Source organism: Cyanistes caeruleus, chromosome 1 (genome assembly GCF_971803275.1).
Source record: "Cyanistes caeruleus chromosome 1, bCyaCae1.hap1.1, whole genome shotgun sequence".
Classification (NCBI taxonomy): Eukaryota; Metazoa; Chordata; class Aves; order Passeriformes; family Paridae; genus Cyanistes; species Cyanistes caeruleus.
The window spans coordinates 79,445,790-79,589,968 of record NC_141701.1 but is presented as its reverse complement, the minus strand read 5'-3'; the positions used below and the strand labels follow the sequence as shown (position 1 = coordinate 79,589,968).

The 144,179-nt window shown below is 34.8% G+C and overlaps 1 protein-coding gene across 6 annotated transcripts; it reads left to right on the top strand.

The window, feature by feature from the left end:
- The first annotated feature begins 43,819 nt into the window (after positions 1-43,819).
- Positions 43,820-137,452, top strand: CDH10 (cadherin 10). Of its 6 annotated transcripts, XM_086898802.1 has the most exons (15): positions 59,421-59,769; positions 61,498-61,564; positions 63,869-64,032; positions 65,044-65,084; positions 82,004-82,381; positions 104,924-105,218; positions 113,554-113,673; positions 114,295-114,462; positions 119,493-119,680; positions 122,578-122,831; positions 124,403-124,539; positions 126,794-126,915; positions 133,236-133,344; positions 135,251-135,502; positions 136,376-137,452. In XM_086898802.1, exons 5-15 carry the CDS (start codon positions 82,151-82,153, stop codon positions 136,867-136,869), a joined length of 2,370 nt encoding a protein of 789 aa, XP_086754928.1. In that variant the 5' UTR covers positions 59,421-59,769; positions 61,498-61,564; positions 63,869-64,032; positions 65,044-65,084; positions 82,004-82,150; the 3' UTR covers positions 136,870-137,452. The 6 variants fall into 6 exon arrangements, with proteins under 6 accessions (XP_023777915.1, XP_086754939.1, XP_023777918.1 ...); XM_086898820.1 differs by lacking the exon at positions 65,044-65,084; XM_086898810.1 differs by lacking the exons at positions 61,498-61,564; positions 65,044-65,084 and having other exon boundaries at positions 59,644-59,769.
- Positions 137,453-144,179: the final 6,727 nt, after the last annotated feature.

Here is a 144,179-nt window from a genome sequence, read left to right as displayed (position 1 = left end):
TTTTGTCCTCACACATCAGTCTTTGATGTGTCGAGTGACTAAATTAAAATACCATCGGAGATTAGTATTTTACTCATATTCAAATTAAAATTAACAGAACAGTTTCTTGTGGGAGTTCAACAAAAAGAATTAAGTTATCTTAAGAAAGAAAAATAGGACCATTGTGTCTATTTCCATCATTTTTGTAATCTAAAAGCTTACTTAAAATTGTTAAGAGTGAGTATTAATAAATCCTAGACTATATTGTCCCCTTAGGGCCATACTCAAGAATTAGATAATAAACAAAAGGGAAGTAGGTAGGTAAGCTCCTCTGTCACAATCCACAAAAGATTGATTCCTACATACTTGCCTGGGTTTTTTTCTAATTTTTCTGAGAACCTTATTTTACTGAAATAGTCCATTGAAACTTTTTAACCATGAAAAGATATGTCTAACAGGTGAAAAATGGAGGGCAGTTAAGATGTAATTTCCTTTTTCCTCCTCTCCTCCTTATTCAATTACTTCTCATTTCTGGTGATTCATGTATCTGGGTTGTCCTCACTAAATATGTTATATTGAACTACTTTCTGTAAGCTCTATATATTTATGTGTGTGTGTGTGTGTGTGTGTCTAGCATTTAATAAGGCTTTCACAGAGTGAGTGAGCTTGCTGTAATAATTTTTGGGGAGACTGCTATGAGATATAAGGCAACTAACACCTAATCTCTCACGGCAGGTTAGGTATTATTTGGTCATTCTTTTTGGGCATAATGTCACAACCATTTGTTTCAATTGCAGTGTCTGCTTGCACGCCACAGCCGCACACTCCCGTCACCACATTGGCCATGTCACTTCAAGTCCTCATGTTGGAGTAGATTAATGATCCCACTACACAGCTGTGACTGAGCAGAAACTGGGATGGGTGCAAGAACAAAACCATCAGGTATGTAAGGTAGCAGTGTTACTGGGGAGGGGGTAAAGGGAAATCTTGCGAATATTAAGCTGTATTCTCGGCTAGTTCTGTAAATTGTGCTTTTCCTTAGTTAGTCTGCAGTTCCTTTGGGATGATATCTTTGCTATTTTTGGCTATATGGGGACTACTAATTGTAACTGCCTGCAAAGATTCGCAATGGTTTCATTCCTTTTAAAGTAAATCACTTGGGGGAATACTTTCAGGAATTTGGAGCTGTGTTTATCTACCTTCTTCAAACAGACAATTCAGGAAAAACATGATGAAGCAGAGTTAGTATCAGATTTTAAAGGGGACTGAGGAAAAATGTGGACATGGTGTCAATGAAAGTTAGAAATTAGTGTGTGATTTCTTCTTAGATAATTTTTAGGGCATATTTTTGGGTTATGAATTCTGTTAACTCTGTATGGAACAAAAGAAATAACTGAGTGCAGAGAAATGTGAGGGGGTTTGGGTACAATCCAGGAATGTAAAACTTCCATTTGAGTCAAGTCATAGAGAAAGTCTCGTACTATCAAATTACTAATCCTCCTTTCATCTAGTCATTGTTTTCTACTTATAAAGAAGTATTAATCCAAGTGAAGAGATCCCATTTACTTGGGAAGTAAATTGAGAACTAAGGTGGACCAGGTAGACTCACAGGTGTAAAATAGTTCTCTCCCTACAATAAAGAGTGGTTATAATTTATTTTTTTCAAAACTGCTGAAGAATTATTTTAAAAATTCCATCTCCTAATGTGGATGGGCAGTATCCATATGATTTAGAGCTTTTTCTTTTTATTATTTAATAAAAGAAAAATGTTCCATAATCTAAATTTTAGAAATTACAACTCCAGGAAGAAAAGAATAAAATTACTTCTTTCTTTGTTTGTTTTGTGCTGTTTATTGAGCTGAAGGGCTGTGTTTCATCTTCTAAATCATCTGCCATTTGCCACTGTCAGAGGATGAGGCTTATTATCAATAACATGCAGCTAAGTCAGTATTCAGTTCAAAAGTAGAGGGAAAAAACAAATCTGTTTATATTTGTCTTTAAAGTTTTAAGCTCAAGTTCTAAACAGATTTTATTTTTCACATTTTTCATTTGTGCAACCAATGGATTTAATGGCATAAAAGCCCTCAGACTGGAGTTTGGCTAGGGTACTGAAACAAGCATTTTATAACTTCTCATAATTAGCATTTCCACTACAATCTCTTTATATATTTGGGTGTTCAGTGTTATTTCCTGGCACATTTCATATCTTTAATATGTTTCTCCAGGGTTTTCATCAAAGAAAATGTTTTGATTATTTTTTTCTAGATGAATATGCTGTGTCTTTAGTGGATGCTTGCATGAGAGCTTGTGATACTTCACCCTCATAATTGATCTGGTGTTTGCAAACCATAGAAAGTGCCTCAAAGGAAAATATTATAGAGAAACAGTCTTGAACACTGTCTTAATTTGTCTGTTTATGATGAGGTTTTGAACATCTGTTTTCCTTTCAGCTGGTCTTTACAAATATTTTGAAGTTTCTCAACAGCCCTGTTGATCACAGTATGCTGGAGCCAACAAATGGGAAATGAGCACAAAGCAGGAGAGAGAGAGAATATAAATGGGAAACACGGTGACATGAAAGGTGATTGTAGAAGAAAAATGAGAGGAAAATAAGAGAGTGTAGAGATCCATTTTTCCAATACCTCTGTTTTAATGATCCTCAATAAACTTTTTACATAATAAGAATGTAAAATGATGGGAAAAATACCAAGAGTTTATTATATGTCTGGTACAATTTGATCTGCCTCACAGACAGACCATCCAGATGTCATGAAAAATAAAAGAAGTCTTGCAGAAATGGATTAAGTTATATTACTTTGCTTTGTAATGTCTTGAAGTTTTCTGATACGTCTCTTCTTCCAATGATTTTTCATTCTAAGTATCTGTGTATGTTCAAGTCCAGAAGTTCCTGTGTGTATTGCAACAGTTACTCCCACAAAATAATTTTGTCTTTTTATTGATTATAAGTAGAAAAAAAAGATATTAGTAATGAAAGGTTCATAATGGCCTTCCAATATAAAAGAACATTTAATATGTATTTTTCAGGCAGAGTGATAATTGGAAGTACACACTTCATGCAAGCAGATCAGTGATATTTAAGTGAAATTGTAAACCAAAGGGAAATATGTTTGCATACACAACTAAATGTAAAAGTTAAGTCTGCACATTTAGATTTTGCTTTTGTTATATGCTGGTTTTCAGGCAGAATTTTCATTTTTCAACTTTGTAGCTAAACAAGGCATAGGTGCATCTGCTAAGCGATGCTAGAGGGGATCAGTAACTAGGAAACAGGTATATGTGCAGATTTGTATAATAGTTTCCATGGAAAGGTATATATGGTTCATCTGTGGTTCAACTTAGAAGACCAAGCAGGAGATAATGGAAGTGAGTTATTGATAAATCTGAGCAATTGGTGGATAAAATGGTATGGAAAATACGGGAAAGACATCAATATCTGTTTTCTCCCAGATCACAGACTATCTTATGATGCTGCTTTTCAAAGCTATAAATTTTAGAGATGTCTTTGTAAGTAGGAAATATAATTTCTTCCTGATTCAGGGAAAAGAAAAATCAGGCAGTCTTAGCAGGTGAAACATGATCTGAAATTCTTAGTAAAAAACCTGACATTTATATGAGATGAATGTGTTTCCTAAAATACAAAGTAACCATTTCTTCCCTTTAACTAAGATTGTATATTTAAATATTACCTGTACTGTGATATTCTTTTTCCTCTGTTTTGTCATTGTTCATGTGCTAAATATGCTAATAGACTTCTGTAACAAAAGCTCCATCAATGCAATAATTCCTGAACTGGAAAAAAGTGAAATTAATTTTTTCCCTTTCAAATTTGCTAATGAAAAATGCTCATAATGGTAAAGTGAGATCTATACAATTCTCTAACGGAAATAGCAAACTGTATTAAACCAATTTCATTTTCATTGCCACACACTACTGCTGCCTTTCCAGAATGTTTATTACTAATATTTTTTTTCATATAATCCGAGTTTGAGAGAAAAAACAGGGATTTTTTCTGTAAACTTGTGATGAAAATATTTACTTAAGGGATAGAATTGGTGTTCCTTTGGACAGATACTCTACTGTTTTAAACTACAACTGTGAATAAGCATTTGATAAGTAATGCAAAATGGTACCATGTCTACAATTTGCTTTGCAGTCTTAAAAGTGCAGTGCCATCTCCTAACATATAAAAAGATTAAATAGGAAGAGAAAAATCAGCTATACAATAAAGATTTGTAAATTATCAGGCAAAAAGAAAATTTTGTATTTTAATAGGCAGTAGAATGGATTTTATACTAGTACAACTTAGATAGTTCACTGGGAGCATATATTAGTCACATACATAATGTTCTAGAACAGTGATAATATTTTCTCTCTGCCTCATAAACGATACTTCTTCACAAAAGCAAAACCTGAATTCTTCCTTGAAAAGAACTTTTGAGACAAGTCACAATCCTAATGAATGTTTAAAGCACAAAACACTGTACTGTATTACCATGTTTGATGATATTTTATCACATTTTATTAGGTAGTTTTACCCCCAAGGATAAAGGGAAGGCGCTCTGGTAGCAAATAATATAGCATATTGATGCTCTCTTGGAAGAAAATTTTGAAATGTGGACTTAGAGGTAATGGGGAAAGGAAAGCTAAGCATTTTTTATAATACAAATTATATATTAAAAGTTATCTATTTCTGAAGAAAACAGATTCCCTCAGAAAGACTGTAGTTTTGGTAAAAAGCAGATAATGTAGGTTGGCTACCCTCAGTCTGTACTCATGACCTGGTACAATGGTAACTACACTGTGAAAATGTCTTCAAGACGACCAGGCTTCTTGTGGAAGAGTCTGGCTGACCCTGCAAGGATTAGCAGAAGCAAGGCATCTGTCTCTCACCCTCTGCTATCCAAATCCTTTTCACAAGACATATAAAACTATGAGGAAAGAAAACACATATTCTCCATCAAAAATAGAAATCATAAATAGCAATCATGGACTCTTTCAATTAATAGTCCATTTGGACAATTCGGTGATAATATATTTAGAAAGACAAATGAAACTCCAACAGCTTCCATGTATAATGTCAACTGACACTATATGCAATCTCCTTAGGAAAAAAAAACAAACTAAATTTCTCTGATACTTCCAGCAGCATCAAGTAGGCGTGTGAAAACACATTTTCCAGATGCAGAGTTCCTGTGAGTGTTTCATCATTAATTCCAGGCAAAATTAATCAGATCAGTTTGAATAGTTTGCACCAATATTTTGAGCACTTGGATGAACTGCCCTGTCATCAGGATAGCAGGGATGCTAGCTTCCTTGTCATGCTGCTCATGTGCAATGAAGAAAGACAACAAAAAGAAAACCAAGATGATATATTTAGATATCACTAAACTGAAGGCCTAACATATGCCAAATCTAGAAGTATATGAAAAAAAGTCTCTGCAGAACTCTGGCCCACAGCTAAACCTTGTCATTTGTCTGGTTCTATGAAAAACCTCTTTGTTTACAGTAAGAAATGAGTTGTTGACAATAACATATACATCAGTCACAAAAATAAAACAGAAAAATTGAGTTATATTGGTTAGGACGTTCTACTTTATTACTCTTTTAACAGCAGTTCATTTAACGTCTCTGTCTCCATTTCCCACCTGGAAATTAAAGATTGCATCAATATTCTCTGAACTTCTGAAATGTCTGTGTAAAAAAGGCCCTTAAATCATAGGATCAGAGATTAATTTAGTTTGGAAAATACCTTTAAGATCTTCAAGTCAAACTGTTACCCCACCTCTGCCATGTCCCTAAGTGTCATGTCTACATATCTATTAAATACCTCCAGGAATGGTAACTGCTCCATTTCTCCTAATAGCCAGTTCCAATGCCTGGCGACCCTTCCAATGAAGACATTTTTCCCAATATCTGACCTAAACCTCCTCTAGTGCAAAGTGAGGTCATTTCCTCTTGTCCTATTGCTTGTTACTTGGGAGAAAAGATCAATTCCCACATTGTTACCACCTCTTTTCAGGTAGTTGTAGAGAGTGATAAGGTCTCACCTGACACTCCTTTTCTCCAGGCTAAACAACCCAAAGTCCCTCAGCTTCTCCTCATGAGATTTGTGCTCCAGACCCTTCATGAGCTCTGTGTCCCTTCTCTGGACAGGCTCCAGCACCTCAATGTCCTTCTTGCTGCAAGGGACCCAGAGCTGGACACAGGACATGAGGTGCAGCCTCACCAGTACAGAGTACAAGGGGACAATCACTGCCCTGGTACTGCTGACACAGGCCAGGATTTCATTGGCCTTGTTGGCTACCTGGGTACACACTGACTCATGTTCAGCTGGCTGTTAACAAGCACCTTTAGGTCCCTTTCTACTGGACAGCTTTCCAGCTACTCTTTCTCAAGCTTTTAGCATTGCATGGTGACGTTGTTACACAAGTGAGAATTACTGTGCCTAGGCAAAGCAAGGCATGTTTTTCTCTTAGGACCAAAGGCAGAGTAGAACTCTGAAGCTAATTTTTTTCATCTTTGTTTTGTTTTCACAGTGTGTTATTGAACTTCTCTCACCACCATGTACATGCACCCCAGGGGACATGTAAGGAAATATGAAATGTTTGATAATGATCTGTATATCTTTGGAAAGACTGTGAGCCCATTACAATTCTGATGACTCCCTTGAAAACGTTATCTACATTGTTTCTCTTTGGAGGAGCACATAAGCAACTGCCTATATTATCTGTCTGTGAGAAACCATATCTCTCTCCTCTGCCTTATCCAGGCTGACATTCTTATCCTTCACAACGTAAAGGGTACAATGTGATAACAGGATGCGAGGTGATGAAATGTACTCTGCTTCTGGGAAGGGCTTTCTGCCAGCATGGCTAAGGCATGATGTGATTCATCAAGCAATAATTTGAGTGTGGATTGTATTAGGAATGATTTCTTAAGTGATAAATTGGGCTGAATAAATGGCTGTCTCCTATGAAATCCCTTCCCATCGTTCTGAATAGAGTAGAACATTCTGAAATGCTTTGATTTAATCAAAAATTTATTTTCTTAGGTAGCAGCCACTAAGAATGCACATTTTCATGGAAAGATCATTGTTTGTTTTCTCTACTGTTCTGTACTTAAAATTTATTATTTAGATCATATTTATACTGATATGTTATCAATTTTTTTGATGATGAAATATAATGGGTTGAGGCATTTGGACAAACTACCGAGATACCAAAAGAGAGAATTTAAAAACATGCCAATTTTTTCTTTTTCTTTTTTTTTTTAAGAAACAAAATCCAGCTCTCTTTTATAGCTTGTTAAATTCCCAGGAGCCTGGCAGGTTTCACGAAGAAACCTGAAGTTGTTGTAGAGGTCACTAGTGAAGTTTAAAGTTTAAATTTTACTTGGCTAGTCGTGCTCAGTACAAAAGAAACCTGGAATGTTGAAATATTATTAAAATGCATTCATTTCTATATGTGAGCATCTAATAATGGAAAGGATTGTCAATTTTGTTTCTTTATTTTTTGTTGATTTAAATCCTTATTCAATTTTTCATTCTATTATTTTCCTTCATAACAAAACTGACTTACATATCATTATGTACATCAACAGTTCTGATTAATTAGTCTGTACAAGTACCTACTTTCCAACAGGTACCTACTTTTCAACAAAGGAAAGATAAAAGGCCATAGAAACAACAAGCAAAACCACAAAACAGCCTCTAGATTTATCAACATACTGATACTTTCACTGACGTGCCTTCAACCCTTTAAGTAGGAATGGGCTTGGGAGACATAAATATTTTATTTGTCACATTTTGCATTACATGCTTTCATAAAGTACTGAAGTGAAGAGTAGAGTCTTCTACTCTGACACGGATGGTAGTGACATTCTTTTCTGCACTTTGGAACTACAGTATGGTACCCCTCTGTCCTGGGGTGACCGTATGGCCCTGTATCCCCAATGGTCTGTTCTGCCTTACTGCCTGACACCGAGTTCTGTGCCTTTACGATTGGGCCCGAGAGCGAAGCCGGGGAGATGTGGTGTGCTGTTTGCCTGCAGAAGCTGCACTGCAGCCGGGACACCAGGCTCTAGCCCCAGAGAGACTGAGAGAGCTGAGCCAAGACACAGACAAGCAAAAGACTCTCTCTACTACAGAAGGACTTTCTGAATTTACCACCTCTTCTGAACAATAAGAGATTTCATTGTTTAATATTCTTTTTTTCATGTTTGTGAGCACTTTGCTTGTTAAAGAAACAATTTTTTTCCACTTTTCTCCACAGAAATTTTCTCCCAAAGCAGTTGGATGAGGGGCTGCTGAATTCTGCCCTTTAGGAAAACATCTGTTTGGGATGTTCCCTTCCAAATTTGTCCAGACCAGGACAAATAATTTTGGCACCCCACGTGGGGCACTTGAAAGTGGAAAAAGCCTGTACAGATTGCATTTTGGTTTCACTTACTTGTGAAACCTGTAAGTTTCCCCACACAATCCCCACTTGTGTGGGGATTAAGCACTCAGTGTCCACCACGTTGCTTGAGTTTACAATGTCTCTCTGGTCCTTAGGCCTGTTTGGGGTGTTAATGCTTTTCTGGTCCTAGCCTTATTTTCCTATCCACAGATAGCTCTAGTATTGTTCCTATCATGTAGCTTTTACCGTAGAGGGCAAGGATTCAAGTTGCTATTGTGCTGAGCTCAGTGATATTGGTTTCTGGGGAGTTTACAAAGGTAGTGGGGAAAGGATGGAGATTATCAGCTGGGGATGGGGTTCGTTCCAAACGTGTATGGTGTGTTGTTTCTCCATCCTAATCTCCCCAACTGGCTGGGGGAGGGGCTGCTGAATTGTGACCATTTGGGAAACGTCCCTTTGGGAAGTTCCCTTCCAAATTTATCCCAAACCAGGACAACCTCAAGGCACATTTAGCCAAATTTAGAAATGTGTTGTATTACTTACAATGAAGAGGACATTATTGCAAAAAATATTTTAGATTTATATTTAGCATTATTTCCCTCATTCTCATTTTGTATTACAGTGCATATATTTAATATACAATATATATATTACATACTTAATTGGAGAAGAGGAAAGCAAATGATATTATATAACCTAAAAACCAATGGACAGGGATAATAATAGCAATTGTCCCTCCCCTGAAAAACTAATATATACCGAGTATCTTAGATTTCTTTGCAGAATTATTTTCAGTCTGCTACAGATTAACTTGATAACCCCTGGTTCTTTACACCAGTTACCTTTATACCAGAAGAATTGCTTCCACAGGCCTAGTTTATTCCACCTCTACATTTTTGCTTAAAGTATCTTCCTTGGTAAATTAACATAACAGAAATCTTCACATGACATTAAAGAAGTTTGGAAAGTACTTTTCTATTGTCAGCTTCAGAAATAAAAGGTAAGCATAGAAGAATGAATCTCATTTTATTTACTAAGGCCATTTACGATTGACTATAAGTTATTTGTGTGAATCCATAGTAACATCTGTGCACTCTCATTCAGAGTGGCCTTTATTTTCTTTATAAAGCACACTGATCTAGTTATACAGCTCACATATGGTAAGTAGGTAGGTAAGAAAATACATGACACTCAACAATAGCATGGAAAAATAGCTACAACAGAATGAATTTCTATGTAATTTAGCAAGGAAAAGGATTTTAGCTTAACATTAAGAAGCTTTAAAAGCAGGAATGTTTTCATTGGAAAAATATTTTGAATACTTTTTACTGAAATTGTCTCCAACTTTTGCAAAAATATAAACTACCAATTTTCCGAATACCAATATTTTATGTCAACCAAGCTGATGTGTCAGAAATATTGTTTTAATAGTCTGATTATGCATTTTGATTATGACATTCTCAAAATTATTTTTTTTCCTACAATCGTCTAAAAAGTGAGTAATTTCAATTGACACATATTCTTTTTAGGACCATCAAGGTCTGCCTTATTCCTACAGTACACAGTATACTTTTGTTGTGTGGCACTTAAGTGTTGCATAGATAGCACCCAATTTAGTGTTACTACTAGCACCATGGTGTGGCAAGAAGACATTTTTTACCTGAGTGTTGTCTAACTAGCATCTATTATGTGAAACGACTTTGGTATGTCCTGAAAAATGGCAATTAACAGCTAAATCTTTGAATCTCTTAAGATGTCATTTATTGGTCAGAGCTATGAGACTACAGCATCTGGTTTTTTTTCTATTTTAAGCACTGATACCCCAGAAAATACAGCAGTATCTTGTATTTTCTCTGCAAACCCTAAGTATTCTTCCAGGGCACACTAATCAATGGATCTGTGGTAGTTGTTTGGTGTTTGAGTCATTGTACCTGGGTAATGTGCCTGATTTTTCTATGAATTTCCTTGGACTGATGAAGATCACTGTGTCTAAAACTGGAAAGGTCTCCAGTGGCATCACTCTACTCTGAGGCAGTGGTCGGTGTCAGAACCAAGGGGATGGCCTGAAGTTGTGTCAGGGGAGGTTTAGGTTGGATATCATAGGAAGGTTTTTCATCTGGAGGGTGTTTGGGCACTGGAACAGCTCCCCAGGGAAAGGGTCAGAGCACCAGCCTGAGCGAGCTCAAGAAGCTTTAGGACAATGTTCCCAGGAAGATGGTGTGATTCTTGGAGTATCCAGTGCAGGGCCAGGAGCTGGACTTCAATAATCCTTGTTGGGGCTTTCCAATTGAGCACATTCTATGATCCTAGGAGGTTTTTTTGCATTTATTATCAATATCTTAAAAATTTATTTTCACTAAAATATAATCAAGATCCAAGTTAATTCTCTTTCTTTCTTTCTTTCTTTCTGGACTGATTGGGTCATTTACATGAGAGAAATGTAGGTTTTAAAACTAAAAGTGAACTATTTGTATATTTGTGATATTACATTCTAATTTGAATTTCTTAAAGCCTAAAACACCACTTTGCATTCAATAGCATGCAGCACTTCTGCAGACTCAGTTACAAAAAATAACTGCAGTGTGAATTGGTAATGGGACATTCAATCAGCCTAAACCAAATTCTTGCTACACAGAATATATTATAAGGTAGAAAAGAATTCCAAAGTCTAATTTCAGCTATAGCTTTTTTTCTTCAAACATGTTTTAAACTATTCTTATTGCAACAGTTTATGTACTGGGTTGTGTAGTTGATAAAGATAACTGGAACTGCCTAACACTTTTACAGAATTTATTAATTCAGAGGGGAAAAACAAACTAAATTTGGCTTCTTGATTTAAGAGGTCACTTGAAGCTAATCATATCAATGTTTGAGGTCTATTTATTTAGTACTAATGATACTCTGTAGATTAGCAATTATTGGAAGACATATTTTGCAGGTTACTGAGCAAGACTGTTTTTTATATGAAAATAACAACATGTAGATTCATTATTCGCTAGAAATTGTTCTATAAAATTCTGCAATATAGCAGTACTTTAACTGAGGCAAGATACTATTTAATTACTCAGATGTCTCTTAAACATGCAGGAAAACTTTGCCTATTCCTATTTACTTCGTATAACATTTATGCATTGATATTTCAGCTGAAAAATCAGGCACACCATTCTCAGTTAAATTTTTTAATCTAAAATGGCTACGAGTATTCAGCTTTGAGACCTCATAGAGAAAAGCATTCATCTATTGCACTGTGAAGTTATTTTCACAGTAAGCAACCAAGTAATGATGGTATGTGAGTAACCTAATATACATAGCAATTTCAATTTAAAATTTGGGTTGTTGTTTTTTTTTTTATTCACTGTATGTTGCAGTTTCCTTTATTTTCTCTTATCTCTATAAATTTAGAACATGCTAGTAGCATCTTTCAAGATAAAAAGATGTGGTTGAACAGTTTGGTGTTTGCATTAATAACAGCTAGCTAAGTGGTTATTCTCTTTCTCTGAGTATGAAAGGTCTGTTCCATTTTCTGACTGGGGAGATGTGACCCTGTGACTATGTCTAAACAGAACAGACTTTAATACAGCAAATTATCACCATTCTACCGCATTTGACTTTCCTTTTATTGCAAATATATGAATCTCTCACCTGCCTCTGTAGAGGACTGTATAGAATATATGTTGTATGTCAGAGCACATGACTTGCTTACCCCAACAAATATTTTTCATACCATTATTTTTAAAATAAAAATAGATCAATATAATCATTCTTGATATTTAAATGTATTTTTTGAGAGAAAAGTGCTCTTCTGTGAGTTCTGAAAGCATAAATAAGATAAAATACTGAAAATATAAATGTGTGCTAAGGGATTAATTTTTTTTTTTTAATTATATACAGTCGGAGATATGATGCAAAATAAAGGAAACAGGAGGTTTTCCAGCATTATATTAATGAAAAGTTACACTGTTTACACTGGAAAATGAGCTAGAAATAAAGGAATTACACATGGGAAAAAAAAAATAACAACAAAACTATCAAGGTTTGATCTGTGTGAATGACATGGTTCTTTATAGTTTTCTTCGAATTTGCAGAGTTTTGCAAATCTAAAAATCCACCAGTGCTGAGTGGAAATTCTTAAGTCTCCAAACTAATATGTTTATTCAGTAATAAATTGTACTCTAAGTTGAAAAGCAAACATTAGACACCTTTAAGGAAGTTTTTGTACTGTTCTAATTTTTCTGTTTGCTTGTGTCAGCTTGCATTCCATTGCTTTAAACATGAGGGTGACCTCTCTTCCTTCAGAAAATGATTCTTATTTGTGTGTTTCTGTTATTGTGTGCTAATCTCCCTCAGTTTTATAAGACCTACACAGTCACACATTGGCACAGTACAAAGCTGGCAGTTTCAGGGGCTGATTTGTGCTCCTATTGCTCTTCCTTTCATTTTTCATCTACCCATCTGGCGGGAGCACTTAACATCTTCCCTCTCTTGGCATTAGGAGCAACCTACATGCCTCTCCTCTGTGCAGTGGGGAAAGAGGTGCAAGGGAGGAACTGTCAGGACACTGCAGAAATTCAGATGTACAGCCAGTCTCTAGGAGGACAATACCAGCCACTGATCTGTCCTCTCATCAGTAACAACATGTTGTCTTTTCCAAGCTATGAGCAGCTAGTAAGTAAACAGGTATTCCTCTTTTAGGGAAAAGGCAGCAGGCCAGATGGTAATGGATCTCCAGGGTGTCATTTGAGCAGTGTAAAGACTAATCTGGGCCCTGTTAATCAGTTTGATTCTTCCTTGTTATCTGAATGCATTCATCTACTGCAGAACAGTTTAACACCTAGATAGCCTGATTTGTGTGTTCTGTGGAATGTTAATACAAGGGACTGTTTAGGCTGCACAGTTAGGAACTCAGGATTCAAAGCAACTCAAATCGAACCCTTAATTCAGTTTAGCACAAGTACCTTCATTTATTGAAGAAGCTGTAGGATGCAGGGGGACTAGGACAAGAAGATGACACATGAATGGTGTCTTTAAGAAATGACTCATGTTTGTTTCTGCTACAGAGGAAGTAGTGCAGACACTCAGTTAAAAAAATACAATTACTGTTTATGAATGGACTGAATGACTGGTGTTGAGAAATGGCATCATTCAAACTTAATTTCTTGTTTCTGTTCAGTATATTAGCTATCCACTGAAAGTGATTTTATGTAGAAAATTTGATTGTGTCACTTAAAAACTGTCCCACAGTTTATCAGTTTCTAAGATATTTAACTGAATGTAGATAATGTTAACACAGACATTGCTAGCTTTGAAAGCTTTGTTTTGCAGGCTGTAATAGTCTCTTGGTATGGAAACCAAATTAAATATTTCTCTATTACTATTAACTGATCTTTGCACTTTGAATTTTTTGAGTGATTGCCTTCCAACACAAAAAGGTTTTATGAGGGTAAGGACCATTTTCTTGTAAAGAGCTTAAATCCAGAATATGGAGGAGAGAAAGTTGGAGCAAATTTTGTATTCATATTTCAAACTATGACTCTAAGTTTCTTCACATCCATGTATAAGACTGTATCAAAATCGATTCTGTCATATGAAATGAAGAAAAGTGTTAATGTGAGTATTAGATAAAGATCTCAGTATATGTATAGGTCGTGTGTAATGGAAATGAAAATCAATAATCTTGTAAGTCACTTTTCAAAGTTTTTCTTGTGTATGTAATCAAAAACAGGTATTATCTCCTACTCAAGATTTAATAATTTTGTAAGGCTTGATATAGAAGACCTACTTGTTTTGTATTTTTTCGTATTTTTCTTTTAGCAAGATCATTAATTGTTAATTTCTATTCAGGAATAAATCTTTCTTATTTTATTACAATACTTATAATAAAAAAATTGATATTATTGGCAGGTATGGAATAGTCACATAATTTACTCAGATTTATGTTGAGATCCAAGTTAGATGAAGAAAATATTTAATAGGATCTTTCTCATGCTTCTCTAATTATGCCCAAGTTATCAAGAACTTTTATGTTCGACGGCCAACAGAAAACTGACTCTTCAATAACTTTCTCTCAGGGCACAGTTGGAAATGTTTCATGCTCACAAGTTTACAATGAAATTCTGGCTATTGTGGATGATTTAGAAGTACCCTGACAAGTCCAAAGATAAAAATACGATGAAACAGCAGCATGAAATATAAACTAGACCAAGCCTCAAATATTACTTCCATTATTTCTTGAGCCAGAATTCGAGCCTTTATGAAGTTAATGTGTATCTTGAGTGGATAAGTACTCTCACAAAAAATGTTACATTATAATACATATCCTGTGCTATGTTTCAGTAAGATGAGTTCTCACTAAACTGCTTTTCTCACAGCCTGGAAAGGTAAAGATGAAATCACTTCATATTACTGATTTGAAAACTAGGACATCTGCATCTTGCTGCTAGACATTAAAAACAAAGTAGCTATTCGCTCAAGTTCCTACTAGTGTTAGTTTTATCTGGGTTAAATATCTTCACTAAGACCTAACCAGCAAGCTTACATTAAAAATTTTCATTGTCTACCAAATATTCAAATGCTCAGTTATTTCAGGAAGATCTCTCCAGTCAAAAAAAAACCCCAAAAACAAACAGAAAAACAAAAACCACCAAAAACAAATACCAACCACTTCCCCCCTCCAAAAATTTTACCTCCAGAAAAAGATATTTTTGCCAATGTGTATCAGAGATAGTAGTCAGCAGTCCAGCTGAAGAAACAAATTAATGACTTTCTCTCCTTTTCCATCCTGTTCAATATATAATAGAAGAGTAGAGGAGAGTATATTAATGATGTTTCTAAATCATTTCACTAGCCTGACATTATTTTAGGCTTTTTGTGAACATGGCAAGATATCACTGCATTGACTTACAACTGTGCACAAAAAATTACTCAGATATAGGGGTCAAAATTACTGGTGTGGTAAAAGTCTCAAGTGAAAACTTAAATTCTTATACATGAGAAGTGATATACCTCCAGAGGAAAAAAATCTCAAAATGCATGGAAAATGGAACAGAACAACTGGGGTTTTTTTATCTATGAAAAAAGTAACACGCAGATTTCTCCCAAGTCTTTTGTCTCAGATCACTTCTATTATATACCCAGGGTCATTTATCATGGTAGTCAAGGACTCTGAAAACATATAATGTAATTTTAGACAAAATTACCATTGCAGTCAGATGTTTTTGATTGGGCTTTTCTAATTGTAAAATGACTTATAAAACAATGGAGAAGGAAATGTAAGAAAAAGAAACAAACAAAAAACTTTTTTTTGAAAGCCAAAAATGGCAGGTCTTCCAAAGTGTAGAGTATTTCACTGAATAAAAAATCTCACAGCAGCAAGAGTGTTTTCTGTAAGACAACATTAAATGGAGACTTTTTACAAGTCTCCAAGTTTTTACAAGCTTCTGTTCATAAAGTGTATGATTGTGAAACATTTTTAATCACTCCACTTATTTTACTTTTTACTTACAAATAATTACATGAACAGTGATTAAATCCTTCTAGAACTTTTTGCTTGGCATCATCTTTTTATAAAAACTATCAGCATAAGAAAGTCATGATAGGCTGAAATTCATTGAAGTTAACTTAAAATCAAACAATATACCTTGAAAATGTCAAGGAGAGATCTGTGGGGTTTTCTTTAATCTGCAAGAGCCAGAAATGGTATAACACTTTTCAGAACACTTTTGATTTCTTGGCAGAAGACATTAGACATTTACTCATGGGTTTACTGACCTCTTGATCTTGAGCAGAAATTCTTGACTAGTTATTTGCAATCTTCAAAGATTGTGTTTCGGTGCTCTAATTCCCTTTGGAAACAGTGTCAGGTAACTACTGTACTTGAGCATGTTTCATCCCCATCTGGTTATACACAGCTATTTTGAGATGAACTTTCTACAGTATGCATTACACAGAATAAATGTGTCCTCTATGTGCCAAGTATTTACCAATGATTTAGAGAAAATACCGAGGTTTTTATCCACTGCAATACTTAAGGGTTCCCTATCTAAACATGAGTAAGAGCTGGATACTCATTTACATCTGAGTACAGCTAGAAAGGAAATTTAAGAGGTATCTTTGTGGCATGCTTCCAACACAGACTCTGCACATTCATGTAAAGATGCTTTACCCAAAAAATTCACAGCTGAGGACTAGCTACACATGAAATACAGGGAGGATAGAACTGCAAATGAGTTCAGTGGCTACTTGGAGAGGTCACAAATAGATTAAAATATTTCCAAACTTGCAGAAAAATGGGCAAGCAAAAGGTAAAGTTGGTGATGTTAGAAGAGCATATGGTGCGGATCAATGTGATGGAGCAACAACCAGGAAAAAAAAAGTGATTTTAAAAAGCTTTTGCAATTAGATGGAAAAATGGATAATAGTCTCTTACTCACAAGTTAAAGATTTAAATTGGAAAAAAAATCAAAAAACCTACAGCAACATCACAAATAAACTAGAAAATGCTGTGTTTCCTAAAAAATGTTTTCTGAATTGCTTCCTGTTACAATCCATTGCAGAACATATTTTTTTATATATTCTTTGTGGTTAATTTAAAAGAATTGTTATCTTTCTTATAAATGCATATGTGTGCATTTTATTTGAAAAACTCCTTTAATAATTTAGCTTTGCTTATGCTGCCTTTTATTTTTTTCAAGGTCTTCTCCTTTACAAATACTCTTATCTAATCCAAAGGGAAGTTTTTCTTGCTCACAGGATTTCACTCCCCACCTGAAAACTACAAAAATAATTCAGTGAAAATATTTTATTATTATTTACCCACCCCCCACCCCTGCCCCCCCAGATATAAGGAACAGAGAAATGCAGATAGTAAAAAAAAAAAACTCAGTTTAGCGATCTGGCTAAATTATGATTCGTTAGACTTGAATTCTCTTAGTCACATTCAGAACAGAATATTTATTGCACTGTCACAATGCTATTAGTAAACTCCTTTTCAGTGATAAACAGTAAATATTTCTATTGAAGGCAGTTCCACAAACTTCTTTATAATCAGAACATAAGCTTGCCTTGGAAAGGATTGCCTCCATGATGTGAAACTGGTATAATTTGGTTGAAATTGAGAAACCTTATTTAGAAGGAATTTTCCTCTTGCTTTTCTTTTCTCTGTTACTCTTGCAAGAGATAGTAGCTGTTATGCTAGTGATTATGACAGGCAATTATAAAAATGAAAGCAGAATTAAGAGGCAAAGGCTTTAATGTTCTGTTTGAGCTAGTCTTTGTAGAAAATGAGAGATGAGTGCTGCAGAGATGGGGTAAATGAAGACTGCTTGACAGTGTGACCAAAATTTGAACATCATTGCTCAAGGGTGTTATGCCAGAGCCTTATTATTTTATTCACAAGAAATCATGGAGAAGAATGGAGAGGGATAGCAATCCCTGTTTCTGTTATTGCTGGTAGAATGGACATACAAAGTACTAATGTTAGAAAGAATCACCTCTGCTCATGACTGACCATGAGTAGAGAGGCTTATCCTTAGGGAAAACAAGATTAGAAGCCTTGTGGGTTTCCGGGGATACAATCTGGGCAAAGTATGCATCTGTAAATAATCATGGGTAAGGTTATTTTGTTCCCCCAAGTGACTGGCTACATTGCTTATGTTAAGGTGTATCTCAGGTCTCAACCATTCTTCAAAAACACCCACATTAACTCATTAACTGAGTCTGTGGATAATGAGTCTTAATGAATCTGTGGATATGTCTTCATGGGTCACAAGCAAATATTTTAGCAGATAACTTCTGGCTTTTCAGCTAGTAAACTTAAAAAATGTGCTTTATGATGCTGTAGCAATTTCTCACAATTCAGAAATAACCCACTTTGACCATCACAGCAAGGCACCATAGCTGTAACATGCTTTCCAAGTGCCATGCACCAGTTCTACGTATTCCATTTGTGCTCAGATGTCATATACCTAGGATACATTTTGAAAAACATCCAGAAGTGTATATAATAAAACAGATAATGGAAATATTTTTTTTTTTAATTTATAGCATCTGACAAAATAGTTATTGCTTGGGTTTTTTTAAACAAAATTGCTTTTTAAAAAGTTTAATTTATGAGGGAAAGGGAAAGAATTAGACCTCATATCTGATTGAGGCAAAAACAAATAGTCTTTGTTTGCTTGCATGAAATAATTTGTCTTTCCTTAAAACTGTAACTTCTACTTTTTTCCAACTTTCTGATCTATTCATTAGGTCTATTAGAAAAAAAACAAAAGTAGTTTTATTTGTTCAAAGATGTGAAAAATTTCTTTCTTTTAATTTCTTCCAAAATTACCTAAGCATCATTGGAACTTTTTCATAATAGTAGGCAAACACGCCTAATTCATTAAGATTCATTAAGAGCTCTAAAACAGCTTTTCAGTAGAAGTTGCTAAAGTAGAATTTTTGTAAACCACTGCTAACTCAGTGGGTTACTGCCATATTATGTTTTGTTAAAATATTTCATATTAACTTAATTACAAAGTGCTTGATTATTTAATGCAATCGTGACCCACCTTCTCCAGAAGAGTTTACAGAGATTCACTCAGTAGTGGTCTCCTGCACTGAGCCATTAGTAAAAGAACCCGCTGTTTTAAATTTCCTGCTGCCTAACATTTTTTTTCTTTGTCACTTTAAATTAATTCCAAAATTCAACTGAAAAGTATTTTGTTCTTAACCAGGACCTCTGAACACAAGGGGACTAAAATGTAAATGTTTTTTTTAGTTAAACAATGTGGATGCATCTCATCTGTCTCAAAGAGGAGAAACATTAATGAATATTTCAGCCAAGGTAGTGTCTAAGTGGAAATGGGCCCATAGATAATTTTGGAGAAAAATATTTCAGGTAGGTGCATTGTATGTTGGCATTCAACACTGGATAAATATGAAAAATTTTGAGCAAAATAGTGTGGGAATTGTCTGAACATATATTGCCTGTTACATAGAAAATACCTAACAATTTCTGAGATTTCATCATAAAAATGCAATTAATTTAATTAAAGGACCTTGAGGAAAAATATCTGTATGTTACCTGGAAAATCATTACCATAAAAGTAAAACAAAAAACAACAGTTTGTAAATGTTTTTAACTTCAGGTGTGGGGAAAGGAGTCAGACTACTGAGAATAGAACTTCCAGGGCTTTTAAAGGGGAAACATGGCCTGAAACCAAGAGCAGCCTAATCACATGGAACAGAAATGGAACAAGAGAGTTGAAAGTATGTATGTGATGAGCCAAGAGGAAGTGTGGAGTTATTTTTCCAGAACTGTGGAAACTTAGATGTAAGGTAAAAAGAAATACAAAATGAGTGAGAAGACTTTGCTCTTTTCACCGGTTGAGATGGGGAAGGGCTGTGATTTAAAAAAATGTAGAGGAAAAAGCCAGAATAGGAAGGAAATCATGAGGCAAACATTGAGATTGATACAATGGAAGGTACTATCTTTATGCTGACATCAGAAAAACTAACTTGCCAACAAAGACATTTAATACCTTTTGGAGAGCACAAGGATTTATAACACTTAGGAAGATAGAAATCAGACTTTGCAATTCTCTAAATGTAAAATGTCACTAGAATATTTAATTATTAGAACCTGACATGCATAAGTTCCCTCAATGTTCAGGTAATTTCCTCTCTTAACTGCTTTGATCCTTTACCTTTTCTCCTTTACAACTAACGTTCCATAAGACAGTTGGGCAATGAGATCAATATTACCAATGTCACTGTGACACTTGATTAAGTAAAGCCTTTCCTAGCTTTTCATGACAAAATTTGGGATCCTTATTGCCAGAACTTAATTAACTCCCATTTTTCTAATTTGATTACCTTTGCAACTTCAACTTGCATCTTAATTGTAAGCAGTGGTCAGAAGCTAAATACAGCCTACATTGTCAGAACCACTGAGATTTGTGTAGTTTAGTCTTCTTATTTCCACAAGGATTATGGGCTACGCATTTTTTTATTTTTCCTTTTCCTTTTACATGTGGAACACATTGTGTGATGCAAAATCCGATTTCTATTAAGGCTTGAAGGCTAAACAGGTTAGATTGTGACACTGAAATTCTAGCCTGTTATTTTTCTGCTATAATTTTGAGAAACGTGGCTTTATTTTAAGGTTTGCTTTCTGTGGCATAATCACAGTTGCCATGTTATCTTGCCTAGCTACCAGTTACTTTATCTAATCATCATCTGATTTTTGGATTTTCAATTTAATTTTTCTTGTGAAGTGCTTGTAAGATGTGGGTTGGTTGTATTTTTTACTTATTTGTTTGTTTGTTTGTTTGGGTTTTTAAAATTATTTTTCTTTTGAAAGTTATAAATAAAATATAAAATACAAGACTTCATTACAAAGGGTTTTCTTTTTCTCATGAAGAGAGAAAGATCCTGTATTTGGTCTCCGCACAGTTTTTCTGGAAATCAACACAGTAGCTCTTAGCTTAGAAAGAAATGCCCAAGTGAAACATTCGTATGGAAAGATGTGCGTCAGCAGGGAGGCTATGTTTAAGGCCATAGGAAAAATTAATGGGCATTAACCTCAAGCTGCCGGGAAAATGCAAAGTTGTGCTGGAGTTGCATCAAAAGCTCATAAGGAATCTCAAATATATCTGGACTAGGAAGAAGATAAAGCTCTCTCCTATAGGGCTGGTAAGCTTTTGAGTATCTTGAAATGACACTTATCTTGAAACCAGTAATGCATTTAGTATTATTTTATTATATTCCATTTTACACTAAAATAAACTAATTAATGTAGAATCCATCACATATCTTTCCTACTGATACTTCAGCAGGAGATTTCCATCTACAAACAAGAATTTTGGGCTCTTTAGAAACCTCAGTGGTACTTGACAACATTACCAAACTTGGAGTTTACCAGAGCTCAGAAGTGTGCTGACCATCCAGTGATTAATTTCATATAATAATTTCTAGCCTTATTAACTGCTCCAAGCAAGTATTTCAAATTGGTCTATATAAATGCAAATAAATACATTGACCAGAAACTTGTTTGTTTGCAAGACATTCAAGGGTCTATCAATCCAATTTGTGTTCTAAGTACCTCATGTTGTGCAGCACCTCAGGGACAGGGCTTTAAGGGATGAAGAATTCAGAGGTGGGTTCCCTCACAAGGCATTGTCAGCAGCCCCAGGGCTGGGCCCGGCTGAGCCCCTCAGCCACGGGCGGGTGGGCGAGAGCCCCGGGGAAAGTCTGGCCAAGGGAGGGCAAAACGCTGCTCAGCAGCCAGGGCTGAGCCAGGAGAAAGAGGATGAAGTCAGGAGGGTCTCCAGACTCCCCAGCAATGATACCTCTTTGGCTCCAGGAGAGACCCTGGTGGGGCAGGTGGACATGCCTGAGAGAATCTGCAGCCCTTGGAGAGCCCATGATGTAGTAAGCTTGCCTTGAAGTACTGCAGCTCATGGAAATGGCCCAAGCTGGAGCCAGGGTAGAGCTCCAAAGAGCTGTGTTGCCCTGAAAACTCAGCTTCTGAGCTTTTTTCTAAGGACTTTCCCAGGACAGTAACTGTAAACATAGATATGTATACATTCTTTCTGTTACACGTCTTGTGATGGCCATCTCTCACTGCCAGAGAGGTTGGGAAGGTGTTATCCTGACCATCCAATCCCTGGCTGTGGTCAGAAACCTATAAATTCTGAGAGAAGAAATAAAGTTCTCTCTTCCTTTCACCACATCTCAAGCTGGGTTCTTGTGACCTATTTTGTGTCCAGCAGCAACAGAGCTGTTGAGGACTGACCACAGCTCTCCATTCCCCATCCCCCTGCTCTGCTTGGAGGGTGTACTGGTGCATTTGTGGTTTTGATAACACCTTTGAGGATGGTGCCTAAAGTTATCTAAGCCACTCACTCACAACAAAGGGGAAGAGGTAGAGCAGTGACATATGAAACAGTGAAAATACACCTGGGGAAAAAGAGAGGGATAGGAGTGGGCAAAGGTGATGTGTGGACTTTCGCTTTTGATTCACACTCCTCAAATCTTTTTCTATTTGACAATTATTTATTTTGCTTTTCCCTTTTTGATGGTAATGATGGTAAGAGATTTCCCTGTCTTTATCTCAATCTAAGAGCCTTTTCATTCTTTTTTCTCCTGATCCATTGTAAGAGGGGGTTAAGAGTGTGGATGGGTGGGCATCTGGCCATTAATTAAGGTAAACTCACCATGTCATCCTTCAAGGTAGATGGAGATAACAATTAATCCACCCTTACATTTCCTCTTCTTAAAGCCAAACTGTTCCTCACCCCTGTGGCCCTCTGCTGGAGTCACTCCAGTGTATTATCTGCCTTGTACAGGGCAGTCCAAAACTGGATAGTTTCCAGATGCGGTCTTGTAAGTGCCTGTTACTGAACTGGGATATCCATTTCCAGTTAATGCTATATCCCTAAGTTTAAAAGTTAACATCAACATTTATTTGAAAGACCTTTGCATCTGAAAGTCCTCTGTCACAGAAAACAAAGGAAAACAATACAAAGACATGGAATAAGAAGTTAATTATGAAGGTCACAAGTGACCACTTTAATCAACTAATATAAAAGCATAGGGGAAATTCACTTCTGTCTTTAAGCTCTAATAAAAACTCTTAAAATGCCTTTATAAAAGGGCCCAAAATAAATATGAAAATTAAGCTGCTGTAAGGATCTTACAAATGTCTTCTGCAGATTTTACATTGCCAAATTGAATTGGTCAACAAAAAACCCTCAAACAAAAAAATTAAACGGATAAACAAAAGAACCCCAGCCATTGGACCTTGCCATGCACTTATTCAGCTAAGCAAGATAGACCTCAGGAACTGCTTTTACCTGTTGAGTTTTCGTTTTCTTTTTGTAGACAAATTAATCTTAGACTATACATGAAAAGGCCCTAGAAGCAAGTTTGCAGTGAATTCTTAAAGTGGTGTCAGCATAGCATTTCAGGGTTTTACAGTCTTTAACTTATGGATGCTGGTTAGCTGACACAATAGTATTTTACTTTGTTTCAAGAAAATATCTAAATGGTGACAAGAGAGATAACAACATTGGTATGCTTTTCCATTGGTAAGCATTTCCATTTCTCAGCATATTACATCTGCTGGGAAAATAACATCAAAGTGCAAATGCAGATCTCTTAGTGGCAAAAAAACCAAACTGAATGGCTCTCCAAAGGTTTTTAGAGAAAAGAGATTTTATTGCTTGTAGTACTTTCCATATTCACATTGGACTAGTTTCTCCTTCAACCCTTTTCTTACATACTTATATATATGTATGTAAAATATAGATGTATTCTTATTATAGATCTTTATACATAGTACAAGTCAGATAAGTAAGAACAGAAAAGAGAGATTTCCCTCTTGGACTGTGAATTATTAGTAGCATGTTTGAGTAGTATTATAATTTACTCTGTATAGGAGAAGGAAAGCTCTTTCTTAAAGAGAGAAGTTGCCTGATTTTATAAGGAAATTAAATATACCTGTAGGTATTTTTTCTATTTTCCAAAACAAAAATGGTTTCTGAAAAATGTATTGTCAATAACTGAAAATTATTTATAAAGATACTAAAAATTATTGCTGTTGATGAAAACTTAGAAACATTTGAACTTTTTATTTTCTTCTCTGTCAGCTCCTCCCTGGTTATTTGCAATATATTTCTGATTTTCAACTTATTGCATCATAATAGTGAACAAATGTCACATTAATTTTGTTGCTTAAATATCTTTAATCCAATCCCTTGCCTCAGACATTTAGAAGTATCTGAAATGCTTGCATTTTTTACATACTTTATTTTAGATTTATTTGAAGCTAGATATACTGAACACTGTAATGCATTTGATTAGCTAATAAAATTCACAGTTTGAATTAGAAACCATATCTTAAAATTATCTTTATTTAACAGTTTGAGATAACTACATTAGGTATTTAATTATGGAGCTCCGATATTGAAAAAAAATTACAGTATTTCTCCTACTTATTAATGTTCCTTCTTCTGCTTTCTAGTAATTACTTTTCAGTTGCAGCTGTTTATAGCTCTCCAGGGTGTGGGAGGCTGAAATGTTAATGGTTGTTGATTCAAACTATCGGCCATTTGCAAAAGCCATGGGTGTTTTGCTGAGGCCAGGTTTGCAGCCCCCAAGGAAAGGTGAGGAGGAGAGTTTTGGATCTGTGGTGGCAAAACCTCTGCTCCATGTAGACAGAGGTTGTGAGCACCCATTGCTGGAGGATGACCACAGCAAGCTGACCTATGTTTAGTCAAACCAGTTGAGCGCCTTGACTTATTGTGTCCCTGAAAACCTCTGAATGATAATGATAATGATAACCAAGCTGTTTGCTGGCCAGATGAGGGAAAAGGACAGTAAGAATCAGATCCTGCAGAGATGTGATGGCTTCTATTACACCAATTCCCTCTGATAAGGCACAATATGAGAAGCAGGGCAAAATGGTGGTCATGTCATTAGAAGGGGCAATAAAACATAAAATGCCCAAAGTACCCTCAGACTCATTTCTGGAGTCTTCCACCAAGGAATAAGCATGATCCACAGTGTTACATCAGACAGTGTAAAACTCCCATCCAGGGGAGGTACCTGGGCATCTCCACCCAAACCTGAACATTTATTAGCCCATTGAACTTTGTGGGCTTCCCCCACACCAGACAGATCATGACTATGATCATTACTTCAACCAATGGACATCAAATTTGTAACAAGCAGGTGTCATTTTTGGATCCACAGGTGGTGATTTCATTCCTCTCCACTATCTACTCTTATCCTTTATTTCTTTTTCTTACATATTTTCTTTATACTTTTATATTATTCTATTTCTATTGATAATAATAATAAAAAAACTAGATACATACCTCTTTTCCATTGGAACAAAATTGTTCTAAAATAAACCCACCATAAATACATATAGTATCATTTCACTCTAATCCACCCCAAGGGATCTATTACAAGAGTTTTAATTGCCCCATCTTCGGGCTGTGTCATAACACAAAACTCTGTATTTTTCCTCCTCTCTAGTGGTATTCAACTTGTATATTCCTATAAAGGAGGGCATTTATTTGTTCCTAAGTTGCTGTGGACATGCAGCTACATGGCATCAAGCTGAAATGAGAGAGTCTCAAGGTCTGTTTCCTGAAAGTTTTGTTTGCCTCAACAAAGTAAAATCTTCACTTAAGCTCCATTATTCCAGCTTATATTTCAATCAAATAGTGCAAAGGATGAAAGGTTCTTGTATATCTCTGAGTGTTTTCATTTAGCAGAGAGATACAGGGAGGTCTGCCTCAGATCCATGCATAACATGGGATGCCAATGAGGGTCCCTTAATCTGGGCCTATGCATCACCAATATTTTTGTGTTGTATCTCTGTAACACTTGGGACTGTGAATTCCAAAAGAAATTGTAGTTTTCTGTTTGAATTTACAATAAACTATATTCCTCATTAGAAAAAGGAATGCCTGATTGAATGGACTTGAATACTTGCTCAATGCAGTACAAGTGGTTAGATGATTTTCTTCCTGTGTTCATAGGATATATCTTCCAAGTATGTATCTTGCAAGTTTCATCCAAGGCAGGTTTATTTTCCTTTCCTATCACAAGAAAATTAACTTATTTATTTAATTTTTTTTATGTGCTGTAACCATTTTGGTAACTTTTCTGATTTTTATTTTTAATATCTGATTAGATATTTTTTAAGTTTACCTTTTATATGAATTAAAAAACCTTGTCTATGGGACAATTTGCATTTGTACTTGTTGCTTTGGATTTTTTTTTTTTCTGAGATTAGAATGAATCTCAGAATGAATGAGATACAGTGACAAAGATTTTGAAAACAAACTCTACCAAAAAGTCCAAAAACTAAAAATTGGAGCTTTATTTTCATAAATTCAAGAAAATATAATCAAACAACTTGGAAAAATGGAAAAGTTATTGGCATGGCATTTTCTCTTCCTAGGCCTTCGGAGATGACTCAGTACTTTTGCAATAATTTTACAATCACTGTGAACTTGCATTTTCCTTATTAGCTGACTGTGTAAAGTTTATGCAACTACTTGATAAATTTATGTGTAAGAGGAAAATCTTAAATTTCTAAAAAATGTGAATATGTGATAGGTGATTATATTGTTTGGCATACTGAATAGGCATTTCAGCTGAGCTGTGTAAATCATTGCAGACATAGAATGCGAGGTATCATTCTTGTAAATAGTTGCTTTGTAAAAGAAGAGGCAAACACCAATATCATTGCAATGTCTCTTAAAATAATTTCCTCCAAAGTAATATATACAATTTTTATGTGGGGAACTGTATAAAAGTGTACTTGTGAAACAACATTATTTAATGTACGTTCCAAATACACAAAGTAGAGAACAATTAAACGCTTTTACAACACCTTTCCAATATAAGTTAAGCAAGTTATTAATTTCTCTCTGTAGCCTCCTAAATTTTTGCAGAAGAAAGTTAATGAATTAATTTTTTTATGATACCTAATACTGAAATTCATTGTAATTTTTGGTTAATGAAGAAATCAAAAAATTCCTAGGAAGAGTAGTTTCACTAAGTGATGAAACTCTGGGACCAAAAGATGATGGAGTGAAAATTTGTGCTGGAGTAACAAAGGCTGATAATAAAGAGATGTTTTTGTTACTGTTGAGCAGGGCTTACTGCCTTTTGTACTGCCACACTGTCAAGTTCTTGAATATCTCCTGTAAGAGAGGCTCCACAGCCTCTCTGGACAATCTGTTCCAGGGCTCAGTAAGAGCCCTGCACAGTGCCTGAACAGCAAACAAGTTCTTCCTCCTCATGCTCAGGTGGAACTTCAACAGGACAGAATGAAAAAACACCTGCGATCTTCATGAAAAGGTTATTACAGATGGCGACTTGATGACTTTTGATAAATTATGTCCCTTTCAAAACTTTTGCATTTGACTAAGCTAAAACAAGTTTTGCAAGGGATAGAGGTGAAATATACTTTTGACCTTTTTTAAAAATGTAACCAAGGTTCAAATATCATCTTCCTTTCACTACACATGGCCGACAGTGCTGCTTAAAAATCAACCTTTCTAGCTTGGATGGTAACCTAACATTATGCAGTACAAATCCAGGAAAAGGTTAGTGACAAGTAGTGGCTGGTGATGCATACCAGTGTCCTAACCTCTTCAGCTTTTATTTAATTATTATATTATTGCATATTTAACAAAAATTCAACTTGAAAAGTAAATTGTCATGCTAATATTATCAGTTTGAAGATGTCTCCTGGCTAGCAGAATTTTTTTCAGTCATTACTGAATGGATACCCTAATACTGTCTCCTGCCAATTGTGTTTTGTAAATTTCATTCTTTTTTTTTTCCCCCAGACAAAATGCTGTAATTATTTCTGGAATAAGTTTTCTTTGAAATGATGGAATCAAAAAGATAAACAGTATACCTGCCACCTCCCTACTTCATCTCAGTTGTTTTAACAGCATTAAAGCTTTTCATAACTAATGACTCAATCTACTAAAGTAGACTGAAATAAATAATCAAGATCTCTTAACTTCTTAATGCTCTGCAAGTAAAGCATCTGGCAAGGGGAAGAATATAGTTCCTTCTTTTTGTCATTAATTCTCTTTGGAAATTAACCTCAGAACTCAAATAAATAAGATGTTCATGGGCCAAGAATGACATATTAGTGGGAGAACTTGGTTACAGAGAGCCAATAAACTGGAGTCTTTCTAGATGTTTCATTGGCATAAACAATAGAAATAAGAAAATATATTTATAAGGCTCAAATAAATAAAAAAATATTTTTGTTAGTTCTCTGAGTTACTGGAAGACTTATGAGTTTGTAGGAGGCTAATATCCAGTGCATTTATTTCTTCTTGTTGGCTGACTTTTTAAGCTAAATTGTGCTAAAGATTTAATGTGCACTCACCCTTCATTAGATACCAGAAATTGCTCATTCAGGAGAAATGTTACAAATGTCATATGGCCAAGAAAAATCTTGGTCAGCATATCTCGTGACACAATCCCAGGCACACACTGCCACTGTCAGTGGCTGCTGGGTCCCCCACTCTCCCTTTATTTTTTTTTTATGTAATTGAGGCTAATATTTTATCATGGTATAAAAATGTTTAGTATTAAGCACATTTTTCCTAATCTGTGTATCACTAACTCCTCTAGGGATTTATTTGTTTATTTTAATATGATGCGCAAAGCATGCAGATTCCTACTCCTCCATCCCAAAATCTGCTGACATCCATAGGGAGGGTTTATTATATGTGAAGTAGTATTTTTCTACATGAAATACAATAGCTTGAATATGTATGTATGTCATGTATATAACCATTTTAATTTATACAGATATTTTTTTAATCTATCAAGTGGAATCTGTGTAAAGAGCATGTGCTATTATGATTTATCCTGTAAACTGACAAAATAATATATACCACAAAATATGATGAGTTCATACATATCTAAATGACTCAAAAACTAGAGAAATATCAAACAATGTCAAATCACTGCTGAAAAACACAAGACGACTGAATATGCAGCTAACCATATTTTTTTTGATTAAAAAAATATAGTTTATTCAGAAATTATTTTACACTCTGCCAACTATTTTACTATTTGACCACCTTATTCATCCACTAGTTTTACTTTAATGAAAAGTATACTTTTTGGTTTTGAAAAGCTGTGAGTCTATACATCTCAAGATGACAGTGCATTTCTATATGCAGTGTAGTACGTACTTATCTTCAATTCCTTAATAAACCCTTTCTTATTTCAGTTTTTTATTCTAGAAATTAGTTATTGTTGCATATCTAATCATGCTGAGCAAATTTATTGGTTTTTTTTAATTCCACACTTTTTCAGTTCACTGGTAACAGAGATAAAAACAAAACTTGATAACAGTTTAAAAAGTTTTATGATCACTCACATGCAGTTTCTTTCTTTTCCAACATTGACAGAAAAAAAACCCCACACTTAGTTACAGAAAAATGTCAGAACTATAATAATTTAACCAAAATAATTTTATATGTTTTTTCTCATTCTTCAGCTCTCTTAATTTTGATTCACATGCAACTGAAATTAGAAACTCCATACTGTTGTCCTGAATGGTTTCTTTACTCACAGGTAAGAATTATGTTTGTATTCCCTGGTTAGTACATGATTTTCTTATACTTTGTTCAAGAGAAACTGAATGATTTCTGAAAAGCAGGTTAAACTAGAACAGGCCTATTTTTTAAAATTCATTATATGACTCACATGAAGGCTTTCTGTAATTTATTTAAGCTTAAGTTTGACCCTCCTATCTTTTAACAAATACTTCTATGTTAATGTAGTTTCACTCTTTATCCCTCTTCTCTATTCTTTTCCACAGGAAAATAAAAATCCAACAGCAATTATGAAGTAGAAACTGGGTGATGGTTCTTCAGAAATTAACTAATTCATGGAATAGAGTTGCTCATAGTCAAGGTAAGTAGATAATGAAATAGCCTTTTTTAAGGATTAGCTTGAAGCTGGTTTTATGAACCTCTATTCAAAGACAAAGAATGTTAAAAGCTGATTTATAGCTTGAAAATAAAGCTAAATGCAAATTTCGGAGTTTAAAAATAAGGTATTTCGAAATTGAATCACGGTACATAAATTACTGTTTAAATGAAGTACTGTTTAATTTTGCTTTTCATCACAATATGTTCAAGGTTCTTTTCTGAATGTTTCAATACAAAGTAAAGAGTTTTATTTTTAAAAATATTCCACATTAGAGATGCACAGAGAATTAAACAATGAAGCGAAGCAGATCCTGATATGACTATTCACTTAAGTGTGTGTCCACAGCGTGTCTGAACGAAAGTCAGTAGGTACATGACAGAGATTACTACAAGGCTAACTCTGTAGCACTACCTGTCATCTTTCAACAAAGCACAATGTTCTTGCTTCTCTCAGTTGTTATTTTCTCAGAAACTGAAGGGACATTTATAATTTATATCTTGAAAATAAAAATATATTCATTCTAAAAAGATTGAAGCTTCAGCATATGACTGTAATCTAAGAGGTTTGCTTCTGATATTCTGAGTATTTTGATAAAATTAATTTCTCTCTCTTATTTCTGCAAAATTTTAAAGTGTGGAAAAATGATTTTAATACAAAATATCTTTGAAATATAGCATGCTGTTATGAAATAACAAAATTGTGTCTTTCCTTTATGATGTTAACACATATTGTGTTCACCAAAAAATGAAACTTTCTGTTAGCTTGATCCAGAAAGATTGTCATTTTAAGAAAAGCAGCATGTCTTTAATAAACACAACAGCTGTCTTACTTTGGTTTTGGTTTTGCCTTTCTGGTGATCCATAGAAGGTTAGTCTAATCCTAACTTTGCAGTGACTAACTCTGTAGGCAAGAATGTTTTAGGTTGATATTTTTTTTCTTTTGGTCAGTATTTTCTGCCCAAATGTTTCTTGTCACAGTGAAATGTTAACTGCTCCTCCCCAAAAGCACTATTTCCATCACTGTCTGTCCAGCTTCTCAGTGTGGAGTAAAAGAATATTCCAGAAACATTCCTGGATTCTGGGGAAAATCTTTTGTTGTTTCCATGGGAATGGCGACCTTCAAAATTTGTCAAATTTACTACAAACCTGAGAATTGTTCTTCTGGATCAAAATAAAACAAGCATTGTCAAATATTCTCAAAAAATATGATGTGTTTTAATACCCTTTGTAGAAAGTATGTAAATTATTATTGTTTATTGCCATAATTGTTAACATCCAACTGATTTCTGCCATAATTGTATGAACATTAGTATGATACTTCTTAAAGTTCGGCAGAAAGCCAATGAATAAAAATTAAATAAATACAGGAATTATTTGTTAATTGCTACTGAAGTTATTTCATGTTCTTTAATGACAACTGAGATACTGTTTCCCAATATATGTCGCCAATATTTTGTGGAGCCAACAGAATTTTAATTGGTTAAAGTCTAGAATTACACAATTAGGAAAAAACACAGTATAATATATGTTTCAAGAAAAATTAGCCAGCATTGCATAAGTTTCAGTGGAAAAAAAAAAAATTGGCATCTGAGAATTAAATGATTAATTATGCAGAAGAAGTGCAAGGAAACTGTAAACTTTGCATGTGCAATTTGCAAATTGAAGGTGAAACATATTCATTCTGTAATTAATATCTCCATTGTAGTGATGAACACAGATAAGTGATTGGCCAAAATATATGAAAGGCATTTATGACAGAGATGGATGGAATGGCTATTATCTCTAGAATTTGACATGTGTCATTACAGTTAAACTAGACAGCATTTATAGTTTATCAGCTATTTTATAATATTTACAGAAGGGATTTTCTGTTACCATCTCCTTTGTGGTACCCCTTAATAGTGAGTTATGTTCCATGCATTAACTTACAGCTTTCACAGTTTAATGTTAAATTTCACATTTTTTCATTCATGTAAGTTATGTCAGTTTTTCAAAAATTCAGAAATGTTCTTTTCTTCATGATAAAACCTAGGAGGCTGTCATGATGTTCTCCCTGAGTGCACTTTGCATTGTATTTTTTATACAATTTAACTCTCCTGAGACCTAAGAGACCATTACATTTTAAAGAATTTTTTTTTGTTTACCATTTTTATTAAAAATCAAAAGCTAAACAATGGCAATATTAAGTGAAAAATGTTAAACAATGATAGTCTGGTTTTCAGAGTTCTGTTCTTTTGTGTGCATCTCTTAATTACTAATTCTGCATATGGCATTTATGACAAAATAAATATTAAAAATTATTTTCTAGGTCCAAAAAAAACTGTGCTAATAGTCTCCCGTAGGCCTTCATTATATCTTATAACTTCATGTTATACTGCACAGAAGCATAATTAAAAAATGCCAGAAGTCGGAACTCTTGAGTACTTGCTTTTTTGGGATCAGAATGTAGCACAATGAACAACCTAACAAGAGAGCATACCCAGGCCTTTTGTCTGATGTTCAGTTTGAAGATAAGCTATAAGAGGGTGTTGGCTGATTTGGGTTCTCTTTGACTGAGTTTTGTTTTTTGTTGGTTTGTTTGGTTCAGGTTTGTTTGGTTTGGGTTTGTTTGATTTTTTTCCCTTTTGTAACGCTATTGTCCTAAAGCTAAAATATTACAGTCCTTTAGAAAGCTGTATGTGAAATTAATTTTGTGCTGTATTGTAATATTTTTGAAGAAAAAGAGTAAGTATTAAATGACTGAATGGTGAATCCTTTTTTTGAGGTTTATTTTATTATTGTGTTACTATGTTACTAAAGGCCATACTTTGCTAAAATGACAAAGAGTCAGAGTTTGAAGGAAAATTACTTTCTGGTAACTTTTAGGTCACTTCCTGACTCCTGCATAAAAATATCTTGTCACAGAGGAATATTTTTCTGGAATGGTATCTGTTTAATTTTATCCATTATATTCCCTTTATGTATCAGTGTATTTTTCAGAAGATAAGAAACAGTTGGTAACATTACTGTGGTAACAAATATGTGTGTAAACCTTCAGAACAGTTTTACATTTACATTTGGAGTAATATAAATGCAACAATTTCTAAATTTCAAGTAGTGAAGAATATAATATCTGCTGCTATTAAAATATCTAACAAGACACAAAAATAGCATTTCAATTATTGTTTATGCCAGGAAGTGTGCAATATTACAGAAACATAAAGCTATACACAAGAGTAATATACAGTGTCTTGTAAATACTCATTTAGCTGTGTTTTGTTACACTATTTGCAAGAATTTTCCCTTGCCTTATTTTGGCTAAGCCATGAAAACCAACAACAAAGCATCACACTCTATATCTTTCACATGATTTTGATTCAATCAAATTTTAAACTCATCTGACTTCATAGGCAGTTTCCTTTGCTTCTGCTTTCTGTGTTTGTTCATCATTTTATTTTGTTATCAGTTGTTATGCTGTCACCTAAGAAAAACTTCTTTCCGTTTTTGTTGAGTCTGCCAACAAGGTTTCTACTCTAATGAGTTCTGATGGTGATTTTATGTGTGCATATTTATTATGTGGGTCCTTATTCGTTGGGCGGTTGTCCAAACAATAAAGTGATTTTATTTAAAACACTAACTGGACATCAAATGATGATGACTTCTAACATTAACTACAGACTAAATTTTCAGATAATGTATGTGCATAGTCATGTCCTTGGTTATGTATACATTTGCATACTCTGGAAACATCCATTTCTAAAAGGAGGCTTGACTGTAGCTATCACATGATTTTAAATAGCAATTTTGTATGTTGCTCTTTGGCTGAAACTTTCCTTTTGACAATTAATATGTCTCTTTTTCATAAAGCTTAATGATGATAGTTCTGCACACAATGTAAGTGCTGATATTTTTGCAGGAATCAGTAAAGGACTGACTTGAAAATGAGACATACTTTCAGTGACACTTCAGTAGGATTTTTCTCAATACAGAAAGATCAGATCAAGATTCAAGAAGGAACAACTGTGTCATTCAAACATGGATAGGAACATTTGTTGACTTCAGGTAACTTGCCCCTGGTGTTAGAGTTGAGCACTCTGCACTCTGAAGTCTTTCATGTCAGATGAGGACAGTCCTTTTTCTGCAGTCTGTGAGCTCTGTGTCTGTTTGGCACCCCACTGAAATATGAGGAGCATGAATTCTAATCAAAAATAAGGGTGCTACTTAAGACCTAAATCTCTACAAGTCTCCTGACTGGTATGTCTCTGGTATTGTATTTGAAATAGGGAAGCTGATGACTTTACTAAATTTTCCAGAAAAAGTAAATCTGTAACACCTGAATACAGAGCTTAGAAAACAAACAATTCTGCTCGCAGATATTGATGGTGGTTTTGCAAACTATGATGAGTTGTTTGACCTTCTATTTTTACTCCTTGTATTTTTACTCCCTGAAAATTTTCACTCCTCGTATTTCTACTCCTTGTATTTCTACTCCTTCCTCAGAGAAAGATACTGCTATTCCTGTAGCAGCCAGGAAAATTAAAAACAAGAAATTTAGGCATACTACTGGGAGGGTTAAAAAAAAAGAAAATATGTCGTGTGTAACATTATGCAATGGCTATATTGTTTAGGCACAGATGCAGAGTTTCAGTCAATTATCATCTTTTTGTTTGTTTGTTTCAAAGTGTAATCCTTCTATTTTATGGGAGGGAGCCTGTTTTGGGGCTTTCCCCCCTTAATTCAAAGGAAAACATACAGATAAGAGATTCAACTTTGTGATTGGGTGTTCAGGGTAAACTGATGTTAAGAAAAGATGCTAACATTTGTTATTTCAATGTCTTATTCTTTTGTTACAAGAATAATAAGACTGCCTTCTGCTTGGTACACATCTTTTAACATCCACATATACAAGTTATAATTTTCTTGTTTTACAAAGGCACCTTAATTTTTCCTCACCTTTTGTTTTCCTTTACTTCTACTCAAAAATATGTGAGCAACACTGAAGCTCTCTTCTTACATCTGGATATCAGACTATGTCTTGGTCAGTTTATATATACCAAGTATTTTATATCTGTAGACAAGCTTCTGGTTTGTATTTGATGCTCCTTAAAAAAAAAACATGAAACAGTTATAACCAGAATCTGGAAGTATTTCATTTGCATGTTTTTTAATCTGATTTGCTTTTTGATAAAGATCCTAGGTTCCACCTTATCACTTCTGTAGTATTTAAATGCATATATTTTAAGCATATGAACTGAAACTCCTGGTTTCCTATCTGAGTTTTGGTACTGAGTAAGAAATTACAAATAAGACTCCCTCTACCTATTATCAAGACTGGATTATTGTTCAGACTATCTGGAATAGAAATAAATATTGTCTGAACTATTTGGAGGACACCAGGTTGATATTTAATAGGGGACTTAACATTACTGTTATTTTTGGTAGGATGCAAACCACTCAATGCTACATCACTTTTACGCTGTTTGACAACTTCTGCCTCTCTAAGCAATGAGTTTATCCTCGTCTAATTATAGATAGAATGGATTTAATATGCTTAGGCTTGCTAATCAAGAATCATAGAGTCATAGAACAGTTTAGGTTGGAAGGGACCTTAAACATAATTTTGTTCCAACCCCTGCCATGGGTAGGGACACCTTTCACTTGACCAGGTTGCAAAGAGCTCCATCCAACCTGGTAATGTACACTTCCAGGGATGGATCAGCTTCTCTGTGGAATGTGTTCCAGTGCATCATCATCCTCACAGTAAAGAATTTTTTTTCCTAATACCTAATATAAATCTGCCCTCATTCAGTTTGGTGTCCTTCCCCCCTGTCCTGTCACTACATGCTCTTGTGAATAGAACCTGTAAAAGAAGAGATATCTGAATCAATTCTAATGAGTAAATATAAAACATTTTACAACATCTGCTGTTACATAGTTTTGTATTCTCAGACAGAACACAAATTCTCATCCAGTCCTAGTAAAATCTCTCCTAAGGAGGTGTTTCAAGGTAAAGATGGAGTACAACCATGTGATTAATTCCTGCAGGAGGATTTATAGGTGAAAATTTAGAAGGAATAGAAAAGACTACTAATGGGACTTCGACCTGCTAATTGCAGCTTGACTTGCAAATCATCTGTGACCTGTTAAGAATTGGAGGGGATTATTTTTTTTTGTTGTTCTTGGTTTTTTAATGTTTTTTCTTTGTCTGACTTGTGCCCTCCATATGTCATTCTCTATGAGATAGGTTCTGTGGAAAAAAAAACATTTCCTCAGGTGTATTGCTTTGTACTTTGGAAACTTGACCCATAACAAGAACAGCATAAGAAATAACAGGTCCATTCTTTATTTCACTTCTTATTTCACTTCTTACATGCTAGACTAACTTGAAGGTGTACCTCTTGACAAGTAGATGATAGCACAAGAGTAGAACTTTTCATAATCTGTCAAAGCTGAGAAGAGTCAATGTGGATCCAGCTAATTGCATATGAACCATTCCATGACTAAGGAGCTTAAAATGTCCCTAAGTCTCTAAAGTCAAATGCAATATAGAAGCAACATAATACACACGTTGAAATGTAGCATTCTTTTGTATTTTTGTCTTTTCTACTGGGCAGCGTTATGATTTACTGTCTGCTTTTGTCTATAAATATAATTCCTGGTATTATTTAGACTGAAAATGTGTACTGAATTTGATTTTGGTCTCTGAGGGAATATAGTTTCTTTCAATTGTGAGCAATTGATCTAAAGATGGTTAGCAGTTTAGCTGTTGCTAATGTATCACCACCACACTTGCCAAATGCAAAATTGATACATTTAATCTGTGTTCTTCAAGATATGTTATCAAGGGAGGAAGGATTTCTTGTGTATTTGTTAATTTATTTGCAATTGCATTTACATTCACATTCTTATTCAACTGTAATGGAATGACACTAAACCTCCTTATGAAACTGCAGGGACAGATCTATGTGTAACAACACTGGCATATGATATTAAATCAAAACCATGCATGTAAAGCAAACATATCAATAAGCCTAAAGTATAAAAATATAATTTACTTAGAAATTCTGAGAGACATATTAATTCTAGGTGGGAATCAAAGAACAAGTTTTTGTAATTGCAACATTTCTGGTGCAGTTATCAGTGAATGAAAACTAAGAAATGGAAAGATCAAGGAAAAGAGAGACCTGGCAACCTTCACATGACTATTACTAAGGACATTTTGCAGCACAGTGGGTTTTTTACACCTGCAATGTTTTATATCTGCAAATTAACTTTAACCAGGCTTGAACTAGTACTAACAAAAAAAAAAAGGACAACTGTCTGACTTGAAAAAGGGAAATCCACAGAGTAATTTAGTGAAGTCAAATAAAGGTGTGTTTGTTCATATTTATTTTCATAGTATTGTACAGAAATAATTTTTGTCTAAACCAGAGGACAGTTGTTCTATCCAAAGAATTCTGCTTGCTTTTATTAATAAAGCATTACTTTATAAAAGCACAGTCTATCCTAACTGGTAAAGAAATGATAGGCTAGTTGAAGACTGCTGCCAATAATCCATAAAGATTTGTCCCTCTGATTGTTACAATTTTTTTTTTCCATAATTATTAAGTAAACCAAATACAAGTTTTATATAATATAAATTTTTGCCACCTTTTTTAGGTGTCATAATTTCTTAATTTAATCTTTTCTGTGTATCGACTCCTGTATGAATCGTTTTTTTTATAAAAGTCACAATTTCATTTTTGTACATGTTTTCTATGTAAGCATAAACTTTTTTAGCTAATTGTACTAAAATTCACTTGTAGCATCAGAAAAAGTGCACTCTAACATAGAGGAGTAGGAATGCAGATGATTTATAAAAGTGAAAAAGTTCTAGTAAATACCAGGATGTGCCCATTTTAGACTAATTGTAATGAATGAAAGACTGGATGTTGGACTGATTCTTTGGAGCCAGCTACTTTAGATTTCAAAAATTGCAAAAAAACCCATGTTTTGGTTAAAATGAGATGCTAGAAACTCAAAGTAGTCAACATTTTTGATGGTTGATTTTTTTTTTTCTATAACAATAGATCAAGGGGGATTTATAACAGAAGTCAGGACATTGTAAGACGTTGCTGAGACTGCATTAAGAATTAAAGGAAAAGGTGGTATTGTCAGAGCAGCAGTGGGTATGAACACTACTGGAAAGAATGGAGAGGCAATGCTACTTTTAGAAGAGTAATAGGGTATTGTGTTGGATTTTTTTCTTAATTCATGCACTGTGAAATATTTTGCTCCTTCTTCCTTTTGTTCCTAGTACTACCAGTGTGTTCCCCCATAGTACATAGACTGTTTGACATGGAATCCTCTGCTCCTTTATTACTGTCACCTCTATCTACTATTTATCTTTACACTTTTATGGTTCTAAGAGACTTCTGGAGGTTGCCTCATCCAACCCAGCCCTTCTCACAAAAGACCATCTAGAGCTGGTTGCCCAGGACCATGCCTAGACAGCTTTTAAATATTTCCAAGGACAGATACTCTACAACCATCTGGACAACCTGTATCAGTGCTCAGGACACAGCATAAAAGTGTTTCCTGATGTTCAGAGGAACCTCTTGGGTTTTGGTTTGTGCCCACTGCCTCTGGCCCTATCACTAGGCAACTCAGAAAAGAGCCTGGCTCTTTGTACCCTCCCCTCAGGTGTTTGTGCACACTGATAAAATCTTCCCAAGCCTTCTCTCTTCACTTCTCCTCTTCACTTCTCTCAAAGTGTTGCAGCTCTCCCAGCCTCTCCTCATTTGTGAGGTGCTCTCTACTGGATTCTCTCCAGTGTGTCCATGTCTCTCTTGTACTGGGATGCCTAGAACTGGACAAAGGACACCAGGCATGGCCTCGCCAGTGTTGATCAGGGAGGAAGGATCCCCTCCCTTGACCTGCTGGCAGAATTTTGCATTATCAGCCTGCTTTGCAGAAAGGGCACGTTGCTGGCTCCTGTTCAGCATGGTGTCCAGCAGAACCACCAGGTCCTTTTCTGACAAGCTGCTTTCCAGTTGGTCACTTTCTGGAATACACTGGTAGGAATACATGGGTTGTTCCTCCCCAGATGCAGAACTTTGCACTTCACCTTGCTGAACCTCCTGAGGTTCCCATTTCTCCAGCCTGTAGAGGTGCCTCAATGGCAGCATGGCCCATCACCCACTCCTCCCAGTTTTGTGTCAGCAGCAAACTGTCTGCCCTGTTATCCAGATAATTAATGAAAATGTTCAACAGTGCTGACCCTGGTACTCATCCTTGGGATATGCTGCTAACAAGTGGCCTCCAACTAGACTCCATACCTAAGTACCTAGTACAGTCATGGGCATTTCAGGAATAAATAATCAGCATTACAGATGTGCATGTAGTCATTGTAGAAGAAAAGAGCCAAGACTTTAGATTCAAACTTACATAATTTGGGAAACTATTAAAATTATTTGCTTATCCAGCAGCTACGATGTGGTGCATAACAATCATCATATTTTCCTAGATTATTGCCTTTAAGGCACATATTCTCTTAAAAAAAAAAAAATCTGCTTCATTGTGATTATTCAATATAGTGTATGACTTTGTTTGGGACATGCTTTTCAAATTCTGCTTTTTTTCACAATTCTTAATGACTTCTGTAGCTCCTAACATTAATGTTTTCTAAACATTAGCTTGTCCTCTTACTAAGCGTCTGACTTGGGGCCAGGAGATTTAACCTTTTCCAAAAAATAGAATGTAAGACATAGAGAGAGATCATGATCAGAAGTACTGGCTGACTTAGTGAAAACATAGAGAATCAGACTTCACTTTTACAATTTTTGCTGTTATTTTAGCACATGAAACTGAGTGTTCAGCACTTCTTTATATCAGATCTAGCACTTCAATCAGAAACTTGGAAATAATAAGACATAACAGGAAAGCAACCATTAAAGATATCTGGTTCAAGTAGCGTGCTCAACATCAAGCAGGTGTAAGTGGCAGAGGATTAGATATTGTCTTGTTCAAAGAAGAATGTTTTCATTGTGAAAACTTCTGTTTTCCCCTCCATTCAGCTCCATTCCCTACAAATTTTCTGGCCACCATAAAAGACAATATTTTCTAGACAACTGTTGCCAGACTGTGACTTACCCATAAACCAGCCCATCTTGTGCATTGATGAAGGCTACTTTCAGGATTGTGTGAACAAAGATGGATAATAATTAGGATATATGAATAATAAATTGATTTCTTTTCATATATGCACTACAATACTTTAGCTTTCTTTATTTATAACAAACAATTCTAGCCTTTGTTAATTTTGGAGCTTTTAACTTTTATTTTTAGGTTTCTCTGTACATTTTATAAAAATAAAAAAAAATATATATCATATTTATATATATATGGGGAATAAAGCCATGGAGAAACAGGCCATTGCTAGGTTTGGAGTCTTTACAAGCGCCACACTGATCAGTATTGCAAGGGCTCATGAGCTTACTAATGTGCTGTCATGCATGCATGTGGGCCAACACTGAGTGGAGAGAATTCCAGCAGGCAGGACAGACATTTGCCAGTAGCAATGTTTAGGAGAATGGGATCTAATTCCAGACATTTCTTTCTCATCTTTCTTATACCTTTCCATCTTCCTAAAAATGCAACTGTTGGCCTACGGAAAACCAATATTTTAACCAGAAATGAAAAGAAAGGAGAGCATCTCCACTGTAGTGTGGTAGTAGATATATAATTTCAGATTATAAAACTGCTTACCTTGAAGACAGAGATAGCAAAAAGCAACTCCACAGTCTCTGGTAAGATCTTTATCTGTCTAGCTTTGCATCTCATGTGCTTTCTCTGTTTTTCCCCACCTCATGTTTCCTTGTTCAGTTTCTGTGAATTTATTTATTTCTTTCCCCCTATTCTGCCACTATTTCTTCCTTCTTGTTTCTTTATCCAGAAGTATGTTGTTGGTTTGTTTTTTGTTTGTTTTTTTTTTCCCTTTGCTGGCCAAGAAGAATGAGTCCTCCAGCCTCCACTCTTGCTTCATCCACCCTTTATTTTCATGTTCCTTGACCTAATCTGTCCCCATTGGTAAGCTTCTGTGACTCAAAGGCCAGATGTACCCTGTGGAGTTTCACATCCTGCCCTCAAAACATGAAGGTTGTTTCACTCCTGTGAGAAAATTTAATCTGTATAATTTTTCCCATTTCTCTGAAATTTCAGTATCATTTTGGCTGAAATGTTTTTAAGTAACTTCTGCCCAAGGCAGATCATCAGCATAGAAAATTTAATCCTAAATAATTTGTTTGGTAAGTTTATAAGTAACTAAAAATGGACTGTTGTAATGGGAAGTATTAGGCAGTGTTAAAAATAGGTTATGATGCCACCTTGTTTTAAAGTTACTGTCATGTATATGAATAAGTATATGGCTGAATAAATATTTTTCCTTATATGTCCATATGTTATCAGTGTTCATAGACACTGAATTTTAAGCAGCTGACCAATACCAACAGAAACAGTCATATGTGACAAAGTATGGCTTTTCTAGAGTTAAACATTAACTCCCAAAGCCAGTCCAGTTTAAGGGTACAAGTGTGACTTGCAGAAACTATGCCTAAATAAATTAATATCTCTCTAAGATAAGATAGGTTCACTTCATCTGAATAAAACCCTAGAAGAAATGTACCAAAATACTTCTCAGAAAAGGGTGTAAGCACACAGTCAGGGTCTCTGACCTCCTTTTTCCTGAATTATTCCATTTATTTCCTTGATTTCAAAATTTGGCATAGTTCTCTGTGTGTATGTGTGTGTGCATTTGTAGAATAGATTTACATGCATATACACAAATTGTCATTTATCACCAACTTCGTGGTTGCAAATGAGAGAAATGTTAAAGAGAGATGAGGTTTTAACCTTAATATTCAGCACTTAATATTCTGTTCATCATCCAAAAAGCAGTCCAGCTTCCAAAAACTATTTTGCATCCATGTGTATACATTTGCACCTATTTGTATCTCCATCATAATTTGTTAGTATTACTACACTGAAAGTGCAACTTTTATTCTAACATAATTCTTAGCATTCTGCTATGGGATCAAAGCCTAAATCTAATATGTTAGGAGACAGAAGTGCAGTTGGTAAAGTCTGAAAAGGACTTTGAACATGGTCTGAAGGACCATGAACTTTACCTTCAGACCAATATGAGAGGATTTGCCTAAAATAAAAGAATCTTATGTTTCCAGATTGGTACAAATAAACCTGTAACTTGGAAGACAGCACAGGTGCCTCAATAATACTGCCAGTTCCACAAGGATTACTGGAAACTGTGCATCTTTACCTAGTGTAGTGTCAAATGGTGGTAGAGACTAGGAAGCTCGAGTTAGATCCTTCAGTCTTCTCCTTTCCTGTCAAAGGACTGAGAATGAAAGTCTTTGGAAACCAGGAGCAGAGTGGCACATGGCAGTTCTGATTTTTATATCGATAAAAGAATGGGAAAGGGAGAAGGAAAGACTATTTTTTATTTTTCTACAGAGGTTTTATACATGGCACTGTATTTATGAGCCCAAGTGCAATGAAAGCCAACGAATTTAATTGCTTTCCTCAAAAGATTAAAAATCTGTCAGGGTAGATGAATTTTTCAAAACAAAATAATTTCATATATGGCAGTAAAAAGAGATTCACTCTGCTCCCACCACTTGGCATTTTGTTGTTTTACTTGTTTCCATCTCCAGATGATGTCTTCACATGCTAGTGTAGCATGTTACTGAAATGCTGACTTGCTCATCTGCAAAAAGGTTGTGCTTAGGTGATGGGTCATTTCTGTTCCTACTGATGATTACAAATAAAGGGAAGCAACAACAGGTGGTTACATTAGAAAATTATACCAGTTGTGGTAAGGATCTTGCCTTTTTATTTCTTCTTTTTTTTTTTTTTTAATTGTATTTTCTCCTGAAAGCAGCTAAAAACAAGCAGAACAGTTAACACTGAGTAGCCTAAGAACACACAGTGAGCTACGTATTTCTGTATTAGATTTCCTAATAATGAAATAGTTTTCATTGTTACTTCCTTCCTCACTCCCAAATACATTTTTCAACTCCTGTTTTAAGAGAATTTGGCTTTCCCATTTTTTTTTTTAAAGACTTTTTTTTGCAACCAGAGAAAGCCTCTTATGACACTTCTTAAATAGAGCAATACTGACATCCATTGGTTTAATCTTATGTGACTATTTGTTAAATCTCTTCTAACTAATGTACACATAACTGTCTACAGTATCACAATGAAAGGATTGAATTTGATATGATCCAAGGAGGATTGTGCTAAGTCCAATTTGCTGTATTAGAAACATGAAACCAACACAGATTAACTCGATGAAAAGAAACACATTGCAAAATGTGAAGTCCAAATACAATGACTAAAATAAAAGCAGGCATCACAAGTACCAACTGGGGAAAAATAATAATGGGAAATTAGTAGTGATGCTGAATTTTTTTTAGAACCTCTGGAAATGTGAACATATCTAATTTTATATGAACCTGTCTTGTTTTGTAGTAATCATAAGGCAAAATAGTGAGGTGTGAGGAAGAATGTTACTAATCGAATAGTAAAAGCAGTTCAGTGGAGAAAATAATTACTCTCCGGTTTCATCTCAGTCCTCAAAGGTTTTCCTTTAACTTGGCAGCGTGCTATTTTTTAAAATACATATATCTTTTATAAACACTGTTGTAAGACCACTGGTGCTACAATGAAGTGGTTACATTTAATGAAGAAAAACACACCACAAAAAAAAAAAGTGGAGGTGTTTTCAGTATTCATTATTACGACAAGCTAAGCAGATGAGGCTTAGCCTTCAAAGCCAGAGAGCCATTCTGGCAGCGAAGGGAGGGCGACAGGCTTTCACAAGAAAAGCTTTCCGTTTGCTGTACCCTCCCACCGCATTCACTTGCAAATCACTGTGTGCTCGGCAAGACTGCACTTCCCCGGGCTCCAACCTTCCTTGCCAGGGTAAGAGCTGCGGCTCCAGCAGCAGCAGCAGCAGCAGCAGCAGCGCCTCTCCCGCTCCCCTCCGAGCAGGGAGAGTGAGAGGTGTGTGTGTGTGAGTGTCTGTGCACGCTGCCCGTGTCCGTGTCTGTGCTGGTGCCTCCTGGTTTTTGGTGGTGTGGGGATTTTTCTTGGGTTTTCTTTTTTTTTTTTTTTTTTTTTTTTCCTCCTCGTAAATCAGAAGCTCTGAATGAAAACCAATCGGAGGGAGAGCTCCCCCTTAGCTTTGGTTCCGGACTGTCCAGAGTTAAGTGACGCTGGGAGAAAAACCGGAGTTAGATCCAAGTAGGATCAGTCTTAAAAAATAACGGGAGAAAACTGACCAAAAAAAAAGGACTCTAAAAGCTCGTTTTTCAGTTTGGTTGGGGTGGACACTACTTGACTTTCTCAGCAGAATAAAAGGTAGGAACCTTTCTTGTTTTCCTTCTGTTGATACTATTACAGTCATTATATTAGACCAATATGTTGTTTAAGGCAATTCGTATATTTGCTCCACTGTATACAACTTTTTGCATTTTATAAATATGTGTCAGGAGTAATGAGACAAGGGATAGGAAATAACTGCTGTGCATTCTCTCCTCAAAGTAAACCAATATCATCATATGCGTTCAGGATTGCAACACCAAGCATTTTATATATATATATATATATATTTATTTTTTTTTTTTCCTCCTAGTGAGCAGGCTGTCTTTTGAGCAGCAGTTTCCATCTACAGTCAGTTCTGGCAAATTCAGTATGAGGGGAACAAGTCTAATTGAATTGAAAAAAAGCACAATGTTTCATAGTGTAGCAGCTCTGAACATAACATGAAACATACACATATGTGCCCTCACTTTCTGTGTACCTGTGCAAGTCAGGTTTCATTGTTAATCGTTCTGCCCTGGATTGAATTTCAGAATAATTATCCACACTCACAGAAAATGCTTTTTATGAAGGAAATCCCTGCGGAGAGGGATAACAGAGTGGATACAGGCAATATTTCAAATATCTGTGCAGAGCTATATGCACACAGATGGGGAAAAAAATGCCTGGTTTGACATTTCAGTAAAGGGGGAGTGGAGGGAGAAGGGAAAACCAGGGGGTAGAGGGGAAAAGGTGGAGAAAGGAAAAATTCAGTCTGCACCTGTGTGAGCATTTATTGTCACTGCTGCAATAAAATCCATATTTGATGTGGTGTTAAATTAATTCAGCACAATACAAATCTAAATCCATGCTCCCAAACTACTAACTATTGATGGCATTGTCAGCTGCATAAGAAATTTTCAATAGGCTCATACTGTACATGATACTAGTTGCAGCTGTAAAAATCTAACAGCCCTTCAGCCTAGGAGAATGCATCTACACGTGCAATCAGTGACAAATAGCAACCAGCATTTTAAAACGGACCTATCATCTCTGTTGCTTCCACACAAATGGAGCTGTTGCCTATAATCTTCGTCTTTCATTTCAGTAAAAGCTTCTGTATTATCCCAGCAGCACTCCCGTTGCTTTGAAGGTATTTTCTTAATTATACAACTTGTTGTGCATGTATGTGTGGATGCATATGTGAGTGTGTGAGTATGGGCACAGTGTGGGGAAGCAGGTCTGCAAAAAATAGAGAAAATAGTGTCTTTTTTTTTTGTCTTTTTTTTTCTTTTAAAGGTAGTAGGCTTTAAATTTACACGGTGATATTACTGGAGGGGAAAAGCAGAGAGTGGGAGACTGGAACACACTTTTGAATCCCTAAATCCTTTACACATGTGTCATTTACTAGGAATATTACAAGTCTGGTACTAGGATTTATTGAGATTTTTACAGCTACACAAACTTTTATATCAACTGCTTACCTTTTGAATGTAATAGCACTCTGTGCTCTTTTAGAGGAGGAAATGAAAGAAGGAACTTAGGGAACTAAGGAAAGCAAGAAGGAAACAGGTTATCTTCCTCAAGAGTTGAAAACCGGCTATCTAGAGTCAATATGGATTTATTTCAAGAGAGGAATACTTACTGGATTATCAACTTAATCTAGTTTGGGCCTGAGGGAGTCTTTTCATATTTTTATATACTTTGTTACATAAAAGTTTGAATGAATAGGTAATCATTTTTGCAGCAGTTTCGGTTAATTTTAATTTAGATTTATGTCTGTGGTTTTTTATGTGTGGTGTCAAGACAATGTGTACATAAGTATATAGGAACACTGAAATGTCTGAAGAGTGTTGATTATAATGCATATATTTATGCTGAAAACTGATCCTGATTATTTGATTTTTTTGTAACTTTAGGTAGCATTGGAGACTATGTGTTGGCTACTTGCCTTTCTAACCATTTATATTTATAATACTTTAAACAGACCTTGGAAAAGAAAATAGCAAAATACATTTTAAAAAGACTGTATGTAGAATCTTATATATTCCTAAATTATCTTTTTGGCTTTGCATTAGAATAAATGAGTATAAGTACACTAAAACTTCACACTTGCATGTTCTCAATAGACAAAGGATCTGTGAAGAATGATGAAATACTGAAATGGGCTCACAGTAGACACTGTGGCTACTGTTTTTTTCTGTGCTTAGCAGTAGTTGAAAAATGCAGAAAAATAATGTTATATGTGGAGGCAAATGAGCATAGAATTAATTAAATGTAGAGAGAGATTAATAAAATACACATCTAGACATACAAAGCAGTATACAAATTCCAGCTAAGTAATGTTTTTTTTCCTTGTTAAATAATTAAATGTAAAAGTCAGAAAAGGTTAATTTGAAGATAATATCTGCCTCTGATTCTGAGAGAGTAATTTCCTGATCTCAACGTGATTTCCCAAGGAAAGAACAGAATGAAATAGAGCCTGTCTCATCTGGATAATTCCATGCAAGTGATTTTTTTCTTTAGGTCTGCTAACCATACTTACAGGCTGATTGAAAAGGAGTATAATTTTATACCCTGTCATACCACTAGGTTGCAGCACTGGTACAGGGGGTCAAAGTAGGATTGAACTACTGTTGAATAGTAGTAATGGGGTGAATGTGGGGTTATGGTAATATTATTTTTAATTCATTGATTATTATCACCTGAAATCATGTTTGTGAGAACCAAGGTGTTTCAACTGGACTTCACAGTATGTCCTTCATAGATTTGAAAAAACCTGCTCTGTGGCTAATTCTTTGACATTATTATTAATTATATGACTGACAGAAATGAAAGAAAACCACTGATTATTTGGGCAGAATATATAGGTCTGAGGAGCATTTTGTGAGTGACTTCAGTGAACCACTTGAATATTTGTTCGGTATTATTACTGAATTTGCTATGGGCTTTTTACTAACTTACTATTTGATACATCACTTATTGTAAAGGAGGAAAACTGGAATTAGAAAAATAAAAGCCATCCTCTCATGAGCAGTTAAAATATGCCTGAGTAGAACATTATGAAGGGTGACTTCATTGCATGTAAGGATGCCACACCATAGCACACTTTCATTTGCTCTGAATAGAATGTAACTATCAATGAAAGCTCATAGAAACTAAAAGTACAGTTCACTGAAACATTTGGTGATTAAAAAGCACACATGCTGCACATCCTGCACTTTCAGATCTACTGATGTGAACACTTCCTTTTTGAGAAAAAAACCCATAATTCCTCTATTGTCTAACTTCTGGTAAAACTTAAAAGCAAAAAGAAAAGAAACAGCAATGGTATTCTGAGCTATATATATTCTCCAAATCTGTCTTTAGGCCAAAAGAAACTCCTATATTAAAATTTGCTTGTTTTTTGCTTCCTGGATTTACATCTCTTCAGCTTTGAGTCCTTGGTGTGGTGACTTCCATAACATGCCTATTTCTGTGGGTTAATGACTCTCCCAGAGAGAAAAAAAAACAGAACAGAAAAAAAACATCATCTCTGGGAGCTATGTATATTATAGGTACCAGGCTGCATTATTGCATACAGGAAAAAAAGGAAAAAAAAATCTGAAAAAAAAAATGTAGCTGAAGCTGATCACTTTTTTCCTTTTGCTCTGTTTTCATCTGGTGGGAAGCCAGAACACCAAAGGCTATTGAGCTTATATATTCTCTCTACTGGCCTATCAGTCTATTTTTTAATATGTGGGCAATCTGGCAAAAAATTGCCAGTTGAAGCCTTACACACGTTTCTTTTTACATGCAGTCTTCCTGATTATTAAATGTCAGAGACAATTATTTCAAATGTGTGTGTGTGTTTACAGTAGAGGTAAAACAGGGACATCCTTTATCTTAAACAGAACTTGCATTCTAGGAAGTGGAATACTGTAAAGTTTCTTTCTTAATTTAATTCAGTCTTTTATTACTTGACTTTTTCTGCAAGTCCCATTACTGTTTCTTGTCTTTATTAACTTAGATGAAATAGGTTATGTTTTTCATTCTTTTGTTAAAGAAGTGTGTCCAGCAGGAAGCATAAAGCTCTAGTAGCATCTCAAGAGTTACTTCCTGGCTTGTCACAGGGCATCTGCTCTGAGATATGAACTCAAGTCTGCTATCTGGAAGTGTGTACCATGTACCAATGAGTTGCATCAGAGAAATACAAAGATTTAGGAAGTCAGTTGGATATAATGGAAAGCAACATGGGAGGTGTCCTTTTTAATATTATTCCCACATGTACATCATTCTTTACATGATGTTTTTATTTGTAACTTTGTTATGGCATCTCTTAATTGCAACTCAAAGTGAATGCTGAACCATATTTAAAACAGTAGGGAATCATGTAATGAAGAGAGCATGGGTGTGTGTTTATGTAAAGGTGATGATTCAAAAAATTACTTGAAAATAGATGTTTCCAGAATTCTGTTGCTCAAAAGCTACACCTGCATTCTTCTGTTTTCTAAGAAAACCAAAAAAACCTACAACTAATTGTCATACTCTCCTAATAGCAACCACAAATAAAACAGAGATATATACCTGTGTCTAGGACACAGAAGCTGTGCGTTCTCTCATTAGTTCCTCTAAGTATCACAGACTTAATCAAGAGAGTTTTGAATGTTTCATATCTAACACAAAAGGCAAAATACATGGAGTAAATCTATGAGTTTTTAAATTAGAGTGAGAAAAGATACAAGAATCCAAAGCATGTGTGATTATTTAGAGTTAATATTGAGAATAGGGGGAGGATGGTTAAATTTATTCTGCTTCTAAGAATTACAAGAAAAATTATCCGATACATTATAAATTCCTTTCTCTTTGAAGTTGTGACCTGTCATTTCCCTGATGCCTTTTCCATGGGGCTTGGAACTGGGAACCATAATGCACATTCATTTTATCTCTGTGTCACCAGAAAATTAGTTAATTAGTTAAAATTAATTAAAAATAGACATTTAGATTTAGATATTAGATATTACCCACAGAGTAGTGAGGTACTGGAACAGCTTGCCCAGTGGAGCTGTGGATATCCTATCCACACTAGTGGGCGGCATCACTACTCATGGTAGGAGGGGCTTGGAACTACATGATGTTGAGTGTCTTTCAGGTCCCTTCCATCCCTGCCCTTCCTATGACTCTGTGATTAAAATGTAATTGACTCTATACATCATGAAAGTTATAGGTAATTCATTTACTAGAAGTTTACATGTGCTAATTAGATTGATAAGATTTAATAGTTAAGCTAATGATGGGTGCGTATTTGCTTGCTTTTTTTTAAATGTTGAGATTATTCAGAAGATGCTCTTGACTTTCAGTTTTTAGAAATAATTGCAAAACAAAACCGAAGAAAAATAAAAAGAATAGAAAGAAAAAAATCTATCTGAATATGTTTAACCCAAAAAAGTCCTTAAACATGATGAATTGAAGCAAGAGAATGACAAGATTTTTGTTCTTACTTCCTTTCCACCCGTAAGAACAAATTTTAATAACAAATTATGCAAAAAATCTTTTACAAAAAAGTTTACATCATGCTATAGATCATACTTTCATTATGAGTACAGATACCTTCCAATTTTTCATTTCTTTCATTTAGAATGGGAGAGGGTTTTTACATGTCAGTGACATTGCATGCTATATTATTTTTTCATACTTTATAGTTTTGATTCTGTGGCATAAGCTATTCAGAGCTACTAGCTTTCTCTCCTGACTTTCTGCTAAAAAATAAAAGCACTGTCAATCAGAATAGACTTGTATTAAGTGCTAAGTAATAGTGTAGACCTCAGTTTATGAATGGGTTAATGGGGTACACCTAATTGCTTTGCAGCCAAATCAAAAAATTTCCTTGCTTCTAAGATTGCAGAAGTAAGACATTTCATGATGACATGAAATATATTTTAAGATCTTAAAGCATATTACATCCAAGTTCCCTAAATATACTTTTGCTTCCCACTTCCCATGGCCAAGTTTTAAATAGTAGTTTTGTCTTCTAATTCTGTTTCTCTCAGGGATAGTTTCTACAGTCTTTTCCACAGACATTTCCACAAAAATTTCTAGTGTCAGTAAAAGACTGGGATGTAGAAGAACGCTATTGGGAGAAGCAGTTTATGGAAGTGTGGATTTTTTCCTCTGTTGGACAAAGGTTATTTTCTGCCATTAGCATGCTGAGATGTGCTCTTCCCCTTGATTGAGAGTATGGTGCTCATGGTGAAGGTAGCACTGAAGCTGGCATCTTGATTAAAATGGGTAATCAGAGTCCCAGGCATGTTAGGTACATTTGGTTCTCTCCATGACCTGGGGGCATTTTATTAAGTTTCTGATTAAGAAGTTAAAAGCAATTGTGCTATGTGTTACTGGAAGTGCTTTTTTTTTTTTTTTCTGGTAGTCACAACTGAATGGAATGTGAACAGATAGAGATAGATGGATACTCCTCTCTAATAGTACTCTTTTATAAAAAATGCTTGTACTCTTCCTTCAAATTTCCCTTCTTAAGTGGTTTCAAACCAAATACTATCCTGATTTGTCTAATTAGAGAAAACCTTTCTTAAGCTGGAATTGTATTACTTTTTTGTGTGCTTGCTAATTAGTCAATATTATTTAGAGAGTCTTTAATCATTCTGATCACCAGAACAAACTGGTCTCTTCTCTAATATTTAAGCACATGTGGAATATTTGTACGGGATGGAAAACTAAGACAAAACCATACATTCCTTCTTTCTGTCCTTGATTAACAAGACATCTGAATCACTTCGAAACACCTATGCTAGTTGTGAATATACCCTAACTATGGTTGATTTTCTCCAGATTTTTATTAGATGCCAGAATAATGAGAATTAGAAAAGGAAAAAGAACGAAGACATTGTGCATTATATTAATAATCCCATTAAAGTTTTGATGAGCATAAATATTTTAGAGACTTTGAGAACATATAATGCAACTGAAAAGGTCACTAGGCTGGAGATAATCTAAACTGGATGCCTAAAATTTTGTGACAATGAAGGAGAAACCAATTATTTAAGCTATGAAATCAGAAGGGTTTGGTTGGTTTTTTTTTTTTTTGATACCAAGGATTGCAAGGATTTAAATTGTATTTACTATATTGTGCTTTAGAACAGAACTTAAAAATGAGTTTTTAGGGTTTTACTTCTAACAACAACCACTTGGCTCCAGTTAACCAATGGTAAAGCTCAAAGCAGTTCAGCCTTCTAAATTACAGGTCCAAACTCTTTATGTTAACAGAGCAGTGAGTTCTTGTTAAATTTCAGGTTATCTACATTCAGGAGAGAAAATACCTGCTATTTCCTTTCTCCATGGCTGCAGCCATCAAGGTCCAGTCAGTAAGTGCTTGTGCATGTGGGGTCTCAGGTTGTTCTGCCACTTGGTCAGGCTGTGAAAATCAGGGCTAATGGGATAAAAGCAGCCTAGGTGGATCAGTCCCACAGCTGCCAGTTAAATGGTTCCGGCCAAATCTCTGGAAAAGCACCCAGGTGGTTTTACCTTTGAGGTATGCATGACTTGGGTCATTTTAGTGATGTGATGTTCCTTGTTACTCTGGGTATGCTGGTTGGAGTCCATTTCTACTTCTAGTATATTAAAATCCTTCTTTTGCCAGCCCACGCCCCCCAAAAAACCCCAAACAAACAAACAAAAAACCCCAAAAACAAACAAAAAACCCCACAAAACTACAGAGAAAAAAAATATCCTTATGCCCTGTCACTGAAAAATTAAATCCTGGACTAGTTTAGGAGCTATTTAGTTACCATTATAGTGGATTAAAACTGGGATATTAGTTATGAGGAAAATAAAATGAAAAAATGTGATGTCATAATGACATGATGACAGCACAAAAAGAATACCTTGAAGTATTCAATTCTAAGTAAACAGAATTCATCTTAATGATTCTATTGTTTAATCAAGCGCTGACTTCTCAAGGGTAATCCATTAGTACTTTAAAATATATGAGCTAAAATGAAGTAATGTGTGGAAAAAAAATGTTTGAAGGTAGTTTAATATGTTTCTGTACAATCAGAAATACTGGTGATGAAGATCAGGACAATACTGGCACAAACATATTTATTTTATAATCTTTACATTTTTCTTTAAAGGAAAAAGCTATAGTGACTTGAAAATTGCTGCGGAATTTGTAGTTTTATTTTTCTGAGATGCTTGGTTTCTTTCTGGTTGGAAGTTATGAACCGTTTTTTAATAGCAATTTTGCTGGACTTTTAATAGATAAATTGTGTTACATGAAATAATTGCCAGTGAAGTGATGTATGTTTTGGATTTTTTTTTCCTACATGGGGCTATGAGGTTTGATTTTGGTTTGTTTTTTTTGCAGTTAGTCCACTCCAAGCTGTTCATGTCATATTGTAATACTCTTCATATGGGATGAGGTTTTGCTGTGGGAGTAGAAAAGCATTCATTTGACAATATGTTATCCTACAAGCTAGAAATAGAGTTTCTTCACTTTTCACGTTGTATACCATTACAGCTTTTTAAAGAGCTCACTAAATTTGAGATCACCTTCTTTTTTAATTGTTTTTGGGAGGAAAAATTGAGTGTATAAAGGAATAATTCATAATGCATAAGTTGTTGAAGTTTCATAACTTTTCTTTAGGGGAAACTATACATTGTTGACTTTTCTTTGTGTCTGTTCCGTTTTCATTAGTATACTGGATATGTTTTTACTTCCCTGTCCTATAGAAGAGATACATATGCCCACAGCTAGTTCTTTACAATTTGTAGGAAACTTAAGCTTTAGTATAACATTTTTTTTCTCCATTAACTCTCTGGTAGGTCTCTACATTACAGTAGTTTGTCAAAGTAAGCTGAATGATATTCATAAGTTGCTAACCAAATTGGAAGTCAAATATTGAGGATATTTCTTGTGCAATTCCCTGAAGTGTTGTTCCTTTTTTCAGATGGGAACCTTAGGAATGCAGATATTTTTAATCTTTTGGTGCCATCTCGTGGCAAAAAGATAATTATATGAAACAAAGAGGTAGACTTTTCAGCACATATTTTCTAAGCTTAACAAAAATATACCTTGCTTTGGTGATAGGTATGTATGGATGGATTTTAATAGTGACTGTAAAATAACAAACCAATTCATGCATAGGACAAAGCTATCATTGGTTTTTTGGTTTTCTTCCTTTTTAAGAGCCTATAAGTATCGATTTGAGAAATCTCACAAAAATTGACTGTCATTACCACATAGAAATAGATTTTTACTCTGCTGCATTAGATCTCTGTAGCATACTTAACTGGTTCAAGGCAATTGTCAATATATTTTTATTATAGTAGTGGATTACATCTCTGTAGAATACTTTAATACCTAGCTAGCTTAAGGCAATATTCTCTTCAGCATCCTGTAATGTTTAACAGAAAGCCAGGGTCTGTGATAGCATTCTTGTTTCTCTTTTTTATTTTCTGGTTTTGGCTTGGGAAAATTCATACCAGCTTGCATCCAAAAAGAGAGTAAGAACAGCGCAGGAATGCTGTATATTTTCCTGGTATTTTTGTTTGGATTCAGAAAAATGAGTAGTTTTGGTTCTGTGCTAAATAAATCCTAGCTTTATACCCGGAGGTTTTAAAGATAATGCTTGTAGGTATCTGCAATCAGTACCGATCACATTCTTGCTCAGTTTCTGAAGGAGTTTTCTATAAAATAGAAATCCATATTTGCGTACTTATCTCTAACTTCCAGGCTGATGAAAGTTTCTAAATGCAAATATACTATTCTCTTTACAGAGTTGGAAGGAGAATTGAGATTCTGTCCTGCTTTTACTTAAGGTGGGGGTTTTTGTTCTTTCCAAAGTAAGGATGTTTTTATTCTTGAAAACAAAAAATATAGTCTTGTTCAAATTACAACCAAATGCACTGTAGTTATTGCAAATCAATGTCAGATTATTACTTCATGCATTAATATAATATCCTCCCAGCTGAACCAGGAAATACTTTCAATCAAAATTAATACCAAATGAGAACACTGTTTTAAGATCTCACCTTTTCTTCTAATGTCAGATGATTCCATTACTTTCTGTAAACACAACCAATACTGTCTGTATACTCTATGCTTTCTATATTTGTACAGAAAATAAAAATATTGGAAGGATAAAAATTCAAGGTGTATTTTCTAGCAATTATATGGTAAATACAAAAATGTTAGTCACTAGAATGTGATTTTTAATAAGCTATCACTAGCTGAGGTACCACTGTGATAAGAACAATGCACTATGATAAGTCAGTCAACAGGTGAAGCATTCATTTTTGTTGGTTAGAGATTGTGAGATTTCTCTGATTAAGGTCAGCTGGACATAAAACTCCCTTGCCTATCAACTAGAATGAAAAGAAGAATCATAACATTAATGAATTAAGATACAGAATTTCAGCAGTTTTACACAGGTATGTGATAATGTGCTTATTTCCTCCTTATCCCAGTAAAACTCTCTTAACAGTTAAGTATTGAATACTTCTCTCTCTTTCTTTCTTTAAAGTGGTAATTGACTTAAAAAAAGAAAGAGTTTCAATTACCCATTCCAGTGAATTGACAAGATGTGAATTCCCTTACAAGGAAGACAAATTTAAATAGGTGTCATAGTTTTGATAGAAACATGGCTGGAAAAGTGTGAAACTTAAGACCTCATTAACTAAATCTTAAAAAGTTTTCTAGAAAGGTATTTACCAAGATTATATCTTCTTATTCTGGATTAACACATATTTGTTTATGCAATTCAGTGCAATTTTCTTTCTGTTGCATTTAATACAAACTTAATACAGAATGTTTTAAATATTAAAGAGGGGGAAAGTAGAATTCTGTTATATGTTTTGGAGGTCTTTTTTTTCTTACTTCTGATTTAAGGCATTTTTAAAATGTACTTTCTTCTAAAAGCTTCAGCTAAGACAGGCAGTATGCTTCACCTGTAACATGGAATGAGACAGGCAAGAATGCAAGCACAGGTACAGAAAGATGATGCAGCATGTCAAAGTCACCAAAGAGATGAGATTAAGAAAATTTGAAGACAGTGTTTGGTGGATAAGAGGAAGGGAAAGTCAGTTTAAAGGATAAAAATAATAGGTAGATAGGAAAATATATTAGAAAGATGAAATAATTCAATCTATCAATATCTTCTTTGAAATTAGGGAGGGAAGAGGAAACATGGTAAATTTTTGAAGTGATTCTTCCTATTTGTGAAGCTTCTGGAGGTGAAAAATTAATGATTTTGTGATTATCTTCAGAAAAGCCTGGAAATCTGTATAGCACAATTTCAGAATAAGTTTTTGAAAAAATTGCTAGAATCTCCACATCTCTGTTGTAAAATTCCTTGTATTCACTTTCTTCAAATTGCACCTGCTGAACAGTAGATTATACTCTTTCAATCCCAGTGTGCATAATTTAGTTAAAATTTTAGGTAGGCAAATACATTATTTATGCCGGAAACTGTTGGATCCTGTATATAAAGGGGGGATTGAAAAGTGTCTGTCACTGAGCTTGTCTAGATGATCAAAAGGAAAAAATGCTTTTTAAAACTGTTTCTGGGGTTAGTCTGTCAGATAAGGCTGATTGCTGATCTGTGGAACTTGTGTGTTTAGTGTGTTCTCCTGACTGTCAAAATTATTTATATCTACTGTGACGACCAGTTAGTCTAAGCAACACATACCTCAGCAGTGAAAAAAAAAAATTCATCCTGCTCTACAACTGCAGTAGTAAATAACTGACAAGTTTCAGGGCCCACAGGCTTACAGAGATTTTAAACAAGACATAACAGTCACAAAAGCACAGGTTCCTTTTAACCATGGGTGCTGTTCTTACGCGCACAATGTAGCTATGCCATATTTTCAGACTCCTGCAGAAACAGTCTGAATGAGTTCTTAGCCATGACTTTGACCTTCAAAGACCACAATTCTTAGGACAAACTGGGAAGGACTATTTAAATAGAAAAGAGAGCCGCAAAATTCAAAGCAGTGACACTGATATGTAAGTTTTGACATTAGGTTAAACTTACCGAAGTAAACTTGGTTGTTTTCTTGTGAAGGCAAACAGAGAGGCCTAGGTACATATATTATCTGCAAATAAAACACTTTTTTCCTTCCCTACCTTTTACAGTGTAGAAATAATTTAAAGCATCTGAGATATGAATGGATAGAAATGAGACAAAAATTAAAATTTTTAAAATATCTCTTATTGGACTGATGTGATGAAATCAACATGTTTCAGAAATAAAAATGTGTTTTCCTGCAGTGGATTTATATCCATACACTCTGATGTCAATAGCAGACTGTAATGGGGATAGCTGTCACTTTTGTTAAGAGAATTCAGGAAGAAAAAGGCAAAAGGAATTGTAGTTCCTTAAAAATGGAAGAGAAATTTCCAGCCTTAAGAAATCTTAAAACATATTTTTCCCAGATTTAACCATAACTTTTAATAACACACAACTTTTAATACCTCACAATGTCTTTTGCAGGGTAGAAATATTTGCAGAGAAACTAAACCCTTATGTTTCTAGAAGTGTGTCTCTAACAGCATTCAATTAAGTTCTCCTCAACCAAAGGAAAAAAACACCTTTATCTCCAGAAATTCCAGAAGTCTTTATGATAGTTTTAGACCAGGCTGTAGCTCTTTTACAGCTCCTTAGGTGTTTGTGACAACAGATTTATATGAGAAAGGAATGGTGACAATGATCACATCTCCTGCTTCTTTTTTTGTTAGTCCACATTGCTATCCCCAAGGACTTCACAGATTTTGCACTTTAAAAGAACCACCCTAGTCTGTCTTGCCACTCATTAAAAAGAAAAAATCCTGAAGGAGATTAAGTAAGAGTTAATCTGCCTCTTTCTGTGTGTTCTGGTACTTTTCTGAAAGGCATTTTGGTTAACAGCAGCAGTCAGGTGCTCTTGTCAGTTAGGCCATGCTTGAAGTACTGGGTGCTTGTTTAGTGGTGCGGAAGAGTCATGCATGTGAAGAACCAGGAGACTCAGGGTTGGACAGCTCTGCAGAACCTCCTCATTGTCAGTGGATTTCTGATGCTCTCTTCTTAATAACAGGGAAGCAGTTTGCCTCCAGGAAGGACTGAAATCCACCTCCTACTTTGTGTTGCAAACCTGGAGTTTGTATGCAGAAAATCACAGAAGTTTGAGGGCCAGGTTATGTTGCTTTGCTTCTGTGCAGGGGAGACCCCAGCAGTTCAAAAACTATTTCAGCTTGTGTTTAATTTCTATTACTGTTGACAGGATTTGATCAGATATACAAAGTTCAGCACATTTATTTTTCCTAATTCTGTCCAGATATGTACATACTTCTGCTTTGGGCAACTTCATCCTTACAAAAATCTGTGCCTTGCTCTGTGACTAATTTTCTAGCAGAAAATAAGAATAAACCAGCTCTGTATTTCTGAGGTTAACTTTTTCTAACTTCTAGTTAACCATCAACCTTACATATTTGTCTCAGCTAGTGCTTAGTAGTACTGTGTTCAGAACTTAAAATTTTTCAGACACTATATTGATTTCCACCTTAATTTTAATAAAAGCGTAATTTTAATTGCTCACATAATTCTTAGAAGGCAGTGACTTTTTTCATAGCCTTTCAATGATGTCCAATAAGTATTTGTCAGGAAGCTGATTTAATTGATTTAAGGACCACAAATGAGCAGCCTGCTTTAGTAATGAAATGAAGAGGACAGTTGGAATGATTAAATTTTATAGAGAATTCACATGATCAGAGCTTGTCCTGGAAGAGGAGTGCAAAATGAGAACTGGCGCTGAGCTGAACATTCTTATTGCCTAGGAAGTGCTCAATTGCACTTTAGCTTCAGGGTACATTGAGCAGAAATTTTCATATCCAAAGCAATATATGGAATTATATATTTAATAGAATACTAATAAGTTACCTCACTGAAATACTACAGTGTTGTAAGTCAAACACTGCCAAGTATTTTAGAATTATTAAATCTTCCATATAGGACTATAATATAAAATTATTAGGAAAATCAAGTTATAAGCCTTTTTAATACACATATACTCCTAGAATTTTAATGATTGCTGCATTATCCTTTATATGTTTCTGTTAATAAAATTTACAGAATTATAAGCAATGTTTTTATAATGTTACTTTTATTCCAATGTGGCCTAGCTTTTACTCAGTTCTTGATCACTGGCTTTCTTTCTGTGCTGTGTGGGTACTGGTATTTTCAAGTTTCTTTTATGTGTTATGTTCTTTGCTTAGGACATACTTCTTATGTTCATTGCTTCTCACCTTACATTTCCTGTCAATCACAAATGTTTATCTGTCGTGGTTTTAAACCAGTAACTAACAAAAAAAATTACTTATTTCTTGCTGTGAGATATGGATTAGAACAAGAGCAAAACAGGCATAAAACTTAAAAGGAATAAAGAAAGTTTATTGACAAACTACAATAATAAGAACACCAGAATAAACTTCCAGAAAAACCTTTTCATCCCTTATCTACCCACTATTCCCTGGTTCACATGACAACAGAGACAAAAACTTAAGAACTTTGATGGTTAAAACAGTCCCAATTCCTGCTACAGTCTTTTCACCAGTCTTTGTAGAGAAACAGAAGTTTCTTCCTGTTAATTTAGAGTTTCTCACAAGAAAACTATTTTTGTTATAGTTTTCCATTGCTCTGATGTTAGTTTCCCAGAACTGCTGTTATCAGAGCTTACTCCTCCCATTTCACATCACTCTGAGGTGTGTATGGGCCATGAGTCTAGGGATAGCATTTTAGGGATGAGTTATTAAAAGGCAAAAAGTCTTCTTCATCTGTTTCTGTGAGCTTCACCAGAAAACAGTTTTCTCATTGACTCTCAAGGCTTCAAATCTCCCAGCACTTTACTATACCATAATTACTCTACTTTTTACTCAAATTTACACTTTGAACACTTTATTCCTCCCTACATACTTTATCATGAATTAAAGGAGTTCTTTTCAGGACTTCATTGTCCATCTCTATAGTTTTAACAGAAAGATATTTCAGCTTAATTAAAGCAACTCCTTATTCTGTACCTTTTCTGAAGCTTCTTTTCTTTCCTGTCACTGGTAGTTTATAAAGTCTCTTTTCATGTTGATCACTCTCTCTCTCTCTGGATAAAAAGATTAATCTGCAAGTCTCATCTGGGTAATGAAAGAGTTAAAATCTTGCCCAGGCTTTTGTAGATGGTTTAGAGATCTCTGCCGAACAGGAGCTGGAGCCGTCTGTGATGGAAGGTTCTTCATAGCTGCTCTGGAGAGTGTGGTCGCTGTCTCTGCTTGCTGCAGGTCCAGAGCCTCTCTCCTTCTTCACTCAGCAGTTTCTAGTGAATTTAGTTACAGCAAAACCTGCAGCCGAGCCAGAGATCGGCCCGGCCCGGCCAGAGCCCAGGGAAAACCTTCCCCAGGCCCCCCCATCTCCCGGCCGGGAGACGGGGCAGGCCCGGCCCCATCCCCGCCCGGCCGCATGGCCTGGGCAGGGACGGGAGGCCTGGAGCTCCGCCACCCTTCACAGCCAGGAAACAAAGAGCCCCCAGGTGCCCTGACTTTACATCTTAAGGTAGGGTTCACAAGTTGATCTCCCTTTTCAATGGTTAAAATTGCTGTCAATCCCCAGTAATGATCAATAATTGGTCAGGAGAAGAGACTCCTTTCAGTCCCCAGCAACTTTAACTTCCTTAGCTCTCACAACTACCTTAAAGGTAAAGTCACCTCATGACATTATCTTTCATCTGTATGATGTAATATAGCAAATTAACAACTGAATGCCTTCAAATTAAATTAACAATTGAGTACTTTGAAACAATTGGTGCTTGTGAACAAATGGTTTTCTGCAAAAGGCTAAAAGGAGTCTGAAGTGCTCTGTGAGAAACTTTATTATGTAGCTAAAACATAGAACACTTGTTATTTAGCATCAAAATCTATTAATTTAGGCATACAAAACTTCTCTTGGAATGGCCTGGTAAGTAATGTCATACGTCTTCCAGGTATTCCCTTCCTGGGCTGTATCACCAGGATCCACAAAAATTGGTTAAACTTGAGCAGACCAAATTGCTGCAGCAATGCCCTGAAACCATGTAAGAGACCATATGGCACAGTAGCAAGGAGAACATTAAAAAATTGTCCAGACATCAGCAATCATGTGATAAATCCCTTTACATCTATCCATAAAAAAAGACTATCTCTAGGTATCAGTACACACATACAGATTATTCTTGGAGATGCTATGATACCTTGCATATGCTTACAAACATATTTTTTTCTAGTGTTTCTTCAGCCTTCTGCTTTCTGTAGCCTTCTGCTACATTGTTTTTATGGTGTCCTTTGGTGCTTTTAAGAATATTCAATGCTATCAAGGGTGTTCATGATGTACAGCTATAGTTCCTAGATAATTTTCAGTGTATAAAGCCTGTTTCTTATGAAGGTTTAATTAACAATAAAGGAAAGTCAGTTTTTATCGTGTATCAGTTATTAGCTACTAATAGATTTGTGAAGTAATGGAGGTTATTGGGCTGCAACAGTGTTTGTGCATAGGCATTGCCCTCTTATCTATCTGTGCACTGCTTGGTTGTTAGCAAAACAGCAAAGGCTTCAGAATTGCTGAAGAGCTTTAGGCTGCTTTTTTTCCATTTAATATATTATAATTAAAGAGTACAGCCACCATCATCCTCAGACTATATCCACTCTGCTTAGTCTGTAGTCCTATTATTTCCTAGAAATGTGTGTTGTATGAATGCTTGGGCAGCACATGACGATTATTTAGTGAAATATAAATTAAATCATAATTCCATAACTGGTGGGGCATTTTTTGTTTTGAACTGAAAACTAACAATCAGTATTTACCCTAGAGAGGGAGCACTGCAATTACCATTGTATAGCAAATAAAATTTAAAATCAAGTCTTCTTGATTATTTGGGATTCCAAAAATTCCATTTTGTTTTTGGTTTTTTGGGGTTTTTTTAAGAAGTTTACTGTAAGCAATATTGATTTATTTTCTCTGCTTCTTTCCACCAATCTCTCTGGAAACATTTTATATTTGATGTTAAATGGCATACCACATTAGAGCTTAGTGTGATTTGAAACAGCTGAAATATCTAAAAGAATCAAATGCTATACTGGAGACCGGTCATTCTTAATAGCATTGTGATTACAGTTTTCATAGGATTTTTCCTCTTTCAGACAACACTTCTGCATGCTTAGAATCATTCCATCTTTCCTTGAAGACACAGTGGATGCATAAGCATTTACCACTTTGTGTTTAGGCCCTTGGTCTCTTTCTTGTTTCCAGTGAGGTTATAGAGTGCTTCTGAAAATCCAGTAGTCTAAAGGAACAACTGTAAAAAAGCAATCATAAGGTGAGATACTAGTAAACAAAATATGAGTAAGCATTTAGTTTTTCAAATTGTGTTTAAGCCTTAAAAAGCTGTGAAAGCCAGTCTGCAAATATTACCTCTTTTATGCTGAATCCACATTAATGGAACACTTTATTATTTTTGATTTCACAAAATAGGGCCAGTATGATTAAGATTGGCTCAAAAAACTTGGTTCTCCTTTGTTCAGTTATTGTGTGGATATGAAACATATTTGAAAGTATACATTATGTAATAGCCTTTTATTGCTTTTTTTAGTCGAAATAAAATGAAGTTCAGGGTTGGTCTTCTGGGTAAAGCACTTACAAGATTAAGGATGGATAGAGGTGGAAAAGGAAGTTAATCTCCAAGACAGTCTTAAGAGATTAATTGTACTATGTTAATGTGTGCTAGTTCTGTCTGTAGATGTGATTATCATAAAATTTTTTTTAAAAAATAAATTAATTCACTGGGCTGGGGTTTGTGGTTTGTTTTTTTCTTCTTCTCAGCTACAAATCATTTTAAACATTACTTCTTGTACATTCAGTAGATATGGATACCAGATTAACCCTTGTCCAAGTCTTTCATATTTCTAAGTTGTAGTTTGTTCTCCCCTCTAAAATGCTTTCTTTCCTATAACGTAGCAGCACCAGTTTGTTCACTTGTGCCACGATAGTCTTGAGAGTTCCTCTTCCCCACACCTCTCTTAAAATGTGGTGCTCAAAATGAATTTATTTTTTTAGCTGAGTCTTTCCCACTGTTGCTTGAGTTGAGAATATATACTTTCTTTTTCTTAGAGGTAATAATAATAATAATAATAAAATAATAATAATAATAAAAAAATCCTCCTTATATATCAGTTGATATCATCATCCAGATGATGCCTGCTGTTAAACCATATACAGTGTTTGCCTCACCAGCATTAAGATGGTTGACATTTAGTAATTTTTCTCTGTCCACCAGGCATGATAATTATTCAATCATAGGAAGAATTAAGAGAGGAACTGGAGTGGAAAATGTATACTTTTAATCAGAGAATGACTAATTATTCTGAAGCTGCTTCAGCCAATTCATGTTCTATACTAGTAGTAAATTCATTAGACCCATGCTTTGAAAACCTGTAAATTGCAGTGAACAGTGTGTGGTCCTTGAGCATGCCTGATTCTCATGCTGAGCTGGTTTTGTTTTATCAACATGTGAATGTGCTGCTGCTGGGATGCTGGGTTTTCTAAATGTCTTATCACTGAGTCATCCCATACATCCCAACAGTTGCCTTGCTTACAGCTGCACACCTTGTCCAGTGTTGTTCCATCCCCTTCAGGGGGAGTTTGCATCACATCTCACCTAGAAATTGTTTATGTATTTCTTCAGTATCTTATGCCTCTTGGTTGTAAAAATACTGTAACACAGTTAATAGGATTGCAAAAGGAGGCCATTCACATCTAAATTCTTCAATTAATCTTTCCTGTTTAAGGCAGAGATCATAACATCTTGCTGCCAATATAAATTTTATTACCTATTTATTTGTAAAAGAAATGCTGCTGTGATTACACACTGCATTCTCTAACTTCCTTCAATTTATCTGTAAAGCACTGTTCCTCCACTGAGTATTGAATGAAAATTTTCAATTTTGCTTCTGTTCCTAATTTTCTTACAGAATTATTTCATCCTAGACATCTCTGACTTTACTTTTTTGTGCCTTGACTTTGTCTATTTTATCTCTTCTTTCCCTGTTATTCCTTTATACTAGTATTTAAAAATACAATGTATTTTATATTTTTGAGGTGTTTGTTTCACTATGTTTTGAATGAAATTACAGTGTCATAGCCAAAGTCTATTCTTTACTGCATTTTCTATCCCAATTTTGCACTACAAAAGCTTTTGTTTGTGCCATATAGTTTTTTTCAAAAATTACTCCTCCTTTGGTTTTCTTGTCTTTCCTGCACATAATATTATCATAATCTTCCAGTCTTTTGGGATACTGCACCAGCTCTCTAAGATGCTTATTATATCGTTTTAAACTTCTAAAACAAAAAATGGTTTTCTAGGTTTGCTCACTGTGCTTTTGTATTAATGTACACATGTCAAAGGCATCTGATTAGATGTCTAATGCAGTACCTTCTTCATTCTGACTTGCTATCATCTGTTCTTCTTATCCTTCTTGCCCCTTGACTCTTATTTATTCTATCTTACATTCTTTTTTCCTATCCATACCTAACTAACATGTTTGTGTTAGCAGACCCGTGTTTCATCTCTAGAATCCTTTTTACTAACCTAGTACATAATTTTTGCTTCCTTATTCTCCTCCAGGTCCCCTAAGAAAAAAAATCATCTTTATTTAATAACTCAGTGAAAAATGTCCCCTAAGTGAGGAAGGCAAAGAAGTCCAGGTGACACAATCAGCCACAGATTTATTTCCAGAATATTGTTCTATAAAATTGGAGGTTTTTCCTTATGAGAAGGTTCTCTGTAAGGTAATGGATAAAAAATAGTTTGTTAATGAAAAGAGTAAGGTGTTATTACAAATGTTGATACTGTGGAAAAAGCTTGCAAACCTTGGCACGGATGAGCATTTGTAGCAGACCTCAGCAATTTGCAAAAATAAAGCTCTTGGAGGGGAAATTAAATTGGAAAAGTTTATGGAACAGGATTTGGAAAAACCCTGAGGCACAGAGACATTGAAGAAGCTGCTGTCCAGCTGCAGAGCAGAAGGGACTCACATGCAGCACCTGTCAGGGCTGAGGATAGAAATGATAGCAGCCGTGCTGCTGCTGATCTGGTTGCTCTGTGACATGACTTCTTGCTGACCTCATTGTCTACCAATGGCATTTAACTTCTTACCTCAGTAGTTGCCAGAAAGGTGCAAAATTTTCAACAGTGTGAGAGTGACTTTCTATCATATTCAGTGTATGGACATTTTCTAAACACCATTCTCTCTCAAAACCAGTATACTTCTTGAAGTTTTAGTATTTATTTTCTTTGCTGTCATAGAGCTGTCTGTCTTAGAGTTCCACTGAGTAATTTGAAGGAGGGATTGCAAATTGGAAGGTTTGTTTATAGGTACTGGAAGAAATTACACTTGAGTTCTGCAGTCTTCACTCATATAACAGTTATTAGAGACAAGATATCTGTTTTACTCTAAAATAATGTTTTAAGAAGAGGGAGGAAATCATTGCTTGACATTTTCACTAAATTTTGGTAATGTGTATGTATATATATTTCATAATATTGTAGATCTTTGCTTCTCAACACTGAGGAAAAAAAAAATCCCAATCTTTCAAAATCATAATATACACTTTAATTACTTATCACATTTTCCTTTGAGTAGCATCAGTGAATATCTTTAGCAAGTACACTTCAGTCACTGAAGTAGCTGGCTTTTTGTTGCTGAAACTGTGAACAAATCCTTGACATTCTTTTAGTAACATAAGGATAACGCTGTCACCGACATTAGATTCTTATGCTAGTCTGCCTTTCTCAAATAGGTGTTTGGAAGAGGAGTAAAAAGAAACACCAGAGATAAAAAGTAAGCCGTGGGGAAAAGAAAGGGTAGTTGTCAACATGCCAGTGAAAATCCATTTCCAAAATATAGGCTGGAGCAAGTAACTTGTGAGTGACCCAGGGTGGAAGTTGGAAATGTGAGCACAATGAGACATAAGAATAATAACATTCCATGGGACATATTACCATTTAATTTATGTGAACCTTACAGCCTCCTAAGAATCACTTTTACTTTCCATTTGGTGCCATTGGTCCATTGGATCCTAATAAATTCATGTAGGACCTCAAGTAACCTTCCTCCTGTATTTGTCTAAAATCCCAACGTTCTTATATTTGCTTGCTTTAGTGTAAAGCAAGCTGTAAATGAAAATAGGAAATGTAAAATGTTCAGCATTGCTTCTTCCCATGCTGACACTAGCATTGGGTCAATGTGGTTTTTTTCTTGGCAGGTGTAACAAATGATGGTTGTAGCAACATGAGAGAGATCTAGTCTTACATAAATTTTTCTGAAGTGAGAAGCTGGATGCCACCCTGTAAAAATATCAAAATAATAATTCTTTATCTGCTAGTTAAGTCATGGTATGCATTGGATGGAAATGGATTTTCTTCCCCTGGAGTGATTTCGATAACAGATGGTCAACATTTTCTATATTGAAAATTCCTAGAATTTTGTTGTACAGAAAGTATCTGAATTTATTGTAGTATGTGTACTCTTGTAGCTATATCTTTATGGATTTATTTCTTATCCAGCTTTTAGACATTAGTATTAATAGAAGATGGGAGATTCAGATTTTTCTGATGACTTTGTAACCCAAGAATTGTAAGGAGAGTCTATCACATATAGACATGTCTATCACATTTTGTGATCTATGGCGTTTTTCTCCCTGCAAGTGATTGAAGAAATCCGCTGATAAAAATGAAAAATGCACAGGTCATCTGGTTCTTGATTTCCAAAAAAGTAACTTTATTGAAGATAACTTTCTGTGAGGGGCAGGAAAAAAAAAAACCAAACCAAAACAAAACAAAAAAAAACCTCAATGGATTTTCTGGCTTAAACGTGGTAGGCAGTAAGCACCACACAGCTGCTCTGTCACTCCCATCCTGTGGGATAAGGGTGAGAAAAGGAAGGATAAAAGTGAGAAAACTCATAAAGACAGTTTAATAGGGAAAGCAAAAGCTGCTCACACAAGCAAAGTAAATGAAAGTAATTAATTCCCCATTTCCCATGGGCAGGCAGGTGTTCAGCCATTCCCAGGAAAGCAGGGATCCATCACATGTGGCAGCGGTGATGTGGGAAGACAAACAACATTGCTCCTCATGTCCCCCACTTCCTTCTTGTTCCCCCAGATTCATTGCTGAGCGTGATGTCACATGACATGGGACATCCCTCTGATTAGCCAGGGTGGTCTGTCCTGGTTGTGTCCCTTCCCATCTTCTTGTGCACCCCCAGTCTACTTGCTAGAGGGGTGGGGTAAGGACCAGAAAAAGGCCTTGACACCATGCAAGGGCTGTTTAAGCATTAAGGAAAACATCCCTGTGCTGTCCACACTGTTCCAAACAAAAATCCTAAACACAGCACAGTAAAAGATACTGCAAAGAAAATTAACTCTGTCATAGACAAAATCAGTACAATGAGGAAATGAATTGAGGGATTCTATTATGTTATGCACCTAGTAGGATTAAATGGTGAGATTTCTTTGCTTTTTGCCAAAGTTGAATAAAATTTTGAAGTATTAATTATTTTACAGAAATACTTTGTGTTTGTCCAAGGTATTACTTTAAAGTGCCAAGAAGTATCATGTAATGTACATTCCATGTAAAAGATCACAGGTATATGCTGCATATATCTCTCATGTATTTCACATATCCAGACTTGAAAGGGTTTGCCTTCAAATACCCAGTATTATCGAATTTCTGTTGTCGTAAGAAGAACAGATTTTTTTCCAGACCATTTTCTTAGGTGTCTGGGTGGTATATACATCATTATCTTTTCATGTATGAGGTTGGGATGGAAGTATATTTAGAACTGAACAGACACTCGCAGAACATTCTTGATTCTAAGAATCGGAATTAAGAGAACTTTGGGGTTTTTCTTGCAGTCTTCTTTTGGTTACTCATTTGTGATCTCTGCAAGGGAGATTTCACTTGCTGTTCTATAGATTGTCTAAATTTACAGAATAATCTGTAGAGAAAAATGTGTAGATACTGCATAGGACAGCATCACTCATTCAGAAATTATATAAAAATATTGCATATAATGTAATACAAGGTAGGAATAAGTTTTTGTAAAAATATTGTAACACTTTAAGAAGTCTTTAATTTCAAAGATCAAAATATTATTAATCACTTGTAATTCCTTTCAGTTTTTAAAAAAAGACTGTTGCTTAAAAAAACCCTGAAGTTAAATTATTAGCTGTCCATACTTTAGTCCCTTGTTCTAAAAACTAAAACCTCAAAACCCCAAAACTCAGAGACCAGGCGGTAATTGATAGGCATAAATTATTCCTATATACTAAATTCCTCGTATTTCTCTTGTACAATTTTTATTTAGTCAGATTAAATATGAGTAAACAGGATTTTATTCACACAGCAATATGTTTTGAATTCCAATTGACTTCCAGTTGCAATGAAACTATAAAGATTTGGTTTTCGATTATAATAGTATTTTATTCGTCACAGATCCAAAATAGAAAAAAAAAAAAAAGAGGTGATTAGAAACTGTTGTAAATACTGCATGCATCAATTACTTATTTAAAACCACAGAATTCACAATTTCTGTGAATTTCTGTGAGTTTCATATACATCAGGTATATTGCTATAAATCATTAAGTTTTACTGGGATAAATGTAATCCTACAGCAATCTGTTAGGAAAAACACAGATTTTCTAGCTAACTGTATTTGTGGAAATGTATCATTTTAATTAGGACTGTTTGTTGTTTAACAAAGGAAGTAATTGTATTAACCTATAAGTGTGACTCCATTTTCCCCATTGACCATGACATTTACCTTGCTATTGTAATGGAGGGTTCCTAAACTGTCACACAGCCTCTCGTGAGCTTGCTAGATGAATGTGACAACATATGCACTGTTTGGATTTTATTTTCTGGATTTTCGTTTTTGTTGTGGATGAAGGTGGAGAATCATTGGAGCAAAATATCAGGACTTATTGTCACTTTTGCATTGTTGTGGACAGGCAAAGACTCTGCCTAGCAAAGCCTCTTGCAGGTTTGTATTTTCAGTCTGGACTAAAAAGAGCTGTTAGGCAAAAAATAGTCTTGCTTGATGTTACATGGGACATGCAGGGCTGGTCAGTATTGGTTGAACAGCTAATATTGGTTGCTACTTCATGAATGTCCAGTGGCCATGTAAAAGAAAGGAAGAAAGGAAAAAAAACAACAAAACCACAGAAAAACTTATCAGAGTTGGTTGGAGGGGTCTTACCAGAGAAACAGAAGTGGGTTTCCTTGAAACATAATATTGAAAGGAATGAAAAATAAAATAGAAATTAAAAACAAAACAAAGTCTTCAGTTCTGTTAGTTTTCACGTGGTTTCTCTTCAGAATATTTCTTCTATCTTCATATAATATTCCTGCTAATATTTGCTTTGCTGAATAAGCATCCCTGTAGCTGCAAAATTTATACATGCATACATATTTACCTACACAGGAACAAAGCAAATAAGCAATTGTACCCAGAACTAGAAACTTTAAACTTTATCAGCTATCTAACCACCTCTCAGATGGCACTCACAATAAAGCCTTTACAGTCTAAAGAACTCCAGTATCATAATCCCAATTCCAAAGTCATTCATGGAATTATCTCATAGAATTCAGATGAAAAAGAAACCAGCTAACATTAAAAATCTATCCAAAAGTCTAATTCTCGCCATACTCTTCAAACTTTTTTTTTCTTTTTTTTTTTTAAATCTTGGTATTCTGTTACTCCTATTTCCTAATTATTTTAACAAATAATTACAGACCATTAATTTGCTTGTATAACTATTTACTTCATTTTCATCCAGACTTCAGTATCCAAAAGCAGATTTTCTCCTTTCTCTTGGCTGAAAAGGATGAAATCTCTCCATCTGATGCTCATTTTAAATAATATAACAACAGGCACTGTAGGTGCTGTATATTACCTGCCAATTGCTAATTCACTCTATACCAGTGTTCCAGTTTAGAAGACTGGTTGGCCAAAAACTATTATGTTTTGAAAAAGTAACATCATCAAAATAAACCTTATGTAACTTCTCATCTCCAGATAATTTTTTTAGGAATACCAAATCCAAAATAAACAAAAACAGCAACAAACCAAACAAAAAAAAACCAACAAAACCCAACCAAACTAAGCCAAAAAAACACCAAACTAAAAACAGTAGAAAGTTGCTCTCATTGTTGTTCTGTCATCTATATTTCTTCAGGCAATCTCTGCATACTGCAGAAAACATTTCGGATGAATGCCAGGGTCTGGGTAGTTTCCCAGGCATTCTCCTGTTTTCTTCCCTTTACAGCTCTTTTAAGAACAAGTTTATCTATAATTACATTGGATTATTCCAGGCTTTCTTAAGTCAAATCCCTGTGTCCATTCATTTTCAGTTGTTCTGGAGGATCTCTACTTTCTGAGTTCAAACCAATATATATGCACACACACCACTGTGGGCTAAACATTCCTTTTAATTTATACCATGAGTGAGACTTTTTCTGCTTGCTACTTGGTCCCTCTCCTTGCAGAAGTCATTACTTTGGAACATCTTCATGCCTTACACCGTGGATGTTGCTACTTCATTACTTGCTGCTAAGAAAGATATGTGTGTAGGAAAGGAGATGCAGGGTGTTAAACTACTGATTCTCCAGACACTGAAACTGTGAAACAAACCCTCAAGTTGCAACCCCTCATGCAGAAGTTACAACTGTCCTTCTGAGTTTGCCTTATTTCTCACATGTTTTGAGGAAAAGGGCTGCTCTTCCTTACCCACATAACTTCACTCAGTACTCTGGCACAAAGGTTTCTTCATTTAGTGCAGCAAAGCAGATATTTTCCCTATGGACTAAGGAGATTCTGCTTGTTATTCTATTTTGCAGTTGCTCATTAGTCCACACTCAATTATGTCAATGTTCTATTACTTGAGTTATGCAGCTATAATAACTTCAGTGTATTTATAGCTCTCCAGAGCATAGCTTTATCCTACAGGTAAGAGCTTACTATTGTTTTCTTGTCTACCACACGTCCTCCTTACTGAGAAGGCAAATGATTTCACTAGACTAATAGTAAATCTATTGCTAGTCATATATTAATGACCTCATCAAGCAGGCTTAGAACAGGGCACTCAAGTGCAGGATACAGAATAAAAGCCTCTCCGATGAAGTTAAATGAAAAACCACTCAGTATTGTATGCTGAGACTTCAAAAGGTGCAATTTGCCTTCTTGCCTGTCCCATACTTTTCCTGCACTCTCTGGTGATCTAGAATAACAGAAGAATATTTTATTTGTGTGTTTTGTAGAGTCAATAGAAAAGAGTATGTTACATTTCTGTATCATAGATGAAACAATAATGAACACCATAAAGATTGCTGGTGTTGCTGTAACTGTAATGATCCACGATGTTACAGATGAAGTATAATTCTTTTAATAATGTCATAATATTTTGCTAGCCCATCTGGATGTATTTGGAAAAAAGGAAACCATAATCCATATTCTTTCAGGCATAGAAACCCTTTCTATCTGAAATAGAAAATGTGGAGTTTATATAGAAGTTGAATAAATTTAATTTTAACTAAATAGCTATCAATTGCATTAATTCTGTAAAGAAAAAAAATGTATATACGTATATATTTGCCACCAATGAAATAGACTGGAATGAAAACAGTGTTGTAGAGAATAAAAAGAGAGCTCTCAAGGGAAAGAGAGATTTGGTTAGTTTATAACCTGCAGACATACAGAGGTTAAAAAGGAAGGGAGAGAGAATATGATGCACAGTAAAAGATAAACTCATTTGAGTTCATTGTTTTTGTCTCCTGGATGCGTTTTGAAGTTCTGTTCTGGGTTTATCTTTGAAAGGTTTTGTTGGTTACCCTTGAAAATCAGGAGAGAAAGATCAGAGATGAAATAATGAAATGTTTTGAATAAAATGTCTCTAGTGGCTGCTGGATGTAGCCCTTACCAATTACTCATGCAAGGTCATTTCCAGTGCAAAGCATTTTCTGATTTATACTCATGTATTTCTCAAAAAAGCTCACAGCAAAGAGTGTGAAATGTGTTACATTATGGGGAGATTAAAAAAAAAAAAAAAGTGGAATTCAGTGATTTAGTTCTTTCCAGAGAACTGTTATTGTTGGGAAGAGTTGTCCTCACATTATTGAGGTGGGTGTTACAAGTGTTTTTCAGCACATTGATTTTTTTCCTGAAATAATTTTTAAGTATTAGTATTTTTCAGGAAGTGCTCTACATTGATGATACCTGGACAGGAAGAAGCAGGCATGCCCTGATTTGGCTTTTATCACAAGTTCAGTGTCTCTCCTCAGGCTATCTCAGCAATAGTCTGATATTATTAGTTTCCTGAGATGCTATGGTCAACATCAAAAATGACAATATATAGAAGGCCAGCAAACCAACATATATATCTCTGTATAACCATCAAACATGAAAGACTTATCAAAAGCAGTTGTACAATACAAACATGTTCTTAAATGTCAACAGATATGTGCATTGAATATTTCTGAAATCCACAGGTTTAACTGACTTTTCCAGCTCAGCTTGGTAGTCCAGCAGAATCTATTGCAACGGCCTGACCTCTTGTACCTTGGAGTCTGAGACACAAAGTGAGATTGTATAAAGCATTGAACTATACAGGTACTACAGAAGGCATTCAGGACACACTTGGTCCAAGTGTGGAACCCAGGGTCAGACTATGCATAATTTATCTCATCAATGTCAACCTCTCTTTTCTTATGCAGCAGTGTTAGTATATGTATAAATTATGTTCTCTGAGCATGAAAAGCACTCTTGAATGTTATAGTGGAACTACAATACAGTTTTACAGTACACAGGAATATTCTTAAGTAAAAACTTCCTTGCCTCCAAAGTTCCTATTTGACCCATGTCCATCATCAGTTTATCATGCCCATGCTCATGTACTACTTAAGAGCAGATATCCTTTCACAATACTAGACAAGACACATCTTTTCATTACTGAGATATGTAAAAAGGTAAATTTAATTATATGATTTGCAAGTTTTTGCAGTTTATCCTGCTGTAAAACTAGTTTTGAAAAATGTCAGATGAAGCCTGCTGTGTACTGTTTCAAAGCAAGAATCATTTGGGAAGAAGGAGCTCTTCCTTGCATGCCTCCTCCAACATACACATTTCATAGGCAACATCAAATATTATATTGTCTAAATTGAAAACACTTAATGGTGCTGCAGTGTACTATAGCTTGTCTAACATAAGGCACAGAAGGCTACGGACTATTATACACTATAAATGTATCTGGTATATTCTTAAGAGATTTCTCGTCATGGTTTGACATTTTTAACAGCTTATGAACAAGCTTATAAAACAGGATCTAGAATTCTGATTCACTGAAAGTGAAGAAATTATGATAATTTCATCCAACCATGGCAAACTAGTATAATGAATACTAACACTCCCTACAATATTTTTTCCATAGTATCAGGTCATCCTGGTCCAACAAACTCCACTTACCCCATAAGGAGAATTTTGCTTTGCTAGATAAACTGAGAACAATAGAAAAAAGCCATAACAGAATTTTAGTATGCTAAAATAATTATAAAGTTATTGAGCACAAGGTGAAGCTCCAGGCACTTCAAGAAATATTTATAGGAAAAAAATTCAAATGCATTGCAAATGTTCCTTCTTGTCATTCGAGATTTTTTTTTCTTCCAAATATGACTTTTATGGAATTTTTCAAAAATTGAATCATTTTGCAATACTTTTATTGAAATAAACGTGAGAAATAAAAATCATGTCTTTAACAAACAAGTTTTCTTAAAACTTGATCCTCTTGTTAATTTCAACTGATTTTTCATGAGATGGTTTCCATTTCTTCCTGACTGCTAAGAAAGAATGTAATCCTTCTGCGATCATCTAATTAGCAGGAATGTGACTATCTGTGCTGCAGGCACAGGCACTAACACAAGTTTGAGGAGCCACTGTGTAGACATCAATGAACACTTTATTAAATTACACAGTTTTCTAAGCAGGCACAGTCTCTCAGTGCCCCAATTCTTTACGCTTTAGTGAACTGTCTCTGCTCTCTGAAGCTGTAAGGTTTCAGCCTGAGCTGAAGATATAAACTCCTGATGAGATTAGAGTGAGGTTTTAGATATTTGGCACGCTTCTGTGCTTATTCTATTTCCCTAATAAGGCTTAGAGTTTGCTGGCAGGTGAAAGCATTGGATAGCAAAGGCTAGGAGATTTAAAATTCCACCTGCCCTGAAGGGAAAGAATGTATTTTCCTTAACTGCTCAGCATTATTCCTTAAAATTCACCCTGGTCAGGCAAACACTTCAGTGCAGGGAGAAGGAATAGTCACCAGGTCTAGATAGTCAATGATCTCTCAGGTTTCATTCTTGGCAAAATTCATATAAAATTTTTTGATGTTTTTATTTCCAGAAAAGCCATGGTCTGTCAAAAATGAAATGTAAAGAAGAAGAAGATAGGGGAAGGGAAGGGAAGGGAAGGGAAGGGAAGGGAAGGGAAGGGAAGGGAAGGGAAGGGAAGGGAAGGGAAGGGAAGGGAAGGGAAGGGAAGGGAAGGGAAGGGAAGGGAAGGGAAGGGAAGGGAAGGGAAGGGAAGGGAAGGGAAGGGAAGGGAAGGGAAGGGAAGGGAAGGGAAGGGAAGGGAAGGGAAGGGAAGGGAAGGGAAGGGAAGGGAAGGGAAGGATAATGAAATACTGAAAAGCCATAACTGGGTTGGGATTTCAGTTAGGTTTTTAATATATGAAGTAGTAGACTACCCTCTTAGTAAAAGAAAAAACTCTGCTAATTGTAAGTATGGTTGTTTTAGAAGACAGCTTGGCTATAGGCTAAACAGAAAGAGGATAATCATTTAGGAAAATATATATGTGATGAATTCGTTGGGAGGAAAAAAATCTAAATTGACTGTCTGGTAGAGTATAGCAGAGAATTTTTGGGATAAATACAACAACAAAAATCTTATGGAGAGAAACTTGGAGGACTGGCAATACCTTCCTGTCTAGAACTGTATCATTTGATGTGGAAAAGCATGTTATGCTGGCTGGCAAGCAAGAGAATTTCAGTTGCTTTCAACCCACAAAAGCAAATCTAAAGCCACTTGAGAGATGAAATCGGATGAATGGAAAAGGATGTGGTTGATCTGGAATGAATAATCCATACTTATACAGGAGAACAGGGTGACCAGTGGTAGCAGTGGCCACTGGTAGCAGTGGCACTAGACATAGAAAAACATAATGAAAAAAATGATAGAGTTCAATGGGATAGAGCTTGAAAACATCTTGAGAAATCTGGTCATCCCAGCTGCAGGCAGCCCATTTCAGAAAGCAGTTTGCTCTGTCTGGTCTTCCAATCTTTCAGTTACATCTCATTTCAGCTGCCAACTATATGCAAATATATAGGAAGCTTTAGTTAACTCTTAACCTAAATCACCATGGTTGTGAATGAAGTAAATTGTTTGGACTATCTGTGGTGTGCACCAAAAATAATTTCTTAATTTCAGGAAGGTTTTAAAACCTACAACCATAGCCCTTCCTGCCTCTTGCTTTCTTTCTGGAGACTGGGTAACTAGGTGTAGTTGCTCTTTCCTCAAAAATAATATTTTTTCCCTACATGTTTTGTTGCTAGCCTGACGTCTAATAATTTACAAGTTATAAATAATTAGATGCATGTTCAAATCTGAACACTGAATTTACTGTGAGGCTGAGTGGAGAGGAAGGATATTTCATACTTAAGAATAATATTCCTGCCCACATATCTTCTTTTCCTTTCTTTTTTTTTTTAAGATAAATGATAAGAATCCACTATATTGAGATTGTTTAGAACTATAATACTTCCTCTCCATTATTTTCTCCAGAACTGTGCCTAGGTAGTTGTTGGGAGGATGGGGTTAAAAGCAGAAGAATAGCAGGGGTTGGGGATGGTAGATTCTCTCAGGTGACCTTGCATTTGGGAATTCCAAGGCCTGGAGAATAACTGTGTGGGAAATCCCATATATTACGCCTACTGCTGTTTGTCCTCTGTCTGTTTTGTCAAGTCAAGTTTCTGTGTGGAGATGATGTCGGTGTTTTGAGAGGTTTGGAGGCAGTCTCACAGACATGCTTGAGCTCCCTGCTTTGGGAGGGAGATCAAAGCAAAGATCATAAAAACCACAGAGGAGATCTGAGCATGGTGGTGAAACTACATGTACATAAGCCCTTGACAAATGTGTGCAAACAGAAGGGCTGCTGTCCATCAGGATGGACTGAGCCTGATGGTGCTTGCATTCCCTCTTGGCTGTCTCTGCCCGGTGTTGCTTCAGGATCCTCTGGTTAGTGAGAAACAAAATAATTCTGCTCTTTGCATTTCAGACATGGGTTTGTGGTTGTTCTGCCTGCCTGCCTGTGTGAACTTAACACAGCAGTTTACTGTTATGTTGTGCAACCTAGTATGACCTTTCCACTTTTTTGCTACATCCTGCAAATTTCAGATAGTGTCTTTAATTTCTTTTTTTAATACTTTGGGGTTTTTTCTTTAATTCAGCAGGGAGGACTCATACACTCTATAAATTTTATAAATTAACTGTATACTTGTTCATCCTTATGCAGTGAAGTGCTGAGTAGCTGTCCTGTGGAACTTTAACTCAGTATATGTAATCAGATAGGAAAGAGTCATCTAGAGGGGAGAGCAGCATTACATACATATAATGAAATGTTCTGGGTACCTCACAAGTTACAGAAATTATAAAAATTCAAATAACTTTTACATGTTCACAAGTCACCTACCATTTTGTCACTGCTGCATATATAACTTCTTCCACAAAATTTTAGGGACAGTGTTAAATTTAACTGTTTATGTAGAAAACTGCTATAACAGCGTGGTACTCTCAATGTCTTACTGTGAGAAAAGGTGTATTCACTGTATGGAGAGAGCTAAGAGTTATTGTTAGCTATCCAGCTAATCTAATTAGCTCAAAATCCTCAGTACTCATTACTTAGTAGCACAAAATCCTCATTAATAAACAGTCAAAATTGTTATGCAAGATAGCTTACTTACTTACTTTTTTCTGCCTTTTCTCTGGTCTTCTGCTCACCCTTTGAATGTCCCACTCTGCCTTAAGCCTGAGGGTCTCCTTAAGAAGACAAGGTAAAAGTTTTGGTGAGGCATCCAGAGATCCTTAGAGGGTGGAGGACTATATTCTTCACAGCCGGGGAGCTGGGAGCAGTGAGTTTTGACACCTTTTTTCTCTTCAGTTTAACATCAGCTTGGAGTTACATTTTCCATGTTTTGGATTTCTGTTTGCTTAACTACAGTTGTGAATATCCACTTATTGAACTGCCAGTGGAACTCAGGTTGCATCCTTAACCTTCCACTTTGAATTTAGTATAGTGCATGTTTACTTGGGGTTTTTTAATAACAGTTAGGATTTTTGCTACATAAATACACAAAATAAGAAATACATAAAATAAGAAATAAGGTATGCTTATATATAATCTCCTGTAGCCCAAAAAAACAACTTTTCCAGCAAAAATTGTAATGCTCAGTATTTCCTTTTCCTTTGTTGTCTCTGCTTGTTTTTCAGTACCTTTCTCCCCATGAATTTTGAAAATAATAGGAAACACTCCTTTGAATGAAGTAGTTTTGATTATTAGGAAATATTATTAGTATTACAAATTGTAATACCTAATCCTTGAAATGTTAGTAGTTGGGTTTTCTTTAGTTTAACATTGAACTCTGTATATTCAGCTCAAATTTCTAAGCAGATTAATGGTTGCAGGGCTTCATAAAGAAGACTGAATTATAAAGTTCAAAAGGTATAACTGACTACTTTGCAAATTCCTGTTATAGTTTATTGACTTCAAGTGTGGTCACTGTGGTGTGCAGTGGTCCTGCTGCAGGCTATGAAATAAGCAGTTTATTGACAATTTACCAGTTATATTATTCTTATTATTCTTAGTTCAGAACCAAGCAATTAAATTATCAACTACTTCAGTTGACTTCATTAGGATGTAACACATAAAGAAATGAACATAAATCTATAATACAAGGAATGATGAGATTAGAATCCATTATTAATCGATCATTTGACAGACCCAATTTGTCTGTTTAGAATACTCCTAAAATTCTTTATAAAAATGTATTGTCTTCTTTTCCCTTAAGGGATATCTTGCACCATTAGGTTACAGAGACAGAGAGAACAATTTTCTGTGTTTTGAGTTACAGGCTCTTGCAAAGCTGTCTTTTTAAAGTACTTGCTTCATCACATGGTGCACTAAAGCATTTAAACTTCTAATTTTGATATAAATGGCAAATAAATTAGCACAACTAAATTGTCTGAGCTGAAGGCATTTCTGAGGCTCAGTGAAAATACAACTTTTTCTGTACTTAGCTGACCTGCTACTTTTAGTTTTACTAGCTTGTTAAATAGCCCCTATGATTTTAAATCCTAGGCAGAGGTTTGAATTTCATTTCTGACATCATAATCCAGGAACCAGAGTTCTAGTGAAACAGAGGCACCTTAGCAAGCTGCCTAATTCAAGGAAGAACCGAAATGGGAAATTCATAGGAATTATGTCTCATGGCTGATGGCCACAGGAATTTTTGTTATAGGCTGATGGCTGTAGGAACTATGATAGAAAGTCTGCAGACTGTGGTGATAACTCTATACCAGTGGCTGGGGAGGGTCCAAATATTTGGAGCAGTCAGAGAGTAAGAAAAAGTAAGTAAGTAAGAAAGAGTAAGTAAAGTTTCTCACTGTGGCTGTATATAAGAATAGCACTATTGGCATCAACTCTGCAGAGCAACAACAAAACAAGAACAAAATATGCACTGCTTATTTCCTGTGTAATAAAATTAAATATTGTTCTCCTCATGAGAATGATGGGAATCGTGAGATTCCAATACAGTTTAATCTAATTTTTCAGCAAGCATCATCAGTTCCAAAAATATTTCTTTTGTACAAACATTGCAAATTGGATTGAAAGACAAGATTAAAGCTATGAATGGCTCCCAGCTGAAAGAAAAATGGACAAAACAGAACCGGCATTGCATAATATCTTTCCTTAAACAAGCTTTTTGAAATGTCGCACAATTAAAATTCAATCTAAGTTTGACCAAGGACAAATACAGAACAAAATTCTTAAACAGAAGCTCTCCCATGTAAAATTTCTGTTGTTCAACTTCGTTCCTCACAAGAGAAGTTCACTAAAATTTCTTTATTAGAAAAAATTAAACAGACACAGTCTTTTGATCTGTATTAAAATTTCTATTTTAAATTTGGTTCTGCTGAATTCTGCTGAATTCCAAAAGCAAATATACATGAATGCCAAAAAACAGCCAAAAAGAGGACATCCCTGGTGTAAAAGTTCTGTCTCCTGAACCTGTAAGTGAAACTTTGACACATGCATCAGTTAAAAGCACCCATGGCCCATCTTATACGGATGTTAAATCTTACGAGTTTCAAATGGCGTGAAGTATGTTTTAGTATTGGAGGGAGATGTTGCATGAATGAGAAGCAATTTATAGTACTTTTAAAATTTTGCTAGAAGTTGAAAATCACATGAATACATTTTGAGCATCATTAAAACATTTTCTTCTAAGTTCTGAGAGAAATAGAAAGTGATAAACCTGTGGAAAGTACTGCTTAATGGTTTTAAAACTGTTACCTGAAAGCTAATGGTGATTTAATAGCTTCAGTGATGATTGATCTATCTCTTGCATACTAGAAATTGTTCCAAGAAAACTCATTAAAAATAATACAAAACCAAAAACCTGTATAAACAAGAGTACAGTTGGGGACAATGTTCTTCTGTAGTAATTTTAATGTAATTTAGAAGGATATTACACAGAAATATGGGCATTGCACAGGAGGATATTACGTTGAAATTGGACATATCTGATAGATTTTAAAAAGCTCTATTTTTTTTTCCCTTGTTTCTTTCTATTGTGACAAAGATTCAAGAAGTGATCTTCTAGAAGAAGAGGCAGAGAGAGATTTCATGAGAAAGATTGGTGAAATAATTTTGTTTTAAACTATTTAAACTATTTAAATTATTTTTAAAATAAATACTTGAAGCCTGCAAAGTTATCAAAACTCTTCTGAGTTCACAAACACTCTCGTAAGATTTTTTTTTTCTGAAAGTTTGACAGTTTTCCAACTAGTTTTTGAGGGAATTAAAATGAAACAAAAAAAAAAAATCAAACAAAGAACAAATGAAACCACCAAAAACACCTAAACACCAAAAAAGCAAACAGATGAAAAATGTTTATTCTTTCATTGACTCTTCCAGCACAGAATCCAGATATGCAGTCTAATACAGAATTCATTCTGTTTACTTTCTGTAGTTATGGATTAAAAGGTCTCCTTCATCTAATTATCTTCAAGCTTTTCCTTTATACAATGCTTTTTATTAGTTTAGCCTGTTTTTTTTCTTTTATGCTAGCTCAGTTTTAAAGGTGAATGTTATTGCTTTAGAGTAGGCTACTATCAAACTCATCACATTTAAAGCAGGAAACTGAACTCCCAATAGGAGTCTCAAAGGAGGGAAAAGGCCTTGCTGATATGTACATCCATTAAGCAGCTGTGCTTGCCAAGTCCACGTACATTAGCTACTTTTGTGAGTTTAACAAATTTCATCTGAGCTTTCATTCTGCTGACCTAATTTAACAAGAAGGAAATTCAATAACAACCCCTAATATTGAAGCATTATTTCCCAAGAGGCATTTAACAACACTTCTACATCAAAAAATAATGTGTAGATAATGGAATATATATACTGAGGGCAACAGGAAAGTGAAAAAAGGGGGAAAAAAAGGAAACATTCCCCCCCCCCCCCAAGCGCACACACACACAAAAAAAGAGAGAGCAAGAGAAAAAAATTCTATATACCCTTTTCAAAAAAGTCCAATAATTTTCCAAATGTTAGGGAAACTGAGAGAGAGAATTTCAGCTTTGAATTTCTTATGGTCCTTGAGAAGAAACATTTCTGAATATCTTTGAATAAATATTAGTTCTCCTTACTCAGTATACCTTTGTCTCAAAAGAACACAAATATGAGTTGTGATAAATAATTTCCAAGGTGCAAGACCACATCTCCATTTTGTATATGATATAATTCTGCATATGTAGCATTCTTCTGTGTATTAATCGTTCCATGTGTTAATCAAAGTTCACAAATGAAGTAAATGTCAAAATTTTAGGAGAAAGGGAAAAGAGGTAAATGAAGTTATACATAACTTGGTGTTTGTTTGTACCAATTGAAACAGGTATCTGTGAGTTACTGAGAAAAAAGTTTGGGCCAAAATCCTGAATAGCAGTGGATTTGAGAAGTTGTTTGGGTGCTGGGGGAGAGGGGAACATATTCTTCTGGGTGAATATAACTTGAAGACAATAACTGGCTCCTGAAAAGTATCTGTTCAGATATTAACATGCACACAGACATGCAGTTTTTAAACTGTGTCACTATATTTCATAGTGTACTTACTTTAAAAGTCCTGACATTTTATTATAATCTCCTAATCAACACAAGGTTACTGGAAAAAGCTTGAGTAACATGTCAATATCAAATTTTAATACAGGAAGAATTTCTGAAAGTTTTACATAGCTTTTCTTTGAAAAATAAAAATTTTTAGGATGATAGTGAAATATGGTATAAAGTTATTGAAAGAAGAGTATGTTACTTACCTATAAAAATCAGCAAAGAGGAGAAGAAACAACCCAAGCATACTACTATTTGAGTTTTTTGCCACATGTGGAAGAATATTCAAGGAAATGCAACAACCACTCATGTTTTTTATGGATATGCTAGGAAAAATAGTAAAATCACCCTGATTAAAGTTTGCAGAAACTACACCCTCTTAAGATTACAAATCAAATGTTTTTTATGATTTACTGGAAGAAACAATTACCAAATGGTCTCACTAACAAAACCTGCTAATCTTTTAATGCTGGTATAGAAGTAACCTGAAGAGAACTTGACTAAATTTCTCTTGCTGAAATAACATCTCATGGTTCCATTAGATGAAGGAAGAAATAAAATAAAGCAAAGCAAAAAAACAAAAGTGGAGACAAAAAAGGTGAGTTGGGAGAGGCTTGCCTTCTCCCTGCCATATAATTTCCCACTAAGAGAGTGAATTCAATATTTCAAGATACTTGGAACAGGCCTTCATATTTTTAAAAATATTTCCTGCAGTTTAAACTTGCATCACTTCATATTGCAAGAACATCTCAAGAACTTTTTCTGTTTAAAAGTTTGCTTCTTGTCATGTTGTAGTTCTTCTGATGCATACGATATTCCCTTTTACCATTTAAAATACCCTGGAGAACTGGTGTTTTACCATTTGTAATTTCTAAAACTACTTTGTGTTAGTGTTTCATGTCTCTTGATACTAAGATTAATAAAACACTGGAATTCTTGTAAATGAAATTGGGTGGAAAACATTTGAAGCAAAGGCAGCAGTATTTAATGTGTAAGTTTCAGCAATATTTATCCAACAGTCTAAATAAAGAGCCCTCTTAAAAGTTTTTAAATTGAAATTTTTTAATGGCACTCTTACTTTTTTTAAAGGAAGTATTTTTACAGCAGCTACCTGATATATTCAGTGTTCCCTCTATAGGGATAACCTTTATATTTCTGACCAGGCTGCTTTCTATGTCATTACAGTTTGTATATGAACGGTATGGTAGCAGTGATGTTGGACACTAGGGAGTGAATGCATTTCAACTTATGTTTTGTCTTCTCTGTTTACTTTCAGAATTTGGTTACTGTATACATTTCAGAGATGAGCTGCTGGAAGCTGCTTGGCTGCCTCAGAAACTAGACACATAAAAAACAAGCCAAGAAAAACGAAACTTTATGCTCCACTGCTGACTGGCCTGAAGAGCATCAGCAGTGGAGAACTATGACAATACAGCAAGTCCTATTACTTCTGCTGCTCTGGATGTGGCTGCCACATCCCTGCCATACAGAAATGCTCTTCAGAAGGACTCCTGATCTCAGACCCAAAAGCTTTGGAGGACGTGCTTTAGGGAATGATGGGAAAGCAATTCACCGTCAGAAGCGAGGCTGGATGTGGAATCAGTTTTTTCTTTTAGAGGAATACACAGGATCTGATTATCAGTATGTAGGCAAGGTAGGTTTCTCATAAGGTTTTCTGTGCAATTTTTCAAGTGTTCTTATCTTTCCACAGAGTTTTACTTTCTATATTTTATTCTAATGTGTAAGAAGCAGATTTCCAAGAAACAAATAGACTGTTTCTCCTAATAGAATCACTAACTTAATGTTGCCAGTTCAAGCTACTGAGAAATACTAGAAGGAAACAAATGAAAATATTTTTGACAGATTTGTTTGTTTCAGCACGTCATACCTACCAGCAGCCCAATCAATATGGCTTCGTTTTCAAAACATAATATTGTATAAATCTTTATAAAATAGTTTTCCAACTCTGTCTCCGAATATTTCATGTTTCATGCAAGATACTGATTCTTTTTCTGTGCTCATGTTTAAGGAATAAAACTTATTTTGAAGAAAAAATATTCTTCCTCTTTACCTCTCCCTGAAAATCAATAACTGCAGGGAGTAAAGTTCATTTGCAAACAATGTGATAGAAATCAGGTGGTTAGGAAGTGAACTACAATAGAAGACAGCAGACTGGTACATATGACTGTGTAGCTTACTCCAGGTATGCATGAACAACACTGGAAGTGCCCTTTATTTTCTGCTGATGTTTAGTTTTTTCCATGTAATTTATTGAAAAATATATAATGTATAATGCCACAATAATATTCAAACAGGTACAAGATGTTAATTCAAAAAGGTAATTTTCATGAAAATGAAATTTAGTGTCAGCAGCAATGGGTGCAACTTAGCCCCAGTGGTTGGCTCTAAACAAAGAAATTCAGTTTTCTGTAAAGCAGGTTTTCAGTATTTACATGTTTCTGAACTTGAAAAAGAACACAGTGAAAAACTGACTTTTTGACAATCATGGAATCACAGAGCAGCAAAGATTGTAAGGCATGTTTGGAAATCGTCTAGTCCAAACCCCCATGCTCAAAGCAGTTGATCTTCCTCAGGACTATGTCCTGTCAGATTTTAAACAGCTCCAAAGGTAGAGATTCCACAATCTCACTGGACAAACTATTCAAGTTTTTGACCACACACTCAGTAAAAAATTTGTTCCTATATTTAAAGGGAATTTCTTGTATATCACATTGTGCGTGTTGTCTCTTGTCATGTCACTGATAACCCCTGAAAAGCAGTAGGGCCTGTCTCCCTCACTTCTTCCCAACAAGTATTTATATACATTAATAAGTCTGTGCTGAGCCTTCTCCAGGCTGAACAATCTCAGCTCTCTCAGCATCTCCTCATATGAAAATTGCCCTAATGCCCTACTCAACTTTCTGGCCATTTCCTGGACTCCCTCCAGTAGTTTTGTGCATCTCTTTACATGGGAAGCCCAGACCTTGAAACAGATTTCCAGATGTATCTCACCAAGGTAGAGGAGAGAGGAAGGATCATCTCTCTTGATGTCCAGGTGATGATGACCTTTGGGCTCAAAATGGAGCCCAGGGTGCTGATGACTTTTGCTGCAAGGGCACATTTCTGGCTCCTGGTCATCTTGCTGCTCAAAAAGACCCCAATATCACTCTGCAAAACTGCTATCCAGACAGCTGGGCCCCAGCATGTGTTGTTGTATGGGAGTATTATATTATAAAACATTCCTTGGAAGAATTAAGGACAATGGAGGATTTGTGAAAGGAAATGCTTATTAAAACTTCTGTAATTTAAGCACTAAAAATTCAAAAATGCAGGGCTATAAATGAGTAAGCCATTTTTTATTTGTTGCTTTGAGTCTGTTATATTAGCACTAGCATTTAAAAAAATGCAGCCATGTCCAAAGCATGTTGAGAGTCTTGTAAATAGTGCCTATATTTATTTCATACAGATCTCAAGTGTAAAGTCATGACTCCCAAGTGTTCTGAAGAAAGTAGCCAGTTCCTCAGTCTGGGTCAGGTTGATAACTTGATTGATGAATGAAAATTGACCTTGGCCCTGAAAGAAGAAGGGTCATTGTATCAAAACACTGTACTATTGTATTGAAAGTATATTGCTTGCAACAGTCATAGGAAATAAATAGCTTTCCAGGGCACCCAGAACTTCATATTATTTAAGGACCTTCAGAAACATGCTGATTTCCTTTTTCCTACTGTATTATTTTTGAATATTTATGATTTCAAATCATGAAGTGGGAGTGGCATTACTTTAAAATTTTCTTCCAGTCATAAGTTAGTGAAGGAAGACCCTTTAGAGAGGAAAGTGTTAACATTTTTTAGACTAACTCACCTGCATTAGAAAAAGAGAGCTGTTGATAAACATTGAACTACTTTGGCTAAGAGAAAATAAGTGTTTGCAAATATGAAGTGATAAGTAAAGATAAGTAAAATGACGGATGAAGAGTACAGCACTGAGAAGAAAAAGAAACTTGATGAGCAGTTAAGACAGCCCTTTCATCTAGTCTGCTCTGCTTAGAATAAAAGAGTTGAGTAAATTTGAGAAAGCAAATTTAAAATTAAACAGTATACAAGATTGCCCAGTATTAATTTTCTGACAAGTTTTGGAAGAGGGTAGAAAACACACATAAAATGAAGAATATCATAGCACGGTATTTGCTCAGGGAGAGTTCTACACAAAGGAAGCTAATGGAAACAGATATAATTATATGTGGAATAAAAAACTGATTGTTACATTAATTAATATTTTATTCTGATAGTCCAAAATCTCAAATCAATACGTAAATAATTAATTACAGACTAAAACTTTTCTGTATAAATTTTATAATATCTATCTCCTTTCCCTTGTTTTTGCACTTACCTTTCCAATGGCCATCTCAGTTCTATACTTAAAGCATTTCTGGATGTTTCCTTTACCTGATTTTATCCAGAGACAAAATTATTTCAATAGGTGGGTGACATAAAATGCCACTTTGCTGATCATTTCTCTGCAATGTGTTTGGAGGTGGTGTTTGGAAATTTTGTGAGATAACAAGAGCAGAAGTTAAAACTCAGTGATTCATGACCAAGGACTAAGAGAGAATTTTTTGTGCAATGCCAGTGGAAGAACCAGCAGAACTCCCAAAGCTGATTCATCTGGGCTTATGGTTTACATCTTTTGCTTTCTGATCTCATGACTGATATATTTTTCTTTTTCTTAACCTGCATCTAAATATCTCTCAGGGAAACTTAATAACTGGTGAATATCACAATACTTTTGAAACAACATAACAGAAGCATTCCTTCTTTAAGTCAGCTATCTGTGCGAAATGGTGGTGGAGTACATATTGTCTGGTTATGGACATTCCCAGGTTTCTTTAGATCAGTATTTATTATTATGACAAGAAAGAGGATGGTCAGCCTTTTCTTCATGTTATCATCACAGCATCCTTAGAACAAAAAACAAAATTATGTAAATGATTTTTCTGTATGCAGAACCTCAAATGATAACTCCAGCTGTATTATTACTAAAGTTTGAAGTCATAAAGAAGAGCCATATGGAAAGCTATACCTCTCTCTCTCTCTCTCTCTCTCTCTTTGCAAAAATATGCTTGAAGAAAATCCAAGTAAAAGTTGTCCTCCCAGTTTCAACTAATCAATGCAGGAATGTTCTAAAAGAAGTGCAAACCTCATGTCAGAAAACCAGTTTTATCAATATTATGGAAAGTTGATTCTCAATTTTTTATTTCTTTTCTTGTATACAGTATACAGTATACAGTATACAGTATACAGTTTCAAGGCCCATTTATTATTTTTCAAATTAAGGTCTGAAATTATAAAATATTATGCATTTTTCAAGCCTATTCTGAAAAACTTCAATTTACTTTGAGTACATCCAGAAAAAAAAAATATAAAAAAATCTTATCTTTCTAGTAATCACCTAAATAAAGCACTACTGTGTACCAACAATATCTTAGTAAAGAATCATTCAGAAATAAATTTACAAATAAATTCTTTATCCACATTAAAGTTCATTTCCCCTTTTACTATCTCACCAGATCCTGTCAATTGTTTAGCTTTGCAGGTATTTTCCCAACTTAGCTTTCTGAGATAGATATTGACTTTTTTCTAGCAATTTCCATTACAGTGGGTTTATTGCATAAAGGATCAACTGACACAAATATTTCAAACTTTGAGAGACTGGAGTTCTTAGTAACACTGCAGTGCTTTTTAGTATCTCAAGGGATAAATTATCATATATTTGCACATAAATGTATATAACATTTGTGTGTGTCATATTAGAAGTGTTACCAGCAAGGATTATCCTGGCAGTATTCACTATCACACGCTTGTAAGTGTAGTCATTATCTTTGATGGTGTAAAGAGCAGAACATGTCAACCTCACTTAGTTCTTTTCACTTCAAGAATCCCAACACAGACGTGATTCTGAGGGAAAGATTTAGCAGGCTGTGTGTGCATGACACATTTTCAAGAGCAGCGGTTCCAGTTTTAGTAACTATCTATTGACACTGGATGATGTACCACGTAACAGTCATAAAGATGTAAGGCAGTGAAGCCTCAGATGCTGCTTGTATTTTTCTTTCTGATGAGGCATTTACCAAAACCACTGGTTTTGGAGAGGGTGGTACAAAAGAGCAAGTTTGATTTCAAAGGATTCATCATCAGGTGTGACACATACAGTCAAAGGTCCCAGTGAAGTGATACTACTGTAGTGGTAAGGTGAAGACTTACCAAACCCTTTTAAAAATCTCTGCATTTTGATTTCTGAAGAGGGTTTCTACCATAGTTCTTTCTTTTGTAAAGACCTTTGCTGCTGTGAGAGACTAAAGAGTACAGTTTTGAATCGCAAGTTCTAATGTGCAGGCTTAATATTTGGTGTGAAGATCTGACTGAGGGATATAAAAAGCCTTCCCTTTCAGGTGACAGTAATCAGCTCTGTGGCACTGAAGTTCAACAGAGGTTGAATTTTCAGCTGGAGCTGATTCTCGTGACAGAGATCAATAAAAAACGAATGGAAAGGGATGGAAGATATTCTGCAAAATGAATAAATGAATAGTTATCTGTCAAGGTGAAAGAGGGCCAGATAGTCCTTTAACAGTTTCCATGTGAGATGTTTTTGGTGTAACTCTACTGGAAGTAAAGCCCAAATTATTCAAAGCTGTGTGTCTTCAGAAACCTTATCTTATTGAAAATATTGCAGCATGGTGGAATTGACATTTGAGACACAACAACATTTAGAAATTTATTTCTTTCTCAGCAAGACTTAAAACATAGACTGAGAAGAGGGTTATTTAAGGCACCAATTCATTTCAAGCATATGAAAGATTGCTTTCGGGGGTACATGTGTGGCCTTCCAGATATTTAAAAACAGGTCAACAGTGTCAGAGTAATATATTGTTTTCCCATAACATCAGAGACATCAAGAGCTTCCTGTAGGATTGTCCTGAAGGCTGATTGATTTTCTGTGAGTGCTAAGAAAGATTCATTCTCAAAGTCTATTGGGACTCAGCTTAGTAGGAAGTTTATGACTGTAACTTCTTAGATTCATCACTTACTCTAAATTGTTAAGTGTGCAGAGGGTTGATACCTCCTGTTTGCAAAAGGACTATTCCTTTGGAAACCTCAGTGTATGCTGGAGGCTCTGATTTATTGCTTCATGAAACAACAGCAGAAGGTACTAGTGGCAAAGAGCTAACCAGGATGAATACTAAGGTTTTATTCTCATAAATAATGAATTGTTTGTTAGCTACTGTTCTGGATATACCTCTACAAGACATTGGGCTTTGCTGGATGACACAGAATGGAATTGACAGCTGTTGAAGAATGCAAAAGCTTAGTAGTTTCTACAAGTCTTTCCACAAGCAATGACCAAAAGAGACACAGTTGTGTGACTGAATTTGAAGGTAGATATATTTGTTCAAAGACTGTGGCTTCACAGCCCTGGTCTGGGTGTGTAAGTTTCTTTAAAGTGTTGTCTGCTCAGGAGTATAAGAGGTAGGGCATACTGAGGGCATACTTGACCCAACTGCTTTAGGGGGTGATTCCTAGTGTCTGTATTATCTGATAATATTTTTGCTCAGATGTGTCCCACACTGTAAATGGAAGACCTAAGTGAACACTCCTAGTTACCTCTCAAGACTGGTAAAATTTTGGAAAGCGTGAGGAAGCACAGAGAGCTGCAGTGGAACTCCAGTGTTTCACAGCGAAATAGTACTGGAATGGATTACTGTCATTTTAGACTTTGTTCCATGTGTGCAGGCCACATCCAACAGAATTGAAGGTAGATGTTCCAAAGCAATTTTTCCCTTCTTGGGAAGTCCAGTGTAGAATTTGTTCTCTCAGTGAGAAATACTGGATGTGTTGAATGGCTCTCTGCTTCAGATTTATCCTTAAAGATCTATCGGGCAGATTACTTGCAGTGTGCTTTTTCTCTAAAATGGTAATTTTAATAGGACTGTTCATGAAAACAGAACCAGCTAGCATTGCAAGAGCCATGTTTTATAAAACCTGTGGGGCAGATGTATTGGAGGGGAGGAGAGGAATGGAAAGGGCAAAGGAGAAAGGGGAAAGAGGAAAAGGGAAAGAAAAGATATAGGGAAAGGCACCAAAATTATAATGAAAAGGACTAAAAAGTTGAAACAAAAGGTTTACTAACACTGATACAATTTAGTCTCTATCACAGTAAAGATTTAGTTTGACAGAACTGAAAGGCAGGATATTCTGTATTTTTATACTGTGTGACTAGGACACAGGGGAAAGACCTCAGAGCATGCCAGTGCTGGTGTGGGTATTAATAGGGAAAAAACTTCCTGGCTAACAGTGTTAATCTAGTTTTAATCAAACAAAAATGTCTTCTTTACCAAATGGTATAATGAGAAGAGAGAAGTTCTGTGGGTTCATGTTGTAGCTGCATCAAATCTTCACAGGCAGTGAAGTTTGTGGCAGTTTCAGGCTCACATCACATATCCATATACAGGTAATTTCCAGAGGACCTTGTGTCAACACTTGTTGCAAGTGATTCATTGGTAAATAAAGTGAACCATAATCCCAAAATGTAAACCATGCTCTGAGATTCAAAGGCTCCTGTTATGATCCAGTTATTGAGAGATATCTCTGGTCAAATTAAGGTGCAAAGAGAGCATATGCCTAAGTCAACAGCATGGATCTTATTTAATAATAAAATGTGAGATATAAAATAGAAGAAGGAAGGGGGAGAGAAGGTGAAAGAGGAGAGAGAAAGGGAGAGAGGGAAAGAGAGGGGGAGAGAAAGAGAGAGAGAGAGCGAGAGATAAATCAAGAAGAAAATAGTCACGACCTATGAATCCAGTGGCATGCTCTAGATTATTTTTCATCCATGACTTCTCAGTGTTGGTGTCTCACAGTTTTTCAAAACTTTCAATATCTCTGCATTTTAGCAAGCAAAGGAATTAATGCTCACTGGCAACAAAGTTCTCTTTTTCTATTGCTTAGATGGCTCCCTTGCTTCTAATGCTAATTAGTCCACATGCTCAGTCTTTCCTTTCTTTTGAGCCAGTGAGTTTTTTGAGTTGGTGGATCATCATCTCCCCCATGCCAGAATTACCTTTTACCCAATCAGAGCTGATTCAGCACAGCTACTCTTTGGATATCCTTGTAGTCCATAAATTCTGTATTCTTTGTGTCCAATATCAGTGATGTGTTCTTCTCTTTTAGTTTTTTTAACTTCCCCCTGCATCTGAGGTAACACCCAGAAAATAGTTCGACCTCTATCTTATCCCAGATTCCTGCCATGGGGGCTTCTCTTACAGCCCCAAGTTCTGGATATCCATGGAGGGATGTTAGATTTGGCCTAGGCGTTCATTGATGGTCAGAGATGCCATCTATCCCATAACTTGGAGTGGTCTTTGTTTGGCCAGTGATAGGTGTACAAGCAGTTGCTTCCTTACACAGTTTACCATAGTGGGAATTTTTGCCTGGATGCATTAACAAGGATGAGCTAACCAGATCTCCATGAGGCCTGGGGTCCACACCATCCTGTTGCTCCACTCTGTTGCTGTCTCATAGCAGAGTCCTTCTGTGGCCTGAATGGTGTTCAAGACAGGCAACTGTACTCTTTAATTCCTTGTAATTCCAAAAAGAGAAGCGAGACAAAATGCATAGAGAAAAAGAGTAAAACAGTAAATTGCTTAGGTAGACATATCTATATCTCAGGTAAATACATGTAAATGTTCTTATATACAATAGCTTGAAGTTAAACACTAAGCATAGTAGAGGACCTTTTTCATGGGTAGTTTTAGACATACTTTGCATAATTTTAAAGGTCATGATAACTGAATGAGTTACAGTAAAAGAAGTGGCATATCATCAGCTTTCAAGAAAATACTAATTTTATTTCTCTTTGGCCTCTATTGGACCATAAGTATTTTACTTTCCAAGTTTAACACTTTTAATGGTCTTTGATTGAAATCTGCAATAGATCTATAAAAATGAGGTTTCCCCCTAAGGAAAACAAACTAAAACTGAATGCAGGAAGTGCAAATCAGAGGAAGATACTAATGGAAATTTTATGTTCTGTTAAACAAAGTTATGAATCAGTCAAAAATTAAAAGAACTTGATCGTTCTTCCTGGCCAAAATGACCCTTTGCAGGCTTTTTAAAGCCTTCTGTTTCGAGCACAGCTTCTGCATGCTAAAACTGTTATGTTGAACTTTTGAGGTAAAGAACTAAAAGGTATTTCTTATTTTCTGACATATGTCAGGGGCAGCGTTTTGCCCTCCCTTGGCCAGGCTTTCCCCGGGGCTCTCTCCCACCCGCCCGTGGCTGAGGGGCTCAGCCGGGCCCTGCCCCGGGCTGGCACCGCCTGGGGCAGGGCAGGGCAGCCCCAGCTGCTCCATACGGGGAACACCCGGCAGAGCCCCCAGTGCTGCTGCTGCCACTACCCAGGCACCTGCTGTACATATGATAACATGCTTAGCTCACGTATATTAAAACAGCTTTTTTTTATTTCCTTGTCCGCGTGTCAATAGTTCTCAGTATTGTAGAATTACATGCTATGTTCATACTTAATCTGCTACGAGTGCTTCACAAATACCACTTTCAAAACAGTGTGGGTGTTTCACTTGATGTATTTCCAAGTCCATCTAATTGCTTTCATAAGTGCTTTGCCCTTACTCAAATACTTTGCAAGTCTACTCCTAAACGAATGCAAATATGAGTAAGGACAAGTAGCTGAATATTGTTTCCTCCTTTTCTGTCAAGTAAATGGAAGCTACACGTCTAATGGTATTGAGTGCTTTGAGGTAGCATGGTAAATGCAAAGCGCTGGCAATGTATGAGTCATAGAACCACAGAATCTTCTGAACTAGAAAGAATGCACAAGGATTGAATTCAACTCCTGTCCCTCCACAGAATCCCAGGAATCACACCATATGCCTGAGAGCATTGTCCAATGCTTCTTGAATTCTGGCAGGCTAGCTTTACCTAAATAATTTAATGAAAACTATCTGGTTTTGATACAAGAATGAATAATATTATTTGACTTCTCCATTTTCCTTTTGAACATTGATACTTCAGTCCAAGCCATTTATCAATTCATTGAGAAGCAGTAAATGAGACTGAGGGGTCAATATGGTTGTGCTAGTCACAGAGGTAGGTTTCCTACCACTGCTTTTCTCAGTATCTGAAAAAACTATTTTTTAAATGGTAAATTTTAATTTATATTCTAGTAATCCCAGTAGCAGTCCCAGTAGTCTGCAATTTTGAAAATAATTTCTAAAATAGATAATTCTCATCTGTGTAAGCACAAAGTGAAATAACATCAGTCGTCAGGAATCTTTAGAAGGAAGATAGTCTAAATTATGACCATACTTCCTGCAGGTGTAAAATCACCATTTTGCTGCCTTGATGAAGAACAGCTATTGCTCTCTTGGGTGGTTTTCATTTAGAATTTGTATCTGATCGTGCATTGTACTTAAAACAACATCATGCTTCAAAATAGCATAAGAAACTGGGAAATGGTTTAATCTGAGCTTTCCAGTTCCTTTCAGTTCAATTTATCTTTCTGCTTGTCACAAAAAGATAGTCCAAAAGGGAAAGGACTGATAAAATTGAAATGATTTATATTCAAAGCCACAACTCAGGAAAAGTAGAGTCCGCTTCATCACAGAACATTCATTCACTCAGGGAATTAAAAAACATAATATAAAAGACAGCTTTACAAATGTTTGACCTATACCTTATTTGAAATTATAAATGTGTAAATAGCCAATAATTTCATCAGCAATTCAAAGGCTGATTCTCCTTAGGCACTTTTTTTTTCCTTCTCTTGTTTTTTTTTTTTTTTTTTTTTTTTTTATTAAATCAGATGCAGATGACCTTTTAAATATCCTGTATACACAGATAGCAAGGAAGATCTGGGAGTAATACTGTGGAAAAATTGGTGACTTGCAACAAAATACCCATGAGGGAGAGAGTTCTAAAAAGTTAAAAGTTGATGTTTACCCTTTTAAAATGTCTTCCTGCTGGAAGGTTTTCCATATAAATATAAGAGTGTTTTTGTCTCTGAAGATAATTAAAAATAAGCTGAAGCAAAAAGACTGTAATAGTAAGTTTTTACAAAGTCTCTAATACCTTTTGTTTTGAGGCAGTAACTATCTGAAGTCCCTGAAGACAGAGTAGGATTTGCTTGCAGGAGTAAACAAGTATTATTGTCCAACTCATCAGTGCTATTTTCTCAATTATTTCTGTTTCTTGAGTTTTTTCAATAGCTGTTTACTTCAGAGCATTAAAAGAGGAAAAGACCACTGAGGGAAAAAATTAGCCTTTAATTTTACAATACTTTGGTCAGTAGAAATTTTAAATATATAACCCTAGATGAGTTCCTAATCTCTTCAAGCCTGAGAACAGAAGCTGTCTTGTTTTTGTTTCAAAGATGGAATTCACAGACCATTCAAATGCTTGAAAGGCAAATACAAAGGTACCTTACACTTCTGAACACACTTCAGAGCTCAGAAAATTATTAGTGAATTGTTAGGAGGCTTGGTATATTAAAGAGGCATGCATAAACAGATTTATGCAAAAAGCTAGATGGAAAATATGTGCTGAACAAAGAACGCTAACATTCTGGGATATTCATGGTATTGTAGTTTTTAAAACAAAGAAGTTGCAGAGATTGCTGCCTGCACTTTAGACTCAGATGACTGGGCATGCAAAATTTGAGTTGGGAAAAAACTCTCCATACTTGCAAGAATACGTAACAGCTGAAAAAACCTTGGTGCTCAACAGCAATTCTGTTCATCTCTTCTGTAACCCCTCACCAAAGTTGCAAAAAAGGCTTGCTTCTTCATGTTGGCTGTGCCTTTCTTCAGTTTCCTAGGTCTGTGCTCTACAGTGCAGTTATGCTATCTGGATTTAGAGTTATTGTCTTACACACAATGCAGACCTATACCAAATTAACTTTTCTGGTGACATTTTCATTTAGGCAGTAGTGTACTTGCTCTTCCTGCCTTTGAAATTGTATTCCTTCAATCCTACCTTTCCTTTAAACTTGCTTAAATATGTATCTCAAAGCAGTTGTGGGGGAAGACATAAGCAAATTAAGCTTTCTTTTGGTGTAAAGTTAGGAGTAATCATACTGTCCTTCACTGCCAATGTTTTGTTGATCTGAGGTTTTTTTAGGTTCTGGTTGGTTTTTTGTTTGGTTTTTTTTGAGAATATTAGCGCTTTCTTAACAGCTCTCAAGAAAATGACACTTATTTACACAACAGGAAACAGAGGTTAGACATGATGATTTGGAATATTTCTGGGTGAAACTGGTGGCAAAAAAAGCACAAAGGAAAACAAACAAAAACCCAGAAAAAAACTTACTTGGTAGAAAATTTTGGAAGACTGCATGATACCTTAGAAGTGATCATGTGGGATACTACATTCAGGAACAGCTGAGAAAATACTCTTCCTGGCAATTTGGTTTAGATACTAGCTTGTTACAAAAGTGCTTTTCTTGGTTTTATTCATAAAATGTTTTAATAGTTTTCTTAGCAATTATATGTAATTTACATGTACATATGTTACAATATAGGGATTAATAGAATAAATTACACTTGATATGCAGAAACAGGAAAAAGTAATACAGATTTCTTCTTTCTGTATTAAGAACTCCATCTTCTAATGACAGCGTTTGCATATCCATTTTGATGTATGACATTTGCTGTGAAGTATGCATCAATTCAAATTCCTGAGATTTGATGCTGATCATTTTAAATTCCATTATAAATCGTATCATCTGGAATTAAAAATATTTAAGAAATATTATTTTAAAATTAATGTAATAATTAACAACTATTATTACCTAGGCAATCTTAAATTGATAGAAATTATCTATCTTATTATTAGTTATGAAAATTACATATTTTAAGTTTTGGCAGTGAGAAGTTTGATTAATGGAACTCTGTGAGAGGTGAAGTAAATGGGGAGAGAAAAAGAGAATTCTATTTTTTAAATTTTGTTTTAACAAGTAGGAATTTAAAGAAATGTCATGAAAAACCATTTTGAGAAAGGAAACCGGAAAGAGAGTAAGGCAGTGTTCCAAGCAGTGTTACTAAAATTTGAGAAAAGTTTTAATGATGTGAAAGTACTTGTAAAAAGTGAAATTAAAGTGGCAAGTAGAATATATGAGCTTCAGGAAAGGCCACTTGGGTAGAATCATACAGCAAATAAATACATCTATGAATAAAAAAACCATAACTTTTGTTAATTTTTATAACTTTATTTGATTTAAATCTTTTACAGAACACCCCATTCCTCTTGTAATTTTAAAATACCTGTCCCTTGTAAGATCTACTGTGCAGAAACACAGCCACATTTTTACACATTTTTGCTGCTGAAGATGCCATAGCGTACTTAGAAATACCTCTAGCAATCAGCAGGATGTCTTAGGTCATTCAAAAAAGGATAATGAGACTGCTATATAAATAATACAGTTGGAATATAAGGAAACTGCTTAATTATCTATTAGTTAGGTCAGGTTATGTGACAGACCATTCTCCATGTGCCAGGAGTGGCATGTTGTCTACTAAAACCAAGTAAAATAAATGGAATAGCTAGAGGACTGCTGATGGCTGTGACACTGGGAAGAGCTGCACAGGATTAACCAAGGTTTATCATTTAAGAATAATGGAAGAGATTTCAGTAATACTGATGTATTTCCTAGGAAAGGATAATGACATGCTATAGAAAACAAAGTCATTAAAGGAATAAGGAATGCTATTTCAAGGGCCTGTGAGTCATAAAAGAGAATTAGGAAGTTTTTTAGGGACAGTTTAGAATTCTTTTTACTATCGAAAGAAGAAAGTAGGAGCAAGTAATACACAAGGCAAGAGCTAAAGTTTCATGGAAATGAACTAATTCTGGGGAAACAAAAGAGAATGTAAAGGATTTCTTTTGTCCTATAGACAAAACATAAAACTCCACACAAAGAAAATGAAACACCAGCAGCATAACTAATATTGGTTACACTTTATTGGTAATTAGGAAAAGAGAGATTAAGGGCGCTTTTGATGTCTTACAAATGTCAGCAAATGTCACAGAACTTTTATGGAAATATGGCTAGGCCTATCAGCTGATTACCAGAGTTCACACAAGTTAGAAATTATTATTCATCAGTGATGTACTCCACAGAACAATTTTTTTTTGAAACTAGCAAGTTTCAGATTTGCAAGGGAGAACAATTACTATGGAATACAGTTCTGTATTTGTATCAGTCAAGATAAGGATGGGCTTATTTGTCTCCAGCAAAAGTATTTGAGGAATAGAGTTCACTGGGGTGGATTTATGTATCACCTTAACATGTGATTCTCTGTATGATTTGTGCCATGATTTATATCCAATTTATTATTTATTTTGGTTATTTTGGTATTTTGCACTCTGATAGTTGAATAAAATATGCTGCTTTGGTAGGAAAACTTTAAATTGTAATTATAGCTATGTACACAGTGTTAATAGAAACACTATTAAAATCAATAAAATTTCATTATGTGATTGTAATTCCCTATGAATTGGGATGTCTACAAGGTGTCTACAAGACACCATTGTGGATAAATCCCCAAACTGTTTCCAGGAATTTAGCACACTGGGATTGCACTCTTAAATGCCTGTATAGTAAAGCATGAGGTGCGGGTAATAAACACAATGAGTTAAAGGCCTGCATACAGCTGCAGTACTCTGATTTTGCTGGGATTATGGATATTTGGTAGAATGACTTCCTTGACTGAAGTGTTGAAATGGATGGATACAGACTTTTTAGGAATGATGGGAAGGGAAAACAAAGAGAGGGAGTTGCCCTTTGTGTGAGAGAGCAGCTAGAGATGCAGCTCTGCTTGGGGATGGGAGAGAAGCTAATGGGGAGTTTATGGATTAGGATTAAATGGAGGACAGGCAAAGGCAACATTATAATAGGTGCTTGCTATGGGCCACTTGACCAAGAAGAACAAGTGGATGAGGCTCTCCAGAAACAGATAGAAATGACATCAAATTCACAGCAGGCTAAGAGAGGAGATCCTTCCTCTCTGCTCAACACTGGCAAGGCCATGCCTGGAGTGCTGTGTCCGGTTCTAGGCATGCCAGTACAAGAGTTGGACTCACTGGAGAGGGTACAGCAAAGAATGATTAAGGCACTGGAACATCTCACATATGAGGAAAGGCTGAGAGAGCTGCAGCTCTGCACCAGAGGAGAGAAGGCTCGGGGAGATTTTATCAGTGTGCACAAACACCTGAGGGGACAGTACAAAGAGGACAGACAGAGGCTTTTCTCTGAGTAGCCCAGTGATAGTACCAGAGGCAATGGGCAAAAACCAGAGCAAAGAGGTTCCTCTGAACATCAGGAAACACTTTTCTCCTGTGAGGGTGACAGCACTGGCACAATCATTCTGCAATGTAATTTTATGTAATGGTTTAAATTACAACTTCTTTATTTAGTAACTGGTATATAGATAAGATTTTTCTTGAGAATAGTATTCCCTAGAATAACAGATTTCATAATTTACTAAAGGAGGAGACAAACTTGATGGAAAAATAAAAATATGAGTTTCATTTAAGAGTTTACACATATTCCATCTCTCTTCTATCACTGATCTTCATTTAATGCCTTACCTACCTGTTTAGGGTTATAAGATTTCTCTCCTGGGTATATAATTCCACTGATTTCACTGTGATGTAAATGAGATCAGGTTTGATGGAGGACATCTTTATCCCTCATTGTTTTAATTGCTATGATTAGATGTAGTATCTATTCAGACTCATCAGAAGTCTCCTGAAATGTATGAAAAAATATGTAAGTTCTCTCCCTCTCTTCCCTTCTTTGGCATTGAATTTAACAGCAATACTCTATTAACATGGATATCACTGTTTTGGAGATTATTAAAATGTTTTTTATTCCTTAATTCTGATATATAGCCTCCACTTAAGTTGATGTTTTCCACTACCTGGGTTGGCAGACATTGTAATTCATGTCTGTGTAATAAGAGTATACATGAAGAGAAAATACACATATCACAAAGGTAGAAAACCTTCAAAGCTCTTACCAGTTGACATGTTACAATGATTTTAGATGGAAACACAGACAATCTTGTGTAACACATTTTTAAATGGCCTCCAGCAGTAGGCAAAATAAACCAAGCATCAATATTTTAAATGTGTTCTGCTTTCGTTTTAAAAAATTCAGTGCTTTGTATGTGCAGTGCAAATTGTATATTAGGATATATAAAAACTAAATGTTTTAATGGTAATTTTGTTAATAACTAGTCTACTTTAGGAAAACATATATGAGCATATATATAATAAATTAATCTTGTTTACAAAAAAAACCCAATCCTACAATTGGTTCTTACAACCACTTTTTTGTGATTAATGCAGAGAGTATAGGAATGAGTGGTGACTTTTCCTTAAAAAAACCCTCAAACTAAATGGACAAATCCCTGAGTTTTCAAATACGTGAAGCTATTGTGAATTCAGTGAAAGAAAAGTATGTGCTGTTTTAGCATATTTACCTTCCTATTCGACCAATCCCCTATTGGTGGAACAGGGAGATTGTTCTGGAAACTACTTAATCCTTCATACAATATTTAGTACAGATTTTTATTTAGTCAAAAAACAGCCAAAAAAATATAGCGCTTAAAAATCATGGATATTAAAAAAAACCTTTGACCAAGTGTGAGGAAAATCTTATCAGATATATTTTCATTCTGAGACCACAGGATAGTGTACAGAGACTACTTGTAGAAGTAGGAATGTAGGCTTGTGCCATATCAATTTCAGTAGGAGAGCCAAGCAATGTTTCTGTGTTCAGTCCAGAGTTTTAATGAATAGGGGCCTGAACATCTGCCATGGGTCAGGACTTTTTTTTTCTTTTTAACATAAGAGTTTCCTTCTGACTACTCATACCCAGACATGTATTGGAGGTGCCAGGAAATAAGGGCACTTTGGGTCTACTAGCACTTCTCTGCTTTCTGTCTTTACCTGATGTACAGACTGTATTTATTACATTAAAATTGGAAGACTATTTGCATATTGGCTTATGCAAGAACTTTTTGGTGTATGAAATTCAATTAGTCTCTCATCTTAGCTCAATGCTTGTGTGTCTTCTGGAGTGGAAGCTGCTACAACCTAATGAAGCTGAAACCTTCTTGTTCAAACTCTGAACATCAGCTAAAGACCTTGGCTTGGGGAGGGAGATTGAGTATTGGCACATTGACTTAGTGCATCTATTAAAGACCTTTTGCTGCTGCTCATATGAGCAGCATAAAAAAATCCTGAATTTCAAAAAACCCTGCCTTTCTCACCTGAAATCTAGGACTGTGACTCTTTCATTTAGAATAATCTACAGTAAGAGAAAAAAGATACAAATCTAGTGATAAAAAAAATATTTGTTGCATGGTTAGTTTCTGGAAATCGAGAATCTTAAAGATTGTATCAGTAGTGAAAATTGTAGGCAGCTGTGAGGATTAGAATTCTATTTATATGATAGATATTATTTCACTCAGGGATGTGGAAAGAAATGCTAAAAAAGTGTAATAATTTAAATTTATCTCATAGCATTTTAAAACATTGGTAAAAACAAACAGAAATTTTGAACATCAAGGAGTGACTGTGATCTTTATCAGTTAAAATTGTGGAAAATATTTTTATCTTTCCTTTTGATAATGAATCAAGTTAAGCAAATACAGTCTGAAAACAGTCCACAATGCCGACTGGTGTTTTTAATTTCTGTTTCTCGCAAAATAATTTCAGAGGACTCCTCATCTTGCATTACTTCTTGTGCTTCCACTTCAGTTTGCTCATCCCTTTTATTTCCCAGTCTCACAAAGCATCCTTTTTGACATCTGTATTTTTCCTTTCTGGCCGTCTCCTCTTAAAGTAATACACAATAGCACAGTCCGGGCAAAGTGACAATATAACTGAGTGAGAAAATTTAATGTGTGACATGTCTGAATAAAACTTAGTGTGAATTACAGAATCAGTGAAAAGAGTTGCTGAAAATGTTACCTTTTGGATAAATTTAAATAAGTGAACCTCTTTGTTGAGTAAAATGTGGCTTAAAGTCATGACTGTTAAATCTGCCAACTGTGAGAATACCACACAGGATATGAGCTGGTCTGAAAACCTTTAACAGTAAGTGAAGCTAATGTTAAACAACTACATCATTTAATAGTTCAGTTCATGATGCTTAAAATGAGTATCTCCATTGTGGGAATTCGATATCAATTATTTTTTGCTGACTTCATGTCAAATCTTCCCACTGTTGTGATTATGTTTAGAGACACAATCATCATTATTCAACTGAGTATCCTATCAAGTTGCCAATATTAAATGTGCACTAGAACACCAAATGAAATGGCAAATGCTTCTATGGTGTATGTTGGCTTTACATTGCTAATATAATTAGAAAAAAGCTAATAGGTTACTATTTGCCCTGAAATTTTGCTTCAGAATTAGGACGCACTCATGATACACTTATTTGTATAAAATCTAAAAGATAGAGTAATTCAAGAGTGTACTGAGGTCTTATTGTTACCATGATACTAGAATTAAATTGAAAAATTGAAACATTGACAAAGAAAGTAGAAAAAAAATTGCTGCATTATGCAATTAAAAATGACTACTATAAAGTAAGAGAGTAAGAGTCCATTTAGTAAGTTAATATTAAAATAGTCTGTAATTTTACGAAGACTGCCAAAACTATAAACTGCATTGGAAAGTGTCCTATACATTATAGTATATTAAATAAAGATGAAAAATAACTTGAACTGTATTAATGCCTACAGTAGGTTTTCTAACTTGAGGGAAGTTTCTTAATACAGTCATATCTGGTGTCAGTTATTTGAATACCAATCACTGAAAAATCATAGAGAGACTTCTGAATCTGAAATTCAAATAGAAATAGGTGTGACAAATCTTAAAGTCTTTATGTGGCATTGTCATAAATAATTTCAAATTCCAGAAGTGGCTTGTATGATAAAATAGATCTGACTAGCACAATCTTCTCTCTGTTTTTCATAGTAGTGTCTAGTCACTTTCTGGTAAAAATAGGATTAACACTTTGTATGCTATTAAAAAAAAAGTCCACCTGCTTTATACTCATTTTTGGAGATTTCAGAATTGAGTGGATTTCACGGGAGGAATGTGGACAGAACTCCCAAAATCCTGACTGGACAGGTTTGATTTGAATCATTGGATGTTAATTAACATGGATTTCCTGTGTTGTAATTTTTGAAGCAGAATTATTAGGTTGTCAAACTAAAGTCTTCTGAAAGTATTTTTACAAAAGTCTTTTACAGATCTAAAAAGTTACTGAGCTGAATTTGATTGGGGCATCTTATCATTTTATTTGTGATTGAATTTACCCTAAAGAAGGATGTAATATGTTAATTAACTCTGGGGATTTCCCCACAACTGAAGAAAAAGTAAATCTGTCTTTTAAAACCTGTTTTTGTCTCTGTCTTGGATTGGTAATTCAGTTTCATTTTTAAGTATTCACATAACACTCCATTTTGTGATCCTCCATAAATATTATCTTCTGTTTAACAAGAATTTCCTTTTTTACTTATATGCAGTCCTTCTGGATTAAAAAGTTTGTTCAACCAATTTAGATAGAAGATATGCAAAAGTATCTTTCATGGTAATTGCAATTCCTGTATGATGAAACAGTATTATATAAAATAATATTATATAAAATAATACTAAGTGATGTTCTGATTTCCTATAAAGTGAGAAAAAATATGCATAAAATACATATACCAGTGCAGATGAATAAGGAAGTATTTCTGTGGAAGAAGAGCAAGAAATTCACTGAAATAGGAGTTTGCAAAATATCAGTGACAGATATGAAAACAAAACCACATCTTCACAGCTGATCATTTTGTGCAATGAAATTGCTAAATGAAACAGATGTCTTTCCATTTCTCAGCTTGGCTGACATGAATCACAGATGCCCATTAGCTAAAATAACTATAGGAAACACTTTATACTAAAAGTAGCAAAGAAATATTTCACAGAACACTTTTCTAGTACTTGAGTAAAATGAAAAAAATTCTGCAGCACTGATTGACTAACAGCTCATGCATTTCAGAGATGGGTAATGATTCACCATACAGCACCTTGGGCAGTTTTTATTCGCCTTGATTCCTCTAGTAACATCTGGATTTAATTAAGAGCTAAAAAAACAAAATGAGAAGTATTCTCTTCCATTGTTTATATATACTACACATTTTCACCCATTGAATTATGTCTGGAAGACATGCTCATTTTATCTATAGCTTTGTTTTTCCTGATCACCCAAAAAGACCTGAAAGGTTATTTTGATTTTGAGGTTTTTCTACAGTAACTCTGTACTCTTAAGTAAACACATAAAAAATACTTTAAATTGGATTACCAAACCAAAGCCATCATCAATATTTTTTTAGAGAACATAGTGTTATACCTTAAAGTATTCTTCTAACAACATATGTTGGTATTCCTTTTAAACATGTTACTGTGAAGCGCAGCTCTTAGGTCCCCTGAAATCTTTGTGTAGATGTCTCAAAGTCTTATATTCATCTCCCTTTCCAGACTTGTGGCTAGTATATATCTGGGGAAAACAAACAAACAAACAAAAAATTCCCCAAACCACACAAGTAGAAAGTTTAAGTTTGGCAGAAGTACTAGGTTAATTATTTTCTGAGCATAAAAACCATTTTCAAATCACCGTACTAAGATTCACACATAGCTACAGGAGAGGCAGTGGAAAATCATCAACAACGATAGTACCTTACATATTAGACAAATAACTATGTTAAAAGATCTTTACGTGCTAAATTTGATCTAAATATTGTTGTTCAAAAGCTTCATATTTTTTACTGGAGAGATTTATTTAGTTTTCTCATTTAGTTCTCTTCACCACACTGTTCAGGCTTCTAGTGCCAGGCAATATTTTAGGGCACCAGAATATGATTATTGGGATTGCTAAATTATTTTTCAAGTTCCTGGCGTAGTTTTGCTAAAAATCACTCTCCAAAACAATTTCCATGCATAATTTCTCTGTTGATTTTGGCCCGACACTCTTACAGGGAACTGTTTGCATGGAGTCATGCTGCTCTAGAGACAATGCATTAGAATGGATTTTGCCTGGCTGCTTACTGGTTTCTGAGTCAAAGAACAGGCACTGCAGCACTGATTCACTATTGTCAACTTCTGTGAGAATAAATAATACCAGACCTGGCTTCGGAAAGCATCTGGGAAAACTGCAACATGCCCATTTAAAGACCCCTCCCAGATAGGAACTTATGTTTCTTTCACAGGTCGAAGGAAGAGCAGCCTCTTTGCATGCTCTTCATCATTCTGCTGTGAAAATATTTCATGGTCATAGACCAGCAGTGAGTTCCTAGGACCAAAATGTTTTTGAAGTGAAATTATATTCTAGGAAGACATGGAGAAGAAAGCACTCAAGGAATACTTACACTAAATGACAATTTCAAAACAGAACACAGCTTGAAAAATACTGTCAAGTCCCTTAAAAAGGTGAAAGGTCACAATTTTTGTGAGTCATCAAGGGAGGAGCATGAAGGAGTAAAGTTCACTTTAAAATTAATTCCTCGAAAGAGGTGTGAGAATGGCTTGAAACCTTACATTTGAAGTCATCAAGAGAAACAGAAGAAAGAAAAATATTTTTTTGCAAAGGATTTTTATTAACATCTACCCTCCTACTCTTTTTTTGCTGGAGTTTCCTATATTTTTTTTTTTATTGTAGAAAGAAAAGAATCAGTAAGACAATACTCACTTTGTAAAGTAAGCATTCATGTGTGTAGTGTAAGAAAAGTTTAATAGGTCTGAATACTTTTAGGTAGAAAATCAAAGTTCAGAACATGATAGTATTCAAATTTCTACCATGAAAGCTTTGATCCAAGATGCATGGTGAGTTCTGTCTGTTCCACATATATCAAGTCTGTGGGAAATACTCAGTGTTTGAAAATTTTTCTCAATGTAGAAGTTTACTGTTTGACTTTGGCTTATCCCACCAGTCCACTCTGTATGTTTGTTATCAGCACAAAAGGCAAGAAAAGAAGGAAGGGGGTTATTTATACATGTATAACATTTTTCATGATCTGAAATGTAAGCTTAAATTAACAAAAGCATGACTGAATATATTCTTACTGAAGGTCTAACTGATGCTGTTATTACATATGCAAATAATTATTTTTAGAAAGAAAAAAATGCACTAGTTCTTAAACTGGAATATTCTGATATTTGTTGGGTGTGATTTAAAAAAATATATTTGCACTTTATTATTGTAATAAGAGCTTCTACTTTATTTGTTCATTCTGCTGAACTCAAAAGTAAGTTTACAAAAGGAATATATTTTGTGGTAAAAATAAATCTGAGTGCCAGATTATTTCAGTTAATTATGGAATCAATGAGATTGGAAGGACCTTTCCAACAAGGTATTGAGAGAAATTATGCTAAATGTATCCAAAATATCAAATGAGCCATTGTCCACACTACTGTACTGAACAAAACATAATTGATTAAAGGCAGTCAGGACTGAAAAGTATACATGTGAAGTTTAACTTTATATGACTTAAATGATGGATGTTAAATCAATACTGAATGCTTAATAAATTTTAGTGTTTTTCTTTTAGTCTATTTATATTAGTTGAAGGAGTGCAAGTGATAATGACTTAAAATAAAATGTTCCCCAATTTTGGAGAAATATAAATAATATGAAATTAAATTTTTAAAACATTATTATTTCATGAATCCAGTGGTTCTGTTTTCCTTAATTGTCTTGTATTTAGCCCTGTTCTTTATCTGCTTATTGAATTTACAGCTAGCACGGCAGTTGTGAATTTTTAATAAGATCTCTTCAAGGAAAGAAAAGGTCAGTATTAACATAAAAAATCTTCTTTAAGAATGTGGTGCAGAGGTTTCTTAGCAGAGAACAGGTGTTGCTGAAAAAGCAAATCTTCCAGAACAGTGAAGTTGAAAGATTCTTGGAGCTAAGTTAGGAAACTGGCTGTCAGTCAGTGGTGAATAAAATTACTTTCTTAATGGTATCAACCACATTTGTTGCATACAGAAAAACTTAAAATATAATAATGATGTCTAAAAACCTTCATTATTTTCATTGCTTCTAAACAAAATACTGTCTTCTTCCATTTCAGCTTCATTCTGACCAGGATAAGGGAGATGGATCCCTCAAATACATTTTGTCAGGAGATGGGGCTGGTACTCTTTTTATAATTGATGAGAAAACAGGAGATATTCATGCAACTCGGAGAATTGACAGGGAAGAGAAAGCCTTTTACACCCTGCGTGCTCAAGCTATAAACAGAAGAACTCTGAGACCAGTGGAACCTGAATCTGAGTTTGTCATCAAGATCCATGACATCAATGACAATGAACCAACATTTCCAGAAGAAATTTACACTGCTAGTGTTCCTGAAATGTCAGTAGTAGGTGAGTTCTCTATACTGAGGCATAAATGCCTTTTCTTCGTTACTTGAAAAATTATTTCCCTGTCTTCTCAAAAGTCACTCATGTGCAGAATTCTACATGATGATTTAAGTATTTTTTATTTTGACATATTTGTTCAAATATTGAAATAGCACTTGGAACCAGATTTTTATGATCTGAGATCTGTGTCTACTTGGAATATCCAAATTATTGGCTTTACAGTTCTTTGGAATATAGAAATTATAGATAGTAGGTAGTGGTGAATCATCCTCCTCCTTAGGAACTGTTAGAATGACTAAATTAGCCTGTTGAAAGCTCAATTATTTTTTTTCTCTCATTTTCACTGGAAGTCCCCAGTGGCGATAGGCAATGAATGGAAAGCTGTCTCCACTCTCTCTCTGGGTGAGGAGAATTATATATTGACTCATGTACTGTTGATGCACTGTCTGAAGGTAGAAACCCTCTTTCTTTTCTTTTCTTTCACTTTTTTACTGTATAGACAAATCCTCTTGAGCTTTCACTTCCTCCCTTAACTCTATCCAAGAATGACACCGCCATGAATATTAAACAGCTGTTTAAGTTAATCTTTCTTCTTTTTGCAATGTATTTTCAGTTCCTATCTTAACTACAAAGTTGTGGGCTGGATCATACCAGCTGGTGAATTTTATGAACAGTAACATTTTGGAATATGAGTGCATACAATTCATTAGAAATAATTTTGAAAAACTTAAATATATATTGAGTTTCTTTTAAAAATTAATATTAATTTATTCATTGTATAACTGTAGCTACTGTAATACTAAATTCTAAAAATTCAGAAAATAAACAATAAATTCAAAATAATTTTTGGCTATTATTACTATTTTAATCACTTGCACTGCCTGAATAGATCAAACAGTGTTTTAGATGTTGAGATGATAAGTTTTTAAGATATTTTATATATACAGGTATTAATGATTTACTACTTATTTTCCCAGGCCTTGAAAAATGCTAAAAGAGAAAAAAATACATAATTACTGAAAGAAACTGTCTCAGCAAATCTGTGCAGCATTGTATGGAAGCATAATATTAATAGGTTTTTTATTCTTAATATTTCAATCTGCTTTCAGTTTGTGATTGAATCGTTTTTAAAATTCCAGCATTCAGCAAGTGGTTTTATTATAAAGGAAAATAAATTTAGAAAATAAAAAGAAATCTGACAGATGATTGTGTAGGACTGTATTGAAATCTCATCAAATCAGCCCACTTAAAGAGGAGAACTCTCTCCTTTTTACGTGGAAAAAAGAGAAAGTCTTCCACCTTTACTGTTCCAAAATCTAACAAAATGTAATACCAAATTACTAATGTACTGGTCAGTTTTCTAAATTTCCATAAGCATATACAGCTTTAGGCAGAACATCTTGAAAGTGCATTCTGAAAGAACATTGCTGCATCTTCTAGGGAAGCATATGGCAAGATGACAGTAGGGTTGAAAAAGTATGTCTCAGAATTTCCACTTTATTTCTCATGTTCTTTCTACGAATTCCAAAATGCATTGTTTAAAACATGATTTTGAAGATAGGAGAAAATTACTCAGTGTTTTCATTAAATACTATGCTATTATATAATACTAAGATATAAGCTACTGATTCTTCATTTCATCAGTCTCAATTCCATAAATAACATCTTTTTCTTTAAGTGTTCTCAGTCACGACATTATTTCAAGGCTTCTAAAGTATTCATACTACAAGATTCCAGTGTATCTGTACAGCTGTACATAGATCATTAAATTTAGAAACTGAAAAATATCAACATTAAAACAACAAAACAATGAGATATGATAAGAAAAATACTTAGAAAACAATAATTTATAGAAAAACAGAGCAACAAAAAACCAACTTGAGTGTATTTAGTGTGTTAACCTTGTATCTTGCATAAATAGCTGTGCTGAAACAAATGGACTTTATTTTGTCAATAAAATTATAATAATTAAGAGAATTATACCTCAGTTCAAATCTATCATGTACCTGGATTTTATAAATGCAGCCATTCAGCTGCTAGAGTGACTGACTGACTTCCTGATAGGTAGCATTTTCTTTTAACTTTTATTATTTTTAGCATTATGTCTGATCCCTAGAGGTATATATATTCATCTGTTGTCCATAAGAGAATGACGTGATTTTATAATAATATATTATCAAAGTTGATTCATTTCTTCATAACTCTAATTTAATTCTCCAATTCAAAAAAATCTACTCAGCAGTCTGAAAGCTAAAGGCTGAAAGAAGAAGGGGAGAAATCTTCTAAAAGAATAAGCTGCATAAAACTTCTGAGAAAAATAGTATTAGTAAGAAATGGTGAAGTCAGTATGTTAAAATTATTCACATTTTAGTACAATAATAATATATTACCACATAATTATTACAAAGTATTTTTAAGTTAGTAATTTTTCTGATATCATACAATTCAAGCATTTTTAGTACAGCAATTTACATGAGAAATTTATACAAAAAAGAAAAACTACATTTTTTATAACAATGTCACTTCTCCATTCAAAGGAAAATAGGAGGAAATTCCTACAATTTATATTTTTCTCTTTCTGGATTTTTTTTCTTTACTATATATATATACATATATATATATATATATATTTGGTTTTGGGTTTTTTTAGGTGTAGTTTTGTAAGCAGCCCATTACCTGCCCAGTACTGTTGTCCATGGGCTAAGAGACTGTTGGACTTGATGTAAGGAATGCAGATAGAAATTGCAGTCTTGGATGTAATTGCACTGTTCCATTGAATGTCCCCTGTAGTACTCACTTCCATGAGAATGTAGAAACACTTAATCTTTCTATAAATATCTGCAAACGTTAAGAGGAGTTTATGATATAAATATTTTCTCAGTGATTTGTGCCAGAAAGAGAAATCACAAAGCTAAATTACTATGGCACTTACCTGAGTAGAGATGAGTTACATGGTTCTATATAAAGTATGGTACTATCAGGACTGTAATATTTTCATTATCTAATCCGGAGTAGTCAATACGGTATGGCACTATGCTATATATTGGGAGTCTGAGAAAGAGAAATATTGCTGGGGCCACACCCTGCCTTCCCTGGGTCAGACCTGCCAAGCAGACAGAACTCCATGTGAAGGATTCCCTATCCTCCCTCTGTTCCACTTTGCTGAATGCAGTGACTAAAGGGATGGGGAGAGTGGTGACAAGTTCCTGCCCAGTCCTGCAGGTGCATCTGTCCCATGACTACCTCGCTGTCACAGGTGTTCATCTTTCTTCTGTTGCTCATTAAATATAGAAAAGGCAGACATAAATGGGCCAACTTCAGCATCTTGCTGCTGGGTCAATATCCTAGAAGAAAATGTATTCTCCTGAAGTCTTTGTACTGATTGCTGGATATTTCATCATTTTTCACTTTTTCCTTTCCTTACTTTCAGAGTTTATGACCCAGAATATTCCTGTGGTTCTGATGACAGTCTTCTTCTCTGTCCGTCATATTTTTTACCTATCTCTTTCTGCTCATTTGGAGATTTCTTTTCAGAACTGCAGATAGTCTCTTTTCCTCTAGATGGATTTTCCCGTGGATTTTGCCTATTAGTGTATTTTAGAAAAGTTTTCAGAACTCTCTATTTAGACCTCTTTTTATATATTTATATATCATCACAGACTATATATTCTCTAATCGTTCCTTATCCTTATTGCATCTTGTAACTTTTCTGCTTCTAAATGAAGGATATCAATACATGTTTCAGAAGATGTAACCTCCTTCTGGGTTTACTTCTGATGTACAGGGTGCCCTGTTGGCCTGTCATCTCTACCTCTTGTTACATGTTTTTCTTTCTCTTTAGACAGCAGTTAGAGCTGCTTAACTTTCTACCTTATCTTCTTATATACTCCCTCATTAGTGCTGTTCACCAGTTCTCAATGCTTAGTCCTCTCTGCCATGGAATTCATCTTACAACTTTTCCTTCTGGTTTCCTACTAACAAAGGTATTTAAAAAGATCTTTTTCATTTAAAGTTCTCTCAACAAACCCTTTTGCATCTTCTGACTTAGAATATTTGAAAAACTCAAACTATGATTTTTTGGATTTTTTACAAAGTTTGATTTTACTCTGCATACAAATCCTGCCATAAGGAGATGGACCAAAAAGTTAAAAAAACAAACAAAAAACCAAACAAACAAACAAATGCCCAAGATAAAACATTATTTTTTTTTTCAATGGCATCTTAAAAGAATTGAAATTATCCACTCCTGCGCTTGTTTACAATTTATTGCTTTCTAAGTTAAAGGACTACCATGTAGTCAAAGATCTTTCTGACATTGAATTCTCTGAATAAGCAGCCCTTTTCAGTTCTTTTCTGTATTCTGCAACTTGAAATAGATTATTTCAGAGGAAAATATGTGTCATTATTTCTGCGGAAAATAGGTGCCATTATTACCTGTCTTTTGCACTAGAAAGAGCAGAAATTTTCTATTAATTTGGCTTGTTATTTGTATGGATGATTTACTACAGAGGGTACTTGCTCTAGTTAAATATCACATAACTCAGCTGGGATTAAAGAAAACAAAGTCTAAGTTTAGAATCCAGCTCTATGGTGGATATTTTGTGGATTCCTTTTCCTAGATAATTATTTCCAGTGATTTTTATCTAATATGTATGCATCATAAATGAATTGTGAGGTCAAAGTCATTAATACTTGTATTGTGTTTGAAGATGCTTGCAGGAAACATCAGCAAGGGCCAAATGTATTAATTACTGTTATAGTCCTAGACCCCAGGGAGAGTCAAACACTGTAATTAAAGTTATGTTAAAAATGGCTTCTGAGAACCACAATAATCTGAGAAAAGACTGTTTCTGGGCCAGGTTTACCACTGTTGAATTCTAGTTCATGGTATAGTAAAATAGGCAATTATGCAAACAGAAAATAACAGAATTCACAGGGGTGTTATTAACAACAGAGATAGTGCCATATTCATAGATTCATAGAATGGTTTGAGTTGGAAGGGACTTGAAAGATGTAGTTCCAACCCCCTGTCGTGACAGGGATGCCACCCACTAACCACATTGCTCAGAATCCCAGCCAGCCAGGCCTTGAACACTGCCAAGGATGGGAAATCTAAAGCTTCTCTGGGAAACCCGTTCCAGTGCCTCACCCACTCTCACAGTAAAGAATTTATTCTTCATATCTAATTTAAACCTGGTCTCTCTATCAGTTTGAAGCTGTTCCCCCTTGTTCTATTACTACACGGCCTTCTAAAATGTCTGTCTCCATCTCTCCAGTAGGTTATCGCCGGCTCCTTCATGCACTCTTCTAGAGTTCAGATTAGGCTTTAAATTCTGAAGGTCAAAGACCAACTTCATCAGAAGCAACCTGTGATTATGTAAAAGACAGAGCAAGACCTAGACCAAGTGATGATCACTAAGCGATCCCTGAACTGTAGTTTTTAAGCCCTGACACAATTGATCATCTTCAGTGCCTTTGGACTTCTTGTCCAGGTTTTAAACCAGAGCAAACAATACATTTTATCGAGCATCTGTGGTGTACAGTGTACTGTAGCAGAGCAAAACCAGCTGGTAGTAAGACAGCTGTTGTGCACAATGTAACTGATAGACTTGTAGCACTACTCCTGTTCACTTCTTGACATGGCTTCTGTCAGGTTTTTAATAGGAATTGTTGACCCTCCCTGCAGAAGCCTAGAGAGCACATCTCTTTTCCTCTCGTAGCAAGGGCCGAGATCAAAGGGGAGCTCTGCATCCTGAATGGCACTTGGAAGTGTAGTAGTGCCCCTGCACTTCTCCTGCCAGGTACCTGACCCATAAAAGCCAAAGAGCTGAGGTATCATTAAAAAGTAAAGTTCATCCTTACCACATTTGGGCAGTGAGGTGCACATTGTCCTGATCATAACCCACCAATTGCATTGTGCAATACTGATAAAATTAAGGAGCACAAGTCTGTTTCCACACATTTTAAAGGGTGCAGATCTAGTTTTTTTTGCTCTGTTTCATGGGCATGCACACTGAAATAGTATTAATTAATATATATTCATTATGACATTCAAATAAGACAGCAGTAACTGTTAGGCACATATTATTACATTTAAAACAGAATTGTTTTAATATATTTTAAAGTTGTTAGACATGTTCTTCAGTTTCATTTCAAATTATTCTTCAAAGTTCATTCTCCATGTATTTTTAAACAAAAATGAAATAAAAGTCTCATACAATTTGACCTATTAATAGATATGTCTAGTTTCACAAATGAAGGAAATGAAGTGAAAACTAGAAAAAAGAAATTATTCAGTTGCATGTAATAGAGACAAAGTATTTACTTTCATGGATTTACAATGTAGAAATTTCTGATAAATGCATTGTGATGTTGTGACCAATGTATTGATTATGACTGTTCTGTTTTTATGGATATGAAATGGAGGAGTTGTAAACTTGTACAATTCCATGTTGGTCAGTGTACTCAGTGGCTTGGGGGTTTTTTAAACTTGCAGCACTTCAGTTACTGAACACAATTTGTCTTATCCTTCTTTTACACAACTGCTATTTCAGAGTAGATGCTTTTCAGGAAGAAGTATACAATCCAGCACTGAAGTTTCTCTGTAGTAGGATGGTCCAAAAGTGCATTGCATAATCAAGACAACACACTTCAGAAGTTAAATATATTAAACAGAAGGGCCTTTAACACCTTTTAACAGAACAGTTATATAGGCATATAACTGGAGTTCAGTGTGGCTGAAGACATGAGATGTTTGTGAATCATAAAGAGACAAAGCTTTTAGAACAGACCTATCATCCCCACATTCGTATTTTTTTAAAAAAGGTTGAGATTTTCAGATTCAGACATACTCTAAATGGTTACTAAGGCAATCTTTAAGACAATGAAAAGCAAAGAAGAAAAAGAAAGCTATTTTATCTTAATTTCTTTATCTTTGTGTAGCAATTTTTATCTTAAAATTTTATTTTGTGTTTGGGTTTTTTCTCTGTTAAATTTGTGGTTCACTCCATTTTAATATAAAACAATATAACCAGCAATATACTCATTTTGCCTTCTTTATGATACCAGTACTTTTAGGGACTCAAACAAAGTATTTCTATTCTCTAGCAGTTGAAAGCTGAATATTTCTGAGGATTCATCTCTGTTTCAACAGTTAGGCACATGCTCATTCCCTTGATATTTGTGCTATGATTGAACAATTTACTTGTAAAAACCAGATTTTTCATCATGTTGTGAAATCCCAAATAAATGGAGAAAGCATTTACTTTTCTTTGTTTTTCTATATATGTTTGAACAAATATGTAGACAGAAAATGTGAGGGAGTAAATAGTTGTGCCAAGGGTCTTGGATTTACAGGTGGGGTTTTATTTCATATTTGGCAGTGTTTGGTGGGCAAAAGAATTTTTAAAGAATTGGGATAAAAAGAGAAACAAGTTTTAAGGTCTTCTGATCCTCAGATTAGCCCATGGCTAGCCAGTCATGTGCATATGATGATGTTTTTTTGTCTTTTTTGTTTTCAATTCTTTCCTATTAAAATAGTATCTGCACTTTATGGATACACAGTAGGGGGGATCCTTGATCATGCTTTATTATCTTGATGGAAGAGTTGCACAGGATATAGAAAATATTTGGAGGAAAAACTGTCAATGGTGATGGAAAATATTTCATGTTTTGAAAGACTGGTATATCCTACTAAAATTTAGAGAAGATCTTTAAGGTTAGGAAATTTTAGGTAATTTAGGTAATTAAATAACCATCAGATTTCAAAGTTCATATGACAATGTTTCTTCTGGTAGTATCTATCTATAGTAACACTTAGAAAGCAGGGAGAACTGATGACTTGTTTTTCACAAGTTCCAATGACCTATTTAATCATCTTTTTCTGTCACATTCCTGCATACGTAGTTTCATATCATCCTGATATCATTGAACAAAAGAAAAGAAAAAAAGAAAAAAAAACCACACAAAACACCCCAAACCCATTCTAGGCAATGAAAAGCAGATATTGCAATAAAGCAAATTTCTTCTGCAAAGAGGATGTGAATACACAAATTATTGAAGCCAGGTAAGGATTCAGCACAGACATAGCTATTGTTTACATTATTAAATTAAATCTTAAACACACCTGTGGGATTAGAGAAATTTATTTTCAATTTATGTGGAAGGAGACCCGAAATAAGGAATAATATACCTAGTTTGATTATAAGATCACATATATATCTGGAAAATCCAGTTGATATTAACTGAAATTTTCTTTGGTGTCTTTTGGAATGGAAATTGATGCTCTGAGACCTCTACACAGTGTCATGTGCAACTAAGTTGGCTTCGGATTTTTCAGGTACTTCTGTGGTCCAAGTTACAGCTACTGATGCCGATGACCCTTCATATGGAAACAGTGCCAGAATAATTTACAGCATACTTCAAGGCCAGCCATATTTCTCTGTGGAACCAGAAACAGGTCATGGAAATTTTAATTATTTTCATTTACGATAAACTTTAAACATTTCCTTTCATTTAAAAGACCTTAGATCACCTAAAAAAATTAATTAAAAACTAACTGAAGGGAAAGAGCATTTCTTGCTTTTTTCTCATGATTTATAACTTTTATAATACATAAAAAACCTCAAGACATCTGAAATTATGAAGTATAAGTAATTTTAAAGTGGTAAATATATATTTATAGCTTAAGATTTAAATAACATTTCTGATAAAGGCAAGAATAAAGGTTTTTTTCTTAGAAAATATTATTCTTTTTTTTCTAATTATTTTACCTGGATTATCAAATGGTTTTCCTTGTCCTAAACCTTGTACATAAATATCTTGAATCATTTTTAGCATGAAACTGGAAAGAGACCTGTGATGTAGAACACGTATTCAACCAAGACACAGCCTGTAAAAAAGACTACCATAATTGTAAGACTACAATAAAACTTATGGACAAAAAATTCTACTTTGAAATATTAAATTACTATTGTAGAGATTTATTTCAAGACTAATATAAAAAAAGATGTAGCAGATTGCTGCACATAATCAACAAATACATTATTAGCGATTTTGTTTTCCAATTTATTTCTTTTAGGTATCATCAGGACTGCGTTGCCGAACATGAACAGAGAAAACAGGGAGCAGTACCAAGTGGTTATCCAGGCAAAGGACATGGGAGGCCAGATGGGTGGATTATCAGGGACCACCACCGTGAACATCACACTGACTGATGTCAATGACAATCCACCTCGCTTTCCCCAGAGTAAGCTGCATTTAATAGTTGACTTGTGCTGTAAGAGTTAAGCAGTCACCATCTGGTTTAATTTAGAGTAAATCTAGATTATGTGGCACACATAAACAAAAGGCTTATGTGCTGATTATTATTATTATTAAAACAGTATATTAAATGTTAGAGCATTTTTTTTTTGTTATAAAGTCGTTACATGATCAAATACAGCTGCAGTAAACCTGGAATTCCTCCCAGTAATATGGGGAGCAATAGTAGGTGGACTTGTAAGAGCATTAGAACAATGTTTTTGCTTTCTTTACCTATTGCTTAAATCCTACATGCTCTCCCACTGGAGAATAAAACATGTTGTAATTCCAGATACGGAGAAATGTTTAAAATGAAGTAACTGCTTAAATATTTAATCATGAAAAACGTGAAAAATAAATTACTCAAAGAGAATCAGACAGATTTGTACTTTTTCAGCTATAGAGCTACAAAACAACATAGAAAATTTCCCAAATTAAAGTAAATGACATTTAACTTTTTTAGGGTTTTTAATAGCCTTAGTGAAGGTTTTCATAATTCTTTTTGCCTTTTGATAATACAGCTGTCAAAACTCTGTATCTTCAAACCAAAATGTAAAAATGTTCTTGGTCTCTATGTGATATGGAAATATTAAACTATGTAACATTGAACTTGTAACAGTTAAGTATTCTAAATACATTTGAAGCCTTTTGCATAAATTGAAGTTGCAATATTTGCAGGATGATTTAGATTTAGTTAATACGTAAAGGATTTGGAGTATCCTCACCACACGTTTTATACTCTCTGCATAATTCTACTCAATCCAGTCGTTACTGATGCACTCTTCTTGATCAAAATAACAGAATCAGCTTCAAATTATGCTCTTCATGGCATAACTGGAGTACATAATTACGTTCAATTTAATATTGCAGTTAATATATATGTGTTTAACTAAGATGTTTATCAGCATGTCATTTCATGTACACACTTGAAATAAAACTGTCATGCACCATTGAGTAAGCAGAATTTGTGCATTTTGCTAAAGTCGTATTCTGAACAGAATTTACTGTTAATTTATCATTTTATTTTCTTTGCATTTTCTCATTTTTTTTTATTTATTTTTTTTATTGCTTCCATTTGTATATAGAAAATTCTGGTATTTTGATTGTTGTGTAGGAGATGAATGCTGCATTACTCCTTTCGGGACACACTGAGGAAGACTGTTCAAAGAGGGGTCATGTTCAAAGCCTTACAGAAAAAAAATTAACAGTTAAACTTAAGACAGCATAGAAGCTTCCAAAGTGCATATTTATTCTTTTCTTTTTCTCTTTTTTCTTGTTTGTTAAACAGTGTGTTAAATTAGAAGTTAGAGTGATGGAATCAACTTTTGAGACCATTTTAACATGACTTATCTGGGAGTCCAACACAATAGTTGAGAGAGAGAAGGATTTGATCTAGCATCTCTGCATTTTTCCTTAATGTCAGTTAAAATCAGATGTGTCATTTACTTTAAAGAAACTTAATTTTACTCTCATGTGCTTTTGTTGTTTGGTTTTTCTCTCTTTCTCTGTGCCACTTTCTTTGTTAGATATAAATGTATGCTTCATTGGAGATGAAAACGAAAACATATATAAAGATGACACATTTTACTATATATATGAAAGTAGAAATAGCTATTGATTTAAAAAAAATATATATTTAATCTCAAAATGGAAATAGACAATAAACTTATTCATAATTTTAACAGAGTTCAGTGAGACTGCTGGAATTGAAACAAATTAAGTTAAATTATTCTTATTCTATTCCATTAATTAAAAAAATCCCAGATGTATTAGGTTAATGAAACAATAATATTCATATCAGATTTATAAATTACCAGGCTAAGTGTTAGAATACTCATTATGTTTCCATAGGACTCAGCATATTACGGCTATATGTTTCAATAAAATGTTTAAGATCTGCTTAAATGTCTCTCACAAGAAACTCATATTAAAATTGTGGAAAATTCAACATAATGTATCATACTTGCTAAAAAAATATAAATCTATACATAGAAGAACCCCTAATTTCTCTTTTATTTACATTATGAAGCAATGATTCTTCAGAATATTTTTGTCTTCTTAAAAATATACTAAAACCCACACAGATAACAGTCGTTATGAGATTGAAAACTTTTTCAGGGTTCTCCAGAAAGGTCTTCAATGACCTCAGACACTGGATCTCTGTTTCAACTGTAATATTTCCAAGAGTTCTCAGAAGTAAGGAGATAGTGCTGATCAGTGATAAACAGAAAATATGATTTATGGACTTAGAAGCCTGAGTCTGAATGTAACTCAGTGCCCCCGAATTATGGCAGCCCATGTCTCCTCTGAGACTCTAGCCTTTAGTACTTTATAATATTTACCTTTACATTATATGCTTATTCAAGAGTGAATGGGAAGAAGGATAAACGGAAAAATAAGATTGGTTTTTCATTATTTATGACTGACTGAAGTATTTGCAATCCCAAATGTGTAAACTTTAATCCTAGAGCTGATTTCTCCTGTCCATAGTATATAGAAAAGTATTCCATTCCTTGATCCTCCCATTTCTTTTCCTGACAGACAAATGAAAGGACATCATTCATTGGAGTAAATGCAAAGAGTAAACTACTTTCCTTGAGAAGAGAGAAATAAGATTGACAGCAGAGTTTTGCAAGGATGATTCTACTTTGGTGTACTTTGTATTCCAATACAGTGTCTAAAGCTGTACTGCATCCCATACTTAGTCAATGCATTAAATGTCTTCAGTGACAAAGATAATAAAATGAAGCATCTCATACTGTGGTGATTTCTAGAAATGAATAGATTAAAAATTACATTTTAGATGATATGTTTCTGGTTATTTTTCCTCTCTGTTTCCACTACCTTATTAGCAATTCATGATACGAACTCTTACCGATTTGTAGAATAAATTAATGACTGGGGTATTGCACTGGGAATCAAATTCAGTCAAAGTGGTGTCCACAAGGCAAAGCTTAGAGATGTAGTTTTAAGCGCTGAAGAAAAAAAACAACATGTGGCGAGTAAGTAGCTGACACCTCATAAAAATAATTATAACATATAAATATTAATTGGGGGTAAAAAAAAGCAGTCTTTCACCATAGCATCCTATAGTACTGCTTAAGTACTAAACTGGGGCTAATTTTTCCTTTTCCTTTTTTTTAATAATTTTTTTTACAAAAATTACAGACAGATTCTCTACTAATGAAGTATACAGGTTTAGATACTAGAAAAAAGTGATGAAAATGTTAGAGAAAATGCAGGATAAAATACTCAATTGAACATCAAAGTGTGATTGAGCAAAAAAATACACATATAAATAGAATGTGGGGTGTACATGTCCATAAAAAATTAATTCTTCTGGTATATGTCAGTTTCATATTAAAATATGCTTTAAAATATATGAAGAAATTACATTCAAATATTTCAATATTTTTCATTCAATGTTTAATTGAAAATTAAATGTGAATGCATTTACTTTTTAATTTTTAATTTTTGGTTTTTTTAGGTTAGTCAAATGGGAACATAATAATGTAACATAACAGAAAAAAAAAACTTTGCAAAAGCAGGAAAGAAACCTCAAATGACCCAGTAAATAATAGGGGTTTTTTTGTAGTGAGTGTCAACCCTGTAGCTGGCTTGTAATACACCAGTAATCCTCAAATAACTCATACTTTCCTGAGATATAATAAAATCATGTTGCCAGTGACCTTCCTATACATCTTTGACAATCTCTCCCCATGATTCTTCACAAAACTAGTACTCACTTAATGGACTTTCCTGTACTACTTATTTGTGGCAAAGTATGTATGTGTTGCTTCTTGTGTAGCCTGTTCAACTTTTTACTGTTGTGGTTGCTGCCCTTTACCATTTTCACTTTTGTGTTATTTCAAGCATACTTCTAACTCCTTTAACTTAAGTAGTCTCCAAGTAGAATAGAAAATCTTGGAAAACTAAACTAAGGCCATAGAAGAAAATGTTTTCCAAGAGAGTTTTAGAGTTTTGATGTATTCACTTTCATCTTTGGAATGACAACTGTAGATGAATTAATTTTAAAATATTTTTTTCTGACAATTTTCCATAGCGCATGATGTCCCCCACATGTTTTTTTTCTAGCATAAGTTCCAACAGATGGGATCAAGTGTCTCAACCCTTATTTACAGTTTTCACACTAAGGCTAGGACATAGAAAGCTAAAATATATGGTAAGATACTTATTTCAATTTACTGCAGCATGTCTGAATGATGACAGGTTGATTCCTACATATTTTATCAGCTGTATGACACTACTATAAAGGGATATAACTGAGATAAGAAAAGTAGTACAAACCAAGAATTGCAATATTCATAAGCCTATTTAAGTATGAACTAACTACTTTACCAAGTATAGGCACAATTTCTGCTCGTAGATTTTTAAAACACCTCCCCCTGCATTAACGTGTTATTCAAATTTATTTAATACGATATCATACTGTCTGAAATGTCAGTCTCTTGCATAGAATTGGCCAGCAAAATCAAGGAATTCTATTCTTGTCATTGCTTCCATGATAAAATTCATGTAAAATATATCTCAAAGATTGTCCTTAGATATTAAGGGGTAAAAAAGAAGAGTGAAACCTGGCAAGAACACAAAGCAGTCTTTCCAGATGATATTTCAGGAATGAAAGAAAATGAGGACAAGAAAATTACAAGGAAAAGAAAGGCAAGAAGAGTGCAGATATAGTTGATTCTTCTCTCAGATAGAATAACCCTACTTTTCAATGAATGTTTTCTCAACTCTACTTTTCTATGAATGTTTTTTGTACAATTTTAAGTCTTCTATATAAAGCTTTCCTCTGGATAGCTCTCTGCCTCGTATTTTCTCATCTCAGTATTAAATGGCAATTTCTCTAGAATAAAAAATGCACAAAATTATGTTATCAGCTGTGTCACACAGTGTTACTTCATGCATGTGTCCTGGCCTGTGGGGGTCCTGAACGGCTCTTTGTCTCTTTGACAGGTACCGTCCATCTCCGCATTCCTGAGTCCTCCCCAGTTGGAACAGCCATTGGCAGCGTTAAAGCCACAGATGCAGACACTGGAAAAAATGCAGAAGTAGAGTACAGAATTATAGATGGTGATGGGACCGATATGTTTGATATTGTGACACAGAAGGACACGCAGGAAGGCATCATCACTGTGCGAAAGGTGTCTATTAACAGCATTCACTAAATGATTTTGATGTCAGTGTTATGTCACAAACATTCATTGCTTACATCATGTGATAACACATGCTAACTGCTTAACATTTGCAAGCATCCCCCATCACTGACCAAAAGGTACTATTGCCTTTTAAGATGAACAGGAAATAAAAGGTGGTGACCATATCTAAGATGCAGCATGGGTTTAAAGCATTGTTGCCAGCAAAGCATGAAAAGGTGGACCAGCTGCAATGTGTTAGCAGTAATTATCTCTATGAGGCAGAGATAGTAATGCAGGCTTCCTAGGTACTTCTGTAACCTGTTTTCTTCAGCTGGCAATCAGCAGCTCACTCACTATGAGAGTCTAATCTAGAGACACAGGTTTTCCTTCTCTGTGAGATTCTCATGAGATCTATATGCCAGAACACAGACATGAGTTGCAAGCTATATGGTTTTGCTTCTGTTTCCAATGTATGAGAGGGCTGCCACATGAGCAGTGCTTATGTAATGAAGGTGTTACTGTCCCAGAGCTAGCTTTAGTTCTGCCCTCTGCCTTGCATTGTCAGATGTTTCAGATGTTTGTCTTCAAAGTCTAAGATCTCAAAAGTAGAAATGCCACTCTCCTACTCCTTGAAAATCTCCCTTCCAGAAGTCTCTTGGTCCTTGTCTTTGGGACTTTGAGATGAACTCCAAAGAGTTTAGGTACCTTTTTAACATAAAGCACTGTTTTTATTAGCTTTCCAAACAAATGTCCTTAAGCATGGAATAATGAAATAAACAGCAATATAAAAGATATCTCCACATCCCTTGATAATGTTTACCAAGGAAGAGAGAAGTTCTTCTAGAGTCTTCCTTTTTAATTTCTGTTTTACTGTGAACATAGTCAGTGTGGTTGTTTATCTGGGAAAAAATGAAAAAAAAAAACCAACAAAGTTTGAGGTCTTATATTTTACTTTTCCTAGTTTGTGAAGGCTTCTCTTGAGATGCTGTTTTCTTGCTTGCTTCAGATTTTCACACAGACTATTATATTAAGTCAATAGCATCTTGAAAAAAGTCTAGTAGCTGAATCAAGCATAAGAAATTTCCTAAATTATAATACAGCAGTTCCAAAAATGTCAATAAATACTAATGAACAAGATCTTCTGATTTTGTCATTAGCAGTCTGACAGAATTTGCATTTTTCAGGATGCTTTCTCAGTCATGAATAAGTAGTTTATTCAATACCACAGACAACAGCACTAACAAGCAAGGAAGGAGATGAGAATGCTCAGTTCATTGATTCATTAAAATAGTCTCTTTTTTTTATTATTATTTATCCACTTTGATTGTAATTTCTGTTTTCAGTGGTGAATAACTACAAATAGCTTGTGTTCCTTTTCAAAGCCTGTAAGTTATTAAGTCTGAATTTATTATGTGCTGTAAAAGAACTTTTTCTATACAAATTTTTCTATACAATTTCTCACAGACAAAATAATTGATTTTCCACAATTTCATATATTTGGGCAAGAGTTTTGTTCATTACTGTTGATGTGCTGAATTATGTGTGATGTGCTGAAATATGATGTGATGCCTGTATAATCCACAGGTTTCATACCCCATTTTGCACTGTAGCTGGAGATGTCCAAATTGGATGTGAATGTTGCAGTAGCAAGTTTACATATTCATGGTGCACATTCTGCCAGATTAAATCAATTAGAATGAATCATGACTACCATGTCTTCTTTGCTTTTAGGATTGAAGACAGAGTCCCTTAACAGCTGAATGATGCACTTTACAGACACAGCAATAGCCTCAGATCTATGTTAAATAGTTGCATTTCTCAGTTGTATTCATAGATACTCTCCCATCTGCTCTGACTACTTTTTAAAAACATGTCTGGGGCAGTGGGGAAACTCATTCTTTTACTGGACTGCATCTTACTGGTTTTGAATAGTGTGGTTAAATATCTAACCTGTCACTTCAGCATCTTTAGTGAACATTAATTAGTATTTAAAAGCAGCCAGGCAGAAAAAAATCAGTTATCAACCACCTATTTTGATGAATGAAAACCACCACTTCTCTATCTCTCTGAGAATCTGTGGGAGTTAATAAAGTCTTCTTTGTGTCAGAAAGGTAGATTTTCAGCTTGCTCATTTCCTTAGAATCATTAATTAGCTAACACTTTTCATCTATGACAGCAAGAAAAATTTGAAGGAATAGAATTCTTTTCTATCCAAAATGATTTCTAATTATAACCATGAACTGTTCCTCCTTCCATTTTAAAAAGGAACTGCTGACAAAAATGTCAAATATATTTAAAAAAAAAAAAACCCTCTGATGCTGGGTTCATTAAATTAAATGAAAAGGAACAAGATTAAACCCTACTGTTTCTCTAGATACAGAGACACCTTCCTCAAAAGACACCTAAAACATTTCTGGTATTTAAGGCCAGCTATGTAGGCTTGACAATAAGAATACTCTGGTCATTTTGATTATCCAGGAGTTTACAGACTTTCCTGTGAAATATTAGTGTTGAATACCTTGTTCTGGAATGTTTGTATTTCCAGTCAGTATCTCAAGCATTTTAAATGGTTGTATGATTGTTTGAAATCCATATTCTTGTAAAATAGCTGCAGAATTCCCTGAATAATTGGTTAATTTGCACTGGAAATCTTTTTGTCATTCATGCTGAGATAATTTAATTAATATTGAGGAAAAGATACTTCTTCTAAAAACAATGGTAATTCCTTATTAGACAAAGTGACTCCTGTGGTGGGGAAAACATTAATTGTGTTGTTGTTCCCACACTGCAGGGTAGAATCTGATAACACTTGAGCCTTCTTCAGTTTCCATTATGTACATAGGTCAACATCTGTCAATATGTAAATCTAATTTAATAAAATTTACCACAATTTTCATTTTTAGCCACTGGACTATGAGACAAGACGACTTTATACTTTGAAAGTAGAAGCTGAAAATACCCATGTGGATCCCCGTTTCTATTACCTTGGGCCTTTCAAAGACACAACTATTGTGAAAATCTCTGTAGAAGATGTAGATGAACCTCCTGTTTTCAGCAGGTCCTCATACCTTTTTGAGGTGCATGAAGATATTGAGCTGGGGACAATAATAGGAACGGTAATGGCACGGGATCCTGATTCTGCCTCAAGTCCAATAAGGTAATACTTCAATGTCTGTAAACACATTACTTGCTAAAGAAATTAAGATAAATAGTAAGGCAACATTAATTTCACATAGAGGTTTTTTTCTATTATTTATTAGTGTCCTAGAGATACACAGAATTGAGAATGTTGCTATCTGTAAACCTACAAAAAGGTCAGGCAACAGCAATTTACTTGCACACAAGAGACACAATTTTTATATTCATTTATATTTTTTTAATATTAAATATTTTCCAGTGCCTCAATTCATAGAAAACTTGATTCCAAGTAAGCTCATCAGGATTTCTTCTTGCTTCACACTATGAAAAGCTTTTAGAGTGCTGAGGAAACAAGTTCTAGTCTTCAGTAAAACTAACATCATGTATGAAGTAAGAGGAAATGCTTATCATATAAGCCAAGTAGTCTTAAACATAATTTTTCTAGAAAATAGCAGGTTTTTGTTTTATTCTAGTGAAGAGTTATTACAGTAAGTTAGTAGTAAAAACATTTGCGTAGGTCTTTATTGCACTATCAGAAGTTTTCATTGGCTGCACTAATTTCCTTTTTTTGTTGTTTTTATATTCATTTTGGTGTTGACTTGTTTGTTGGGGTTTTATTTGTTTGTCTTTTACATTTACAGCAATTGTGTGTGGTGGAGTGAGCAAACGGCCACCAAAAAATGTATAGGTATTATTTTCATTTAACAGCATTTTTTTATTTGGTTCAGTCTAGTTAAGTTCTGTAAGTGAAACCAGATGCAGTTGATGAGAAGTTTAGATCACTCATAAATTTTTATAGAAACATAAACATTTGTTTCTATTGTACTATACAACTGTACTTTATAAAAAAATTGGCCCAATTCTGACACATATTCTGATAATCATTCTGTATTTGACAAAAATCCTACATTTCATTCCACATGAAATATTCCATTCTAATTTGAAGGCAACATAACGTTACATATTAAAAAGAAAAAAAAAAAAGAGGAAAGAAATTTTCTGATGTTGGTTTGACATCACCATATCATGTTGGTGAACATCTTGCCTGCCAAAAGTATACCAACTATAGAAATATACAAGGTCCTTTAACATCTGTGCATGAAAGTCAAAGTTCTGCATATTTTACATGTTTATACAGTTCTTTTTTATCTTGATCTCTAGTGAATTAATACATCCTAAATAGTAGGAGCAGAGCTTATAGCCGTACTTTTGAACAGCTTGTAAATTAGCTGTCAGTCTCAGTCTAAAGAAACAGTATATCAAAGACCATTTTCCTTTCAGGATTAAGTTAATTCTTTAATTAATATATTGAAATTCTGCTTTTTTTAAACTATTCTCCAATATTCTTATAAAAGATCCAATTATCAAATATTACACTGTTGTATCACATTTTTAAAATTCAGATTTTAATTTCTTATTCTATGGAGCTAATCTTCAGAATTTTCAAAACTATTTATAGAAACTAAATATATGTCTTTTTAAAACTAACCTTAGTAATGCAGAACATAAAACCTGTACTGACTTGTGAAATATGTTTTCTTTGACTTTCTGAAATTTTGACAATACTTTTTATTTCATTATCTTGTTTAGGTTTTCTCTGGATCGTCACACTGACCTTGACAGGATATTTAACATTCATTCTGGAAATGGGTCCATCTATACTTCTAAGCCACTTGACCGTGAGATATCCCAATGGCACAATCTTAGTGTCATAGCAGCTGAGATTAGTAAGCTAATTTGGTTTTTCATTTTCCTTTCAGTTTTCCTTAGCCTGTAAAGTTACAGTGGCAGCTTTGTAATGATAACACCCCTCCTTTATTGTACCCCTGCCCCCTTCTACTAGATATCCTAGAAATGTGAATTGTGGGATAGCTAACAGCAGCTGTCTCTTCATTGCTCTTTTCCTCACCTACCTCCATCACTGACCTTTTATGTCCAAGTTACTTCTGAAATGTTAGCCAATTAAATAATAAGAGTGGAACAATTCTTTATATTCCTTTCATTGGAGGACAATAGCATGATTTTGTTGTTAAAATAGCTGAGTTTAGCATATTCTTCATTTTCTTAGAAATAATTTAATTATCTTTTCCTATGGTATCTACACCTACAGCTCTTGGAACCAATATAATCTTACAAGTTCCTTTCAGTTTGGTCCCAAAGCTGTAGCATTTCTTGGACCATTAAAATATCTTTCCGTAAATATTTTCATGTTAATAGTATACAGAGAACAGCAGATATCCTTCTAAACCTACTACATTATTGAGAATAACTTTAATCAATGAACAGAGAATTTTCTAAGGGACAAAGGTCTGATCTTTGAAACCAGCAACTAAGAATCATTTCCTCTCAAAATTACTACTTTTTTTAGGGCTAAGTCTGTATCAGTCAAAAAGAAAAAAAATACTGATCAGCAGTGAAACATGGCTGGCAAGAGCTACACTAAAGAGGACTAAATGGAACATTGTGTCCTGCCAATTATACATTCAAAAAAACCCGAAAAACCCTGTAGGTTTTAGTTTTTCAAAAACCTTTTTTTTTTTTTTTTCTTTTTCTTTTTTTTTTTGTGATGCTTGGATGCTTTGTCCTGAGTTTGCAACCATTCAGAGTGCTGTCCAATGTTGTACAAATTTTTTTCAGATTTATATAATGATGAAATTTAGCATCTTATATGACTAGATCTTAGTGCTAAACATATCTCCTTTTCAGGAAACTTAGAGCAAATTTACATTCTGGACATATCTGGAGTAGCCAGCATCCTCCACAGAGATATGTTTCTTTTGGAGAAAGAAGTGAAGAGGGAGATTCAGATCTTTAAATATTTTAAAATGTTACCTGTGTAATATGAGAGAATGTGAAAGCAGTGTTAGAACTGATTTGGAAAGTTAGTACGAACATGGAGAAGGCTATGAAAAACTGTGTCCTAAACCTGGAATTTTAAAGAATTCAAGATGTCAAAAAAGATCCACATCACACTCTTTGGCAAAGGTGTTGCTGATAAAAAGCCAATGCAATTCCAGCTGCTCCTAAATGTCTTTTGTTTTACTTGAACCAGAAGAAAACGGGGGAAAGTCAGTAATTTGGAACAATCTGTTACTGTTTTTACTTATCCCGTTCCATTAATGTTGAAAAATCATATAGTGCTTATCTACCACACAGCAGAATTCCAAGAAACAGCTGCACTTTTTTACACCCAGGCATTATTTAATATTTTTGTTATGGCAACAAGATCAGCAAGTGAGAACAGGGACACTTGTATTTCTGAATTAACCTATGCTAACAAAAGAGCACCCTAAGTAATAGTAGGATCTTGGTATTTGGCAAGGGAAAGGTTATTGTTTCTGAACTTAAGGTCTGAAAATCGACATTCATATTTTTAAAGGAAATTTAAACATAAAACAATCTTATTCTAATAAATTCTTTACTAAAATTTTGGAGGGGTACTTTCATTTGTTTTGTTGGAATTTCTTCAAGGGGCAAGATAGGAAAGTCTGACTTGAAAATTTTTCAAAATATATATGCATGTCATCGACTAAATTAACTCTATGCCAACCAAAATCAACAATGAACAAAGTCAATGATGTCTTTTCTCTGTGAAACAAACTAGATCACAAAGAATTTAAAAATTATAGATCAAAGCCTTACAAAACCTTGAGCCCACCAAGTGATAAAATTTGTTATTGTAGTTGTGGGCATACCTACCTAATTTTCATACCTAATATTTGAATATATTATTAGCATTTGCAGCCACCTATCTTCATAAAAAAAACTCAATTGTTCCAGTACTTCATGGTTTTTTACTCCACACAAGTAATTTCCTTATTTTTTCAGAAGGCCTGATTCTGACTTGTTACTGGTTTGTACACTAAACATTGACCAGATTCAAGCTTCATCTTTCATGTGTATTGCTCATGAAATTTGGAAGAAAACAGAAAACTCTTAATAAGAAAATAATCTCATGCTTCTTCTCTCTTCTGCTGTCAGACAACCCCAAAGATACTACTCGTGTTCCTGTCTATGTAAGAATTTTGGATGTTAATGACAATGCCCCACAGTTTGCTGTATTCTACGACACTTTCGTCTGTGAAAATGCAAGAGCTGGACAGGTATGCCTTTGATAAACACTTCCCACTATTCAGTTTCTTTACAGCACTCAATTATATGTCATTCTTGACTATTGCTTAGGAAAAATCATATCTAAATTAGCTTTTGAAATGTTAAAAATGAAAGCAAAGAAGCTTGGTAGTTGAGGCTTAAGCATGAAATCCCAGTATGTTAGAAACACATCAGTGTTTCAGTCACCACTTTTCCTTACCTAACCTTGTACTGCTGTTAAATCCTGATGAGATACGTTCATGACATGGCCATGATTCACTTTGTCCTTAATTTCACAAAGTAGAACACTACATGTAACTAAAAAGTTTGACCTGTATTTTCAATAGTTCTCCAACAGAAAAATTCAGATATATTTCAATCCATTCTGATGGTGATTACAAACAAAAAAAATCTGTCACTTTTTTTTTTCAATTCTTATATTCATCTTTCATTATCACACCGAAAGTTTCTGAAAAGAAAAAAAACATTTTTAAATGGTAACATAATATTTTTCTTTTGCTTCTTAGAGGCTGCACAATATGTACTTTAAATTGAAGTGAAATGACTGTACTGCTTAATACCTAATTCCCAATAGGCAGTTGCATATTATAACTCTTCAAAAAAATGTTTTCTTATTACACATCCCAGAGCATAATTAGCCAAAAATAAAGTCTTTAAAATGGTACCAGTAGTACCTCAATGCAACCCTCTCAGTACACTTGAAAAGAATGTGGTAAAGTGCCAGCTTGTCTTAACCATTGGAGCCCCACATGTATACATTCAGATTATATTGCAAATTTCACATTGATGTTGCCATTCTTCCTTCCAAAGTGACATCAGTTTGAACTTAGAACAAAGAATTTGAGGCTCAAATTTATAATGCATAAAATATCTAAAAGTACTGAGCAAGTGCATTTGTCTGCTGTGGCAGGCACAAGAGAATTCAAGCTGTTAGATAAAGAGAAATCACTGGCTAAAAGCAGAGAATTTTGGACAGTTGAAGTGTCTACTATATATGCTAAAAAAATTTTTTAATCATTTTCAATATGACAAATGGATTAAGAATTGTAAAAGAAGAACATTGAATTTTCCTCTTCCACTTTCACAAAAAAAACCCCAATGTTAAAAAAAGTATAAATGAATCCACACATTTTACTCATCTGAGATTTCAGAATTTTTTCTGTGCAGGTTGCCAGTTCTAGAGCATACAGGAAATATTAATAGAACAGTTAAATTTCCATATAAATGTATTTTAAGGAACAGTTTTTCTGCGCAATCTAGACTATTGCAGTCAGTATAATTTAAAAGTAAATATAAAATTTATTTCTACATTGCATTGTTTCATTACTTACAATAATAATAAGCTGTCAGTTAAAAAGTTGAATAAAATAGCACTAATCACTTATAACTAATAAATGAGGAGCTAAATAAGTTTTCACATCCACAAATGCTATTTTAATTGTTGTAGAGCTCAATAGTGTCTTTATCGGAAAAAACCTGCCAAAGTTATTCAGGGGGCCATAAATATAAACACCTTGTAAAAAAATCTGAGTTGCAAATGATTTGTTAAAGAAAACAATTTGCAGAAAGAGAAAAAATATAATGCCGGATAACATGAATAATCTATTTGAATGTAATTATATTCTTCTTGTTTACTGGCAGCTCATAAATAAGACTTCTTATTTTTCCAGTTCAATCTGTCCTGAGAGAATCTAATCAATCCAAACTGAACATGATTCTCTGAGCTTGATTCCTCACACATTTCTGCTATTTTTCTTCCCTTTCTGGTTTTCATAATTACATTTGATCCATGAAATTTATATCTTCTATTAGGTCACTGAATGATGCTTCATCAGTCACAGATTCTGTGGTATTCATTCCAGTATTCCCCATCTACTAAGGACAGATATTGTAATGAATATTATACTTTTTTGTATACTTAATTTGTACAGAAGCCTGAATTTTATGCATACATATATATAGGCACACACATGCTATATATGATACCTGGGGAAGTGCACATGAGTTCACGCATACAAACGTACACATATATGCAAATATATAGCAAGAGAGAGATGTGACTTTAGTTATCTGAGTGAGTTGAAGGGCCTGTGACTGTTCTCCTGCTTGCTATTACTGCTGATGTCAGATCCTACCGTGAACTTACAAACCATGCAAATATCCTGTCTCAAAAAGCTCAAGCCATACACAAGCAGCACCTCCGGCAGAATGCTATTTTGGTGGTTGCTGTTCTTTCAACCCCCCCAGAAATGAGGACAGTCTTGGTGTGATGGCATAAAGAGGACACAGGAGTTCATGTGACCTACACAAGGCTGACTCAATAGGAGTTCAGGGAAATAAAGCTGCAAAACGCTCAGACTGCTGCAGCCCTGCAACCAAAGAAGTTCAGCTGTCCTCCGCCCCCAGGTGAGAAGAGCCAGGAGCTGGGCATCTGGACAGATGGAATCCCACTGGTTTTGTCAGCTCCCAGCTGTCACACGTCTGGCAGCTCAGCTGCCAGCCTCCAAAGATCCTCTAACGTAAAAGATAAGAATCAGGTTAGAGAGCAGAATTCGGTCCTGCTTTAGAGAGATCTTGCATGGAGGCTGAGTTTAACTTATTTTAACTTAATATTCATTTTCTCTATAGTAGATGTCTGAATATGGACCCTTCTTCTCTATTTCTAAATGATCTGCCAAAAGGAAAGAAGGCAGGAGTTGACCTTGGTCAGCAGCCAGGTGTCCACCCAACCACTTCCTCCCCTCTCAACAATATAGGGTGAGAAAAGATGGAAAATAAAAATGGTTTGAGACAAATTCGCAAATTACCATCACTGACAAAACAGTTTGGGGAAAATTAATTTAATATGCTGTCCATTAAACATGGGGTAGGATCGTGAGAAAAAAAGAGAGAACTAAAACAACTTCTCTTAATACCACCCTTCGTCCCAGGTTCACCTTCACCCCTTCACTTTATTTTCCTGGACACCCCTTTCTCCTCACACTTTTCCCTGTCCCAGGGTGAGCATTCCCCATGGACTGCATTCCTTCAGGATAAATCTGCTGCAGCATGGGATCACCTTCAGGACCACAGGGAAAGCCCGGCCCGCCCGGGGTCTCTCCCTGGCCGCAGGCCCATCCCTGCTGGCTCTCTGCCGGCCCCGGCCCCGCTCCCGCTGTCCCCCCGGGGCTCGCAGGGCTGTTTGTGGCTCGGTTCCCCTGGCTCAGCCCTGGCTGCCGGGCAGCGTTTTGCCCTCCCTTGGCCAGGCTTTCCCCGGGGCTCTCGCCCGCCCGCCCGTGGCTGAGGGGCTCAGCCGGGCCCAGCCCCGGCCCAGCCCCAGCACTGCCAGCACCAGGACGCCCCCACCTGACTCAAGTACTGCGATGTTTAAATGGCTTGTTACTATCTTGTTGTTATCAGCCTTCATTTTACCAAATCCATACATGCCACCTCCTTTTTCATATGGCCAAATGTTATGTAAATAGGTCTAGCTCATAATGGATTCTCTTTCAAAGACATTTTAAAATAGGAATGATGAAGTTCATTTACCTTTTTCCAATAACTAAATTCAGTATAGATTTTATAAACACACTACATTTCTTGACCCCATTCTTTTTATGCTGCTCGTCATGTTATCAGCTCATTTGACCCATATAACAATCCTTACCAGGGATGTTTTTCTCACCGTAATCTTGCTTAAACATGGCTTTCGGGATCTTTGTATTTCCAGAAATTTCCTCTTTACATTCACCAAGTGTCTTTCTTAAAATAGCTAAAATTCATATCTACTGAAAAAATAAAGTCCTTGAAGTTTTTCCTTGCATTCAATTTTCCCTTCCTATTTTTAAGATGCTTCTGTAAAGATTCCTTAAACCCTTTAATCCTGAAGTGTTATTTTATTTATTGCATCTCTTTCATTTCTTTTGACAAATGACAATTTGTGATCAATTTTCTTGAAATTTTGTTCTCTTTCTTTCCCAGTTTCCCTCATTCATTCTTCCTTTAGTTTCTTCACTCTAAGATCTGTGGCTATATATATATATATCTATATAAGGCTTATACCTTCCAGTGGTTTTACGAGTATCAGAATTTTGTCTTTGCCTTACCTTTTTCAAAAACTCTCAGAGGTTTTCTTTTATTCATTTGAGCAAGAGGGTTTTTGAAAACTGATGTAGGGTTTCTAAAAAGTTCTACTTTCTTGTTCTTAATAGCACATTATATTTTCTTAATATATCCTAAATTTAAAAGCAAACATATAGTATATCCTGGAAGAAAACATCTACCTAAACAGTTGATAGAACTGATGCTTGCAGAGGTCCTACCAAGCAGAAAGATGAATTTTGTTGGAATAAGCAGACCATACAGCAAACTTGTTTCCACTATTTTATCAGTTTTTTAGTGGCTAACAAACCTCATGACTGCTACTGGGCCCTTAATTTCCTGAAGTTTTCATACAGAGTAACACCCTTGGCTTTCCTGCAGTTACTGCTTTGTGGCATTTCTAGAAAGAAACAACTCAGAGTGTTATATCCCTATTTACAAGGTAATTGGAACTTCCCATGGCTGGAAGGTATAAGAGAAAAAAAACTGCTTGAAAACACATGTAAACAGGATTTATCACATTAAAATGGTAAAAAATATTATCAGGAAACAGTTTTCTGACTGCAATATAAGGCTTTCAATTCTACATACTCTCTTTAAATTATGAGTATGAACACTCAGCATATCAGTTGATTTTCACCAGCCTAACACCTACAACTGAACTATATTCATGGTCTCTAGTTGTGAAGTAAAATAAACTAGTGTTTTTTTCACTTAATTTTGTAAATACCTATGAAAATTCATATGCTAATAACTCACTAAATAATTAAAATATTTATTCTTCAGAAGCAAATAATATTCTATGCTTGCATTATCAGTTTTATTAATTTAGAAAGTTATTGGAGGATTATGTAAGAAAACAGATTTAGAGAAAGACAAAACTCCTGTTGAAAAAGCAAGGAAGCTGCTATATTAAAAGAAATCCCATTCTTGCCTCATCAAGAAATTTACTGCTATTTTCTGGATAGACAAGAGAAAAGTTGGGTCATGACTTTTTAAAGGCAAACAGGAGTGCATAGCAGATGATGACGTTAAAAGATGATTAGACCTGACAAAAACTGTGATATGAAGAGAAATGGCTGTATTTGGAAGAACTGGAAGAGGAAAAACAAACAGGGTTTACACCACAGGGAAGGAATAGTGTTAAAAATTAGATGTAATTCCATGGTTGAAAAAGCAGTGCAATTAAAAATTATGGCTAAGAAATGAAGAGTAAAAATTATCTAGACCAAAGATTAATCTGTATTTGGAAGTTAAACTTAAGAACATAACTGAACCTTCAAGCATGCATGCACAAAATCCAGACTTAAATTCAGAATATATGCCATGGATTAAAAAAAAAACCCAATCTGAAATCAGGCAAAAAAAAGTCAAAAATAGAAGTCTAAAAATTCATTTTGCTTGAGAAACAATATTTTGCCATTCCTAGGCATAGGAATTTCAGTGAAAAAGCCACATAGTCACTTACCTGAAAGGTAAATAAGTGCTCATAAATGGCTTGCCATTACCTTCCCCAAAAATACCCAAAATCTTTTGTAGGCATTGGAGAAAGCACTGGTGCAGTTAACTTTGAGAACTATGATGCCAGATTCTCATCCCACTCCGAAGCTGTGCATCTCTAGGGTGTGCTGCAATGTTTTGAAGCACATTCAGTCAAGAGTTGAAATATGTATAAAATCTAACTGGCATTTTTCATCTCAGGTATCATATTGTTGTGTTCTGCTATAGTAATAAATAGAAAAACCATGTTTAAGAAAAAATGCTTTAATGTTGAAATGTAATTTGAAACATTAATTTCCCTTTCAAAAATATGTTTGACAAAATGCCATTTTTATCATGAAAATAGAAAATGTCATGTGAAATACTGTATTAGGTGTTGATTTGAATTTAAAACAATGAACCAAAGATGAAGTATAAAAACTACCAGCTACAGCTAAGATTATTTTTGGCAAGTTTTGTCCACTGTGTAGCTACAAAAATATAGGTACACATGTACTACCAAATGAAAAATACAGATGCTCTTGTTCAAAAAAACTTACATAAGACACTTGTTGAACATTTTTGTTTAGATTTTATATTTTACAGAATAAATATTAAGTCAATATGTGTGAATGCTAAGTTATTCTAATGCTTTTCATCTTCTTTGATCAGACAGCTCTATCAAAAATCTAGGTGTATTTGGGTTTGTTGGTTTTTTGTTGTTGTTGTTTGCTTGCTTTTTTTCCTGCAGCTTATTCAAACCATAAGTGCAGTAGACAAAGATGATCCTCTTGGTGGACAAAAATTCTTCTTCAGTTTAGCTGCTGTTAATCCTAACTTCACTGTTCAGGATAACGAAGGTAAAATTCATGCCTGTTCCAAGGAAGGAGATTTATCTTTTCTGTCTGGTTACATTCCTGAAATATATTTGCTTTTGATGTCTATCAATATGTAGAGAAGCTGTGAAGTTGCTACTATCAAGAATACTTTACCTGAATGAGGTTTAGGACTTCTACATTTTTATCTGTGTGAGGCAGAAATGTGACAAAAAAAAAAAAAAATATAAAGAAAATCAGAAATGTGTTGGCTTGGGGTAAGAGACAGATGAAATACTTGACTGCAAAAGAAAAAAAAGCTTTCAAAAATTCCTTCAGCTGATAAGTTAAGATTTTTCACTTTAGCTTTTTGTCACATAGATTTGATTCCCCTGGCTTTCTGTTTTGCTTCTTTCTGACCATTAATGAAAATAATGGTTCTGAGAGCCACTTTGGCTTTTTTTTTGATCTTTTCTCAATCTGTCTTTATGTGAGAAAATTTTCAGAAGCCTCTGTTGGGGAATTGAGACTATGAATTTGGCCTTCATTTTACTATGACTAATTAAGAGGACTCTATATTACAGAAGAAATAAATGATAGGGGACATGGTATCAGCCTTCAAATGTGTCAAAGGCAATATAATCCTCTGTTCCTGATGAATATTCCAGGATGTAGCAGACTACAAACAGCAGCAGAAAAAAGTTTTGTAATGGTAGGGAAAGTTAATTAATTAAATCAAATAGTTTGGGTACTTTATAAAATCCATTGCAGAAGAGGTATTTAAAGATCCATAAGACACGTAATTTTTGATGCTGAATGACAACAAATAGTGTTAAAATACACAAAACCAGCAGAGGGAAGCAATAAGGAAAAACTTTGTGTTTTGCATCTTGAAGTCTATGAAAAAATACACAATTTAATATTTTAAATAAAGATTATATCTTGGTGACTAGGTCCTGAATACAGAGAGGTACATATCTTGATATTTCTTTGTTATCTGTAATTATTTCCTTTCTATTTGCACATGGGTTATTTTAGTTGTGCCTGAAGTTGACTGTCAAGATAGCTAACCACACAGCCAACCTCAAGCAATCCACAGATATTATGAAAACTAAATTTTCATTTTAGTGCACACTAAACCTGTATTTTCTCTCTTTTGGACTAAAAAGTTATGAACTCTGGTATTGGCTGCCACTCTAGTTTTGTGGCTCTAACAGTAGAAGAAATAGTGTCTCTGTGTTATTTGTTCATTCTCTTCCTTCCCTTCCCTCTGGCCACTCAGTGGACAGCTTTTGATGCTGAAGTATCCTGCACACAGCTAAGATGTGTCTGCTACAGATACAGATTAGTAAATTCACATTGCAAAAATGTGCAGGAATACCTACCATCTTTCACATTTTCTCAATTCCTAAGACAATTTCTATCCAAAAAAAGCTCTACTTCATGTGTTAAGGTACAAAATTAATTGTTCTACAGTGTGTTGAAAGTGGTTTGGTGTAGCAAATCTCATACTGAGTTGACAGATAGTATTCCTGTGGGTGTTGTCACAGCTGATTCATGGAAAGAATGTTCCAGAACAGAGTACTTGTTGAACTGCACAAAGTGGAAGGTTATTTTTCCTCAGTTGGTCGTTGTGTTTCAGAGTTTCAGCCCTGAAATTTAACTGTGTCACACACTGCATGCATTAATCTATAAATCATTTTAAGTTGTGAGAAATCCTCTTTGGAATCATGTGCAAAAGTGGTGCAGAGGCACAGAGAAGCAGGCCACATGTACCTAAAACCTTATGAATAGTCTTCTGATCAAATGGCAATGCTGCTAGAAAAACAGAGATATCACTGTGATATCAGGAACTATTTTTAAGTCATATAAAATACAAAGATTTGCATCTACTATAAGTGATATGGTTTCTGTCCGTATAGCCTACAGCGGTATCTTTTAATCGATCTAGATAACACTGCCAGGATTTTGACGAGAAGGAATGGCTTTAGTCGGCATGAAATAAGTACCTACCTTCTGCCGGTGGTGATCTCGGACAACGACTACCCGATCCAGAGCAGCACGGGCACGCTGACCATCCGGGTGTGCGCCTGTGACAGCCGGGGGAACATGCAGTCCTGCAGCGCCGAGGCCTTGCTCCTCCCTGCCGGCCTCAGCACCGGGGCACTGGTGGCCATTCTCCTCTGCATCATTATCCTGCTAGGTAAGAAGACAAACAGGCATCTTCCCCTACCCAGGAGAAAATATTTAAGGCCTGACTCGTTTCACAAAATTATGCAGGTTAATAGAATTAATGATCCTGGATTTTGCAAGAATATAACTGCAGCTTAAAATAAAAATGAAAAAACAAAGGCAAACTCTCGTTATCTGCTAATTTTAAAGTATTCGAGACCCAGACTGTTAAAACTATCACTGTGCTACCAGAAGCTCATTTATGTTCTTTCATTAAGTTGTCCAAAAAAAGAAAGTTCAGAGAGGATGAATAGTATAATCAAAAATTGCTTTACTGCCTTTCATTTTAGATTTTTTTTTTGAGGAAAAGCCTCTTTTTCATTTAAATAACTACTAAAAATCAATATGCAGTATATATTTCACATATAATATAACAGTAAGCAGCAATTTTATTGCATCAAAGCCCTGTCTATCCAGTGGTTTCAGTGCTGTAATGAAAAAAAAAAAAGGAAAATTCTGTAAAGCCTCCATTCTGTGGTTTTCAGAATAACACTTAATGACCTATAATTCAACTCAAACCCACTTTTTAACAATATCCTTTGAGCTTGAAAAAGGAAAAAATATCTTCAGAATAGACCTGGCTATTTTAAAGCTCATTACAGCTACAGAAGGAACATGCAGGCAAGCTCATGGTCCTGTAAAGCAGAGCACACAATGTGTGCAAAATAGGTTTTTGATAAAGACTTTATTGTGCTACCCTTACACAGACAGAGGTGTTTATCCAGTTATCAAAAAAAATGAGTTGGTGAAGTGTAGCTGAAATGTAATTCTTGTACCTGGTGTATTTGCTGCTAAGAAATTGTTAAATAGAGATCTTTATCCATTCTTTGTTTCCTTCGTTAAGTTATAGTGGTGCTATTTGCTGCTCTGAAGAGACAACGAAAGAAGGAGCCTTTGATCCTCTCTAAAGAGGACATCAGAGACAACATTGTGAGTTACAATGACGAAGGTGGTGGAGAGGAAGACACCCAAGCCTTTGATATCGGCACGCTGAGGAATCCTGCAGCTATCGAAGATAAGAAGCTTCGACGAGACATTATCCCTGAAACGTTGTTTGTGCCACGGAGGACTCCTTCGGCACCAGACAACACGGATGTCCGAGATTTCATTAACCAAAGGCTAAAAGAGCACGACACTGATCCCTCTGCGCCGCCGTATGACTCGCTTGCAACCTATGCCTATGAAGGAAATGATTCCATAGCTGAATCCTTGAGCTCCTTGGAGTCAGGTACTACCGAAGGAGACCAAAACTATGATTACCTCCGAGAGTGGGGGCCCCGGTTTAATAAGCTAGCTGAGATGTACGGTGGAGGAGAAAGTGACAAAGACACTTCTTAACCTACAGTAGGCTACTTTTTTCTTTTCCTTTGAGCGGAAGTAATTTTACAGACACCTTCTGCACTCAACAGTATTTAACATTCAGGAAAATTTTCCTGCCACTCAGCACAATGGTTTCCTTTTAAAATTTGTTTTAAACTTGTCCATTAATGTCATTCATTCTTTCTAGTAGGATGCCACTTGGAATATATACAACATTTTATTTAATCAACTTCCAAGAGCCAAAGCTATGGAAATTCTGTGTTGTACATTTTAGTAAGTAAAATAAAAAAATATCTTACCTTCAAAAATTTGAACAGGGTGATAATCCCTTAAGCAACCTCATGTACAAGCCGCTTCTGTTAGGTACATGTCCTATTCCTGCAAGTGCAGCTTTTAAGATGGCAAAGAAGAAAATAAATCCAATATGTCCTGTTCTGTACATTAAAATAAAACAAAATGTACACGTGGTGTTAATAAGTGTAATATGCAGCTGGTTTAAAAAAAAGTTTGTGCAACTTCATTTCATCAAATTCTATCTGCCAATGTTTTATATTTATATTTTTGTATTTATTTTTAAAAAATAAACCAGTTTTTACAACTACGTTAATGCTTGCCTGCCTGTTCTGGCCATGAGTTTCAAGCTTGAAAAGAACGTGGAATTTCTCCAGTAACATCACAACCAATTGCTACTACTTCTGTGCTGAATCGTCCGCACATACCACACAGTCTGAAGTGCTTGTGCTCACTGAGACAGGAACAAGTGATACACTTACTTGCTTGCTCAAAAGTGCTACTTTCAATGTTTAAGAGAATTTTTTTTGATTTATTTTTTGACTAAACTAGTAATATTCTAGTCTAGAAGCATGAATTGCTATCTTGTGTCAACTCAAATAGCCTTATTCTAAAAACATGCTGGCACAATTTATCTATCCAAACACATAACATTGGTTTCAAAATTTGTTCTATAGTTCTCCATTTTGAGTCGTATCATCAGAAGTGATCTGTAAGTGTAACAGATGAAGCTTAAAAAGAAGCGCAATCATTTTTAAGCTCTATTTTTCCAAAGACAAATCAGTTGCTGACAAACACTGTGCTGTTTTTCAACCACCTTTAAAGCTGTCAATTAAAGACTGAGAAAGTGTCACAAAAACTAGCATCCCCTCCCCTCAATTTACTGAGTTTTCTCTAGTCTATTAAAAAGAAACCTGAGCAACTAGCCAACTGTAACTAAAAATATACTTTAGCTATCACAAAACAAAAAACATTTTGAAATGTCTCTTCCTTTAATCTTTAGGTTACACAAGTTTTGTACTGGACAAGCACTGCAATATTGAAATGCTGCTGAGATTAAATAATTTCAGAGCCAAAGCAGTATGTTACAAGGTCTGTATTAGCTACTGTGGGAGAAACAAACCTGAAGGTTTATTCCTTCTCTCCTTCTCTTAGCTAATTATTTGCATAAAACCAAGAGATATTGAAAATATATTAGTCCCTTGAAAAGTGGGATGCTGCATTCTCTTTTAGTTGGATATTTCTTCTCCTTAATGGGCTGATAAAACCCAGTGAAGTTGAAAGCTGAATACCCTACCATTAAATAATCTATTTTTGTGCAATGGAGACCAAATTTTTATTGACTTGATATCAAGTTAAACTATTTGATCTATTAAGAAACTGTGAATATTATGGATTTTTCTTCATTTCAATCAATAATACTTTTATTAACTAAGGATTTTTTATATTCCTTAATAGAATATGCATCTGAGGACATTAAGAAATGTCTTACATAAGCAGCATTACAAAGCTTTTTGAAAGTCTTACAGGTGATAGAAACATTTGATCTTCTTTATGATCACCTAGTGAACAGGACCTAATATTTTTCTTCTAAATGCTCATTAGTCCTTCAACAGAATGCCATAAGAAGAAACAAACAAATAATATCCATCTGTTAAGTACATAAATAGACAAAGGACATTCTTCTAAAACTAATTTTGTCTACAGCAAGAAGGAGATCAATGACACCCTACTTATTTAACTGAGTACATTCTAGGACAGAAAATAAAATAGGCTGTAAAACATCTGGGTTTTCACCTCTTTGCTAAAAAAAAAAATTGGTTAAACAGGTCCAGATAACACTTTTACATATAACTCAATAAAAATCTCTAGTCTGTTTCCAGAAGGATAAAAAATACATCTGCTTCACTATTTGTCTATATCAGCAAACATCAAATAAGGCTCTCTAACCTTGATTTGCATTACAGTACTAATTTCCAAGTAATCGCTACAAGGAAATATTTTTCTATCACTATGTTGAGGGAAGTTATAATTGTTCAGCAGAATTTGAATCTCATGTTTAAAATTTAATCCTTAATGTTTAAATAAAACATTAGTATACATTGTGAAAGTATATATCCATATATAAACATACTACTAACATTATTATATAAATAGTATAAATTAATATTTTTTTTTATTTTTTGCCATATCGTTGTACATTTGTTTCTCAGTACATTTTAGGAAATTTTAGGAATCAAGAGCACTATTACAATGTTTTCTTGGACCCTTAAAATAGTGAGGAATTGTAAAGTGAAACTCCTAGACAACTCAAAGTGGAAAAAATGTAAAATAGGATACCTGCTTCCCAAGTAGTGTCTCCTAAGCTTAGCCACATGAAATCAGATGAAAACTAACAAAACATACCAACATGTAGTAAACAAAATCATGGTATTGTTTACTCTGAATGAATTTTCTGTATGTTTTTAAGACAAAAATGCCACAAGACGACAGAAACAAAGAAAATACATTAATATTTCAGTTGGAACTTGCAAGTTATTTACAAGACATCTTATGAACATTTAAATAGTCAGAGGCATATAAAAACTAATGTAGGAGTGGACATGCAGTAGACAGTGATTTCTTAGAGTCTGTTGCAAAATAAAAATATATTTAAAGGGATTTTATGAAAGCTGAGGTGCATGAGATCTTATGTAAGTGGCAACAATGTAAAAAGTAAAATTTCACAGGGCCTTCAGGAAAATGGTTGATAGGAGGAACAGTCTAAGGAGAGTAAAAAAACCCCAGAGAGCAAAGCTTCCAACTCTGTAAATGCAGATGTTTTTCACTCATTCACTCTCTACAATATATCATATTTCCCTCATATCTCCTTCAGTCATATGTAATACCATTGCCAGGCCGAACTATTTATTGATCGTGTTACTGTCTGTCAAGAGCTTACCCTTCATTCCTCTCACTCATCTTCACTTCGTAAATTCTTCCTGCTCTACCTGTCACACAAAGTTGGAAGAAAGAGGACTAATTTTGCTACATTTTCCTTCAAACCTGTTATTATAATTTGCTCCCCCTGGGTTAGCTACATAAACACTTTTGAATGGCTACAGAGTTGCTCGTTATGCTAATCACAGAATAGTGGGAAGGGACCCACAGGAATCATAATGAATGATGGAGAAAATTAAATGCAATAATTTCTCTAGGTTACTTCAGACTGGTTTGCCCTTATTCTATCAGAATTTGTGTGAATTAAATTTTTTGACAGTGTTCCCCTACATTTATCCAATATTGAGTAAAAAACAAATACTCTCCTTTGCCCCATCACTAACTACTGAAAAGAAAGAAAACCAAAAACAAAACCAATGAACCTTTCAGGAAGCTAGTTACTAACATACATCTTATATAATATAAAGAGTTTAATTTTACTTACTTTTTGTCAAATAACTTGAACTAGAGACTGGACAATAAAAGTTACCAGAAGCCTTTAAACACTGTGTTATCATTATCAGGCTCACTTGAACAGCAGAGGAATCACTCAGCTGTAATCTGTTCATAGCAAGATGCACAAATACATGTTCAAGCTAAAACAATTTCACCTACTTGTAACAGTGTTATCTATTATGTTCAAAGCCATCCTATAAATAGTAAACATAAGGAGATAATTGGAAATATAAGGAGACATGTGAATACAACTTTTATTTTTCCAACAAAGTATTCTGGGCTTCTGTATTGTCTCTCAGGGTTTTCAGATTATTTAAACTCTATTCTAATACGATTAAGCTGGATGAAAAGTCACTTTCTACATGACAGAAGATAGAACTAATAACATGGGAATTCACAAATATAATAAGCCAGACAGAATTTCAAAAATTCTTTTGTTTTCTTCACAGCTATTTTTGTTTCTATTTTAAAAGAATATAGTCAACCATTAAATCAAAATGACAGTTTTTAAACCAATATTTTTTTCTTATGAATGTCAGTTTCTCTTGGGTTTTTCCCCCCAAAAAATCAAAAAAAGCATTTAATTTTTGAGAAAATTCTTTGTCTTTAAATTGATGTCAACCCCAATAAACAAGGAAAAAATAAAAATATACTTGAAAAGAAATATGAAATATTCATTTGTTTTTTGACTACAAGCCAGAAATCATAGAAATTTTGAACTTATATTTGGCAAAATAATTTTGTACATTTCCATTAAAGTTAGCAAAATGGTATTTTGTTTATTGATTAAGTTTTGGAAGATAAGCATTTGATAGATATTTTTGCACCCATGTCTAGGTACCGTGTGTGGAAACTTCTAGCAAAAAATTTTTTGACAGAAGCAGAACAAATTCTAGTTTATTATATTCACTGAAAGGTCAGAGGAAAATCAGCAACTGAATCTAGAAAGTATCTTTCATGTATCAAACAGGTAGCATGACTTGCAAATTTACAGTCACAGAACCTACAGCAAATACAAATTAACTAATCACAAACACCTGAAAAGATTTGGAAGTCAAGACATTGTTGAAAAACTTTAATTTACAGAGGAACTTTGGTGTATTTAACATAGATGCATAAGAAATATTTACATCATATTGCATGTTACTACTGTGTATTTCATCCTCGTAATTCCAGAATTGTAAAAAATTACAGAATCAATGTTTCTTTTCTAATTTTTTTTCTGGTTTCTGGATAGTGTGAAAACCTGCTTGTTCACGAGGACAGAAATTAAGATTTGGCCATCCACAGTAATTTTATTTGCATGTTGTGGATCAAGGCAGTCGCACTTACATATGGAGGAGGGAACTTCAGATTACATAGTCTGCTTAGCTTTCCAGAAGGTATTTGACAAGGTCCATCATCAACGTTTCTGGAGAATTTAAACTAAAAAATCTTCTCCTCAACAAATTACAGAAAAATCAGTTAAAGTAAATATTCAATAATTCTAATAGAAGATGGACAAAAGTGGAATTATTTTAGATCTGATCTTTTGATCTAGAAAATGAAATTAATAATGGATATGAGAGATGATTTGAGATTGTTACTAAGACCAGTAAATAAAAAGGCCATTCAAAAGAATGTGAACTGATGAAGTGGTACAAGATGGTTATTCACAAATGAGGTCTTGTAGTTATAAAAGCTAATTGTGGGAAAGTCTTAGCTCAGTGTTAAGTACATAAAGGAAATAATATATTAAGAATTAGTAAGAAAAGAAGAAAAAAACATTATCCTACAGTCTGTCATGTCCTTGTATTGAAGGTTTATTGCTCTCATTACCATGTCCTCCCCCAGACAAGGTATTCTCCATCTAGCAAAGTTAAAGAGGATAAGCGATGATTGAAGTCAGAAAATGGCTTCTTTATAAAGAAGAACAAGGAAGGCTGGGATTTTCCAGGTGATAGGAGATAGATGTCTATGAAAACATGAATTATATGCATTATCTAATATTCACTGTGTTTTTCAATAACAGCATCAGGAATCTTCTAATAAAAACAAAGAAATACCATGTTCAAGAAGAAAAAGAGGTTATTTTTCGCAACACACACAAGATACAAAACACACTTAAGACTGTGGAATTCATTGCTGCAAGATTTTGCTTAAATGGACTAAGGAATTGTTGAAGGAAATGTTTCAAAAGTCCCTCCATGTAAGTTCTAATCAATCAAGAAGCCAAACAACTCTGCACTGTTGGTGATTATAGAAGAAACTTTTATATGTAATTATCACCACATGCTTACTTTAGGTTTTCACTCTTCCTAACTACCCACACCTGGCCACCATCAAAAGCAGGCTTTGATGATCTAGGCATTTGGATTTCTGTTACAATCACCATTTTTATGACCTTCCCTCTGTCCCCAGAAACAAATCCCACCATATAATTCTCAATGCAAATGGATCAAAAATCTTTGATAGTCTTTCTTTAATCTCTAACTGCTGCTAAATTTTCATGCCAGAAAATGTTTTAAGAGTATCCAGAAGAGAAGTAGACCAGAAAAATGTTAGTATTGACAAAAAAGCTTTGTTTTACCTTTACTCAGCTAAACTCACCTTCAACATCACTACCATAGACCTTTAATATAAGTGGGACCAAAATATAAATTTATTCAATGAAAATTTACTGGGTACTTTTCTAAGACATGGCTGGTATAACAGCTAGTAAATACTAGGTTTAATGAGATGATAGGTAAATTGCAATTTAAAATATTTCCCTGTACATGCAAGTCCATCAGACATAGTCAAGAGTATTACGGTTAATTTAGCTGCCATAAGCATCACTTTATTTAGTAATGGAAGTTGGTAAAACTTGTTCATAACTCAGAGGCTGCTGAAAACTTCTCTTGGAAGGAAACTGTTGCCCAACTTCTTTATCTCCTCCAAATTATTTGTGTTTGCGAAGTAGTTTTGCTTACTGCTCTTTATTCAAAATAAACTATAACCCAAAGAAAATACTATTTTTAACATCAATATTCCATATATATATATATATATATATATATATATATAGCATATTCTAGATAAACATATCACAATATAGATAAACTTATACACAATATTGATGCATGTAAAGGGAAACAAACATGTTTCATTCCTATTAATAAGACACAATTTTGGAAATGTCACAGTAACCTTTCTGGATGACACTCCCAGCAGAGAAACTTCAGGAAACTGCTATGCACAATTATACCAAAGATATATAAACCTTCCTGCATCACCAACTCAAAACAGTGACCTGAGCAGCCTTGGTAAAAATGAGGCTGGAAGACAGAAAAAAGAAAATCATGAAGGTTGTCTTCTGACCTTTAATTGTATCATCTGAAAAACAGTTCTCGTAAAAAAGTGTTCCTTTGTAGTCCTTTGTAGCTAAGGGCAGAATCTGGCCTTCTTCCATATCAGTGCACTAGAGAGAAAAATCTAATCTTCCTCCTTATTACAAATTTCCATAAACTCCAAGTATTGTGGTAATTCTTATACTCCCCTATTGTAGTTCTTGCTCCATTATCCTCAGTTCCACACTGGGTAGACTTGTTTTGGGAATAGTTTGAGGCTACTGTATAATGACT

Coding starts and splice junctions, on each gene's coding strand:
- CDH10 (XM_023922147.2), top strand. CDS start 82,151: ATGACAATACAGCAAGTCCTATTACTTCTGCTGCTCTGGATGTGGCTG. Junction 82,382..104,923: donor ATTATCAGTATGTAGGCAAG/GTAGGTTTCTCA, acceptor CTTCCATTTCAG/CTTCATTCTGACCAGGATAA. Junction 135,503..136,375: donor CTGCATCATTATCCTGCTAG/GTAAGAAGACAA, acceptor TCCTTCGTTAAG/TTATAGTGGTGCTATTTGCT.